The 116308-nt window shown below is 35.2% G+C and overlaps 6 protein-coding genes and 3 long non-coding RNA genes across 18 annotated transcripts; 5 read left to right on the top strand and 4 right to left on the bottom strand.

Annotated features, from left to right (window-relative positions):
• The first annotated feature begins 13054 nt into the window (after window positions 1-13054).
• On the top strand, window positions 13055-18337 carry LOC128209258 (neuronal acetylcholine receptor subunit alpha-10-like). The gene is made up of 5 exons (XM_052913211.1): window positions 13055-13181; window positions 13416-13549; window positions 14886-15034; window positions 16526-16631; window positions 16832-18337. The coding sequence occupies exons 1-5, from the start codon at window positions 13121-13123 to the stop codon at window positions 17084-17086; spliced, it is 705 nt and encodes a 234-aa protein (XP_052769171.1). The 5' UTR covers window positions 13055-13120; the 3' UTR covers window positions 17087-18337.
• Window positions 18338-30155: 11818 nt separating this feature from the next.
• Window positions 30156-32080, top strand: LOC128208108 (uncharacterized). The gene is made up of 3 exons (XR_008256847.1): window positions 30156-30428; window positions 30760-31063; window positions 31331-32080. It is a non-coding gene; the product is annotated as an uncharacterized LOC128208108 (long non-coding RNA).
• A 390-nt stretch (window positions 32081-32470) lies between these two features.
• LOC128208105 (BTB and MATH domain-containing protein 36-like) lies at window positions 32471-60749 on the top strand. 5 transcript variants are annotated; one of them, XM_052911449.1, is made up of 3 exons: window positions 32471-32704; window positions 34817-35172; window positions 50949-52995. In XM_052911449.1, the coding sequence occupies exons 2-3, from the start codon at window positions 34821-34823 to the stop codon at window positions 51287-51289; spliced, it is 693 nt and encodes a 230-aa protein (XP_052767409.1). In that variant the 5' UTR covers window positions 32471-32704; window positions 34817-34820; the 3' UTR covers window positions 51290-52995. The 5 variants fall into 5 exon arrangements, with proteins under 5 accessions (XP_052767409.1, XP_052767412.1, XP_052767411.1 ...); XM_052911452.1 differs by having other exon boundaries at window positions 32660-32704; window positions 34802-35172; XM_052911451.1 differs by lacking the exon at window positions 32471-32704 and adding an exon at window positions 33663-33799.
• Window positions 35191-47724, top strand: LOC128208107 (uncharacterized). The gene is made up of 6 exons (XR_008256846.1): window positions 35191-39537; window positions 40142-40285; window positions 42396-42504; window positions 43521-43597; window positions 44582-44684; window positions 45577-47724. It is a non-coding gene; the product is annotated as an uncharacterized LOC128208107 (long non-coding RNA).
• Window positions 60750-62480: 1731 nt separating the features above from the next.
• Window positions 62481-77437, top strand: LOC128207588 (kelch-like protein 38). Of its 6 annotated transcripts, none has more exons than XM_052910624.1 (4): window positions 62481-62566; window positions 74989-75050; window positions 75200-75600; window positions 75865-77437. In XM_052910624.1, exons 3-4 carry the CDS (start codon window positions 75204-75206, stop codon window positions 76626-76628), a joined length of 1161 nt encoding a protein of 386 aa, XP_052766584.1. In that variant the 5' UTR covers window positions 62481-62566; window positions 74989-75050; window positions 75200-75203; the 3' UTR covers window positions 76629-77437. The 6 variants fall into 6 exon arrangements, 4 of the variants coding, with proteins under 4 accessions (XP_052766584.1, XP_052766580.1, XP_052766581.1 ...); XM_052910620.1 differs by lacking the exon at window positions 62481-62566 and adding an exon at window positions 62996-63044; XM_052910621.1 differs by lacking the exon at window positions 62481-62566 and adding an exon at window positions 63066-63242.
• On the bottom strand, window positions 65451-67321 carry LOC128207589 (uncharacterized). Its single transcript, XR_008256731.1, has 3 exons — window positions 67042-67321; window positions 66297-66700; window positions 65451-66053 (listed from the first exon to the last, which is right to left on the bottom strand). It is a non-coding gene; the product is annotated as an uncharacterized LOC128207589 (long non-coding RNA).
• A 2585-nt stretch (window positions 77438-80022) lies between the features above and the next one.
• Window positions 80023-101289, bottom strand: LOC128208796 (transcription initiation factor IIA subunit 1-like). Its single transcript, XM_052912396.1, has 9 exons — window positions 101070-101289; window positions 95374-95475; window positions 94941-95067; window positions 94167-94231; window positions 92080-92188; window positions 91444-91556; window positions 85371-85766; window positions 84703-84792; window positions 80023-83938 (listed from the first exon to the last, which is right to left on the bottom strand). Exons 1-9 carry the CDS (start codon window positions 101088-101090, stop codon window positions 83831-83833), a joined length of 1131 nt encoding a protein of 376 aa, XP_052768356.1. The 5' UTR covers window positions 101091-101289; the 3' UTR covers window positions 80023-83830.
• A 1141-nt stretch (window positions 101290-102430) lies between these two features.
• LOC128209018 (uncharacterized) lies at window positions 102431-105301 on the bottom strand. Its single transcript, XM_052912813.1, has 2 exons — window positions 104786-105301; window positions 102431-103758 (listed from the first exon to the last, which is right to left on the bottom strand). The coding sequence occupies exons 1-2, from the start codon at window positions 104793-104795 to the stop codon at window positions 102815-102817; spliced, it is 954 nt and encodes a 317-aa protein (XP_052768773.1). The 5' UTR covers window positions 104796-105301; the 3' UTR covers window positions 102431-102814.
• A 143-nt stretch (window positions 105302-105444) lies between these two features.
• Window positions 105445-109362, bottom strand: LOC128209016 (uncharacterized). Its single transcript, XM_052912812.1, has 2 exons — window positions 109207-109362; window positions 105445-108017 (listed from the first exon to the last, which is right to left on the bottom strand). Exons 1-2 carry the CDS (start codon window positions 109214-109216, stop codon window positions 107071-107073), a joined length of 957 nt encoding a protein of 318 aa, XP_052768772.1. The 5' UTR covers window positions 109217-109362; the 3' UTR covers window positions 105445-107070.
• Between the last annotated feature and the right edge of the window lie 6946 nt (window positions 109363-116308).

Here is a 116308-nt window from a genome sequence, read left to right on the forward strand (position 1 = left end):
AAGTATCTTGCGTACAGGCTTTTCACCCAGACCCTGTCTCCATCCAAAATGGTCGCAAGTACCTGAACACTAGAACATGTAAATCTTTTGTATGATTTCAATGTCATTTTTAACAATAGCTTTAATCACACTTGGTGCATTGACACATATTTGGGTCGAAAAAGTATACAGTCCACTGACAGGTATGGAGGCCATACGTTGCCAAAATCCAGACGTGTATGTGTGTATTTTAGGTTTGTAACATTGATGATTTACCAATTTACATTTTACAACCGCCAACTCATCGGTTGCATTTTACACTGCACATTTTCATTTTTCATTGTACATATTGGAGTTTTATTCTCGTTGCATCTATTCAACAGACGATTCAGTTGTGTTTATTAAGTTGTGTATGGTAAACACACGTCATTCTGTGAAAGTCACATGCCGAGTTTTACATTGCGGTGTATAAAAGACAGATTTCAGTTCGTAGTTCTACAAAGTAAATTGTATGGTGGTGATTTTTCATTCGCAGTTGAACATGTTTACGAGATAAATTAAATTTAATTTATAGATAGCTCCGCCTTAACCATGTCTTAACTCCTTCTTACGTCTTTTGGAAATTTCCGCTATCACTCGGCTCTATTTAAACCAATTATGGATACTTTGGACCATGGACATTGCGAACCTTATTATGGACATTACGAATCATCTATATTATGACACTATGGACTATGATTTGGAAACAGGATGGATTATAAATTATTTCATGTTGAATAAAATAATATATGATATTACAACATGTTCTTGTCTATACAATAGTAATTAATACGCACATATGACATGAAATGAGATGTATGCAAAATGATACTTGACTCAAACACAACAAAATATAAGTCATAAGCATTAAATTATACTTCAAGAATAAAAAGTCCCATTGTCTTATTTTTCTTTTAAAGCTGCACTCTCACAGATTGACCGTGTTGACAGCTATTTTTATTTTTTATTTTCGAATTAGCCAATTTTTGCGTAAATGTCTGGATACCAGTGGTATAAGACTGCTGACAAAAGATCAGATACAGTTTTTCAGTTTTACATTCGCAAATTGATGTTTTATGGCTAAAAGTGATACTACAGTAACGTTTTAAAAAAATGAAAAATGTCGGCAGTTTTCCAAACAATTTAGATCTGTTTTATTGTGAGTAATCTTATTATTTGTATAGAAAGCATTGCTGCCAAAATCAGCCGAGTCTGGGACAAAAAAGGGTTGTCAAAACTGTCAATCCGTGAGAGTGCAGCTTTAAATTACTATAAACACTATTTTAAATTCTACCATTAGAGGACACTTTCTTGCCTTTTTGCAATGTTTAAGATTGCAAGTAATATTAGATTATTTAAAATTTTACGAAGAAAAAAATCTAAATTTTCATAAAGTTGCAATTATTCACTAAGATGCCCCAGAGGTTTATTACCTGGTAGCTGGAACTGTATGGATAAAATACACTAAGATTACAACTTCATATAACTCGTACATTAAACTGTAACGAATATTATTTTATAAGTAATAAATAAGGTTTTTTAATGATGAAGTCAATTTATTGCTTATAAACAATTATTACTTGCTGCTACCTTTTATACCCCATCCACACTCAACAGTCAGGGCTTTTTTTCACATTAAGGTGAAGCGGCCCTAGCCCTTTGGAGGGGAAAATCGCGTTTGTTTTTCTAATCTAAGACTCACGATATCTATTTTGCATGTTCTTGAAATCCCCCATTTGATTGTTATGGTTCACAGTGGCAGATCCCGTAATTCATAACTGGGGGATACAAGTTAGTTGGAGGGCTGTTCTTCCATCCACATGGATATTTTATTCAATGATGTATTGAAATTACACGTTTACACCAGACATGCTTATTAAAATAGTAAATGTACAACATCAGACAAAACTAGGTGGATATCATTATGATGTCCATCAAAAGTTTCGTGGGTTTGCTGGAGCAGGTTTTAAACAGGGACTTGCGCTAGAGGTGCGTTACTTAGGGGCACAACTTTTTGGACATGATTCCTCGAGTAGGCATGACATTAATATGTTTAAAATGTGGGAAGTGGGGTTAAGGGGTACTCCCCCTAGAATATTTTTAATATTTTTAGTCTGAATTGGTGCATTATGGCGTAATTAAGTACTTTTTTCTGAGAAATATTGACAAAAAAATTAACTTTAAGTTTACTTGCGGGCCAACTGGGGGGGGACACAGGCCCTACAGCTCCCCCTCCCCCACTGAACGACCCGCCCATGGTCCACTTGTAAATAGAATAAATGAACAATTTTTGCTTGCTTGGGTATATAAGTAAAAAAAAAACTGACAGTGGCAGTATAAATCTGGGTCCGTGAGCCCAGCTCAGAAACACCAACTGCAATTGACTAAATAATATGGTGATTTATAACCCATTTAGGAACATTGATCAAAATAAAATAAAAGATGAAGTACTTGGACTTACAACCGGGAATTTACAGGAAGTAGGCGAAGATGTTATCTCCCTTGCTTGATTCGACGGAAATAAACGAAAGAAAATCCGATTCGTTAGCTCCGCCCATTCACCTTCGTTTCTTTCGGTGACATTTACCATATAAGGTATAGGCGAAATCGTCTATCCTTGTAATTCTGAACTTGTCAATTCACTTTTGTAATCCTGGACTTGTTGGACTGCAAATGTTCATTTTATGAATGCGAGTGTCGACTGTAGGATTGCAGTTTTACATATGCATGGTTCGGCTTCCTAAATTACATCATCATATTGTTAAAGGCAAGTTATACGATCTATTTTTAGTGAGTTTATACAGGGTAGATCTGATAAATAAACATTTTGACTACTATAATGACAAATGACAAATCAATTCGGAAAAACTGACGAATAGAAATAACAAAAAGCACGTCTACATTGACAAATGTATGAGATATTTAGTACGATTAAGAAGCACATTGTGGGAATTACACGTCTGGACTTTTGGCACGAATAGCCTCCATAGACAGGCGCTGTAAATATGCCAGTTGAATAGTTATAACCTGAGCCTTCATTGACCTTTACGTTTGTGTATACGACGTTATGCCTTTCATATTCATGATTTCGATCTGGACTAGATGCATCGAAAACAACCATCGCTAAAACATGCAAAAAGCTGTCATAAAAATGGTTTGTGATTAAAAGCGTTGTAGTTCCATTTAACTTTTCAAACGCTATTAGTATAATAAACAACATACAGCTGCACGGTTTCTCTTTGCAGACAGCAATATCTTCAGTATCTCCAGAACAGTTTCCATTGAAAACAAATGTCTCAGAACGTAAACAGGTTCTATTTCATTGTTTAATGCCCGAGTTGCATATTACACTACACTGACCCCAGTTGGACCACTCCGACCAACCAACTGAAATGAATGTGTGTGTTTTTTTATAAAAAGTATATACTATTTTATGGAATAAAGTATTATGTACAACCATTCTATGTTCACCAATTGAGTCAATATCATCCGTTTCATAAGCTGGAAATTTAAACGCCTTCAGCACACGTTAATACTTTGACAATCTGCTCCGAGGCAAGTTTCATAGCTGATGTTGTCACCGAAACAGTGGTTGCCATCCTTTGAGGACCATAGACTGTCACAAAAGCGGTCTCGTCGACGCAGGCCAAACCCGCACACGGAGCTGCATGAACCCCAGTCGCTCCATTCACTCCACCCACCATGAACTATGACATAATTATGAAAATAGGTTATGCTGCGTTGGCAGTGAAGCAAAACATACTGCTTTACTTTATTGATGAGTGTTTTCTTTGTTTTTCGTCAGAAGTTACCTCGTAATCACTCAGCTTGGCAGAATGATTCAAATGAGCTACCCTACCAACTATCATTGTGATAAAGTAAATAAAGCATTTATTAAGACCTAGTGGTGTAACAAATAAATCGGTTAAAGGCCCATTAGCTGCAATGTTGATGTAATCAATAGAGCATATGTATTCAATTATAACCAAATTATCACAACGGTGTAGACAAAACGCAAATTTCTTTAGCCAAAATAGAATTAAAAAATAATTATACTGGACAAGTACCAAGATCGAAAGCAGTATTTTCAATACTGTTTCCTATGCACTCTTCTTCACCATTCGAAAGAACCGAATTACTATGTCCGAACACTCTACTTTTTCCTAATTTCGCATGTGACTCCACATCCGCTCCAGGCGCCCCATACAGACCATTGTCAGTCGATTTCCAAATGTCACCATTATAGGTACATATTTTACTATTGTTAATCTTACCTATGACAGAACTCAGATAACAAAAGGCAAACATTTAGACATGCTTTTCATTTATGGAACATATTGTTTATGTTGGTCTGAATGTGCTTACAAACTTCACTTAAAAATGTCCTACCAATCTACTAAGAGATATACATATTTTAACAATGTGGAGTATCTTTAAATATTTCCAATGACTTGTGAAATTTCCTACCAATCTACTAAGAGATTTACATATTTTAACAATGTGGAGTATCTTTAAATATTTCCAATGACTTGTGAAATTAGGATCTACATAGCTGATGAGGACAGTGTCTTTACCAAATTCCACTTACGGTTGGTCGAGTCTCTTGAATTTTAACACCGTTATTATTCTAATATTCAACCTCATAGCCTACCTGTTGACCGCCATAACCCATGATAAACTCTGATGATGCTAATTTAGATTTTGTGAAGTGTTTAAGCAAATTGTAAATGACGGACGGACTGATTTTGCTAGCTGAGCTTGACAGCATTGTGCACATACTTAAACATCCGTAAAAGACTCATTAGTCAGACATAAACCACAAAACTGTGCGCACTGTTGCCTTGCCTTGTAGTTGTCCGAGCAGATATTGAACGACTCGTTTGGACGAAACACATTCAAACTGCAATGCGACCTCTTTGCAGCGGATTTCCTTTGCCACAGCCTGGCGACTTCATAGATCAATGCATCCACGTTTGCTCATATTTATAACAGGGGTATGCTCGCTGATCATTCAGTGGCAAGTTGATGAATAAAATGCAAAATATAAAGCATATATACAGTAAATCAACTCATTTCTTCGCAAGCTTATAATGTTAAGAGCAGAACAATTGAATTTGCTGCGAACGCAGACTAAATGAATGTGCTGCCAAGATTGTGTACAGACAACTTTTTTTGTGTAAGCGCTCTGAAACAGTGAAGCGACCTTAGCGAACCTTTCAGAGACCTTTGAAACCTCAGTCCGATTGTCATTTTTCTTCGTCTCACAGAGCGGTGATTTCATGCGTTTTTATCACATTTAAATATTTTCAGTGTTCTTTAATTGCACATGGATGTCTCAATGCATGTTAGCTATTAATTTCTCTACTCAAGAACTCTTCTGCTTTATTACATGTTTTGAAGAAGATGCTGCAAGTACTAACTTACCCAAAGTTGAACCCGTGTCAAAAATGAATCCTGAAAGCTCATTAAACAAGAGGGTATAACTTTAAAACGCAACTTTCCCTCGAATTTAGGACAACATGCTCTTTGGTGTATTGAAATACATGTGTATGAGTGGTTACGACTGATATTATCAATATTAAACATGAACACATACTATAAGAAAATAAATTGTACATCCGTTACTTTGTGCACATAGTTTAACCAAAGAGAAACAGACGGAAAACGCACTTATTTTGAAGGCGGTAAACATTGGATAAAAAAGTGTTGAGCTTGAATGTTCTACCGTAATACCTCCATGCAGATATATTTGATAGACAATAGGTATTAACTGAATCCATTTTTACAGCAAGATTAGTACTGTGAAAAACAAAACACATTTTGAATTCAGTCACATATATAACTATATCCGAAGGTATATATTTCTTATTAGCCCTCTCGGAATTATTTAGTTATATTTTTCTTAATGAAATAATAAATAAAACTTAAGGCAACCGTGCACCAGATGATCAATTTGCGAGAAAAAAAAGAAAATTGTCGAAAACTGTCATAACCTTGGTATTAATGTGTACAATGCATTGAAACTACTAACTGTAGTACCAAATAGTTTACAATTTATTTAAGTGTAGCAGTTATTTCGTATTTTTCCATTAAAAAAAGATTACTTGGTATGTCTACTGCCCTAGTAGAATTAATTCCTTATGCGTGATTGGCTAGTCGGTGGTATAACGTGATATAACCGAGTTAGGTGTAAATCTTAATTATGTCACCCGATTAGATAAAGCCGTAGTATCTCATTGAATACAACGCTGGACTGCAACTTTGGCGACACTGGTTCGAACACAGTCTCCGACACAATTTTTTTTTTACATTTTGATACTTTCTTTACAATTATGATATCAAAGCGTAACACATTCTATTAAATAATTGTCATGAGATTCGTAACAGAAAAAACTTTTTTTAGTGCCAATCTGGTGTACAGTCCCTTTAAATTGCTTAACTCGGAAATAAGTCTGTTTGTATTTTCATTAAATTGTTTTGTATTGTACATACTGAACAGCTGTTTTCAACGCAACAATCAATTGATAAGATCATTTGCTCCAAACGTTAAAAGAAGAAACTATTTTCTTACCTTCGAAAACAATTACGGAAGCCATTTTGAACTAACTTTCACAGGACCTAAAATTAACTTTCGTTCCCTTCTCGTAGAATGTCACCTTAGCCGTAAAAACATAAAATGTTATTATATAATGTCAATTGGATCCAGATATGTTTTCCCTGATTATCTTGGCAGGTATGTACTGCGTTTTTTATCTTTATTTTTTAAATAAACAGTTTGTTAGGGATTCTTAAGTGCATACACAAGGTTCACTGAAGCAGCAAATAGTGAGTGACAATGGTATTTGGAAATAAAACTGTTCGTATACAGAAAATTCCTAATTGAACTGACAGATATTCGGCCAGCTGTTAACATCATGGAATCACACCGATTATGTCATCGATAACGACTATCATTCAAAACGGGTTAAACTACTTTTAACTGACCAGTTATAAACACTTTTAGGGCAATGTTGTATGTCCAAAACATGTTATTTTAAAACCAAAAGTCGGGTTCAGCTATTATTAAGTGATTTCTCTTACCAAATATCCACCTTTTATTGACAATGAAATAAGTACAAAAAAGATAAGATTTTAAGTAAAATGGTAAAATTTGCAAACTGTTTCAATATTATCACAGTTCCGAACAAAGAAAATATAAATTATTCGATTCACTATTAGATACGCTTCAACGCTCCACACAGTTGCATGATAATAAGGACACGGATAATAACACGCAATAACCGTACTTATGCCATTCGATTTTATTGCATGAGCTCTATAGTATGCTTGCATAAATTGACAAGGAGATAAAGGGAACACCCCCACACCAGCTATGCGTGCAGTTAACATTAACAGTCGCTTACTATATGTAACGTGTGCGAGTTTGTTCCCCGCTTGTAAAGTATGTGCTACGATATAACATGAATATTTGACAAAACAGTTTGCTAACGTGAACAACTGTTAGCTTAACGTGACCGCTAGGTTAATAGGTAAGTATTGTTGTGAAGAGTTGTATCAACTGCAATCCAGTTCAACCTTTACCCCCCCCCCCCCATATGCATTCTATTGTGAATGGATTACGTTAAGGAATGCAAGAATCCAATCCACAAATAACCAAGTGTTGTGATAGGCTCATTAACAGTGTCTGGACTTCCTATTTAATCTTGTAAAACAAATGCCCAAAATACATGATTATTTATGGTATTGCAATCATATCCATATTGTGCTTTAATGTATTGCTTTCCTCAAACTTGTTTCAGGTTGACAAAAAAGTTAACCAATGTTGGACAATTACAAGTGTATCAGAGCCCCTGAAAATCTAGAAGGGGTTGTATATGATAACTTGCAAAGCTGAGTGCTTTTCACCCACATGCTCTCCCCAGCAGATGGTGGCACGAATGCCTGGGCACTTTAACAAGTTTCTTGGCCACTTGTGCTTACTTCACTCGCGATGACATTATTGCTCTTCTTCACTATGGCCGATTAGCAATATTCCGAAGATGGTGCGCATGTTTGGACATAACATGCGTACAACCCTTCAATCGGGGCGGTTAACCAGCAGGATGAACTATTAAAGGCATCTCCTTCATTCATTGCAACATTTCCGTATGTGATGGTTTGAGCGTTAGAAATGGTTCTGCCTGATGTTTGCGCACAAAACACAATCGTTGCTAAACATTAAAATTCAAGAACTGCTGAAAATTTAATATTACAAAACATTATTGAGTGGGCGCGACAGCGAAGCTATATATGTACAATTCATATGACACAATTGGAATGTAATTCGTGTCCGTCGGAATACATTATAAGGTGTTACTAGCTTAATTGAATCCTGAGGCTCCTAAACTTGAACATAGAATGATTAACAGTGAGATTAGAAGCATTTATTTCGATTTAACAATACTTACGAATACGATTGCATGCTGTCTCGGTACAAGGACGGTTTCGGTGTACACACCAGAGCAGTTTCCAAGTGGAATAGAAATCTGGGGACTAAAACATGTCCTCGTACGTTGTTTAATGCCCTTGTCGCATGCCACACTACACTTACTCAAATTAGACCATCCCGACCAACCGACTAAATCATTATATATATAAGACTATTGATTTTAATAATTTCATATGGATAAAGTTAGAAACGTGAAAAAAGGCCTCACTAGTAAAAGTAGGTAAGCGAAAATGATATTTCATGTTTCATTTAATTACCTTTGCAATCAGCTCCCAGGCATATTTCGTAGTTGGTATTGTCACCAAAACAGTGATTTCCGTCCATGGAGGGCCATGGGCTGTCACAATGACGATCCCATCTCTGCAGGCCAATCCCTCACGTGGAACTACACGAGCCCCAGTCGCTCCATACGCTCCTTACCTCCGTGAACAGCGACGTGGTGTGTAAATTGGTTAATGCAAAACAACGTTTAACAATACTACATTTTTATAGCCGGAATTAAGCAGTGTATGTTTCCTGGGAGATGATTTGTAAAATACCTTCTTAGTTAATACCTTCAAAGGCAGTTTCAAGAACCTGAGTTGTGTGTACAGACAAGGTCTATTTTGAACATATAAATGAACAACATAGCTAAAGAACAAAACAACGTTAATCCTGGACAAGTGCCTGCACCACAAATGTTATCTTCTTATTTATTGCCAAAACGTTCGTCGACGTTATTCGAAGTAGCCGGATTTTTACACGTCCGAACACGTGAATTTGTTCCACTTCCGCATGAAACATCGCATCCACTCCACGTGCCCAACAAAGACCACCCTCCGTCAACTTTTACAACTGTTAATTATTAATTCTTTGCAATAAATTAAACTATTAAAAAGGACTTTCTGGGCCTGATAGGGGTCAAATTATATGTCATATGGTTGGTCAAATAAACAGAAAACATTGTTAACACTTTAACGTCTTAAAATGTTCCTCAAATTGTATGACCAATCAGTAGTCCCGATTCGTATAAGTTAGCTTTAATATTCCAAATAATGTTTTATGAAAATAATATGGATATAAAACCTAATGTATCGAGCTCGTATGAGCTTTTCCAGACAAACTTTTAAATTATATACGTTGTGTTACCAGTGACCACGACTAGGTTATTTACACAGCTTGCATACCAACTTTTCAAAAATAACAAGTAAGAAGTATATAGCTCAACATAAAATACGACATATCAACCGAACAGAAGCCACAAAACCACTGACAATATTGTCTTGCTTTGTGAACGTCCGCGCAGATGGAGTACGACTTGTTTAGGAACAAACAGTTAGGTTCAAGGTCACCGCATGGTGCTGTTCGTGTAAACAAGTTTTACAATTCAGCATGACAACAAGGCTCATGTTTACACACTTGTGTGTAGATACATGGGTAAAAGTTGCAAATGAGTTGATGTAAGGTTGTTTAAGTGTAAATACAACTTTCACAGTATAACGTGTATTTAAAGATGATGATATTAAATGTTTACCTAAAGTGGAGTTAAATTCCAGCAAAAACACTGAAAGCATATTAGAAATACACATAAAATAAACAATAATAACTTCACAAGTGTATTGTAGCTACCGATCACCTCACTTAAAAAGCCCCACTTTTATTTTGAATCTGATGAGGCTTATGTTGGCTATTGCAATATATGTGTTTGGACAAGTGTGACGTTGAGTTCTCATAAACTAGCTAGTTTGAACCTTTAGTGAATCCATTCTCTAACTATTCCAAGGCAGTACTCCCACCTTTTACTAGTAATGATATTTTGATGATGCTCTTGTTGTTTCGAGACATTGTTGTGACAGTCGTTTAATGTCTATTAGGCCTTAATGGATGGCATTCAATATTCAATCTTACGTCCATACACCTTTGACCTCATTCAATCAATTGGTCAGTTATTATAAACAAGTAATTCGATTAGCGTCATCGTTCTTTGATCCAATGAAGAACAATATCTTATACCAGCCTAGATGATTCAATTGCAAGAAAAAAAGAAAATTGTCAAAAACTTACATAAAATTGAAATCATTGTGTACAACGAATTGAATCTTATTTAGTGATGTATCACATCGCTTACTACTGATGTATCACATCGCTTACTACTGATGTATCACATCGCTTACTACTGATGTATCACATCGCTTACTACTGATGTATCACATCGCTTACTACTGATGTATCACATCGCTTACTACTGATGTAACACATCGCTTACTACTGATGTATCACATCGCTTACTACTGATGTATCACATCGCTTACGACACATGTATCTTTCGAAGTGTTTGCGTATTTTTACCAATTCGAAATTTACTGGGTTTGTCCACCACGTAATTCCCATTAATTTAAAAAAAATAGCGTTGGTATATGTATCTGTACCAATCACGTGACGTTCACATGCTTAATATACAGACAATAAACTGGGAAACCATTAAACGCTGTCTTCAAACAGGATACTTAGCTGAGACAGCGACGAATCATTCTTTTATTTTGTAAAATGATGTAATATCGGCCTCATACTAGTTCGTATTGATAATTCTAGGCCTGTTTTGTCGATTTCGGAACCATTTGGTGTCTAGTCATTTTACCCTTTTGCCCAAGCTAGGCCGTTTACTGTTTTGCTATTGTGCTTATCCCTATAGTTTTCATTGGTTCTGCTGGAATAAAAATAAACAATAAAATCAAGCTGCTCTCTTGAATAATGTTTACAAAGTCATCAATCAATAGTAAAATATCGTTTGAACCTAATGACAAACTCCAAGAGTCTGGACAAACAAACTTAGGCATAGGTATTTCATTTTCGGAGAGAAAACAAACGTGAATGTTTTGCAAAAGAGAAACTTACGTGTTTGCATGTTCGGAAGAAGTGATATACTGAATCCTGAAAATAAATAACAACTAATAAGCAACACAAGCACTTATTATAATGAATTGGTATGTCTATATACATTTGACTGATGTCAATGGTTCGATTCCGTTCCATGTGAAATGTAGCTTTCCAAGTCTAGCGTTAGATTTTAATAAAAAAGCCAATCACATCGCTATCTAATCGAATGTCAATATGAATTAAACCTACCATTTATAATGTATCTGAAAGCCATACTAACGTTGTCTTAGTTGGAACAAATAACAACTAAAAGCTGTGAATCTGCTTCCACGGTTACATAATAATTAGAAGTCATTAGCTTATCAATAATAAATACGAGGCTGCACCTTTATTTGGTTTGCCGGCTGAAATTCCCCTGTTGCATAACGATAAACAGCATCCGTGACATCTGTATATTTAGTTCATGTCAATTAAGTTTGTATTAGACGGGTTGTATTACAGATGCTTATCTTAACTGAGACTGCACACAGGGGCTCCTTTCCTTAGAAGTACAGTAATCACAGACGTCTCGAAAAGCACGTGACGGTTGTCAAAATCACGTAACATTGATTAAAAAAATAACTTGAAATGTTGGTTTTGTTTTGACTTAAAACAACGAAGTATAATGAAATCTGAAAATATATTGAAAAAACTGCATTTACAGATAGTCTCCAGGATAAGTAAAAACTATTAGCTGAAATCCAGCTTTGTTCCATATTTGATGCCAGACATATTTCTTCGTCGAGAGAAATAATGGCGTAGGAGAGTGTCCTTGTATATATCCTTGTCCAATGGGACATACCAGGGGAATATTTATGGGGGAAAACATTTTTCATTATACGACTCTTTTCTTTGAAGCATGTTACTGAGTAAATAATTTACTTTTAAATGAGACTTTTCTATTTTGTTCTGTTTAATAATTGCTGTTCTTAGACCCAAAAGGGGAATGTTTGAGTGAGCCGGCGAAATAAAAATTAAATACCATTATGTTAAATTTCAAAACTGTAGCTGTGAAACCATTTTTTTCGGATATATTTGTTATTTAGAATGACATTCTTGATGAATCGTCACTTCTTTTCTCCATTCTAAGGGTAAATAGTAGGAATAACTTGACTAATATAAGAGTTTCAAATAACTCCCAGACAAGCATTTTCAGTTTGTTGATACAGCATTGTTCCGAAAGGCGACCGTTTGGATTGGCATTTTTTAAAACAATTAGTATAATAAATAAAAGTGCATGTTAAATGGTAACGGTAAATCCGTCTCACGATACATTAGTTTGGTGTGACCTTATTATTTTGACATCTTGTCTTGACCCTGCTGTAGATCTATTAGTTTCATGAATTGAATGTAACTTTAAACATTATTTCATTTGTGAAAACAGATTGATATTGAGTTGTTTCGTGAAATTCCAGTAAATAAGAAAGTAATTGTTTAAAAAAGTAAAGTCAATATTTTAATCGAATACCAGAACATTGTGAGAAACGAACAACAATGAAGCCTCGGTAAATAAGACACATCTCTTAAAGCAATGAAAACGATACATGATTTTTTATAGCAATTCAACGCAAAACGTTTTGTCCACTTTACAAAAGAGCTCATGATTATTTTAAGTAAGCCTAAATTACTTAACTGCTTTGACATTTCTGAACGTTTAAGTCGAGAGCATTCAAATCTTTCAAACGTGTTCATGATAATACAAGCTATTGACGGTGTAACATGACTTTCCCAGCGGAGAAAAGTTTGTGTGTTGTTTTTTTCTGTACTTTTTGGATATTTGGTAAGTGAAAACCTAGTTTTATTCTGTAATACTATATTTATTTGTTTTGGAAGTAAAATTACGACGGTATGTTATGATTTATAGAACCTGTATTGTTATAAAAGCGATACTTATGATGGCTAATAAAATGTCCAAAATGTACCTAAAACTAGGTTTAATGACAAACCCATGTTACCTTGGACAAAGTGTTGAAGCTGGATAAGAAATGCATGTTAAAGGTGTTATTATTCGCAGGCGACTGTCAGAGCGGAAAAGCGCGGTTGCTTGGGAAACTGAAAGATTACAACAAGCTTTTAGCACCGGAAGGACCGGAGGGAGGGGCAGTGAACGTCACACATGGCATGGACCTTAAACGGATCATCAGTCTTGTGAGAGTTTAATCATTGTTTTGTCCGTTATTTTGATATTGTGAAAATATTGTTAACTGATATTTGGAACAGTTCGCTCCAGTTTCGGAGTCAATTTTGGCAAACCTTTGTTCTTATCATGGCTAAGAGATTTGTACCTTATGATTGGTAGCTAAACTGCAAATAAGTATAAATATAATAATTTGATTTGAAAAACATTGTTAAATAAAAGCAAAAAAAAAAAATTAAAACTGTAATTCAAGTTTTGAAAAGCTTATTTCCTAGACTGATAAACACAATCAGTTCAAATGCTCCACATCCAGCAGAGAAAATATCTAGCAAAGTCCATGGGAACTTCCGGACATGGTCATTCGGTTGGTTGTCCATAGAACAATTATTCAGTGATTCATTAAGATGGTGTTTGTCGTTGTTGCTTTAAGCATTATCTTGGTGATTGAGTGATGTCTGGGATGTATGTTTAGACCTGAATAGGAGATGAGAATACAAAGATTATGTCCTATACCTTTAGATATTGTGAATGGTTGGAGTACTCAGAGTGTAATATCGATTTAAAAAAATAAGCAATAATAAAAATCATTCTTTGACATCCTTTAGATTTAAGATACGTACAATAATGAGTGTGTTGTAAATGAATTATTACGAAAATAGAGCTATAAACTGCCGTAATAGTATTGAAGATCGGCCTGATTTTGAATTGTCCTTTTATAAAAACTTAATGTGAAAAACTACAGAAACAAGCTCAGTAGCAAAACGTTTAAACATAAACCAGGTTTGGTGGCACTGGGTTAACGTCAAAGACATAGAACACAAAAACAAAACATCACAAACAACAATATTAGCTTTGTACACAATAAACACCCTTTCAAAATAACTTAGTGCAATTGTGTTCAATGAGGCAAACAATTTTATCTGCAGTCATTGATGGGCTACTGTATGTGTTTCAATCTTTAGGTTTTGTATTTGCCTGCTTTGCTCTTGTTTTATAGCGCAAGAATTTTAGATAAAAAACGTTGTGACATATATGAACGTGACATTTGTCGTTTATAGCAGATAAAACAGTGATGTTCTATGAATTCTTTATCCAAAAACAATTCTCGGAATAATTACAAGCAACGCAATTGCTAAAGATAGCGTTGGGCTATTCTGACCAGTAACTGTCTACATTAATATTAAAAAAAATGGTTAAAAGGTATTTTGTGAAATCACAGATAGCATATCATTTGTAGGAAAACATGGCCACAATACAAAATAGGGACGGGTGAACAAATTGAGGTTTTGCTATTCCATATAATTGGTTCATAACACAAAGCAAATTCTTAACACGTTTCTATCCCAGGACAACCAAGTACTCTTGTTAGACACCTACCTGTCTCTCACGTGGATCGACAACCAGTTAGTATGGGACCCGGATGACTTTGACGGTCTTGAACTCATCCGCATTCCTAGTGAGAAACTCTGGCAACCAGATATTATGCTTGAAAACAAGTAAGTTTTTAAGATTTATGTTTATATTTCTAAAAATTGATATTTTTATAATGATTGTGGACAAGTTATTACAACTATTTACAACTATATATTAATCACCCGTACCCCCTCCCCACCCCCACACACACACTTGTCCGGCTTGGTGACCACACGCCAAACAAATATCATTAAAACCTGGCATATTACCCGGGACACGGGAATGCGCTAGCAACTGTGCTTTCCGGACAACCGGTTTTATTTATCTTACCAACGAAAAACAGAGAAAACCAGGCACTTTATTTATGATTTACTGAACATGAATACCAGTTTCATGCACAATATAAAAAAATAAAAACGAATAGTTTATTAATTGTGTCATTTACAGCTTTCGCTTTACAATTGTCAATCTTGTAGCACGAACAACACGCGCGTTTATTAAAAAAATAACAGTGCTTACGCTAACTTAACATTTTTTGCGTTGACATTAATTACCGTTGTCATTGACAACGAAATATTACAGCAACTAGGAAATGATATCATTTTATGAACGTATGCGGACAGACATAATGGCCTTTACAGCTGATATATGGCAGTTTATGTCCATGCAATGGAGATGACAGTTCACATAAATCGATGGAAATTCTTGCCTTCTCACAAATTATGGATAAACACAGAGAGATCGTCTATTTCAATCAGGACCTGTCATTTCTGACTATCGAGAGGATTGGACAGACAATGACGGTGCCTGCTCTTGAAGAAAAACCCCAGCTTGGATTGATTCCCATAAAACCTAAAGATTATCATGCTTTACGAGTGCTCATCCAGATGATGGATACATATATGACTGCATCTAGTTGTTCTTCTCTGTTTTAGTATAGTGTTGGATCTGTTAGCGTATATTTATTCCATACACCATAAATTATGTTTTTCATAGTGTCATTATCCGTGACTTTTAATGGTAATGCTTATCAACGATGTCATATAATTGGTATCAAAATTAAATCGCAGACACTGGTCATATCCCTGAAGTTCCAATAACATTACTTCTGTCTGTTTATAATTGGATAAATGTGTCTTATTGCTGACGATATTTATCTGTATTATCGTTGACTTGTTGTTGTACTGTAATGTAAGTTTATGTTATCTTGGGGAGTACATTTCGTCAGCTGCTGTTGTGGCCATCGAACTTTATAGCGATGTTTCCATGGAATTTAAAAGGTCAAACGCAGGAAACTAATTAGCTTTAAGAAGTGACAAATTATTAGATTGAGACAGTTGTAAGCTGGTAACGTTATTGATGCCATCTGGATTGCTGGTCTTTCGAAAGAACATAATGTATCCAAAATAGCATAACATCATTCTCGGTTTTGAGACTTTTCATTGGCCGGGAAAGTAAGTGAGCCCTGGTAAACCCCATTCTTCATTGTTATATTGTATTTTTATTACACTGAATAAACAAGTAGTTAAATGAGAAATTAGGTATTCAGTAAATGGTTGAATTCCTGTTTCCAGTGCGGATCAGTTCAATGGCCTTCACAGCGGTGACATCAACATGGTCATCACCTATGACGGCATGGTGTTCTATACTCCCCCAGTAAAGACCGCTTCATTTTGCAAGGTAACCTTATATACATTCTGTTAAGAAATATATGCATTATTTTTAATCTTTCATAGGAATGTTGCTCAATGCCATTGCATGATATTAACGCTTATTTAAAAGTTATTCTCACCTTTTTCCATGTAACCAAATGTGTTTATGCGGCTTCAATATTTTCTTTTTCTTAAGTTAACATACGAAAGTTTTCTATTGTTTTGTAGGTGAACTACAAAAATCTAAAGCAAGGCGACGTCATAACATGCACGTTGACGTTTCTCTCCTGGACATATGACGGTGACGCTCTGAATCTGATGAACCTAGATGACGTCATTTCGACCGGGAATCTTGATAAAGATTTTAATACACATTGGAAGTTCGTAACATCAAATGTGAAACGTGACATTCAATATGACCCTTGCTGTGTGGAGCCTTACGTGAAGATCAAATACATTATCAAGCTACGTTACGTGCCTTAACGTGATTTTAACATGCAGATCGGAAACAATTTACTATTCACGTTACTTTTAATGGTTTTCGAATGTAAATTTGCACGAGTGATTTGATTCATTTGTATTGCTATTCTGTTGGCTGACCATTCTTCGTCGTTACAAGGACGCAGATAATGAAGCTATCCAGGATTTCGTCGGCATGGTAGCTACCTGCAAAACTTTTTTTCACTTTACTGTAGTTGATTTTACAATTTATTACAATAACGCTTCGAAATATTGTATAATTGTACACAAAATAATTGCAAACAATCGCATGTAGCATTCAAGTTTACCCGCAGCCGTTACTTTCTTTGACATGCTAGTTGGCTAATGCCATTGATCATACAAAACACGAAATGTTTCATATGACAAGTGATTCCAAATATTAAAATTAAATCTATTTGTAATTTCGCTTTACAAGTAATGAATAAGGTCAAAAGAGTTTTGCAGTAAATAATTGTTCTTTTTTCTGACACTCTTTAGATTTAAGCGATTAATAGCAATGAGAGTGTTGGTAGTGAATTACTTCGAAGTTAAGACTTTAAAAACACTTACGGATTACCTGACGATCCGCTTGGTCCTTAAACATGTCTAGCTGAGCAGTTTATGTCCTCTCTGATTCGTCTCATCGTTTCACCAGTAGTTTTTATTCGATGTCTTCCATGCCTTTTAAAGAAAAGACGAGCGTGTTGAATTATTTCAGAAACCGCCCTATCGCATTCCATACCAAGTTTTCGCAGGCTCACATTGCTTATAAACTGACATTTCGGCTTCATTTCGAAATTTCTTGGTTTTATATCGGAAAATTTTATTTCCTTTTCGAATTTTATCGCGCTATTGGACATATGGCGTTTGACAGACTTTTTCATTTTTTCTCATTAAAAACATTCCTTTAATGTAAATTAAACACCTTTTCTACCAGATAGTTTGAAGCTTTTTACGAGAGAATATATCATAAAGATCATTGGCAACTAGACAGCATATAAAAAGCTGTTTTAGTCATGATTATAGTGATGCAAACTAGCACCGGCTTACACAGAAGTCTATTTTTAGACCTTTCAATATATACTAAGTAGTATTTGAATTTTTGACTAGAAAACAGTGTTTTGAGGACAACAAAGTGTGGGTTTTCGATACATGTGTTTGACGTGGATGAAAATTAATCTGTTTGTTTCCGATTTCACTGCTATTTAGTGAGGGTCAATGTTCACTAGACACTCAATAAATCAGTACACTTACGAGTGTTGTCGTCAAAAGAAACTACCGGAAAGAAAAAATCATTATGAAAGATTTGTACACAGACGTTAGCAAAAACATGGTGGGTGCAAACATTTGTTTTGTTACGTTGTAGTCATTTGATATACGTAGAACATGTTTCGAAACAAAACTTTTTATTAAAAAATAGCTTGTTCTATTTTACAAAATCGAAGGATTATTTTTCCCGCGAGTTCATACATAATGGCCATTAAAACTGATGGATGCCTGTTTATGTTTAAGCATTAAAGATGACAGTTCAGATATATGGCTGGACATTTCTGCCTTCTTGCAAAGTATTGAAAAACGCAGAGATATCATTCATTTCAATCAGAACCTGTCATTTCTGACTATCGAGAGGATATGCTTAACAATAGGATAGACAATGACGGTATCTACTCTTCAAGAAATAACCTGCCTGAGAAGGAATGGACTGATTAATTGTCACAAGTAATGACGGTTATCATTCTTTGTATGAGTGCACATTCTGCAAGATGGTGACAGAGATGTCTCTATCTAGTTGCTGCCTTATGTAAGTGATTTATTTTGCACTCTTATCAGTATATGGTTGGGTCTGATAAAAATGTCCATGCACCATGAAGCTATGATTTCACAGTCACATTAGCCGTAATTTAAATGATGAGGCCTCATAATCATGTTATGTAATTGATATCAAATTCTAATAGGCAATACAGTTTGGCCATGCAGTTTCACTAACATAACTGATATTTGCTTTTAGATGGCTGCTTGTCGTAGTACTAATGACAGTTTCTCTCTTATCAGGTTTGTCTTTTATCAATAGTTTTGTACGTTGCATTTGTATCGTAAAGTTGAACTTCCGTCAGATGAATTTGTGGCTTCCGGACTTGCTTCATTCAGCGACGTTTGAATGAATTCACATTGGTCAGCAAAGACAAGCTAGGTAGGTTTTAGTTTGGATTGTACGCCAGATTTAATTATTATTATGTCAGGATGGAATATTTCTTAAAGTGGCAGGCTGGTAATGTTGGTAACGTTATTTATGCTATCTGAATAAGAGATTTTTTATAGAAACACAAAAGAAAACATCCAAACAAAGATGATAACAGTCAATTAGATGGGGAGTTTACATTGACAACACAATAGTTGCTGAACCCTGTAATTGTGACTTAATCTTTGTTATTGAATGGTTATTGCATTATTCAGAATATAACTCCACTTAATATTTGACTTGTTGTATCCAGTGATTCAAAAGAATGCTAATTTTGCCAGATTGTGCACATGTTTATTAATGTCTTGCATATCTAAGACATGCATGATGTTAATGTTAATAATTTATTAAAATTAAAACTAAAAGATTTTCCATGTAGCTAAGAGTAGCAGAACAATTAAACTTTTATCACTATTATTATTAATACTATAACTATCATTAGTATTACTATTATCATTATTTTTTATTATTATCGTCATCGTTGTCGTCGTCCTCCTCCTCCTCCATCATCATCATCATCATCATCATCATCATCATCATCATCATCATCATCATCATCATCATCACCACCACCACTACCACCACCACCACCACCACCACCACCACCATCATCATCATCATCATCATCATCATAATATCATTATTTTATTATTATTATTATTATTATTATTATTATTATTATTATTATTATTATAATTATTATTATTATTATTATCATTATTATATTTACAAATTGATAACAAAATCGACGACGATTTCGTCCTTATATATGACTTATTGCCTTGAAATAGTTTGCATTATAAACAAGACGACTGGTAGCTTATTTCTATACATAAAAACACAGACAGTTTCTAAGATCATTTATTGGCGAGAAAGCCGACGAAATACCTTTTCTATCGCTCATAATAGGTTTGTTATTTGTAATGTACTGTAATAATTGCAATATGTACGTGTGTTACATTGATTACTACACAGTATATGTGTATGTTGAATCTTTTTAAAATGCAACTTTACACACTAACTCGATTAAAAGGACCAACACAGACAAGCTAAGTAGGTTTAAATGGGCATGGTTGGTCAGATTTATATTAAAATGTCAGATGGAAGATGACTGAAAGTGGCAGTCTGGACTATCGTTGGTAAAGTTATTAATGCAATCTTCATTGGAGACCCTTTGGAAGACAAAGGAAAATATACTAAAATGATAATAACACTCTCGGTTTGATAAAGACTGTATATTAAAGCTGCACTCTCTCAGACTTACCGTTTTATCTGCTAACCAGTAATGAAAAATATTAAATATTTGCCCGTTCCAAGACAAAAAATAAAAAAGTAGTCGAAACGTTCAATCTGTGAGGGTGCCGCTTTAACAGCTCAGTAGTAACTGAACACTTGTCACTTCCCTTTTTAAAAGTCATTATGAATCTTTGTCTTTGCAATGATATTTATCGGATTCTTAAATAATAAGGTATGCACGAAATAATGATTGACTTGCGGTTTTTAGTGGGGATAAGTTTAATGGTCTAAAAGCGACGACATTAACATGGTCATCACCCATGAGGGCATGGTGTTCTGCACATACTGTGTAAAAATCCTCTCAGCTGGTAAGATTACAACATTCATAATTATCATCTTATTGTTGTTGATGTTGTTTGTCGTCGTTGTATACCTGATCAGCTAATGTCTGAAATCTCCATTTCGACTTAATGGAAGATACAAATGCAAAGCTTATGCTATATACATTTGCATTTTGTAAGGGATTGGAAAGGTCTACGTGTTATTTAGATTAAATACCATCAATTTTATTAAAATCAAGAAAGTTTGGCAGCAAGGAGTTTTTCGTCTAGTGACATTTGTCTTTTATTTATAAGAGATAAATGAGTGCGATTCAATTTACATTTCCTAGCACCAAAAAAGCTAAAGATTAGTTTCTGGTAGTCAAACAAGAATCTGACTACATAAATCTGGAGAATGTTTTTATGTAAATGCCTTTTGGGAAAGACAATGATTAAATACAAAAACAATAAAGCTTCACCAGATAGCAAGCATACAATTTTGCTTGTTTTAAAGCTGCACTCTCACAGATTGAGCGTTTTGACAACTTTTTTATTTTTTATCTTGGAACAAGTGAATTTTTGCGAAAACCCATGGAAACTACTAGTTATATAAGACTGTTGACCAAATATTAGATTGCAGATTTTTATATTTAAGTTTAAAAATGATGTTTTATGCATTTTTCTAAACCGTAAGCCAAAAAACATTAATTTTCGAACGGAAATATGAAAATCTACGATCAACTATCTTATATCTTTGGTTTTCAGATATTTACGCGAAAATTTGCTCTTTTCAAGACAAAAAATAAAAAGTTGTATTAAAAAAGGGGTTAATCTGTGAAAGTGCAGCTTAAGATGTGAAAGGCTCACGCACGAGTTGATCAATTTCATCGCCAACAATTCGTATGCAAGAACTTTTTTCAGCGCTCAACAAATTAGAGTATGACTCGTGGAGAATGGGCGGTTATGTGATGACAATTTAAGATTACGGCGGAAATTAATGGAAAGTCAGCGGTTACTATAAAACGGACTAGTATTAAAAAAAACACATTCGAGCTGATCTATGAAACAATTGGACATTTTAAACGATAAGTATTTTAATATTTTCGTATATGTGCGTCTATATGTTTTGATACATATGTTTTTTTCTAAATAAAATATGATTATAAACGTAAACTTTTGTTGATCTAAACGATATCGGAGTATAATTGTCTGTCAGAACGTTTTGGCTTTGTTCTAAGCTAAATAACAGTTTACATACACTCCCAAGAGTTAAGAACGGTAGAAAGTACCCAAGTAAGCGTTACACCGACATACATGTTTGATGGTACAATTATATACTGCGTCAATACATTAACCGGGTTCATAAGCTATATTTATCTTAGATAAGTGACTCTATTATGCGTTAAGCGAAATCGGAGTATGCAGTTGCCTCCCCTGGCATAGCGCTTGTAACGTATGACAATATCCACCCCCTCCCCCCTCCCCCTCCCTAGGGTTAGCTCGACAACGTCACACGTGTACCATGGTGGTGATTTGCTTAGAAAATACCTGGCTTTTCGCCCCTGGCTTTCTGTCGCTGGTTTTCCGCCCCTACTTTTATCAAGTGAAACCTGTTCTACTTTGGCTACAATATTAAATAGGCAAGGGTACAAGCCGTTTTAAAGCTGAACTGTGAAGCATTGTGATCGCCCATTGTCCGTCCGTCCGTTGTTTGTTCATAATTGTTTGTATATACCTGGAGTGAGTTTGAAAGCGACCACATTTTGCAAACGTAAATGCACAAGTAGTATGGGCGTAATTGGTCAGTTCCCATTACGGGCTCTTCAGTCACGACGCATTGAAGAGCGAATTTTCTATTCTGGTTTTGCAGCCATATATAATCTATTAAATATTATATTGGATTCAAACTTTCAAAATGCATGTGTCGTCATAGGCGTTGTGCGTAACTTGGTAGCATCGAAATATAGGTCATCTGTTCAAATCGAAGGGAAAGCTTGTTTACACATTTGATGTGCATGCTAAAAGGCTATGACACACAGTCGAGTTTCTTTAGTCGAAACAAATAATTCACCAAACTGCACACACTTTTCATTCTTCAATATGCTCATTATTATTAGAGGAAACTAAGTAACAGTTATCTAGGAAGACTTGTAAATGATGTTTCAACTTATTTTATCAAATGGTTTCTGAATCAAAGTTTCTGAAGTCGATTAGTAGGCAATTCTAGTTACTTTATTATTTTGAAACGGCTGATCACTGCGATTGTCGATGAGACGTTTGTATCAATTTCTTCGGTTGGCTATTGAGATATGACCTTGATAATGACTAACGAAACCCCAACCATGGTTCATTATAACTATACATCTTAATACAAAACTCTTTCTAAAACTAAGGGATTTCAAATAAAGGTACATTATTTTGAGGACCCAAGATTTCCTCAATGAATTATTTCATCTGGATATTTATACGATCTGACAACTTTAACGATATGGATATTAAGGAGTTGTTTACAACCAAATTGCGATCCAATATATAGAGTTATTAAGATAAATTTATGACTAAAATTACGAATTGTTACCAGTGATACGACCGTTATACGAGGTACGTTGTATTTACGAGTTGTTGCTATTGAATTACGAAACATTATGGTCAATCTAGCCTTTACGAGTACTGTACGTTATGATGTGTTTACGAGCGGTTACGAGTAGTTGCGATTTAATAATTAGGCTACTACTTTTATATAAATTGGTTTACAAAACCGGCGGGTCTAATTTTCCGAAAAGTACAAAAAAAATAAAAAATGATTTTCACTTTTTTTTTCAAAATTATTTTCCCGACCGTATTGATTTTGGTGACGATAGCAGTCATTATTTGTATGAAATAATTAATTAAAATATGCAGGAGTCGTTTAAATAACAATAGCAAAATACATTGGCAAATTTAACACGTGATTGTTGTTTTCCCCCGCCAATTTAGGTCATGAAAATATTGTTGTTTATAGATGAAAAATAATAGTGTCAGCGGCTGCCATCGAATAAGTAGACACAAATATCTGTAAATTATGTGTGAGAAAAACATTTTATAACATTTTATGGTTAAATATTAAATAACAGTGCACTTAGTGTGAGTGTTGAAATCGAAAGTAAAATTTCTAAGTTGACACCGGTGACCTAGTTTCACAAGTTCGGTCGGTGGTGTTTATGGATTTTAAATCACAAAATTGTTTGGAAATACTTGTCATTGAGTCAATGTAAAGCTTGTGTTTATTCTAAATGACATGTTTATTCATGTTTGGGTTAATAGTAGAGTAAAAACAATGGAAGAGTTGAACACATGTGTCAATGGCATTTATTAATATGCCCTGTGAACGCATGATACACAAAATGGCGGAGTTGGGAGAAGATGAAAATATCCGATACATAATTATGGATTTCTCTGTTACTATCATTGGTACATAAAGTTAAGTCACATGCTAGATTTATTATTTTGCTATGTGATTTTTATGTACTGATGTGGTAATTTGCTGCAAGATTTGAATTTGAAATGGATTTTGTGAACATCCCATGGTAAATATCCCGGTCCGAAAATATCCGGACTTAGCATGGATTTGGTTACACACAACTAGGACCGGCATGGTAAAGGTAATTAAAACTCAAATCTAGGTCTAGTTTGGTTTTTAGTTTTACAGGAATTGTTTTCACAATATTAAAGCTCAAATGTCTTCATAAAATGTTACTTCCTTATTTACAAAATTGGAAATTATTTCACTTTATCGACATTTTCCAATATTGAAATAACTGAAACAATGTTTAGAAAATGTAATGAATTGTCTTAATACAGTGCAATTTTTGTGTACGGTATTTTAATGCGTAAAATTCGCCTTCCCTTTTTTCAATTTAATATTGGTCAGTTTTAAAGTGTTCTGCATTCACTTTTGCTTTAGCATACCCTTAAAGCTAAACAAATGTCTTGCTGAGTAATATTCAATGTATATTTGATAAAAAGTGTAGTGTATACATGTAAACATGTTTATAGTCAATTTCATTGATGTTTTATATGCACAGTATGTAAGATTTAAAATGTGTGTTTAATTAGAACTTTGAAACTTTGAGTGTTTTAAAACATGCATTAATAGCAGTTTAAAAATTAAAAATGCCAAGTAAATTATATAAATTTATAATGTTTTTATGTTGTTCTCTGATTTTCACCCTTTAAGATTATGTTTTGTGTCTTTTTTCCTTCTTTTTTTTCGACCACCCGGTGGACATTTTTTCCAAAAAATCTTGTAAACCAAAAAATTAAAAAGGAGTGGCCTTATATAAATAATAAAAAAAAAAACTTCACTGCAACGTCCGCCCGGTTAGCTCAGTCGGTAGAGCGTTGGATTGTTAATCGGACAACCCGGGTTCGATTCCCGGGCGGACCAGGTCACTTCTGTTGTGATTGGTTATGAAATCCTTTCTACGACCATTCGCACTGTACCACTGCCCCTGGCATGTACAGAAGTTGTCAGTTCCTTGCAGAAGTAAAGGCACCTAGTACTGGTTCACCGCCCAGGAAAGGTGTGCGGTGGTTGAACTGTCACTCTGGGACCCTTCAATGTGCTCACGCCGGGACCCGGAGTATAAACTACTAACACCACCACTTCACTGCAACGTGTGCATGTACGTTTTTTACACGCACATGGTGCAATTGACCTTACGACAGCGGCTACTAAGCCACGCCCCCTGATATCAAGGGAGCGAACTCTGTCTATGTCCGTCAAACAAACAAGGAAGCAATGGCGTCGTTTCCGTCGATGCTATTGTCTATCTCAGATTATTATACGACCTCTTAGTGGGCATCACAATTATTAATATACTGTACAGTAATGTAAAGTAGCTCGACTACCGTAAATTGGTCGTGTTAGGTGATACAACATGGCGGCGACCATGCAAAAAAGTTTATTGGAGGCTCTGGATGCGATTCGAACACATGAAATTGAAACGACAACTCGTTTTTTGTCATGGTCTTCGCCTAAAGGATTTGGAAATCTTGGTAATGGTTTTAATATTGCTCTAACTTCGAGTTTATAGACGAAAGTCAACAAAGGAGAAACACATTTTTGGTGTCTATCTTGAAAACAAATTATGAAAATTTTATAGTTGAAGCATAAAAAAGTGGTCTTATTTGTCATATTATCTATCATTCATGATCAACGCAGTTCCTCTTGTCTATCGTAAAATATTATTCTTGAAATGTTGAACTTTAGCTGTTTATCCAGATTTTTTCTTATTATCTATCGTAAAATATGTTGTTGTTTTTTAAATTTATGATAGGGCCAAAAAAAAAATAGGTTCGTTTCCGGTCTCCTTCCCAAAAAAAAGAGGGTAGGTAGGTAGGCATTTTTTTTTTTTTTTTTTTTTTTTTTTGGGGGGGGGGGGAAGTGATCTAGAATAGAAGGCGGCTGACTTTTATTCAAAAATAACCATATTAACTGCGTATGAGACAATCTTAAAAGGTACTAAAGCATAAAATGTAAATACAAGTCCATTCATTTATTAAGAACTGTATAATGTGTATTAATTATAATGTATAGATATACATTTTCTAGAATATAAATGCATGTATTGTTGAACATGTTTGTCTGTATGACAGATGTCGAAAAAGAGTGCCTCAGATTTGTCAATTTTTCATATTTACCAATTTCACATTTGTGCTATAATGCTATTCTTATATTTGATAGAATATTAAAATTCTAAAACTCTCCTGAAAACTTTGGGAGAAGTGACTTCTCCCTTCAGTCAATTTAGGGAGAAGTGGGGAGACTTTAAGGAGAAGTGATACTTTCGTAACACCTGATACAAAAACTATGCCATAACACACACCTCAGTTTATATTCACATTCAAACTGATTGCTATAACTATATAAAATGTTCATAAAAAATGTATCATTTTTGGCTCAGCAAAAGTGTATGTGTCAATGTCACATAGTTTATCTCCAAATAGCATCTAAAAATGAAACAAAAACCAAGACAGCTAAGGATTTGAAACAATCAAAATGACTAATAAATGACCTGTCAATATAGTAGGGGGACGAATCTTATTTTGGTACGTTCGGGATAGGGTACGAATGTCACATTCAGCTATGCTGTTATTTACTTGTCTCTGGCTAAATAATATGCTGACATTTAAGAACCAAATGACATTTAAATCACTGTCCTTGATGAAAACTTTACCAATACATAATGGGAGGTTGAGAAATTAACTCGGAAAATTGTTCTGACAAAATGGCGATCTCGCCGATATTTTTGACATCGTAAACAGGAGAAAAATACTGTAAGTATTAAAACTCTACATAAAGCAAAAAAAATAATATGTTTTTGTGTTTACAAATCAATTTTTTATCATGAACATTTCACGAAAACCAATTAAATATTTGGTGATACGTCATGTTTTTGATTTTCTTAGCGCCACCTTGCCGATGTCCCGAGATGGCTATGACCGTCTGCTTCAAAAACATCAATGTTTAAAATGTCTGGCATTGTTTGTTCAATACATATAACAATTACTTTTTAACTTCATCAATGCTTGACACGATTTTTCATAATTATGTCGCCTTTTCTATCTCATTTTAATGAACGTATATCATATTATCAGGTTCTTCTCAATGTACATTCTGATTGGTTAACTTTCAATAGCTCCGCCTACCGGCGATGTTTTGGTAATTGGATGACACGGCCCAATTATCGGATTAGGGGATTACCCTATGGCTAATTGCGATGTTTTGACTAATGGGACAGTGGCCAAATACTCGCTGATTGACAGATTTACAATGTGTTAAAATTTCGGCGAGGTCAATGTCGCTTTGATGACACAAATGGGCGATTTATTTGTTTTATTTATCATCAAAGGCAGCTCTGTCAATGAAAAGGGCACAGCGGGGCGTTTGAAAAGGCAGCAGGGCGCCATAAAAGGGCAGCGGGGCGCCCCGCCACGCTAATTATGCATAGCTGGAGCACTGTGACCAAAGATAAGAAAATTAACGGAAAGAAAGTACCGAAAAGTACTAAATATGCGCGCAGTTAACTTTTACACCAATAAAAAGTATAGGGTCGGCGCGGAAATAAGAGGGTCGGTCGGGCGACCGGAAACAGACCTATTTTTTTTTTTGGCCTAGACAATAAGAATTATTTATATTTTTCTTATTTGTCCTATAATTACATGAAAACACAAGTAGTAAGTTTCTTACAGTCAATCATGGTTTTTGCTTTACTGTAATTATGTATAATTTGTTTTCGTATTGTCTATCATAAAATATATTTATTAAATTTATGATAGATGGTTAGAAAAATATTTCATGATAGATAATAATGAAAATAATTCCTGATAGACAGTAAGAAAAAAATTCATGATAGACAATAAGAAATATTTTAATTTAAACATATGTATTAAAATTTATGATAGACAGAAAAATATTTCATGATAGACAATAATAAAAATTATAATTCATGATAGACCGTAAGAAATTTTTTTCATGATAGACAATAAGAAATATTAAAAAAAAAAATCTTATTGTCTATCATAAAATATGATAATATTTATGATAGACAGTTAGAAAATTATTACATGAAAGGCAAAAATAAAAACAATTCTTAATAGACAGTAAGAAATATTTTTCATGATAGACAATAAGAAATATATATTTCATGATAGACAATAAGAATATTTTTTCTTATTTATCATTTACATAAAAAATATTGTCTATCATAAAACATGGTTTTCTTAATTGTCTTTCCTAAACATATATATTTTATTTATTTTCTAACATAAAATGAATCTTTCATACTGGGATTAATATTATCAATAAAAAAAATAGAAATGAACATTACTGTTCATTTAACTTTAACCATTGTTTATCTGCCATCATATGGCTTCAAGATAAGTTTAATGAATTTTATTATAATAATAAGGTAATAAGTGATACTGGTTATGAAAGTTTATCTTAAAAGCAGGGGAGAGTTCAGGAATAGACGTTAGAGAGGGCATACCTAAGGGGCGTACTCCGCTCCCCAAGAAAGGGCATACCTAAGGGGCGTACTCCGCTCCCCAAGAAAGGGCATACCTAAAGGGGCGTACTCCGCTCCCCAAGAGAGGACATACCTAAGGGGCGTACCCCTCCCCCCAAGGGTCCGCTAGACGTAAGCAATTTGTGAAGACATCAGAAAGACATACAAGTGAACATAACACATCGGTGGCCTTCAAGTAGTGGTGATATTGACTTCATGGCATATCTTGCACATGTTCAAGGATTGCGTTCTGCTACAAGACTGGAGAAAATAACTTTTTTCTCAGTTTTATGGCATGTATGCTTTTCTTGTTTTCAACAAATATCACACGGATGATGGATACATTTTCACCAGTATTGGAAATTGTTGGAAGACGTGGAAACTGTTGTTTATATACGGATGAAGAAACATCAAGAGGACATAATTAAAGAAAGTTGCGCTGTTTGAATTTGTTGTTTTTATGAGTTCACATCGCCTGCACATGATGGCATTTAAAAGGTGTAGTTTATTAATTTCCACTCCTTTGAGATAGAATGCAAACTTTGAAGACTTTAGTGATGGGGCATGTGCCGGGTGTGCCATCCCCCCTCCCACGGAAGCGTTTGTGTTAACTGTTGGTCATTGCAATTGCTCATTGATCTGTGATAGACTGCAGACTGTGAGCAGAAATTATTGATTGGCAATTGAAGCCAATTCTATTTCTTTCTCACTTACACTTGTTTGATCAATGTACTTTTCGTTATATTATCAAAGAACATATTTGATGCAAAAATTAAAATATATCAATTGATTTTGTTAATATGTACCTTCAAATGTCCATAAAAGAAATGGTATATGATAGGGTTATTTTTGTATGACATACATAAATATCAATTAAAATATTTCTTTGATAGACACTAACAACTTCGTATTAAAAGGTACATATTATTGAGATGCGGACAACAGTTTCATAAACGTGATACTTTTAAGCCTAAAATCTGTTTGCTCAATAGCCTATTTCGTCAAGCTAAATAATCTGTGATAGACAACAGTTTCAACGTATTTATAAACGTTGCATTAAAATAGTTCATGATAGACTCCTAAAAAAGTATGGAATATACTATAATATAGTAATATTGCCATTCCTTTTATAACATAAAAGTAAAAAAATTATCACGACAAAGATGAACGACATTAATAATTCTGATGGCCTCAAGCAGGTCCGATCATAATTTAGGATAGACAACTGGGCCGACCCGTCGTTTCGCCTACCGATATTCCTGACGGTTTGAGGCCAAATTATCATAAATGTGACATTTCACTGCGAAAACAACAGTAGGCAAAGGAATTTGTTACTGGCTGCTACATCGGAAAGCTCGATATAATTTTAGAAGACGACGATATCTAACATTTACGGGCTGAAATCTATCCAAGTCAGAGAAATCGGATAGCCGCCATGTTGTCAACATTGACATCGATACAAAGGAAAAGCGTGTGTGTGACGCATACTGTAAATGCAAAGGGTAAGTTTAACTTTTAATAACGCCGGTTATTCTTACAGGATTGTTGAAACAAAGACTAAATCATCACACAATATGAGTATATCATGAATGGCCCGAATGGGGAACCCGGAAGTGACATAAAATGACAGTTACATGCCAGCTATATATAACCTTATATTTTATAGTATGAGCAGATATCTGTTGTTTTTTTTATGTTAATGCATAACAAGTTTCAGTTCTCAGCGACTATAAATAATAGTGTAATAGTTGACAAGTGACAATTGTGGGTGATACCTATCTGTAACTTTTGCATTGCTTAAACATTCATATGCTTTGATTCTTGTTCTTACAGAAATTTCACACACTGGTAAACCTGGGAGGAAAAGTGCCCCCGGTGTGGGGCTTAAACTCACAACCACCAGAATACTAGCACGGCGCTCTAACCAACTAAGCTGACCGGGCAGCTGGTTGTAACCAATGCTGCCACCATTAAAGTATTCTGATTGATGGATATAAGGAAGTCCCGTTGTTATTGTCTTCAACAAGCCTACCGCCACAGCCTGGCACAGGGGACCTAGAATAAGACCAGAAACCGCCCCCCCCCCATGATATTTGCCAGTCCGGGCAATGTCAACCGCAAGAGAAAACCAGTGATGGTAAGTTTTACAAATAATCGGTAGGACCTGTTTTAAAGCTTTTTATAACATTTAGTTTTACTTTGCTGTACAAAAGTTATGGACTATTTGTCCAGAAAAAAGACAACAACCACAAAACATACAGTTAGCTATTTTCTTGTCAATATTTCATTATTATATACATGTAGAAAGCAAACATCAAATGCAGTAGCATTTACAGCCAGAATTAAAATATTTAACAAGACGTAACTGATTTATTTTAATAGTGGCATCTTTTATTTATTTCAGGAAAGTGGTCATTTGAAGAGAGTCCTTGAAGTTGTTCAGCATGTTGTGTTGTTGGATTCTTGGAAGGATGTACCTATGGTGTTAGCTTCAGTCCTGTAATATAACACCAGTTGTTTCATATTTAATATCAGATTAATACATTGTTGTGTTGAAAACATTACTTAAACTTTGACATTTCTTTGGTGCTTATACATGATATTGTAGGTGTACATCTCTTTATTGCAATGGCAAATATATTTTAAAATATATGCATAAGCAGAAGTTATTTTTCTCTATTAAAGCTGCACTTTCACAGATCAATCGCTTTGACAACTTACAAAAGATCTGATTGCATTTATCATATTTTGGCTCAAAGAGGTTTGCTTTGTGGTTATATATAAGGACTTGATTGAAAGAATGACAAAATTAGCCCCATTCTCAAACAAAAAAGTGTCAAAACAGAAATCTGTGAGAGTGCAACTTTAAGAATGGGATAAACTTTCATTAAAGATAATAGATTTACGTAATTGGCACCAAATATAAGAATAACATCGAAATCATGTACATGTTTGACTTGTTCATTATTCATAATAAGAGACTACAGTGAGTCTTTACAGCACATGCTTGGCAGAATCAAGTGAACTCAATAATTGATTTAAATGATTTATATGAAAATAAGAAATCTATGAAAATGTGTCGAAATGACTGCTACAATAGCCATTGTTTACATGAAATAAATTGATTTATACAGCAAATAAAACCTTAACGATTCAGACCGTTCTGTTCTTGTTTTTTTGGGGTGGTTCAGATATAAATCTGATTTTTGGATGAGGTCTTGCTGATGTGGGCCGGTCCCGGTGTTAGTCTAAAATAATAGACGTGTTATACGGGATTCTTCCAATCCCTAACGTCTAAACGGGAATGTGCAAAAAACGGGGGTGTTTTAAAAATATTGAAATTGTTTTAAGTGAAGTATTTTATGGTTGAAATTGATCATAAAGAGTTATATTCATATTTTGCCATGTAAGTGAAATGTTATTTTGCACTAAACAAGCATTTAATCCATTAAAACAAGTTGTTTACCTTTCCAATAAAACGAAAGTTGACTGACACAGATAACAATTATGCGAAGGGGAACGACTCGATACAATCGTAATAACTCGGCCTCCTCCGACAAAGCTTCGAGATAGACCTCGTTATACAATCGTAACAACTCGGCCATGGCCGAAATGTTCCGAGCGATTTAAAACTGTGCCCTGAAGCCTTGCAGGTGCCCTTCATGTATATATCGTTATGTTTTGACAGAATGAAATGAAGAAAAGCCGTCAAATTCATAATTATAAGTTGGATAAAAAAATAATTGTGTACGGAACTAATATAAAATAACATTATCTGGTAATATTTCTTGTCTTTATGATATTTTATAGACGCTATATGCTTTAACCCGGAATCCTGATCGGAACAACTACCCACTTTTGATACTAAACAATTTGTACGTGAAGGATTTGCCATATCAAAAATCTAAAAAAAAATCCGTCAACGTACAATTATTTGGACTAGTCCCGGTGTAAGCTTGTCAAATACACCAAACAGTACAGTAGCTGCTTGAGGGTCAGGGTTTACTTGACTGGGTTTCCCGTCGACAAAGTGCTGATATTAAAATAAGAAATCTATGAAATTGTGTCGAAATGACAGCTACAATAGCCATTGTTTACATAATAACCATACGAGTAGATGAGATTCGGAAGCATGCGCTGGTTCGGACAAAAATTTAGTTTTACAATATTTCCTAATTTACTTTGAAGACGAAGCAGTTTATAAGCTTATATTAAGGTATCAACTAAAAAAGCTTGGAATGAAATCAATCGTGTCCATGTTGAACCTTATCTTAAATGGCCATTTCTGCCGATTTGACAACACAAGCGAAAGCATAAATGTACGATGTTTAAAGTTTAAAAATAGTTACACTACCAGTAATTTAGGTCACGGACAACTTCAGTATTAAACAAATTTAAAGCGGATTGATTTGCCCCCCCCCCTTATAAGCAACTAATTAGTTATTTCAGAAACATACTTTTTTACAGACGTATAGATGTTTCGCCTTTGAACGATCTTTCAAAATTTCGAAGTTCAACTGTTGGTGATGTTTTCCACAGAGTCTGATCCAGCGATTGCATTTTTCTCGCTTGTTTCGGAAATTGAACGAATTCCACGCCGGTCTGGCTACCTTGTATCCGAATTACAAGTGTCATTACAACACCTTTTTACCATAATATTTAAAAAGACGAGGAAATGTCAATGCATGTATATGACGGACTCTGGTCAGTTTGACGGACAAAATGGCGGATAACAACACGGCTTATCAGCGCTGTATTCTGATTGGCTGATAGGACCTGTCAATCAAATCCTGTCGTAAGGTCACCTTCAATTCGTGTTTCGCAAGCAAAGTAAAACACTCGCAGTAAACCTTTCTTCTGATTTTTAATTCAGGTAATACTTTTATGAAAAATTATGTAAATTGATAAAGGAAAAAAATACTTATATTTAAGTTATGTTTGTACAAACAGTAACATGCGGACACATATCTGAACAGAAATTCGACTAAAATAATCGCCAAAGTGGTACAGCCTTTTTTTCTGAAAATTCATGTAATAAACAATAACAATTTAAAGAACTTATTAATACTTTTAATGCAGGCTCCACCAAAAATCTGGTTGGCGATTGAATTACAGGAGCGGTCGCACAACTTTTTTTTTTTACATTTTCAAAAAAATAGGAGCGGTAAATCCGAAATATCAATTTTGTGTGGCCTAAGGCATTTTCAGAAAATTAAAAGCAGTTGTACTTTCGATTTCACCTTTCAAAACAATTCAGTCACTGACAGGTTTTGACAAATTTCTATCGTTTTGGAAGAAAAGGTAACTTAAATTCAAAGTTTTCAATGTTGTAAGTAAACAGATTAATCTGCTTTTCAATAACACGATAATTTATACATAAATTCTTCGGCAACATTTGGATTCATTTTGAACTTGTTTCAATATGCACATTCCGCCATTATGGATATGGATACATCTAAATGTACCATAGGGGTTGATCTGAAAGTACATATGTGGAATATTAGGAGTTCTCTACATTTAAAAAAGAAAGTACATACTTATATTGTCAAAAGATTGTTAAAGAGTTAAAAATTGCAAATAATGTTATAGATTAGCATTTAATAAAGATCAGGTTTGCTTGAGTTTTTCATATAAATGAAAAAAGCTGCTGCGTGATTAGTTGATTGACATTATCACGTGATGCTACCAATGTATTCAACAGGGGTTTAAATTAACGGGGGGGGGGGTCTGCAATTTCGGTATCAAAGAGTAAAATATTTATAATAAAACTATTTTTAGATGCATAAGCGGTAAAACTGATTTTTGGTTCCAAAACATAGGCGAGTCCCTTTACCTAGCGGCTAAATTTGAACATGTGTTGTAATATATTCAAAAGGTTTACTCCTTTCAGAAAAATGGCGACATTTGTAAATGAAGATGACATCAAACCTGCCATTAAACCTGATCCTGAATCTGATGATTCATCTGACGAAAAAGAAATCCCGGAAGTCGAAGACGAACTTGAAGTGGATTTATCTGTGTTTGGCGGAGCTGTAGGTCTAGCCGACGTGACTCTTGTGGTCGAGGGTCGACCTATCCCTGTCGTCAAGGCGGTACTCTCACTCGCGTCGCCCGTTTTCCGGATCATTTTCCAGTCTAACTTTAAGGAGAAGAACCAAGTAGAAATACGTCTTTATGGAAAAAAGTTTGATAGCTTTGTAACGTTCCTGCGATGTATCTACCCTGATGTAGAGGAAGAAGTTACAGGTTTGTCATTTGGAAATGTTTATGTTAAAATGTTCATTGTCTCATTGCTCATAATATGAGTCGGTATATATATATATATATATATATATATATATATATATATCTACTACAGATATTAAGGTGACCATATATATATTAATCTAGGCATTATGGGGACCGCTGGATTAAGGCGACAAAAATTGGTCTCCTTAATATTTTCAGTCCAGATTTGATGTATCAAATGTCAATAAAAATGTCCATTGATAGTAAGTTGATAAGCTTGAATGTTTATTTACGAGATCATTTCATTGTTTTAAATCTTATAATCTTTTATTATCAAAAAAAATATCCTTAAACTTTTGTGCGTGTATATTTGTGTATCCATAAAAATAGCTATTAAGGCGACCAGGGAAAAAAATCATAATTTTGGTCAAAAATAGCTATATACTAAGCATTTTTTATTTGTTTTACTTTATTTAAAGCCTATTGTATATTATCCCGAAGTTTCATTCCATAAAAAACAGAAATAAGGAAATTCGATATTTCGTGTACCATCAGCATCCAAATTTTCAAGTATACAGAAATTTAACTTTCCGGAATATAACGGAAATTTTCGGGTATCTCCGTGGTACCATCTCCGTGCAATTATGCAGTATGGCGTTCATCTCTTACGGAAAGAGAATGGTAACTTGGTAAGTGTTTAAAATACATATTCAACGTTTTTTTTTCGTTTATTTTTATGACTTTTGTACAGTAGTATAAATCGTCCACCCTTTGGATGAAAAGCAAATGATTTATCCGGATTTTGTTCATCCGAAACTAAATCACTAGTATCAACATCCGGTGTAATTTTTGCTTGTATTTTGGAGAAACTCGATTGATTTCTAGCAAACTTGGTTTACCACTACATCGTCGCTTATTATTATTTGGTATGTTCCAATCTAAAAAGGGATTTGCTCCCTTAACATCTCAGATTTTAATAAATAAAAGACGAAATGATACAAATGCCTTACATTTTGTTTGTCAATGTCATGTCATTTGTCATTCTCATCACCTTTGCATAGCAGAACAGAACGAACACTATCACCAATTCGTATTGTGGCTTTTTGCATGTGTCTTAAATTTTCATATTTGATAATAAATGCAACAATAAAATATTTCCCTTATTCTGCCACAGTTATGCACCAGTCAATTGTAACCATGGCCCCCAGGCAGGTCTTGTTTATACCAGGGATAGCAGGGGAAATGGGCCATGTTTTTACGTTCCAGGTGGACCGGCAGTGCTGAGTGAATGCAGTGTTATTGTTTTTGCGCTGAAAACAGGGAATGGGCCTAACCTAGGATGCCCCCAGGGGCATTTGACGGGGATCTGGTCATTTCGTAACCTTACCATTTCGTAACTGCTGAATCTTGGTTATTTTGTAACCATTTTGTTAGTCAATTCGTAACCATCAATAAATCAATTGCTCATATGGTAACCACCATTTAACAAGGTGATAAATAGTACACTTAGCACCTCGTTAAGTGTATTGTTCGAACCTGGATGTATATGGCACAGCAACCAAGACACCAATTGGGAGACATTACTCAAATTCTCACTAGTAACAAGCCAATAATTTATGTTACTCAATAGTTATTAGATATATATCATGGTAAATTAGAAATGATTTGTTATACTACCAAAATATGTTAATTATTTTCTTACATTTTGCTTACTTATAAACAATAATTTAAGACTGATCGCGATGTATTTTTGAGTAAAATTACGTTTACATAAATGATCATTCTTGACCTATTTCATTGACTATATTTGTTTGAATTGTTTAAAACGAAAAAAAAATTTGTTCTGTTCTTTTCTCAATTGATCCATATTCTGCATACTTTATATCCGAAACCGACAAAAAACAGCCTAAAATTATTAGTTATGGTACAGTGGAAACTCACTAAACCGGATCTCCACAAAACCGGAATCCTCGGGATACTGGAATTTTATCAGAGTCCCGGTTTTCCCCTTCTATTTTCAATGTAAAAAAATCCCTACAAAACCTGAACCCCGGAATTCCGGATACCGGACAAAAAATCGAGAAAATTTGTTAGTTGTCAACGTAATTTTACCTTACAAAACCAGACGTTTTGTTCAAACATGTCAAAATAATTCTGTGTATTAGGAATTCGCGAATCACGTGTCATTTTGTTTTGACAGCCGGTACGTCGTTAAATATTACACCTGTGATGTTGTGTTAACACGATAATCGATAATGATGATTGCGCTGTGGATTGACTGTCACGCGATAATCAAACGATAATCAAACTTGTGAAAAGAAAATTGATTAAAACATTTATTTGTTTGTTGCAGAAAATAAAGAACTAGAAACGGTTTTTTAGTGATCATTTTGAAGTGTTGTTTTTATCTAAAGACTTCTATGATTGAATCAAATTAGAGCGGTGCTTTAATTAAACTATCAAACATACTAAACAAGCATTAAATTACGAGAGTTGTTTTATTTCAAGACTTGGAAAAAAGATGGTTATAAAAACGCAGAAATGTTTAATTATGCTTATCACTTTTGCAAGTGCTTTAATCATGTCTCAACCACCGTCTAAACGTCGGAGAATTGAACTGGATAACTTAACAAGTGAAGTAAACTGTACTGAGCTTTTGAACAAACCTACATACTTATAAATCAAAATTGATATTTTAGGGTCTACACTGAATAAACCCAAAATGTTAGTTTTGATTTGCTAAATTCGAACAGTATTTAGTCTATCCACACAAAATTTACAGGATCATCAGATAACAAATTTTCTAAAAATTCTCTGTTTGCCAAATAGGGAAGACAGGTTAAAGTGGGGTTAAAAGGTTGCTATCTGTGACCAAAAAAATACTGTTCAAAATTGTGAGTATTCATTTATCTTTCATTCAGTAAAGAGCATGCAATGGCATAGTGGTTGGATTAGATAATCTGACAGCGGTGCTGGACGTCAGGAGTTCAAATATTGTTGTGAGTTCAATGTTCCAAAAGAATACCTTTGGAATACACAATTATCTATAAAAATGGCAGAGCAAATTGCCCATATTGTAGTAATGTCTTAGATCCAGCTTGGATAACTTGGACACAGTAAGCGGTTCACACCAAGGGAAATTCTCAGATTAAACAGCGCTTATGAACTTGAACATTACATTTTTCATTGAGACAAAGAAAAAACATTATTGCTGATCTTCTGAAAACAAATCTTGGATTTATACTAATCACCACCAAAAATTTAATTTTAATCACACAATGTAAACAACTGCGCCACAGATCTATCTTATCTGTATGTTTAGAGTTTTTAAAATTTAGCAGTTAAATATAGATTAGCATACTGGTAGGTCTGGTTGGTCTGTTGCTTTAGATGCTAAGTAAACATAATGTCAGTGATTTCATCACTATTTCTATTAAAATATCAGTTTTCTTCTTCAGAGCTTCTCACATTTGCACCATTTTTTACCATTTGAATCATAAAAAGATAACAAACAAACACGGATGGAACATTTGAAAATACAATTCAGTTGGTTTCTATTTTCATGCTAATTTTTGCTTAAAATTATTCTGCTTGAATGTGATTTATGTTGCTTAATAAATTTGAACTTAACTCTTTGTGAATATTTAAGGAATGTAAGGGGTCAGATTTCAGATTGCTCATTATTTCTGGAACACTAAATACTTTATTTGATTGTGTACACTGCACTTTCTTGTTAAGCATTCATCCAAATCATTTGGGTAAATATTGGCAGAAAAACTGCTTTTAGATTTATACTGGTCATCAAAACCGGCACTGACAAAACATAAGATGTGTTTAATTAATGTGCGGGAAAGAGGTTTAAAGGTGTCCGCCCACAACGAAATGCTTGCGGGTCACAGTACCCCTTCAAGTAGTTCTTGAAAAAAAATGATTCTCTCAGGTAGCGTTTGATTATTTGTACATTGTATCCTTGTATATATTCTCAAGTGTACACATGATTTATATAAGGTTTGTACAATTTTAGTTTTATTTAAATTTTAAAATTTTGACATTTTTTTTAAGATTTGCCTGCCCTTGTCTAAACACTTAAATTCTTGGTCTTTGGACTATTGTCTGCAACTTCAAAACACACTTTTTGGAACAGGACACATTTTTCTGATATTTTATCCAGTTTGACTGCAATATAAGTTGTATTTATCAATCAAGTAAAAAATGACATTTATTTTTCCATAATTACCTGGTAGTTATTTGTTAATTTGTTTTAATTCATGGATAGGTTTATTGCAAGTGTCATGGAAAGCTGGAACTTTTCAGTACACAACATGCAAACAGAGAATGAACTGTGTGTGCCGGCTTTGTGAACAAAAACGCAAGGCGGCTATGGTAAGTTGTGTCAAGATATATCCTGCCATGAATGTTAGAGAGTTTAAAGCTATTTCTTATTTTCCTGTGTAACTATATTGATGTTAGATTAAATTTACGCCGCAGTGTTACTGAGTAACAATTTGAAATTGGGCCAAAATCATCAAGCTAGAGCTTTGCATAATCTTTTTCAAACTTCTGCGAGATTTCTGCCCTTGACAATATTTGCTCGCAGCCCCCCTTAAAGTTGCACTTCGTTCAGTATTTGAAAGCTTACGGATACACTTTTTTGTTAATTTTAGATCTTAATGTGGCTACTTCTAAGTAAATAGATGCTCAAAGTAACTAGATGCTCTGGGTGTTCACTGGGTGACAAAGGCTACACAGTATTGGTTGTTTCTTTTTTCTGAAAAGATGTTTCTAGTGAATTGCCCTGTTGCAGTGGTTTTGACGCCACAGAACCAGCATAGCTCCATGACAGATATATATGTTTTCGTCATTGATGTCAGTACTGCTGTATTGGAGGCCTCACAATTTCTGAGTGGAAATGTCATCTGATACACTCATAACGGCGTATTTCTAGCATAGCTTTCATAAGTGCATGGCCATTCTCTGTCATTTTCAGATACACTGTGTTTTGTGTGGATAAGAAATGCAGAGTGGTACCACCAATCACCTAAGCCACCATTCCCCTAACAGACAATAGGCTCAAGGGGACAGTTCCTGCAATTTACAGAAAAGCTCTCAATTGTAGCCCTACGAACTTAAGGTAAGCGATAAATCTGGACTTCAAGATATCTCTGTACTCACTGTAAGTTTATACTTCATTTGAACAAAACATAGGGCCGAATTCAGAACAATCACTCTCACTCACACTCAATGAGTTAATCACATAACGGTCGAGATATTTTCGAGTGAAAGGTATATCCGTATTCACAGGTGTGAGTGAGACTCAAGTGTTTTGCGTGAGTGGGACATTTGTGAGTGCTCGGCTAGGCCACATGAACTGCCCTCGAGGATTGGTTGTGAATAGGAATTGAATGAGTGTATGTGAAAAAAGTACATGGCAAGTAGAAAAGATGAAATATATCAAATATTTGGAACAAATAAGGGACATGCTCGTTCCCAGACAATATTTAAGAGACCGGGATAATTCATTGAAGTACATGTTCATTCAATAACGTGGCCATCTATAAACAAAACAAATTCAAAAGGATGCGCCTATCATATATTTGTTTTGTCTCACAATGATCTTGAACCCCCAGCAATGTTGATGTTTGCAATTCATCAATGGCTGCAAAGACAGCTAAAGGTACGTGAAGTTAGCATCATAGCGGCATGAAGTTAGCGGCCTAGCGGCGTGAGGTTGACGGACTAGCGGCCTAAATTTGTTATCTATTTCAAGGTTCAATGGTTTAAATGGAAAATAAGATAAATCAATGTTTTTAGTCGTACATTAGGGGCCTTAAATTGTTTTCTACTTCAGCGCATTTTTATATGAGTTTTCTTCTAAAACAATGCTAAAATAATTGTTTTCCTATGCAAAATACATCACGCTTGAGCGGTCTTGCGGCGTGAACTTGGCGGCCTCGTGGCCTAGCGGCCTAAAAATCCCCAAAACTCATCCAGCAGCCCATGAAAAGGGGGCAATGCTGATATTCGCTAAAGGATGTTGATTTATGAAAAGGACATTTAATTTATCATTGTTTTAGAAAAGAACGCATATAAAATGCTTTGGAATAGGAAACAATTTTAGGCCGCTAGTCACATGAGGCGGCTAGGCCGCCAGGCCGCTAACTTGACGCCGCTAGGCCATTTCATAGCGTGGTAAGGGAATTGATATGTATTTTCCAGCCTACATTCAGCTGGATTATTATTACTATTATTACTATTATTATTATTATTATTATTATTACTATTATCATTTTCATCAGCAGCAGCAGCACCACCAACACCAGCAGCAGCACCACCAACACCAACACCACCATATCATCATCAACATCATCATTATTATTATTATTATCGTCATCTTCATCCATTTTCCCCTACATTTCTTGAGTTGTTTTTCACTCCGAGGTGTTATTTCCCCATAAGAAGTAGATTCATTCGCTAATTCTATCCATCTGCTATTTTTTCAACTTCCATTTTTTCAACTTGCATATATTATTTTCAAACGCCCAAGACCGCTTTATGTAGAATACAAAAGCAAGATTATATATGAATACATATTTAAATTACGTGATACAATGGAAAACGGCTACATATTTAAAACAGCAACAACAATGACAACAAAAAACATGCATTTAAACGTATTTTGCAACAGTTATTTACAACCCAAAACGTTTATTTTTATTAACCAATTGTTTTAAAATGAAAATATCAGTTTTAGAATAACGCTTATTATCATTTGTTTGTTGCCATAACTAACAATAAGGTACTCAAATCTCAAATAAACATATGTTTACAATGTATAATGTAAACATCACCATAGTCAAACAGATAATTCGATATGATCATGTAAACATACGTGTATAATTATATACTGTATTGCTCACTTGATGAAGTGGAGTGTTAGCGAGGCGTGTGAATACGAACAGATCACTTGAGTGTCACTCCCCATATTCCACTCAAGTGATCATTTGAGTGTCCCTTACGGGAATGTGGTTGGAGTGTGAGTGAGAGTGGATGTTCTGAATTCGGCCCTTACAATTTCACCATCAAAATCCAGGTTTAGATCCCAGACCGAACTTTGTCTCCTTCATTAAACTTAATTTCAGATGTTCTATAAGCCACATACATGTTCACTACTTATGACGGATAAGAACTTTCGCAAATTGATTATAAATGCGTTTTCCCAGATTTACACCCTCCTCTTGCAGATACTGCTGATGGTGAAGCTTGGATGCACCGGGCCGGTTTTCCAGCCGTGTGGAATCTCCAGCTGAACTGGGGCCGGGAATTATATTTATAAGACTCCTTAGCAGCATGGTGAGCTTTTGCGTATTTATTTTCAGGCTCATATACCCGGCCAGACTTCTGCGTTTAAGCTTTCCTGTCGTCATTTTTTTAAATAACGTATCTCAAGTCTTTCAATGAAATCACCACTGTGACACCTTTGGAGACTAGATTTAAATTAAGGAACCATTATGTGTAGAAAGCCTTTTGGGTGATTTAAAATCACATTAATAAACAGGATTCTCATGGTTCATGGTTTATAATTGGCCTTGTGGACCTTTCATTCTTTACTTTGGTAACAGCCGCTTAAGTATGTAAGAAGGGGGGGGGTACAGATGTGATAGTAAACAGTGTTTAATAAGGTATATTTGTTTTTATTTTATCACCAGTTTGAAGGTAATGATTTTGTTAAATCAGGGTTAAGTAACAAGTTTAACACAAACACTGTAACATGTTCTTTATTTCAAATAAATCTATAAATTATCTCTGGAGAATTTAGTCTGATCTCCATTTCTCAGAAAATGTAGCTGTCTAAGTGCCTATTCCATCAATGAGTATCACTGTCTTTAAATTGCTGTTGCGGTACAGTTTAAATAGCAAAAGTTTTATGGCCCTGCTTGTTTGCAACTCCTCATTCATTTTTGTACAGCGAGAAAAGTAAGGGAATTCTAGAGATTTACTAGAATTATGGATTGTTTTTCATGAGTTACACAGTACATAAGGAGGAATAAGTGTGTACACAACTCCTCATTTTATTCCTGTTTATTATTTATATATGTAACATAGATGTGTACAAGACTTAGAAACATGACATAAAAGAGCTCACTTTGATAAATTTTCTCAAAAAAAGATATCTTTACTGTTAAAGTAAGAACTTTTACTGCATAGTAAGTAATGTCTTCTGCTCATCTTTATGACATCATTACATGGAATGGAAACTTCCCAAGATACATTTCCACATGGCGCAGCTCATTTATATATATTGCTGATGGATTGTTTAGAAAGGGACAGTTTTAATTGGACAAAATGTTTTAATCGCCATTTTACAGAGTGCCAGCCAGTCATTGCTGTTCTTGCATTGCTGAGGAGGACAGTCCTGCCAACATAACAGTTTGTTCAATAACAGGTAAAAAACTGGTCTCACTTTACATTTTCAACCACTGCCAGATAATATAATCTTATATAATGATAACTCCTTCTTCACAACTGGTGTTAAATATACAATGATTAAACAAACAATAAAATGAAAATTATGCTCTTTAAACTCAGAACCATTATTGACTGTCAGATGCTACTGGTAAATGAACTGGTCTTGATGTCCTTTTCTTGAGATAATAACCATTTGCATATTACCCCGGTACTACTATTGTACATTCAATAGAAAATCGTCCTGTTTGTATTGTTAAATGGCTTTATAATGTTCCCCACTTCCTGATTCTTGAAAATTACGTGAACAAATGACAATCCTACTACCATTTAAAGTTTGATTAAATTTCGTACAAATGTGTTTGTTTTAATTTGCCTTCTGCTTAAAGTAAGGGTATATATACTGGGCAAGAAATGCTGAATTTCATCGTGAATGACAGTGATTATCCATAGTTTGAATTTGGTTCGGACATGTTTGACGGGAATTCAAAGACATTTTTTTGTCATCATTTTCGCATACATTGGTTCATTCTAAGATAAAAAATATAACCTTTTTCAAAATGTTTAATCTGTGAAAGTGCAGCTTTAATAGACCTGTGAAACTAAACTCTCAATCAAACTTTGGTAAAAGATCAAATGCGGGGCTCCGTGTGTGGCATAAACTGTGTTAATTTTTATTTAATATGATGAAGAGCTAGTTAAGTTATCTTTGTTAAAAGTCTTTATTTGAAGCAAAATATGTTTCAATACCCTGTATGAATTTTCTTCACTGGATATTGATTTATAAAAAACATTGCTCCAGGGTGCGGAGCTATTTTTTGCTATATGTCTATATGGAAAAATCTTCTCCTCAGAAGTCAACTTTGTTCCCCAATGTGCAAGGCACAATCGGTGAAAATAATTTCAATAAAAGTCACTGATTATTATTATTGTTATTATTATTAATAAACTTTTACTATTTCAGGAGACAAACAGAAACACAGAGGTGCTATACATTCTGATGGAAAAACAAAAGCATCTCCCATCATTTTGGCGTGGCTCAGATCAAGAGGAGAATTTTAAGAAAGGTAATAACTGAGCGACTAAGAACATGCAAGTTGCACTGGTTAGAGTGTAAGACCCATCTCCCTTCATAAGAATTGATAATCATCACTGTATTAAATCAAGAAATTGAAACGGAAGTGTCTTGTCTTTTGCAGTGTTTTTGAAATATAATATAATTTAAAAAAAAACTAAATTATTATTTAATATGATTGTGAATGTGTGATGTTTTCTTCTGATCATTCACTCTCAAAAACCAGATACTAAAAACATATTTGTAGATTTTTTTGTTTTATTTGTAAATATAGTTTTAAGGTTGTATTTTAGGCAAAGCCTTTTATTCTGCTCAATACAAACTTAAATATTGTAAGAGTTATGGCCCTTTGTAATTTTTTAAACAAATACATTTTTTTATGTTTTTGTAAGCCCATTATTAAGGGACTTTTAATATTTTCACCAGCTGCATTATAAAGTCAGACCAAAAGTGTTCAGTATGTGTCCAAACAATAACTAAGTTAGAATCCTTTCTCAAATCAAGTGAGCGATATAGGGCCATCTCTGTGTTTGTCTGACTAAAAAACAATAATCAATCTTTGAGTTAAATTGACAAATATTGTTGTAGAATGTTTTGTGAAAACATACAATTGGATTACTTTTGTGTCAATAGGATTAAGGTTTCTGCACATAAAAATTATTTAGAATTGCATTTGGGTCCGTCGGTTCACGTTCAATATTACTTGCATTATAAGTGGAAGCAGTGACTTAAAATTAATTACCAAACAGTTTCTGCTCAATTGCTTTGAGTTAACATACGAGTTATGAAACTTGGAATAATAGTTCTTGGTGGCATAAATGAAAGACCTTGTTTTGTCACATTGACTTGTTATCAAGCACTAACTTCCTCTAAATTCTCTTCAGGTGATGGTTGGGCACACACAAGAAGACATAGATCACAGGTGTCTAGCCATATGAGTAGATAGGAGTGTCACACTCTGCCAAACTTACTTCAGATAGGAGTGTCACACTCTGCCAAACTTACTTCATCAGACGAGCAGAAAGCTTCTCAAGATCCCGCACTGCACACTAAGACATAGTCTTTGACTACAACAAGGTGATGAAAGTACAGAGGTCCAATTGAAATCAATTCTGTGCTGCTGTCATTTCTTCATTCTGGAAGTCGATGGACATGATTTATTATGGCATCAAGTGTGTAGTTTGCCGACTATCAGCAGTCTTGTTCACCAGCTGTGCAACTTGAGCTGGTAGCTTTATTGCTTGAAGCCACTGCATAAGAGGGGGAAGGTGCAGGCTCATCAAAAAGTCTCAAAAGTTGAAACTAGGAAAAGAAGTTTATCAAGAGTGTGAATCTATTTTGAAAACAATCGTTACAATGATTTGGTTTCCTTTGAAACTTCATACATACTATGAATTGAGATGCTTAAATAAAAAACCGCTATTCAAATATCAGGAAACTGCCTTTTTCATACTAAAGGGTAAATGATGTCGCCATTTCCTGTATGTATTTAAATAAGATATCTCTCCACAATTAATATTTTTAGGGAATTTTTCTCAACTGAATGAGATTAAATTGTACAGCGTTATATGAGCTTAATATGTTTTCTCATTCTTTAAAATTGGTGAAAAATTGTCAGAAGATCATTAGACCAGTATCCATTACTGCAATCATACAATCAAATATACAGGGACAAGCCCACTGGGCATATAATTAAACCCTGTTTAGGGGCACGAGGCAAACAGAGTTACTTTCAAACGTTAAAGCTGCACTCTCACACTTTGGATGTTTTGACAACTTTTTTCATTTTATGTCTTGGATTGGAACCATCCAATTTTTGCGAAAAATTAAATCCCAGATTTTTCTATTTAAGTTAAAACATTGATATTTTTTATGCACTTTTCTTAAACCGTTAGTAACATTAATTTTCGAACGGAAATATGAAATCTGCGATCTGATCTTTTGTCAGCAATCTTTTATCATTGGTTTGCAGATAATTACGCAAAAACTTGCTCATTCGAAGACAAAAAAATTTGTGGAAACGGTATATCTGTGAGAGTGCAGCTCTAAATGTTTAATTTCTTGATTTTACTACTGTATTAGAAATTACAGGGATTGGGGTATATTTTTAGTGTTTTTATTGCTTGTTTTTGATTCATACAGTCATACTTTATTCTTCAGGGCACAACTTACAAATAGACAAAACTGGACAATGGTCATATCAAAAGGTCAAAGATAATGCAAGTTGAACAATCATATTGTTCATGGCTTGTATTTTTGGTATATTTTGTTGCATATGCTATAGAAAAGTTGAATGTTAAAAAATTCATAGTTGAAATGATGGCTTTGAATGATATTGTCAGATGAGAAACGGCACTATTAAGAATTAGGTATAATGGTACTTTATTTATTTTAATCAATTTTAGATATTATGAAAATTATTATCTTATTTAGTACATGAGACCTTTTAAACAGTTATTGACAATATAACAATGTGTATATGAAGCTTTAGATCAAAACTTAAAGCTGCACTCTTACAGATTGTCAGTTTAGACACAAAATTGTCTCAAAATCGGCTGATTTGGTTATCATTCCTTTAATTCAGTCATATTAGATAATTCACAATAGAACCAATCAAAAATGTTTGGTAAAACTGCCGAAAAAGTAATTTACATTAAATTGTTTGTAATGCTTTTAGTCATTGTTCGTAATGCTTTTAGTCATAAAACATCATTTTTTTAACATAAATATGATGAACTGCAATCTGATCTTTTTTCAGCAGTCTTATATCACTTAAAATTGGGTCTAGACATTTCTGCAAAAAATACTCCATTTATTGACAAACAATAAAAGAGTACCGGTAGTCAAAACGATCAATCGGTGAGATTGCAGCTTTAAATACACCTTTTAAGACCGCCGTAAAATTCCAATGGTTTGCCTAAATCTTTAAAGCTAGCATACTGTTTAATTGACAACCATACTTATTGTTTAAAATATGTCATGATATCTTTGTACAATGTGTTTATATAATTCATTAAAGAAGTCAAAACAAATTTGTTTACCTTGTAATTTGTTATCTGTTATTTAAATGACTCGGACAAAAATGGGAACGTCAGTGCTAGTTCTTTTACTATTAACATCCCATGAAGTTTCTATTGGTGTAGCAGCAAGGAGGTGTTACATTAATTATGCATCATTTAAACCAAATTATACATTCATATGCACATCATACAGGCGTGTAGCCGCCTATACGTGAATACGCGGCTGAATCCACATGATTCTGACAAAAAAAATCAACCAAAGTTGCAGTATGCGAACTTGACTACATGAATCTAAAACTGGTTATTTTCCAGTACTAAATAATGCACTAGATTGCACCATGGTTTTCAAAATTTTCTGAGGGGGCACGCCCCTGAACCCCCCAGCACATGAATTCACATGAATAGAGGGGTAGCTACGCCCCTGACATAATTGAAACCACAGTGTGGCTAAACAACACTTGTATGTTTATCATACGCAGTGATCTCCCATGGAAATGCAATCGTCAAAGAATCTGAAGGGGCTGTTTATATGGACTAGATTTGAAATACACCAAGTGTTTAAAAAAGTTGATTTCAGTCACGAAGAGAATCAACCATACCCCACACTTGTTGGAGTAAGATGAAATGTCCACTTTCCGCGAGAAAGAAAGTACATTGAAAATGGTCATTTGATTCAATTGACTTTATCTTTTTATAAATATGTTGCAATACGTTATTTGTTATAATTGTTTACCCATGTTGAATTTTATTTTGCAAATTTATAAGAGATTTAAATATTAAGAAACTCAGCCGCTAAAGAGCATATGATTATGACATACTTTTTTTTAAATCTTTCGAACATGAGTTTTTGAGTGAATATAAGCGAAGCGTTAAGTGTTTTGAAAATGCATCTTTTACTTGGATTTTATAGATTGTTATTACGAAATAAAGTATGGCGAATCAAACGAAGTGTTAAAGCCAAGCTATTGATGGCTGAAACCCTTCAATAAATGTTGATATGTGCTAAAACATAGTCTTTGAAGTCCAAAATTTTGACATGCGTTACTAACCCGATTCAACAAAAGGCTGTTGCACAATCAGTTGATTGACATAATCACGTGATAAACCAATAACTTCCATTAAGGTTAAAATATTCAACACCTTAGTATGAGTCCCTGTGGGCGAGTGGATAAGCGATCCGTTTTTTATTCTATGTGTTATCTGCACCCCCATGTGCTTGCTCCCAACTTGAACAAGATTAATTTTTAATACTTTAATCGGTTTTTTAAAAATGCAATTGAAGTATAAAAGAAAATCAACCTGGTTACTATTATTTCTGCAATTTCAGTACCAAGGAGTAAAATAAATATACATGTAAGTGTTTTTAGATGCATTACGAGGAAAACTATGTTTGGTGCCAAAACATGAGAGAGTCTCTTTAAACGGAAAAGTTTTGGCAGTTACTCAGTCAGTCAGATGATGATAAATATAATGCATAGCATCATCGCTCTGGAGTACGAGAACGTTGTATACAGAGTATGTTTTTACTGAACATGCGTCTGTTTATTTTGATGCCATAAAAGGTTTAAACTGTTTAAAGGAACTATAACATTATGAAACAACAAATCTGATTACAGATATCAGTGGCAGATCCAGGAATTGACTTAAGAAGGGGTACGTGAAACTCATGGGCTTAATCTTTCCACATCCGCCCCTCCCTCAGAACAGAAATTGAATGGCTTAAAATGTTGGACCGGGGTGGGGGTTAGACTCCCCTAATTTATAGTCCGAAATAGTGCATTTTTATCTTAATATTGTATTTTTTCCCGATATTGACTGAGAACGTATTATAAACGGACGATTCAAAGGGGTGGGGGACGGCGCGCGCGCTGGGACCGACCCCCCCCCCCCCCTGAATCTGCAATTGAGTACATGCATTAAAACCGTCTCCGTAGCCTATTGGTTAAGGCGTTCTATACCCTTCATTCAATTGACTTAATACTTCACACAATTGTTCAGGACCATCAGCCAATGAGGTTACATAACTCCATAATACAAGTTATGGCCCCTGATTGACTTAGGTTAAAGTTTTAGGCAAGTAAAATTTAAGGGGAAGTTGGAATTTAATAAAAAAAACTTCCATGGGTCACAATGAACCCAATGAACAATGTTCTTTAATCATGAGCTAACTGTTCAAGCGTTAACAGACACATTCCTGTGCAGACAAAACTTTTATTGTTTTTACAAGCACAGAACTTGTATTTAGAATTTACAGTTTCTATATAATTCAACTGAAAGTTCTATTTAACCATAATATATCAAATATTAAGTCACCATTCACTAGCGGATTGAGAATGGGGCGCAATCGGCGTGCGCTGCCTTTAAAATCGTCCAAGTTTACTTTTTGTGTCAATATATGAGAAGAAAATAAATACGCACATAATGCATCATTTCCGACTACAAATTGTTAAAAATTTCTTGATTGAGTAACCCTCAATCCTCCTGCAAACGCCCCTTAGTAACGCCCCCTTCTAACGACAATTCCTGGATCCGCCCCTGGCCATTACATTTTTTGTTGATCAAACGGTACATATACCAAGTGACTGAAGCTGAATTTCATTTAATGAATGAGATGGTCTGTAAAAGATTTCTGATGAATATCCTATGAAATTTGCAGTCCTCCCGTTTCGACCGGTCAATGTTTGTGGATTTATTACACACAATTATATAAAAATACTATTACAAAGTTGTCTCTTAAGGTTACGGGAGCCTTCACTGTCAAAAGTAAGATATATATAATTTGTCCCCCTAATGCCATAAAATATGGATGGTCCCCTTAATGCCTCAAAAATAATATTATATATACACTGGTCTCCATAAACCCTTCGACATATATACCGGTCCCCTTAAAACCTGCAACATACTTACAAATTATTAAGGAGACCGCAAATTACGTATATTTTTTGTTAATTAATTTAAGAAGCCTAAATCTTGTACACATAATAAATGATCATTTCAATACTAAATTTTCAACAAAAAAGCAAAATAAAGTATAAAACAAAAAATATACAAATTGTCTCCTTAATGCCGTAAAATACATACGGTCTCCTTAATGCCCTAAGTAGATATATATATATATGTGTGTGTGTGTGTGTGTGTGTGTGTGTGTGCGTGCGTGCGTGCGTGCGTGCGTGTGTGCGTGCGTGTGCTTCTCGAACTGCCTCATTGTGGAAACTCCTTATCTATCTTGTTTTCAGTTGAGAACGTGTACGATATCGTTTACCTGGCAAACGAGTACCAAGTGTCCCGTTTACTTCGATCGTCTGAGAAAGTGTTGCTGCTCGAAACGGAAATGTTTGAAGATATCAAAAAAGAAGATTGCTGTTTGGAGATTTATCGCCATCTTGCTATTGCAGACGCGTGCCAATTAGAACGACTCAAATTTTTCTGTGTCAGCATCGCCTCAGATGTTTGTCAGGCTGATAGAGATGCAGCGGTCGAGATACATCCGGTATCGAGTGACGTTCAGAGATGCATTGAAAAGCAAGTGATAAGAAAACAAGAAATTTACCTTGCTGATTATGATGCCTTAGTCTGAAACACGATTCAATATGTAATTTTCTTAAACAAAAATTACAAATAATCGAACAGGCCCCAACATCCTTTGGACCTTCAATACAAAACGTACCGACATTTGGAGGATTTGGATCGATCCAACAAACACCAAATAATCCAGCAGTTTTCCAAGGTTCTGTTAGTGTGTCAAATGCAAATGGCACAACACCGGACGCGGACGTTCAGGAATGGAAAATACATTTAAGGCATTTGAGATGGGTTTACAAACACACCCCAACTGATGGCAAATTGAAGAGAAAGGCCATCTATTGGATAAGGCAAGATAAAAAGGCGCCTGGTTGGAACGATTCATGCGAAGACGAGTTTTCTCTACTCCCAGAAGTTGTCAAACATGATATAAAGGGGAGATATATCATGAAGTACTGACTGAAACGTTTTATTCACTTGTCAAATAAACCGTGTTGTAGGTTGCATTGTACTAATTTTGATATATCGATGCAATAGTTATAACAAACATGAACAATAAATACAGAAAATGTAGATATTTCAATCATGCAAGTACTGAAAATAGGTTATAGTTACTGGACACGGGGTCCGAGTAATTGAAATTTTACACGAGCGCTTTGGCCCTAGTCTTTTATTTCATTGTGTACATTGTTTTCAAGGACAAGATTCAATAACTTAGGTGCGGTGTAAATGAATAGCTTTGTTAAATAGCCGCACGCTATTTAGTTATTGAACGTTTAAGTTATGCCTATTTGTTACCGTTTTAGACAAAAACCAAAGTAAACACTCTCAAACAAGGAACATTATTAATTTACTGAAGTGCATATCACGACATGTACCTTTTAACATGTTCTGTTGATTTCACTGGGTTCATAATTTCCGTCTGGTTGACATTCGGTCTAAATAATATTTTTACTTTCATTATTTGCTGCTGTTTTCCTTTTTCCAGACGAAAAGTTGTCATTTATTTTCGTTTTGTTTTGCTTTAGTTCCTTTCATTGCAATTAGTATACGAATAGGAACATAGAATTTTGGAAATATTTCAAAATTTTGCAAAACTTAAGGTACACGTAACTGGATACTTGAAGTAATCGCTCGTCGTAGACACCTAAGTTAAGCATGCATCTATCGACACAGATTATTTAAATGGCAAGGTATAACATAAGAATTGTAGTTTGCGTAAATATTGGCACGTCGAAAAAATAACTCAGTTGGTAGTGCATCTAGTTAGTACTCCGCAAATCAGTGGTTTGACACAAAACAACGGCACATTTTTTGTACATGTCAAATGTTAATATTAATAAGTATATCAATCTCATATTTATAAAATCACTTTTTTTGTCAGTTTGTTTGTTGCTTCATATTTACAGTTTGTGTTTTGAAAAAAAAACATTCGTTGTTTTGTATGTATTGAATGGTTTACATTTCTGTCTTTTAAATGGGAGATGTATAACGTGTAATAATTTCACTTGACTCAGATTTTCTACGTTGCACTATGTTGGCACTGTATGTATGTGAAGGTATATTCTATGATGTTAACTTTCACCTTTCAAATGTCACGTTGTCTTTAATCATGTCCTTTCTTACCTGTAAAAGCGTCTAAAAACCCTCACATGCTCCTCTTGCTTTGTCATTTGTAAATGTTTATTTGTGTGATTTGTTTTTCTCACGCGCCATGTGGCTTATTGAACCTGTATTCAAAATAAACTATATTCTATTAAATATATTGTCATCGACTTGCAAATGGTATTCACGCTCAGCACGTATATACGCGAATCAAGTACGTAAATTTTTAACTTATTTTTCCGACAGTTTTTGTTTTCTTTGAAATCATATCAAAATGATAAAACTACAAGATTCTAATACATTTATCTAAAACTACCATTGTTCGTGTAAATAATAAGGGTTTGTAAACAAGTTCATGAACATCGAAGTTTCAATACTTCTTTCTCAACAAATCTCTGATTATCCATTTATCTAAAGGGCGTCCACAGTATAAGAGCTGATTTGAAGGACTTAATTTTTAAAACATGTTTCAAAAGTGTTTCATTATTAAGCAAACACAATACATATATACTGTGCAACATTAAGGATTTACATATGCAAATTTAACGAAAGAAGATTTTCTAAAAATGTATCTCAAGAAGCATTTGCATATTTTCGAAAAATTCTTTTTATAAAATAAATATGTTTTTGTGTTTAAACGTTCAAGATTAAAGTTAACCCACTCAATAATGACTTGTCGTTTTGTAGGGATTGCCTTGTGCATTCAAGAAGTAAATTTATTTCACTATCATATTTAATATCCGTTTTAATTTGCATCAGTATCAGCAGCACACATAAATACAGTGTTTGAAAGGGTAGTCTGGAGCATTGTCACACAGAAAAATTATTTATATATTGTCAAAAGACTTTTCCGAAAAGCGCAAATGGTTTCTGACCTAAAGTCGGGTTTTAAGCTTCTTCCGAAAATATCTTTAACTCCTTATTATGCCAAAACAGTTTGCAAAGGTAGTTTTACTTTGACTGTTTTACCTCAAACCTTAATTAAACATGACCTTGTGACCTTCCACAGCCACTTTTGCACTGTGGAAGCCCATTAAATTATACTTGAAGGCTAACTCATTCAAGCATGATTGCATTGTACAAAATTAGAATGATATGTACGATAGCATAGTGAGCGTGATTGATGTGAGAATCAACAAGTTTAAAGTGAGATTTCGCAACTTTAAAACTCAACTGCAACTTCGACATGTACGTTAGTATTACCCGCACATTGTACAATTACACATTCAAGTCGGGGTTTTAAATCAAAGAGAATTACTCATAAAACATTTCTTCTGACTCTAAATTCAGGTAATACTATACCGCATGAGAAGTTATGTAAATTGATAAACGAAATGAAACTTAAATTTCGTTGATGTTCATGTACAATTGTTATTCTTAATCCATCCTCCATGATTTTACAATGTATATCACAAGTTAAACTAAGCGCCCTCTGGATGGTTATTTTAAGAATAGTATAATGGGTTTCAAGAGACTATCTCTCACATATTTCAGGTTTACATTAAAGTTGTGTATGTATAAACAATAACAGTAACAGGCGGACACAATTAAACAGAAATTCGTAAATAAAAGTCTAAAAATATCTAGTCGCCAAAATGGGAGAGTATTGTCTGAAATTAAATATATTATATACATGTATGTTATATACCATAAACAAAGAACTCCTTATTCAAACTTTTAACGACGGCTTACCACTGATTCAGATGGGTTCACTGAATGATCGACATCTGGCACCGAGTCCGTTGAGCTGCTATAGAGAGGGCATGGTCATATCTGATCTTTGAACTCAAGTCTGACCTTGACATTGAAGTTGCTGAAACATTTGCTGAGCACACATCCAGTATGTGTTGAACATTGGTGCGAAATTATTTCAAAATCCTTCCGTGTGTTAAATGATATTCTCATCTCAGAGCATAATGCAGGCTCTCAAGTGACCAATAACAAAAAAGTAGGGATAAAAGTAAGATTTTATTTGAAAAAGTAAAGTACAATAGGGATATTCAGGGCAAAACGTAGGGATAGTAGGGATGAAAAAGGGAGTATTAAACCTACACATCATATGTAGTTATCTTTGCTTAGAAACCAGTGCTTTAAGAGAGATTCAGCCACAGGATGAGGAGATAAGCCTGAAATAGATGTCTCTGAATTGTCAACACGCACCACTCATTATCATCATAGAACCCCTATTGCGGCACTGGAGACCTACTGCATCAAACTAATCTTACAAAAATACTAGAAATTGATTATTATTTAAATCAAAATTAAGATTATTTCAATCAATGCATTTGGTAAACACTTTTCTATTATTTCTCGAACTATTTTTACAAAAAAAGAAGGGAAGTAGGTTGTTGTTGTTTTTTCAAAAAAGTAGGGAAAAGTAAAAGCCTAACAAAAAGGTAGGGAAAAGTAGGAAAGGATGGCCCGCTTGAAAGCCTGACAATGCCAAAAATGTAACCTATAAAATGCATTTGCACATGACTTGTTGTCTGTAACTGTATTAACATCATACACTTGTATTCATGTCAAGCCATTGGTCATTTGGAGCAATTCAAAAATAACAAGACATGTTTGTCAAACATAATGCACCCCTGAGCGCCATGTTGTCAGGAATATTTGAACAATTGAATGAAATATGCATGGACCGAAATGGCAGCTGAATTGTCATTTCCTTTGAGGCAATTTTAAGATTATGACCATTCAAAGTGTGAGGATAGTGGGTACAGATTTAAATCATGTTCAGATGATGACTGATATTTGCATATACACACTTCTCGCATTAATGGTCACTGTGACCTTGACATCTGACCCCTAAAATCAAAAGGAGTCATCTGTTGGTCAGGCTCAACCTCCGTGTTAAGTTTAATGCCCATAGTTCCAGGAATTGTCAAGTTATCACTCGGACAAGCTTTTTCTACCGTCCAACCGACATGTGCAAAGCAATATACCTCCTCAAGTTCGAAAGGCATAATAATGTAAGAGGGAAAACTGTTGAAGTAATGTTAACTGCTTCTTAGGTGAGTGAAAAAATAGTATACAAGTAATGTGCATCGATTGCTTGAAGCATAGTTAATAAACAATAACTGTATTGTTTAACCTTTAAAGGTAATGATCATTTTGCCGCGTCAGGTTCATAATATACTCACCCAAATAAGAAAGGATACCATATAATTATTTCAATTATTTCTATAAAAATAAGTAAATATTCTTAAAAGTTAAAACAAATTAAGTGGTTATAGTTCGTATATGTAAATCATAGGGATTAGCTAATTTCATTGAAGCATTTAAGTAAACGAACTAGCTTTAGATTTTTACGTGCTGCACGGGGTACGAGGTACATGGTACATGTTGATTTTACGTGAATATTGATTTGTTTAAGGGTTGAAGTACAGTTGAAGTAAAACACATTAATTGTCCGGTTTCTTTCGTAACAAGTATGCCACGTTTGTCTATTGATGGACGTTATCGGGCTATTGGTATGCTACAGTCAGGTGCACGTCATGGTGGCGACGCTGCACGTTTTGGTGTGTCGCGTGTGACAATATCTCGTCTGGCAGGTTGTTATCGAACACTTTGCACAGTTAATGATCGCCATAGATCTGGCAGGCCGCGAGTAACGACCCCTGCGCAAGACCGCTATATGAGGACGTCACATCTACGTAACATATTTTTGCCGGCAACGACCATCGCAGCTATAACACCTGGACGTATCAATGCCAGGTTATGTGCTCAAACGGTGAGATATAGGCTTGCCGAACATGGACTTAGGGCTTGACGCCCACATACAGCCGAACGTAGACGTAAACGTCGGGATTGTGTACACCAACAGCACCGTTGGACTAAACAACAGTGGAACACCGTGTTATTTAGCGACGAATCTCGAACCCATTTAGTGGAAGTGCAAGGTAGGCTAACAGGACAGCGATATTGAAATAAGATATTGGAGCCAGTTGTTGCACCATTCATCAACGTCAATCCGAACGTCACTTTGTTCCAACAGGACAACGCAAGGTGCCACACCGCTCGAGTTTCAACCACCTACTTTCAGGAGGAGAGAAATATCCAAGTTCTTCCATGGCTTGCATTCTCACCTGACCTGTCTCCAATCGAGCATTTATGGGACGTCTTGAAACGCCGTGTTCGACGGCGTAATCCTCAAAACGCTAATGAGCTTACACGTTTTTTGCACGGAGTGTGGGGAGCGATACCACAGGAGACGATTAAAACCACTATTCGCTCAATGCGACGTCGCTGTATTGCAGTTAGAGACACACATGGCGGACATACCAGATACTGAGGCCTAAAAAAGTACATTTGGTTCGGGTTACCCGACCCTATATTGATACATTTATAAAAGAGCATTCTTTGTATAGAACGAAGATTAAACCATTCCTATTCTGATCCAGTCTGATAGCCTTATTGTAAGTTAGATGTGAATTTAATACAGGTACGAGTTATCGTATGAAAGTTGGAACATCTATCAAAAATATGGCTAGTTTAGTCCAAATTTAGTGCATTAAAATGTAATAGTGATCGATGACTTGGAAATAAGAAGGTTGGTAGTTGCCCGCTGAGTTTTGCTCTCAATAAATCCACTAGTCTTACAGTATTTTCGATATGTGCAGAACAGTGTGAAGTTTTTAGTATAATTCCATTTTGTTTTCAGATTTGTATTGCATTGAAGCATAGTTTATGTTTGCTCTTAAGACTGCATTTTCACAGATTGAACGTTTTGACAAAAAGAAAATTTGTCTTGAAATGAACCAATCTTTGCGTAATTATACGGAAACCAGTGTTTTTAAACTGGTGAGAAATATCAGTTCGCAGTTTTTAATATTTACGTTCGAAAATGTATACGTATGGCTAAAATCGTTACTAACGCTTCAAGCTATGTGAGCATTTGAGATGGGTTTACAAACACACCCCGACTGATGACAAATTGAAGAGAAAGGCCATCTATTGGATAAGGGAAGATCAAAAGGCGCTTGGTTGGAACGATGCATGCGAAGACGAGTTTTTTTCGGGCAGAATTATCATGAAGTACTGACTAAACGTTTTATTCACTTGTCAAATAAATCATGTTGTAGGTTTCATTGTACTCATTTGGATATATCGACTCAATAGTTATCACAAACATGAACAATTAATACAGAAAAATGTAAATAGTTCTGATATGCAAGTACTGAAAATAGTAATAGTTACTGCATCCACAGTCTGAATAATTTAGATTGTACACGAGCGCTTTGGCCATAGTGTTATATTTCATTTTGTATATGATTTTTAAGGACAACGTTCAATAACTAACGTATGGTGTAAATGAATAGCTTTGTTAAATAGCCGCACGCTATATTAGTTATTGAACGTTTAAGCTCTGCCTATTTGTTACCGTTCCGATGTAGTCGAAAACAAAGGAATAACTCTCAAACAAGGTTCAATATCAATTACGTACTGGCCTGGGTCGCGGAGCGACACACCGCTTCATCAAGGTGAATCTTCATGGCAAGTTTGTTTTGAAAATCCTGTATAGCATGGTTAAGATACAACCCGGACAATGATCATTTCAACCTTAGACCTCTTACCTTGACCTCTGAGGTAAAGACTTGTACACGACACGTCACCTCATAGTAAGCATTCATGGCAAGTTTAAAAAAAAATCATGTAATGCAAGGTCAAGATACAGACCGGACAAAGATCATTTTAACCATGAGATACATACCTGGGTCTTGTGCGCGACACGACATCTCATCATGGTGATCCTTCAAGGCAAGTTGAAAATCCTATAATGCATCGTTAAGATACAGTCCGGGCAATGATCATTTCAACCTTTGGCATCTAACCTTGACCGTTTCGGTCAAATCCTGGGTCTTATGCGCGACACCTTACCTAAACATGGTGAACTTTCATGGCAAGTTCTTTGAAAATCCTATAATGCATAGTCAATATATACCCCAGATTAGTTCAACATTTTACCTCTGACCTCGAAATTGACCTTTGACGAACAGACCTACGTCTTAAGTGTGACATGCTGCCAAACTCTGGTGAACCTTCATGGCGAGTTGTTTGTAATTCCAATAATGCATGGTCAAGATGTAGCATGAACAAGCATAATTTTAACCTTTGACCTCTAACCTTGATTTTGAACTTTGAGATACAGACCTCGGTCTTGTGCGCGACACGCACCTCATCATGGTAAACCTTCATGGCAAGTCTACTGACACCTTTGAAAATCCTACAATGCATGGTCAAATTACAGTCCGGGCAAGGCTCATTTCATCCTTTGGCCTCTTACCTTGATATTCGAGGTACAGACCTGGGTGTTACTAGACAGACACATATGTTACCTTGGCATATAGGTCAAAATTTGATATCATAAAGGCAAATTGATTACCTGAAAAAACACAGAACGTTTGAACACAATCAAACTCGTTTTGCAGTTATCCTTACTGTCGCGTGTAGTATTGTTATTAAAAATTACGGCATGACTATAAATAGTAACCAGGCATTATACAATGCTATTACAAGTACCATTATCGCGACTAGGTGTACATTGACTTTCCAGCTAAATGGTAGTCCGTTAAGAAGATATTTTAAGAATCATTTGTCAATGAATCCTTGAATAAAAACAAGTGCGGGTGCTGGACACACGTATCTCACGTGGATTGACAATCAGCTACTTTATAACGATTAAAATATCCAAACGAATGAAAATAATGGCTGCACCTGTACGTACAGCTTAGCCTACTCCAAACAGGAAATATATTTGTTTCCGATTTTACTGCGAAGAAATGGATAAGGTCGATCGGCTTATTTTCATTTTAATGTCATTTTCAAATTTTTTACTGTCGCCTTTTTGTTCGAGTCCATGTCAACCACAAGCTCCATAAAATCATAACAGGAAATCGTTTTTTACTCACAAGAAACTATCGAAAATAAATATTCAAAAAAATAATAAACGTGCGCTGGCAACGGTCGGGAAAATGAAACGAACATGGTTTTTACGCCTAAGCAGGAATTGTTTATTCTTTTATCATAACAACAAGGCGTAATACATTTCCCCCAGAATAACTAAGTACTGGTGTTGGACACCTACATGACTTTCACGTGGTTGGACACCCTGTAAGAATGGAATCCGGATGACTTTGATGGTCTCGAACATATCCCCAATCCTAGTGAGAAACTCTGGCAACCAGATATCATGCTCAAAAACAAGTTGATTACGGCTTGGTGTTCTTCTCTTAATTTTAGTCAGAAACTATTTTCTTTGCAACATCATATTTATCACATATCATGTGATTGTTTTTATGTACTGTAGGGTTAACCAGGATCCCTGGAGAATACCCAATTGCCCGGCTTGTTGACCACAAACCAAACACATTCGCACCCAAACCAGGAATTCGACGCGGGTCAGTTGAGGAGTTGAGTGCGGTAACCACTGCGCCAATTGGACAACTAGACAACTTGTCATGTTTCTTTTAACAATAGAGAGCAGAGAAGAAAACATTTTTAACTTGCCACTTTGTTTCGATTTACTTTACATATTCACAAGTTAATGCTTGACATAAAACATCAATCTTTTAAAATAAAATAAAATGTTTTCATAGCTTTCGCATTACAATTGCTGACCGGTGAAGCATGAAGTACACGCGATTGTACATATTTATAAAATAGTGCTTCTGGCGTGAACTGAATATTCTTCCGTTGACATTGACCATCGTTGGCTATGACAACGAAATCTATTAGAAACTAGGAAATAGTATCATTGTATGTGCATATGCGGACAGATATAACGGCCATTACAGCTGTTCAAGCAATTAATAATACTGTTTAGAAAATATGGAAGGAAATGTAATAGTTCTCATGAACTATTAATATACATAGAAAGAACATCTATTTTAACCAGCGCTTCTCATTTCTGACTGTCAAGAGGGTTTGGCCAGGCTCTTCAAGAAACAGCAGCATGGGAGGAATAGATTGAATGATTTTTATAAAACCTTAAGGATATCATGATTGATATAAGTGCACATCCTGCAAGATTTTCATGTCTGTTTCTGGTCGTTTCTCTGTTGAAGTTAATTATAATTAGCAAAAACTACTCTACATTCAATATATTGGATAAGTTTGTGTTGTATCGATATATTGACAAATATTTTAAAATAGCATTAACATTATTGCTTTTGTATGTACATTGTATACTTGCGAGTATATATCTACACAACAAACATATCTGTTTGGCCGATAGCGTGCACAAATAAATTATTTCAGCAAGCATGTTTGTTAAGTCTCAAAATAAATATATATATAATTGCAAGTATACATTATTCATACATGGCAGTTATGCAAATGCTGTATTAAAAATGTGTTAATCTATTGATACAACGCAATACCATTCAATAAATTCAATATTGGAAATTAAATAAAGTTTGCTTAGCCTGATTACTGTGCTCGCTGTAACTGAATTGATTCTCTCTATCGCATACTCAACCTAAGCATTATTTTATCGTCAATCAATTGGATTGCTCCAGTCAATGTTAACCCCTGGTCATACTGACTGTAACAGAACGACAACGCAGAAGTTTCTGTAGTTTAAATAACAGTTTTAAAATTTGTTTATAAACCGACACTTGTCTTAGAGTTGTTGATAATGTCCTGTTTTGTCTCCAGTTGGTTTGTGGCTACCGAACATGATTTATTTAGCAACAACAACAACAACAACAACAACAACAACAACAACAACTACATCAACAACAACAACCTTTAATGCAATGGCGATATTAATCGCAACAGCAAAAAGCACGCAATTGAGTATACATGTGAGGGTATCAGATATAATTGTCAGTATATATATGCATCAGATATAATTATCAGTATATATATTATAATATTGAAAATCTAGGTGGGGACAATGTTATTACATTTATATGACATTATAAAGATTCAAATTAATAAAATCAATAATGGTCTAAAAATGCGATGTTTCGATCTTATTCAAATGGACCGACACAACAAATACAGGCTAAGTAACGTTTAGAAGGTGCAATTGCCAGATTTATGTTGTTGTGATGGGGGGGATTTAAGTATCAGGCTGATAACGTTATTGATGCAATATGGATGATAGATCCTTCGGAAGCAAAAAAACCCATCCAAACCATGATTAAATCAGTCTCGGTTTGATTAAGACTTTTCGTTGCCAGCAATAGTAAGTGAACCCTGGTAAGGCCCACTTTCTCTTGTCATATTAAATCTTTGCGATTGCATTTGATGAATCATTCGAAATCATAGCAATAATTAGGCATTGATTAAATGATACATTGGCTGTTTTCATAGCATTGCTGATCACTTCTGTAATCAGTGGTCTGCACAGTTCATACCGCCTCAATTTGCAAAACAACTTAACTATTCCGCCTAATTAAAATTATGTACATGACTGTTGGCCTTTATTTTATTTAGGCTTTCTTCTTCTCTTATAGAACGGTAATGTGGTAATACCCACAGCCTTACAATGTGATGACAACCAGCTTTCTTATCGTAAAGACTGTATCAAAACAAACAGAGACAACTGTAAGCTGGGTTTTCAGCTAAAAACATATCTCCATGTATAGTAAAATCACGCGGTTTAGGCCCAACGACCAAACAATGCAAATGTTGCGTAAGATAATGTTCACTTTCAAAGGATAACCAGGCGATAGGCAAATATTTCGGTCATGTTGTTGGACAACCAGCTTCACGCTGGGTAGGTGCAATTAATATAATAAAATTGCTGTATGATTTGTTTTCAGGTAAAAAAGGTGAAATAATCATTTGAAATTACGTTAATAGTTTTTATAAGTTAATTATTGATTTCATTAACAATATGAGTAATCATTTGAATTAGCAGAGGATATATTATATAAATAGATGATCGGAATATGTAAATGTTTATAAAAGACGGAAAACATTTAAAACAAATAAATAGTTCGAAAGGTAAAGACCGTTTAGAAGATTGTTTCATATTATAGTATGTTGAAACTTATCAGTTGAGTTATCATCAAATTATAGATTGTAGAAATGAAATGGTTACACTATCTACTTTTTGACCTCCAACGGTAACCTTTCAGTTAAGTCAATATTTAATACAATGTGTGTATCGTTTGTATAGAGTGCAGTTATAGTATAATACCACCTTTGTTCCAATATTCGTACAGTATTGTCCGTTGGAGTTGTATTTTCAGGTAATATAGATATTTCTACTTGTGTCTCTGAATGTGGTATGGAGGTTGGTGACATCCACCCTAGAAAAATGGCTAGTTTAGCGTAAATGGATCCATTTAAATCAGGGGAGTACACGTATTCCGAATTTTGGAGCTTGATATGCAAAACGGCGGCGAAACCATGAGGAAATAGGATTTTTGGAATCTTGTTTTCGCCTGGTAAGTGGTATAAAGTACATATTTTAAAAATATCATGACGCTCATTCGGCTCTACAATTACAATGACTCACTCGGCTTTTTATTTCATGCGTTTAGGTTACGGAATAATAAAAGTTATCGAAGGAAAACCTTCGGCCAGTCTGTTGTTTACAAATGTGGGAAGCTAGATTTTGACCTTGGTTTAACCACCTAAATGTGTGCTGAAAATAGTTCAACCACCTTTTGGCATCTGCACTGAAAGACACCTTTATATATGAAAACAAACTGTGTGACAAATTAAAGTTGTGACAAACGTTCCATAATATTATGACAAACTTTCAATTATATTATACTATCACGTATTGTATACAAAACAACAATTTATACATGCATGCTCTCCTTTGTCAGTTTGGCTCTAGGAACAAAACAAATTGGTCTGATCAAAAGTGTATAGCTATTCAGGGTTAGACACTAACATTTTTCACAAGGTAGTCCCTCGGACTACTGGATCCCAAATCTGGGTAGTCCAGCAAAAACTCTGGTAGTCCATAAAAATGCTAGCCTGCAACGGATTCCTTCAGTGTTTCGTAAGACTTAGCCTTCTTAGAACATTGTCAGTATAACCCTTTGATTGGTCATGATTTTGTCTCAATCTTAAAATTTCCACATACTTCAAAACAATTTTTGGCCTTTAAATTTAATTTTAAAACCAAAAAAATGCTAAAAACTATGCTAAAATACCTCAGATTAAAAATCTAAAAACCATGCTAAAATACCCCATAATCTGTCACTTTTAGGAAAATGTTGCAATAAATCACTTGACACTAACACACCTCGACTGAGATCGTTGCTAAGTTATGGCACAAATGACAGACATCCTACTGATAAGCAATATTTGATTATTGGCATCCTACTATTCAGTATTCTTTGTTAATCTAAACAACATATCATATCACTTAAAAAAAACATGATGAAATAAATTCCGAAAGTATTATTAATTATTTTTTGTATGGGAGTAAGATAACAATTAACATGACGCTGCCTGTCACTCAAACTAGCGTCCTGATTAGGCAGGGCTTATCAGTTGCCGTTGCTATCCGCCATGACCTCCGATAATCCTCACATATCAACAGTAGTGTAATTACGCTGTTATATATATTTAACACAAATTATGTCTCATAATTGACCTTACGACAGGATTTGATTGACAGGTCCTATCAGCCAATCAGAATGTAGAGCTGATAAGCCGTGTTGCTATCCGCCATTTTGTCCGTCAAACTGACCAGAGTCCGTCATATACATGCGCTGGCAATTCCTCGCCTTTTTAAGTATTATGGTAAAAAGGTATTGTCATGGCACTTGTAATTCGGATACAAGGTAGCCAGGCCGACTAAAGATGGCTTACAATTCGTTCCGTATTCGAAACCAGCGAGTTATTTAGAAAAATGCAAGTGCTGTATCAAACTCTGTGGAAGACCTCATCAACAGCTGAACTTGGAAATTTTGAAAGATCGTTCAAAGGCGAAACATCTATACGTCTGTACAAAAGTATTTTTTTGAACAAAACTACTTATTTCAATCCGCTCAAAATTTATTTAATACTGAAATTGTCCGTGCATGACCTAAATAAGTGTTTCTATTTTTAAACTATAAACATCGTACATTTATGCTTTGGCTTGTGATGTCAAATCGGCATTAATGGCCATTTAATATCAGGTTCAACATGGACACGATTGATTTCATTCAAGATAGAGGTATTTTTGTTGATACCGTTATGTAGTTTTTATAAACTGCTTTGCTTTCAAAGTAAATCAGGAAATATCGTACAACTAAATTTTTGTCCGAACCATCGCATGCTTCCGAATCTCATATACTCGTATAGTTCCTATGTAAACAATGGCTTTTGTAGCTGTCATTCCGACACATTTCATAGATTTCTTATTTTCATATCAGCACTTTGTCGACGGGAAATCCAATCAAGAAAACACTGACCCTCAAGATGCTACTGTATTTGACCAGCTCACACCAGCTAGGCCTCCTCCAAAACTCAGATAAATATTTGAGCCACCAAAACAAAACGAGAACAGATCGGTCTGAATCGTTAAGGTATTATTTTCTGTATAAAACAAATTATTTCACTGTACATTTAAATCAATTATTATGTTCATTAGAACTAGATTCTGCCAAACATGTGCTGTAAAGACTTAGACTTATTATGAATAAAGAACAAGTCAAACATGTACGTATTTTCATTGTTATTCTTATATTTTGGACCATTTACGTAAATCTACAATATTTAATGATAGGTCATCCAATGTTCAGAATCCGGATCACATGCACACTCGATTAACAGTATTCTTAAGGTTGCACTCTCACAGAATTCTAGTTTGACACTTTTTGTCTCAGAATCGGCTTATTTTGGCATTCTTTAAATTAAGACCTAATATATAAATCACAAAGCAAACTTCTCCGAGCCAAAACATGATAAATGCAATCGAATCCTGTGTAAGTTGTCAAAGTGATCAATCTGTGAAAGTGCAGCTTTAACAGTGAAAAATAACTTCTGCTAATGCTATATATTTTAAAATATATTTGCCATTGCAATAAAGAGATATTCACCTACAATATCTTACATAAACACCAAAGAAATATCAAAGTTTAAGTAATGTTTGCAAAACAACAATGTATTTAATAAATCTGATATTAAATATGCAACAACTGGTGTTATACTCCAGAACTGAAGCTAACATCATAGAGGTACATCCTTCCAAGAATCCATCAAAACAACATGCTGAACAACTTCAAGAACTCTCTTCAAAAGACCACACTTTCCTGAAATAAATAAAAGATGCCAATATTAAAATAAATCAGTTACATGTATTGTTAAATATTTTAATACTAGCTGTAAATGCTACTGCCTTTGATGTTTGCTTTCTACATGTATATCATAATGAAATATTGACAAGATACTAGCTAATGTTTTGTGGTTGTTGTTTTTCTCTGGACAAATAGTCCATTACTTTTGTACAGCAAAGTAAAACTAAATGTTATAAAAAGCTTTAAAATAGGTCATACCGAATATTTGTAAAACTTGTCATCACTGGTTTTCTCTTGCGGTTGACATTGCCTGGACTGGCAAATATCATGTGTGTGTGTGGGGGGGGCGGTTTCCGGTCTTATGCTAGGTCCCCTGTGGCGGTAGGCTTGTTGAAGACAATAATAAGGGGTCTTCCTTATCTCCATCAATCAGAATACTTTAATGGTGTCAACGGTAAATAGCAGGAGACCCTCCACCAGCCTTAACCGGTAAATGGGGGGAGGGTAGTGTGTGTGGGTTAGAACCAGCTGACCGGTCAGCTTAGTTGGTTAGCGCGCCGGGCTAGTGTTCTGGTGGTTGTGAGTTCGAGCCCCACACCGGGGGCACTTTTCCTCCCAGGTCTACTTTTACAGCCAGAGTGTGTGAACATGTTCCACAATTTCTGTAAGAACAAAAATCAAAGCATGTGAATGTTTGAGCAATGCAAAAGTTACGATTGGTATCACCCACGATTGTCACTTGTCAACTATTACATTATTATTCATAAGGGGGAGTGTTCAATCGCTTAGAACTGAAACTTTTTATGCAGAACCCCAATAAACCATTTCTACTCATACTATAGAATACAAGGTTTTACTGTATAGCTGGCATGTAACTGTAATTTAATGTCACTTCCGGGTTCCCCATTCGGGCCATTTATGATTTACTCATATTGTGCGATGATTTAATCTTTGTTTCAACAATACTGTAAGAATGGCCGGTGTTATTAAAAGTTAAACTTACCCTTGTTTGCATTTACAGTATGCGTCACACACACGCTTTTCCTTTGTATCGATGTCAATGTTGACAACATGGCGGCTATCCGATTTTCTCTGACTTGGATAGATTTCACCCCGTAAATGTTAGATATCGTCATTTTCTAAAGATATATCGAGCCTTCCGATGTAGCAGCCAGTTACAAATTCCTTTGACTTCTATTTTTTCGCATTGTAATGTCGCATTTATGATAATTTGTCAGGAATATCGGAAAGCGAAACGACGCGTGACGCCATTTCTTCCTCGTTTGTTTGACGGACATAGACAGAGTTCGCTCCCTTGATATCAGGGGGCGTGGCTTAGAAGCCGCTGTCGTAAGGTCAATTGAGAGATAGTAAAGACAGTTTAAGAAATCCGAAATAATGACATTTTCCCTTTATGCTGCTAAAATTATAATTGATAATAAGGGACTGTTTAGTAGACTAATTCAATTCTCAAAATGTCTTAATGTAAACGTACATAATATACGTATATTTCCGTTTTAATAGCATAAGAAATATCATTATGAGAATTAGTGTACAATATTGATGATATCTTGCGATTTAGTTTGATTTTGAAATTTGTCTCCTTATTGTGCGAAAAGTTTTAAAACCGAGGCATATACATTTGCATTTAAGTTTGTTTGACATATTAGTGAAAAAGACACCTCAATTTATGTGAGTTACATTTTTTATTAAATTTAATTAAATATCTGATATATAGCTTAAGGTCACAAAAAGTATATACGTATAGATAAAACAAAATCAAAATTTTAAAATGACGCAAATCAAAGTAAAAACCTTTGCATGTATAATGACTATGGTCGTTTCAAAATTTCTATGCTGATTGTTAGAAGAGTTTTGCATTTCATTTAAAACGGAAATTTATTCATTGAGAGAAACAATAAGGTAGTTATATAAATAATGATAATAATGCATTACACTTGTGTAAAACAGGTGATTCTGAATCGAAAAAGGAAGAAAAACAGCGAAATCCATTGAGTTTTGACAATGGATCTATACAAACATCTTTTTTGTTGATTTTCGGATAGGAAATTAATACATGTTTTGTTTCCCTTTATTTGAGTTTTAAAATAGAGACTGTCATTGTACTGTAACAAAATTCCGATGTTATTTAGAAATAAATTATTTTAAAGTCTAGATATTTTCTACCTGAATTATACATTGCATACAATTAATAATAATTGTCTTATTTAATGTTATACTTGGTTTTATTGCTATGTTTTACCATGTTCCATGCATTTTTTATCTGATTGTCATTTATAACTTTTGTATTATTATCGTCTGCTTCTGGGTATTTGTCGGAGGTCCTTTATTTAGAGGTCATGTGACACTGTAGGTGTAGCCTTATCGCTATCGGCGTGGTGTTATTGGCACTAGCTTCAATGTATAAAATGTTACATTTTGGCGCGAAAATTAAAGCACACAACTCTGTCATCGTCTGCACTTACACTGCATTATACCTGTTTTGGCAGTATGATTAATTTATCAGCTGTTTTTCTAAAACCCAGTTTTAAAGATTTCATAAGCCAGACATAATGTTCCTTCTGTTTGGTTTAAATAAACACCGACATTTGGCAATACCCTAAACCATAATAATCATGACGTATTTTCAGAAAACTAAAAATAGTAACAACCGTCAAGTGTTTATCTGCATCGTTTCTTTCATTGTTTTTGACTGAAAATGCAAGGGATTTAGAAAATCTGCCACTTGGACCCAAATCTACCTTGCTGACATTTAAGCAGAGGTGCACATGTCTGACGATTAAAACACACCATAGAGTGTGAAAATCGTTTTTCCCTTTCTTAATAAAGACATTCTACTGACTGGTTTAAACATTAATCGAAAGGCTATACGAAATGCGCGCGAAATTCGGTTAACAGTCCATGTTGTCCGGAACTGCTCGGCCATCTCCGGCAAGCTTTACAATGAGTGTTTACCGGTGATAATCGGCTTCTTGACATTACGTTTTACGCAAGTTTAAGCGTAATAAAGATTTTATGCTCAATTAACTGATGTGATATTTACTTTCTTCTAGTAGTCCGAAGGACTATTGACTTAAAATGTCTTGTAGTCCGACCATAAATCTGGTAGTTTCGGACTACCGGACTACTGTTAGTGTCGAACCCTGCTATTGATATTAACTTTGCCCTCTATAACTCTTCTGTTGGTATGTGCTGATATCAATGATCGGTAGAAAGAATATATGGTCTTAATCGTTAGAAAGAATGAAAAAATGCCCGATAGGTTATGATTACAATTTGGAACTATGCAGATCATCAACTGATGAAAATGTGTGCCCCTCTGAATATCGCATTTAAGACGTTTCGCGCTTTTGTTTGGTGTGAAACTGAAACGGCAACTCTAAATTTCTTGGTTTGCCTGGTACAAGGCTTGTCCGTTTTCCGTTTTCTAGAGCGGTTTAAACTCAGAGATGATATCTTTTTGTATCTCGGCATAACGTTGGCCCTATCAATAGAAGCATGACGTTAATTCGAGTGTTAACAGTAAACAATATTTGCAATTTATTACTGGGTCTTCTGATGTGACCATTATAAATTAGCAAATATAAAAATAACTATCCACTGTAATGGTAAGAGGTTGTAATATTTTTATCAGTTGGTTGTAAGTACTAATAATGTGAGAAAAAGAAAATTAGACAGTAAATAAAAGACAAATAAATCGCTTTAAAAATATTTTTATAGAAAGTATTCAACACGTGATAGTTTAATATAATCGAACGTTTGTCATAATATTATGGAACGTTTGTCACAACTTTAATGCAATTATTCGAAGACCAAAAAGAACAACAATTGTATTCATTCCGTACTAATCTAACTTACAATCACAAAAAAACATTTTATGTATCATTTGAGCATTTCTAAATATTGGGTCAGGTCTAAATTTGAACCTCTTGAATCACACGATATAAATTATAATTGTAGTGACATTGACATGGCAGAATATTGAAAATGTAAATAACACAGAACATTTCTGAAAAAAAATATACACTGTGAATAGAATTGTGGGAAAATATAATTGAAGCAGTAGCAAACAAATCTGCAAATGTGACACTGGTCATTATATTAAGTGCAGGTGTAACCGTGTTGGATTAAAGATGTTTCCGTTTCAAGACCTCGCCTTGACCACGAACCTATGGTTTATACATGTAGGTCCGTGCCTTGAAAAAGAATAACATGACAGCCTCGATAGCTTCAATGCATGTAAGAAACAGACCACTTTATCACTAATTGATCAAAGAAAATAATTGTGATAATGCACCAGTCAAGTGTAACCACGCCCCCCCCCCCCCCAGGCCTTGGGAATAGCGGGGACTTTGACTTTCGGTCCAGCTAAGCCTGGGCAAAATCCTCGCCCTGCGGGGACGTACTGCTCCTGAAACCCCTGCCAAATGCCCACGCACTCAAGGGACTTGAGGTAAGGCCCATTCCACGCTGTATTTGGCTGGAAGACAAAACCACCGCATTCACCCGGCACTGCGGGGCCACCTGGAAGGTAAAAACACAGCCCATTTTCCCGGTATTCCCCTGGACCTGAGAGGGGGAGGCGTGGCTACAATTGAATGGTGCATAAGAACAAAGAATTTAGAAACTTAAAACAGTCATTATACTTATAAAAGGTTGTATTTTCTGGTTTTACTGATGTTATTATAATATCCCGGAACAACCTATTTTCGACCACAACCTATTTTCGACCGCCTCCTGAAAATGGGTAAAACACTTCTATTTTGAGTCACTTCCGGTAAAAATAAGCTCCAATTGTTAACCACAACAGTAAAACTGTCAGAAAACTTCATTTGAAAAAGAATGGGAATGGTTGTGTTAAAAAAACTTAAGTTATACTTGAAACAACACCAATTTGTCATTTTAAATTAATGCCAAATTAGACCCTTCGTTTAAAATTATTTTACTTGTAAAATACTTCTTTAAAATCGTGTTGTTTTTGTTTGCCATATCTTACATATCTACCAAAGCCTAAAACATATGCCCTATTGTTTTCTTAGTATAGTGCACAACATTAAAAGCGCATCAAAATATGGCATGTTGCTTATTCTAAAATTAATGAAATTTATCTACAGGTAACTATATTGAATTGCATTTGGGCGCTCAGTTACCATAAAAATTAAATATTGCAGCCTAGGCAGGTCATATGAGGCTAATTGGACCAGTGATAATAGGGTTCATGATGGGTTAGACTGTTTCTAAAACATTTACAAGTCCTACTTTTTTATCTGTTGATAACACTTGAGTATATGAATACTAAGAAATGCATTTTAGAATTAAAAACAAAATAACTCACGAGAACATGTTCAATGGTTGTAAGTCGTGTGTTCGGCGTGTATTTGAATAGAAGTTTTGCACTCAAAATCAGATTTAGTTATTATTTACCACTAAATTTTGAGTACAAAACAATGAATTATTAAAAACACAAATGGATAATTATTGCCTTCGACGCTGTGAAACTGCTGTTGTTTACTGAATACTATATCCATTGACTATGACACTGATTTTAAACGTGTATTTTACATTACGAAAACTGATTTAGTAAACTGAAAATTAATACCGGAAATGAATAACAACGGTGCGTCCTGCAAAATATGCCCGACAAAAAAGACTGTCAACAAATATCAGCTGTTTTGCGGTTACCCGGACCTGATTTTGTCCTGACACGAGGAAAGTTTGCTCGCGAAGAATGTAAAGCATAGAAATACCTTCAAAAAAAGACGAAGTCGACGTTGCAGGTTTAAATTTTAAGTAAAAGAAATTCAGAAAATAGGGAAAATTGAGAAGTATACAAAAACAAAATCCGCGCTGCAAAATAATATGTGCGGGCGCAAAAAAAGTTTTTTTTAGTTTTTTTCCTTTTTCGATTTTTAGGTGCGGCAAATCCGACGAACTAATGATCAATTTGTTGTGGCCTTACCAGGCGGAAACAGGTTCCAAAAATCCTATTTCGTCATGGTTACGCCGCCATCTTGCATATCAAGCTCCAAAACCTCACTTAAACCCTTGCAGATTCGGAATACGTGTACCCCCCTGTAAATGTAGTTTTGCATGTTGACTTGGAAGTATGGTCATGACTCGGGTCTGGTCGACATTCGGTCTCCTTAATAATTATTTTGACAAGTCATTGTCTGCTTCTTTTTATTACAGTTCATTCCTCCGAACGAAGTGATGTTCAATAGCAAATATCAACCATTTCAGAAATTGAACCATCATTTTGACGAGATATACATGTATTTTCTTCGTTTCATTTGAAAGATTTTGTAATTTGAAATATTCAGGGATTTCTTTTAAATACATTTCGTTCATGTTTCGATGCTTGACTATAAGTATATGTCAATTACGGCAATTTAAATATGTTCAAGTATATTTATATTGATTGAATATTTTCTTATAATTAAACGACTGGTGTTATAGTATATTTTATTTCTTTCTTTTGCATTGAATAGTATTAAATAGAACACGGGTTACAATAATTCATAAGAATGACCAATATTCGTCGAACAATATATACTTTACTTAAGGTAGGAAACTTGTTAAAAAGAACTTTGCACTAGATTTGTATCACTTTTTTCGCGAGTGTAAAGAAAAAATAAGCAATCCTTGTTTTTGTTTATTTATTTCCTTAAATGTACCTGTTTTCTTTTTAAATTGCTTGTTCTGTTCATTTGAGGGCTAACATAAAAATATTGCGAGACATCGAACCTGCAAAATAAGTCTTTTTGCTCAAATATATATATTTAACAAAGTTTAAATGAAAAAGGCAATACTAATAGTACGGAGTTTTCGGTTTTGAAAGACAGAGTAGTTCAAACGATCACCAAGATCCGTTCAGTTACATACATTGAAATATTTTCTTTAAGTATGCTTACTTGTAAAGGAAAACACCATTTTATGTAAAAAGCGAGTGCAGTTTTTCGAAAAAAATAAATTGATAATTGATATTTTTCATAAATGCATGATTTAGCAAGTTGTTAAAGCATTATGTTTCAAAATTCATGTTATATTGATTATAAATACGAGTTCCACTTATAGTCGGGTATATGCTCACAAGAAACATAAACTCGATGAGCTTTTTTCCGACATGAATAACAAAAATACATAACATATCAAAACATAACAAAGAGCTAGTGACCTGGAAATAAAAGCATACATTTTTCAATAGGTACAATATTGGAACAAGTATTTACAAAAGCCGTTCCTAAATAAATTAATCCATAAAATTACAAGAAGTTTGATGGATTAAAGCACTAGATACAATGATGACATGAACTGGTTTTCCCGGCTGTACGGTCAATCCACACGCACACGGTGCCTCTAGTTAACATACCACCGTGAAATGGTTAGTTCCTTCAAGAGTAAAAATTTAGGATAATCGTATTCTTTTAAAACAGCAACATTGTAAGTAGCATTATGTTCATGGAAATTACAGCATGAAACAGTGATGTATAGATGGTAAAAATGTTATATTCAATTTAGTTTGCTAGAAAAAAATCTTTGAAAGTATAACTAAGAGGAGGAATTTAATTTAAATACTACTATAATTTGCTGATATTATCAGAAACAATACCGTACAAAGGCATGTTTGCTTCCATGATTGGGCCAATCTCTACCATATAAGTCTCTGCCCGGCCACTGTCTTGACAACATCAGCACCTACCACTGTGTAAGAATGTTCACACAACAATTAACAGAATAACCGTTTTTTTACACAACTAAAGCCTAAAAATGTGTCAACAACATAGTGTGGTCTTCACTCTTTACTTGAACAACGACCTGTCTTCAAGCGAATCAGACTGGTCTCTGACAGTGAGGGATGACTGAATACCCATGTATAATGAAACAAACTCTTAAACTAAGAAAAAAACGTTTTTATCCAATGATCATCACCAATTGTTTTGCTAACATGTTCGATCTTTCAAATTGTTTCATTCAATAAATGGCGGCGTATTAATTTGGTCATGTATTCATGCCCTATTGAATCTAAAATGCATTACCTGTTATTATTTGGAACATTGATGCATAAATAAAAGTTTTTGATAAATTTTAATAAAATGTTTGCAATAAAAAACGAGTGGATAACAAATTATAAAACAAATATCTCAGAACTTTTTCTACCTAACCGGAAATAAAAAAGAAATTGACAGCTACGTAATCAGCTTTAATTTTGCGTGTAGGGCGCTCACGGGGATCGACCTAGAAATCACTCTTTTAAAAAAATATGGGTATTTAGAAATAAAAAAAACTAATAAAAACTAATAAAACTCCATATTGGCATAAAAGAAATAGAAATCATGTGATTCGCCACTCGTTGAAAAAATGTTTTCTATGACACTCGTGAAATAAAATACAAGCTCACACTGAAATCAACAAATATCCTGTATAAGTTGTAAGAGCTGTTTGGATTTTAATAGTTTGATCTGTGAATAAAGTATGGATTGGAAACAAAATATAGCTATCGACCATTTGATATCTCAGAATATCCTTGAAGTAACGTGAATATTGTGTTCCTATCTTATCAATCAATTTCTTATTGTCCGTAAGGGGTGTATTTCATTCCATAGGCTTACTTATAGCTCTGAATGTGGTATGGAGGTTAAGGACATACACTCTAGAAAGAAATTGCTAGTCTTGTCAAAATTGGGTTTGTGCATGTTGACTTGTAAAAAAGGTAGGTAGGGATTGCTCACATGTGTTACGGTATTTTCAGAAAATACACTGCAGTGTGATTCATTAAAGATATATTTCTATTTTTTAACTTGTTATAGTGTTGTTAAAATAAAAATAAGTTTTAAAACCACATTTATTTATACATAGTAAACGTATTAGAATTATTTTGAACTCGTTTCAATATAGATTGTACGCCATTTCTTTCCCTTTCTCGATTCAGGTACTGGTACATGTCAATCGATAGTTCATTTGTGGAATATATCAGGATTTTTTTTTAAATAAGTAAGTACATATCATGTCAACAGAAGGTTTAAGCTTATTAAATGAAAAACATATTTGTATTGTATTGTATTACAATTCATGTTTGCTCTTAACTAGCTGCTATATTTTAACACGAATTGTAAAATATATAAATGGTTTACTCCTTTCAGAAAAATGGCGACATTTGTTAATGAAGTTGACATCAATTATGCTATCGAATCTGATCCTGAAGTTGACATTAAACTTCCTGATTCCATTGATACATCTGACAATGATTCCATTGATACATCTGACAAAGAAGACTTTCCGGAAGTCGAAGACGAACTGGAAGTAGATGTATCTATATTTGGCGAGATTGAAGGTCTAGCCGACGTGACTCTAGTGGTTGAGGACCGACGTATCCCCGTTGTCAAGGCGGTACTTTCACTCGCATCGCCTGTTTTCCGGGCCATGTTCCAGTCTGACTTTAAGGAGAAGAACCAAGAAGAGATACGTCTTGATGGCAAAAAGCTCGATATTTTTGTGACGTTCCTGCGATGTATCTACCCTGATCTAGAGGAAGAAGTTACAGGTTTGTCATTTGGAAATGTATATGTTATAATGTTCATTGTCTGTAAATATGAGTCGGTAGTATGTGCAAATCATGCACATTCTAATTTTATATTGATACCATTATTGGACAAAAATGTTGTTATATAGTTCATATTTATATATATATAAAATGTGTGTGTGTGTGTGTGTGTGTGTGTGTGTGTGTGCGTGTGCATGTGTGTGTTGTGATTGTCTGGTTGGAACTGCTTCATTATCGAAATTTCCTGTCTTATCTTGTTTTCAGTAGAGAACGTGTACGATATCATTTACCTTGCAAACGAGTACCAAGTGTCCCGTTTACTTCGATCGTCTGAGAAAGTATTATTGGTCGAAATGGAAAAATTTGAAGATATCGAAAAAGAAAATTGCTGTTTAGAGGTTTACCACCATCTTGCTATTGCAGACACGTGCCAATTAGAACGACTCAAAGCTTTCTGTGTTAGCATCGCCTCAGATGCTTGTCAGGCTGATAGAGATGCAGCAGTAGAAGTCCATCCGGTATCGAGTGATATTCAGAGATGCATTGAAAAGCGAGTGATAAGAAAACAAGAAATTTACCTTGCTGATTATGATGCCTTACTTGGTAGTCTGAATCATGATTCCATATGTGATATTCTTAAACAAAAATTACAAATAGTCGAAAAGGCCCCAGCATCCTTTGGAACTCCAATACAAAACGTACAGACACATGGAGGATTTACATTTACCCAAGTGCAACAAAAACAAAATAAATCATCAGTTTTACGAGGTTCTCCTGTAAGTGTGTCAAATGCAAAAGGCACAACACGAGAAGCAGACGTTCAGGATTTATGGAAAATGCATTTAAGGAATTTGAGATGGGTTTACAAACATACCCCAACTGATGACAAATTAAAGAGACAGGCCATCTATTGGATAAGGCAAGCTCAACAATGGTTCCGTTGGAACATTGCATGCGCAGAGGAGTTTTCTCTACTCCCAGAAATTGCCAAGCATGACATAAAGGGGAGATATATCATGAAGTACTGACTGATGGCTTTATTCACTAGTCAAATAAACCATGTTGTAGGTTTCGCTGTACTAATTTGTGCGGTGTAAATGAATAGCTTTTTTAAATAGCCGCACGCTATATAGTTATTGAATGTTTAAGCTGGGCCTATTTGTTACCGTTCCGATTTAGACGAAAACAAAGTAAACACTCTCAAACATGGAGCAATATCAATTTACTGAAGTGCATGTCATTATATATGCAAAAAGCTACAGAAACATGCTCAGTAGCAAAAAGTTTAAACATAAACCCGGTTTAGTGGCAATGGACAACGCCAATATAACATGTACCATTAAACGTGTTCTGTTGATTTCATTGGATAATCATAACTTCCATCTGATTGACATTCGGTCTCAATAAATATCTTAACTTTCATTATTTGCTGCTGTTTTCCTTTTCCTGACGAAGAGTTGTTAATTATTTTCGTTTTGTTTTGTTGTAGTCCCTTTTATTCCAATTCATTTTAGAATGTTGGAAAATAGAACACTAGAAGTAATCGCTCGTCGTTAAAATCGCAAACAGTTCAGTTAAGCATGCTTCTTTCGATGCCGATTATTTAAACAATTATTATTTAACAATTCTTTCTCAACAAATCTCTGAGTTAACAATTATCTTAGGCGCCTTCCACAGTACCAAAGTCGACTCGAAGGAACAAAACATGTTTCAAAAGTGTTTGGAGAAGAACTTTTTAAGATATATTTATCTTTCGTTCTAATCCTTTTTTAGATTGTACATGTGTTTTCTGTTTGTCTTTATGTTATGTGTGTATACGCTGATGAATAAAATATGTTTAAACTAAAAGTGTTTGTTTTTTATATAGAATTTAATTATTAAGCACACATAATACATATATCCTGTGCAACATGTGAAGGTGTATTAAGGAGTTACGCAAATTTTACAAAAGAAGATTTTATCGCATTTTTCGAAAAAAAAAATCAATATCTTTTTGTGTCAAAACATTCAAGATTCAAGTTTACCCTCTCAACAATGACTAGCAGCTTTGTAATGATTGCTTCTTTTTAATTTGCGGAGTCGGACAGTACTTTCATTTCACTATCCTTATTAAAATATCCGTTTTATTTGCATCAGAGGAATTTTGCACTGTGGAAGGTCATTAAATTACATTTGAGAGCTAACTCATTCAAGTATGATTTCATTGTACAAATCTAGAATGATATGTACGATATCATAGTGAGCGTGATTGATATGAGAATCAACAAGTTAAAAATGAGATTTCGCAACTTTAAAACAACTTTAAAGCAGCACTCTCACATTGAACGTTTTGACAATTTTTTTATTATTTGTCTTGGAACGAGCCGATTTTTGCGAAAATCCATGGAAACCAGTTATAAAAGACTGTTGACAAACAATTAGATCGCAGATTTTTATATTTATGTTAAAAAATGATGTTTTATGCATTTTTCTTAAACCGTTAGTAACGGTTTAAGCCATAAAACATTAATTTTCGAACGGAAATATGAAAATCTACGATCTGATTTTTTGTCAGCTATCTTATAATATTTTGTTTGCAGATATTTTATGCAAAAACTTGCTCTTTCCAAGACAAAAAATAAATAAGTTGTAAAAATGGTATATCTGTGAGAGTGCAGCTTTAAAACTCAACTTCAACTTCTACTGTACGTTATTATTACACGCACATGGTACAAATACACATTCAAGTCGTGTTTCTCAACCAAAGAGAATTACTCATAAAACATTTATTCTGACACTAAATTCAGGTAATACTTTACGGTATGAAAAGTATGTAAATTGAAAAAAGAAATGCTACTTAAATTTTGTTGATGTACATGCACATTTGTTATTCTATATGCATCCTCCATGATCTTACACTGTATGTCACAAGTTAAACTAAACGTCCTCTACATGGTTATTTTAAAAATAGCGAAATGGGTTTTAAGAGACTATCTCTCACATATTTCAGGTCTACACTGAAGTTATGTTTGTACAAACAGTAACAGCAGGACAATTATTTGAGCATATTAATTCGTAAATAAAAGACTTAAAATATCCAGTAGCCAAAATGGGAGAGTATTGTTTGAAATCATTTATACATGTAATATACAATAACCAAAGAACTCCTTATTCAAAATTTTAATGACGGCTTACCACTGATACAGGTTGGTTCACTGAATGATCGACATCTGGCACCGAGTCCGTTTAGCTGCTATAGAGCGGGCATGGTCATATCTGATCTTTGAACTCAAGTCTGACCTTTACATTAAATTTGCGTGGTTGAAACATTTGCTGAGCACACATCCAGTATGTGTTAAACATTGGTACCAAATTATTACAAAATCCTTCGGTGGGTTTAATGATATTCTCATAATGCAGGCTGTTGATCAATCTCAATGCCTTGTTGTATTTTTGTAGAGGGTCATGCAATGACGCTTCCTGTAAAGTTTCAGTGAATTTGGCCTGGTAGTTTCAGAGGAGATGTTTTATAAAGCAAAACAGGAAGTTGGCCAGATTGTTGTTGATCAATCGCGACCGCTTGTTGTATTTTTGTAGAAGGTTACCCAAGGAAGCTTCCTGTAAAGTTTCATTGAATTTGGACTGGTAGTTTTAGAGATGTTTTTCTAAAGCAAAACAGGAAGTTGGCCATTTTGTTGTTGTTGTAGTTGATCAATTATGACCCCTTGTTGTATTTTTGTAGAGGGTCACCCAAGGAAGCTTCTTGTAAATTTTCAGTGAATTTGGAGTTGTAGTTTCAGAAGAGATGTTTTAAAGCAGTTGTTGATGGACAGACGGACGGACGGACAGACGACGGACAAAGACCGATCACAAAAAATAGTAATTATGGCTTCTCATTAAAACAAGAGATGTATGTCAAACAGCATGCCCTTCGTTTATACGGTCACTGTGACCTTGACCTTTGATCCTATGACCCTAAAATCAATAGGGGTATTCTACTAGTCAGGCTCAACCTCCAAGTCAAGTTTGAGGGCCATGGGTGCAATCATTGTTGAGTTATTACTCGAACCTCGCATTAATGGTCACTGTGACCTTGACATTTGACCCCTAAAAAGGGGTCATCTTATTGTCAGGCTCAACCTCCATGTTAAGTTTGATGCTCATAGTTCCAGGAATTGTCAAGTTACCACTCGGACAAGCTTTGGTCTACCGTCCAACCGACATGTGCAAAGCAATATACCCCCTCTTCTTCGAAAGGCATAATAATGTAAGAGGTAAAACTGTTGAAGTAATGTTAACTGCTTCTTGAATGAAAAAAATATTCTACAATTAATGTGCCTCAGTTGCTTGGAGCATATTTAGTAAACAAAAACTGCATTGTTTAACCTTTAAAGGTAATGATCATTTGGTCGTGTCAGGTACAAAATATATACAAACACAGAATGAAAAATATTTTTAATACCAGGAGATAATTCAATGAGATTTACATCACCATAGGCACAAACAAGTATTAAAGACATATCATGATTAACAACAACGCATACAAGAAGCACAATTTTGAGAAATATAGACCAAAGATGAAAGGCCTATGGAATGCCACGGAAACATCGGGGCAATCTCGTCAACAGGGATTTTGTAAAATAGATTTTAGAATTGAGAGTTGAAAAATGTATTTCAATACACATCTTCAATTGTTAGTTTGGGCAATGTTTTTTTGATTTTGCATAATTTTCTGATCCAACCATATTTGTCTTTCATAGGCTTGTAGAAAAGATAACCCCAACATGTTTAGCACTTCACTCATGACACTACCAGCAATGATGATAACATATGTTTATGCATTTCAACTTTCTTTGCCAAGCACATTGGGTAATGAAAATGATCATTCAAAACATGGGAGTGTTACAAATGACACAGATTCCAAATATTCCTTGTAGCCAACAGTTTTTCTTTTTCTTATTTAAGGGCCAATAATTTGGCCCCCTTTCCCGATGCCAAAATATGTTATACTAATTGACCACCAAAACAGTGTTTCTTACAAGAACAAACCTATCTTACTTTTGTCATCTATTTGTAGTAGAATTCACATCATTTTTTGGAGAAAAAAAATGAAATAACAAGGGCAAATCCTTTTCAAAAATTAGATCGGATAAGATATTTTTTAAGTATTGTTGGGAAATAAAGGGCCCTAACTCCTAAATGATTAAAGCGATTTCCATGGCTATCGAACTTGATCAAGGTATTATGGTCACAAACATGTGTTAAAAGTTTGGTGAGGATTGGACAAACAGTTTTCAAGAATTAGATCGGAAACAATCTTCGGGACGTATTTTTCAAGTCTTTTTTTGCAAATAAAGGGCCGTAACTCCTAAATGACAAAAGCGATTTCCATGGCTATCGAACTTGATCAAGATATTATGGTAACAATCATGTATGTAAAGTTTGGTGAGGATTGGACACATACTTTTCAAGAATTAGATTGGAAACATATATTTTTGAAGTATTTTTGGCAAAAAAGGGCCGTAACTCCTAAATGACTAAAGCGATTTCCATGATTATCGAACTTGATCAAGATATTATGGTCACAAACATGTGTTTAAAGTTTGGTGAGGATTGGACAAACGGTTTTCAAGAATTAGATCGGAAACAATCTTCGGGACATACGTACGTACAGACAGACAGACGTACGTACGGACAAGGGCAACCCTATATGCCGCCACTTTGTGGGGGCATAATAAAGGCCAAGACCCCTTGCCCAAATTGTGACTAAAAACTGGCCAACTTAACAATCGTACATACAACGATAAATGGCACTATGCATGTTGTTTCTATTCTTACGCTAAAACTTTATTATTTCAGTTCATTGTAACAAATTCTGCACTATATTTTACCCAGTATTAGCCAGTGAAAGCATGCATACAAGTTTACTGCAGTTATATATATATCTGCATTGCATAATAAAAAAGTAACATCAATCATATTACAATAATCGTTGAAGACAAAAGCTATGGGAAATGACATTTTCCCTTTTCTATAATACCGCACCATTTTATAGATATTTTTTAATAATTACATAAATTTACCGGATGAAATAATAAAACAAACACAAACTTATGACACCAAATAATGAAAAATAAAAACTACAGTATTTTAACAATTCCTAACAAAACAGAACAATGAACACATGAAAGAAAATAATGAGTGAGTTTCACTAAGTGTTTTACAAACATCTAGTTGTTCAGAAACAGGACACGATTTTGATAAAAGCGTATTTGATATTATACAAACACCTGCTATAATAAAGGGAATGCATTAAAGCTATTAATCATGTACAACTGGCCCCAACTTCTCCAAAAAAATGAGCTTAATAATGAATGCTTACAGAAGGAAACGTCATTCATTCATTTAACTAAAATATTTGCTTTAACTTGATTTAACAGAACAAGAATAGTTTAACATTGATCGTCTTTCAAATAAGTTCCTTTAAGGGAGTCAAAACTCTTAAAAGGGAGAACCTTAAAACAATTTATACCAACATAAAATTTGAGTGCTGAGCTTGACCCTGTATTTAGGGATTATCTGAGAAATTGAAGCTTGTTTTAAATTCAACAAGAGCCCCAGAAGCGAATAAGAATGCTCATCTGATGATTATTACAGTAAAACAAGGGACATAACTCAACAAGGGTGAATACTTTAGAGTCAGAGTTATTAGCCATGATTTGTTGGGTAAAAATTGAGAATTATATATAGTTGAAACCAGTTGGCTCGAACTCCCAGGGACCAGCAGATACACCAAGCCTCTGAAATTCGAGCCAAGCTGGAATGCATCTTTAGTATAAGGTAATGGGTCTTAAACGTCAGACCGAGTAAAGGAAATCAAGCAAAGGGAGTTCAAGCCAACAGGGTCCGACTGTATATATATATAAATATATATATATGTACCAAACTTCCCAATTATAGTTTACAAATAACATACAAAATTCTGCTAGCAACTTAGATCAACTCAAACCCCAGAAACATTTTTCAATAACTGAACAAAACTGAGTTAAATTTAATGCATAATATAAATCATTTATGATACAAATTAAAGTATTCTATACTAATGAATCACTTTTCAAAGTTTGTCATCAAAATTTACACAATGATACACATGCTTTAGCACTTTGGTCTCATGATTTTGGAGCAAGCAACAATACAACAAAATAAACCTATTCAATAGGTGTAACTCATGATCATACACAAATATACATTGCTAGTTATGGCAAAAATTGATTCATTAAAAATTATGTAACAAATTGAAATAAATGCTAGTAGATCAAAGAAATTGAAGACAAAAAATAAAACCACAACCCAATGAAGTATGTTTTGTCCATACAATTTTTTTTTGAATAATACTCATTTTTATTCCAAATTTTAACAAGAGCGATGTGGAGCAAACCAAAACGCTCGTTATTTGTTTTTCTGTCTAGAAAGAGGCATTTTACTACATATCTTAAACATTTAAAGCCTGATTTACATATGTGCCTATTGTCTCTTGTACATGTACAAAGCTTCATTTAATTATCATGAAAAATTTTGTTAGCGTTATTGGCCAGATGAAGGTTATGCCAACCAACAAGCAAAGGCTATGACAATATTCGACTCTGTTCTTAGAATAACAGACAAGCTTAAAAGACCAATTCATGATCCATAGTCTTTTTCTATATAAAGAAATTAATTATTCTAAACAGAAACAATTGATATGATTTATGACTTAAAATTAAACTTAAACAGCACAAATCTAAGCAGACAATTTGATACCCAAGGCCTGGTGCCATATTACATCAACATCTTAGATTACTGTGAGCTTTAAGATTAAAGTGAAATATGGCTGTTTTGATTCAACTATAAGATTAATTGGTCAATGAAAACTCCCAGATTTTGCTCCTTAGACTAAAATTGATATAAGGTGACTTTTGAATACCAGCCCAGCACTTAAAAGTGTGTTTTATATACAGGCACAATAAATGCATCACTCATCTAATGCAAACTGACAATGTTGCAAAAAATAAACATCTTAAATGAAAAAGATGTCAAAATATAAGATAAAATATACGCTACTGAAGATTTCCAGACTAGCGTAACGTCCCGCAGCGGAATTTTTTTCCCGCTATTTTTTTCCCGATCAGCAAAATGGGTAACACCCATACACTAGAATTGTCCCATGACCACCTCAAAACATTACGGCCCAACACAAGATGTAGTGTCAAAGTTACCAATCTGCCTCGCCTGTCCCACGTTGAAAAATGTGATCCTTACCGTCCAGGTTCATAATGCCATCTTTCAAGAGAAACTTCCACTTTCCCTTATTTCTGCTTATCTGCAATTGCAAGAAACCACATTAAGCTATGTTATTAACTTTCACTTGCAACAATACATTACAAGGGCAAAGTAAGCAAAATTAAAGTAATTTGATTGGTTAATACATATGAAGTTTTTATTGGATCAAATTGAATATTAGACCATCAATCAAAGATTTGCTCATCTGTATACAAACAGACATGAGGACGATTCTGTTGAATAAGCCAGAATTTTATATGAAAAAAGTAATCCTAAATGATCATATCATGACCTTCATACCACAATATTTCCACAAATAAAAACAGCTAGAAATGTGTCCAATGAACACAGATGCCCAATATGCCCTATTTTTCAAAAGAGCAAGGGCCATTTTGTCCATTCTCCATAAATGTTCACCAAAATTATGAGTTCCACAACTTTAACAAACATATTACCTCCCAGAAATAAAAAAAGTTCAAAAATGCCAATTTTTGCTTATTCAAGGGCCATAACTCTAAGATATACTTGGTGCAGCACAAAACAAAACCCGTGGCCCCAATTTCTCATAACTTGTGAAGCCCTTATAAATAGGATTAAGCTAAGCTCACTATTTTTGTTTTTCTATAATTCACATCATATTTACTTTTAATAGGAATAATCGAAATGATATTACTTCCTAAGGTTCCACGATGCTAGATAATATCTTATTGAGAGACCCCCCACCTTTTGTGGGGCCATAGAAATAATAACAAGCATGAGCTTAATCAGCTTCTGGGCTTTGATTACTGTTGAATAATTTCCCACCTTTTCAAACTGACAGACAACCACATTGTCTGTGTCAAACAGTTCACTGGGATCCTCCTCGCTTACATCATCATCTGAGTTAAGTGGCTCCTGAAGATTTTAAAAATGAGAACATTTTCATGGAGCTTTATGAAAAAAAAAAAATTGAATTTTATTTTTGAACAATAAGCTGCTTTGATTTCATTGTCATTAGATTTGAAGAAATCATAATTAGTTTTGGAGTCTTTGAAATTACTTGGAGAATCGTTTTGAAGTATATACTCCCTAGAAATGAGTTAAAGCTTCCAAAGTTGCTACGTTTGAAGAACAAAAATTTCCATAACCACTCAGAAAACTTGGTGACATTTTTAGGCAGTCCAGCAGTAACATGAATTATTACAATATAAACTTGTTAAGCTGGCAAGGTATAGTTGCCAATTGTTTAATTTGTAATGTAATAGTAGAAAAATAATGGAACTAATTGCTGTAATTGAGAGGCGTAAACTTCCAAATCTTCCAAAAGTGATGATATGAAAGTTTACACTTCCAGTTTCATATTCTAAGTAAAAGCCCTGACCTAGCAATTAAAGAAAATAGATACTACCTATTGGCTTGTTTTAAGCATTAAATTGTAAGCAATGCTCATATAAATGATATATACATAATTGTTCTAGGCAATGCTGACAAACCTCTTCTTCCCCATCCTCCTCCCCATCTTCTTTTTCATCATCATCGTCGTTGTTGTCATCATCATCGTCGTCAAAATCATTGTCCTCTGATGAGCTTGTATCATGGTTCCCATCCAATTGTGGAACCTTTGGTACACGTGATCGCTTTGTTCTTTTTCTTGAGTTTAACAATCTACCAGCTGATGCTGGAGAGCATTCAAGCTCCAATTCTATTTCTTCACCTTTATGAAGTACATTGTCACTTAAACTATCAATAATTTCATCACCTTTCAGCTGAGCACACAAGTCAATGTCAATATCATCACATTGTTCCATAGTATGTGGAGAAGATTGTACATTTGATAATTCTGTGCTTGGCTCATCATGAGCACCATCAAACTGTGGAAGAGCTTGACCCTGCAATGAGAGAACATGTTATGATCATTTTTAGGGAAGCAATGGGATAATTCTTCAGAACAACGTTCAAGATAACAACATTTTAAGTCAAGAGTTATGGGACTTGCTACAAATGTTCAAATTTTCACAAGTAATATATATGTATGTATATGAGTTTTATATAATTGTCTGGAACAGATATACAGTCATCAAAATTAGACTTTTGGATCAACAAGCCCGAATTATTATACTATTGCTTGGCATCAAATTTTTGAACAAGCCCTGCTATATAAAATTCAAAATTTGAGCAAGCCCGAAAGACATTTTACCAGTGCAGGGTCTTGCGGGCTTGTGCTAATTTCGACCACTGGATATAAGTTATTGCCAATTAAGGTTTTTGCATGATTAGTTGAACTTGTTCATATTGTCACTTGTAATATGTGTACAGAGTTTCATGTAATTATCTTGAATTATTACTTAGTGATGGCCAAGTTCAATAGGATAATTTAAAACTTCCAAGGGGCAAAACTTGCCAGCAAATAAAGCCAGAGACACTTGTCTTGCTACACATGTAAACATTGTCACTAGCATCATTTACTTACAGCTTCATGTGAAATTTATTTATAACTTCATTATAACATCATGTTGATATCAAGAACATTTATTAAGTTAAGGACAACATTTCCTTTTCCAACTATCAAGGGGAATAACTTACAAATGATTAAAGCTGAGTGTTATTGGACTTGCTGTACATGTGCATATTGTCACCGCTAACATGTGTACAAAGTCACATGGGAAGATCTTGAAAAAGTTATGGCCCAGGTTTAAGTTTTTGCACTTCACTTCAGCATATGTATGCCAACACCAAGGCTATCATAATAGACCAAGGCCTAAATAAAAAAGGTTTGGTTAGGGTTAAATCCTTTTTAACAAGAGATGTTTGTCAAACATTATGCCCCCCCTGAGCGCCATGTTGTCAGGATTATATGGACAATTGAATGAAATATGCATGGACCAAAATGACAGCTGATTTGTTGCTGTTTTAAGATTATGACCATTAAAGTGTGAGGATAAAGTGTGTTATGACCGTCATGACCTTTGACTCTATGAACTCAAAATCCAGAGTCATTAGCTGGTCACCAGAAACCTAAATGTCAAGTTTGAGGGCCATGGGTGCAGGCATTGTCAAGTTATCAAAAGACAAGTTTTTTTTTGTTCAAGGTCACTGTGACCTTGACCTTTGACCCGATGACCCCTTAAATCATAAGGGGTCATCTACAAGTCAGATGCAACTCCAAGTCAAGTTTGAAGGCCATGGGTTCAGGCATTGTTGAGTTATCACTCGGACAACCTTTTACCATTCAAGATCACTGTGACCTTGACCTTTGGCTCTATGAATCCTAAAATCAATAAGGGTGATCTACTGGTCAGGCTTAACATCCATGTCAAGTTTAATGATCATAGGTTCAGGCATTGTCGAGATATCATTGGGGGAAGATTTGTTAACTTTTTTGCATTAAAGGTTACTGTGACATTGACCTTGCCCTGATGACCCCCAAAGTCGATAGGGGTCATCTACTTGGCAGGTCCAACCTTCATGTCAAGTTTGATGTCCATAGGTCCAAGAACTGTTGAGTTTGCTTTCAAGGTCACTGTGACCTTGACCTTTGACCCTTAAAATCAATAGGGGTCATCTACTGGTCAGGCCCAACCTCCAAGTCAAGTTTGAGGGCCATGGGTGCAGGCATTGTTGAGTCATCACTTGGACAACCTTTTATCATTCAAGGTCACTGTGACCTTGACCTTTGGCCCAATGACCCCTAAAATTAATAGGGACAATCTTCTGGCCAGGCTCAACCTCCAAATCAAGTTTGAGGGCCATGGGTGCAGCCAGTGTCAAGTTATCACTCGGACAACCTTTTACCATTCCAGGTCACTGTGACAATGACCTTTGGCCCAATGACCCCTTAAATCAATAGGGACCATCTTCTGGCCAGGCCCAACCTCCAAGTCAAGTTTGAGGGCCATGGGTGCAGGCATTGTCGAGTTATCACTCGGACAACCTTTTACCATTCAAGGTCACTGTGACCTTGACCTTTGGCCAGATGACCCCCCAAAACAATAGGGGTCATCTCCTGGTCAGGCCAATTCTCCAAGTCAAGTTTGAGGGCCATGGGTGCAGGCATTGTTGAGTTATCACTAAAACAACCTTTTACCATTCAAGGTCACTGTGACCTTGACCTTTGACCCATTGAGTCCAAAAAACAATAGGGGTCAGCTACTGGTCAGGCCCAACCTCCAAATCAAGTTTGAGGGCCATGGGTGCAGCCATTGTCAAGTTATCACTCGGATAACCTTTTACCATTCCAGGTCACTGTGACCTTGACCTTTGGCCTAATGACCCCTTAAATCAATAGGGACCATCTTCTGGCCAGGCCCAACCTCCAAGTCAAGTTTGAGGGCCATGGGTGCAGGCATTGTCGAGTTATCACTCGGACAACCTTTTACCATTCCAGGTCACTGTAACCTTGACCTTTGGCCAGATGACCCCCAAAAACCATAGGGGTCATCTCCTGGTCAGGCCAATTCTCCAAGTCAAGTTTGAGGGCCATGGGTGCAGGCATTGTTGAGTTATCAATCGGAGAACCTTTTACCATTCAAGGTCACTGTGACCTTGACCTTTGGGCTGATGACCCCCAAAAACAATAGGGGTCATCTACTGGTCAGGCCCAACCTCCATGTCAAGTTTGAGGGCCATGGGTGCTGGCATTGTTGAGTTATCACTCGGACAAGCTTTAAAATTATTTTACCATTAAAGGTCACTGTGACCTTGACCTTTGACCCGATGACCCCCCAAAATCAATAGGGGTCATCTACTGGTCAGGCCCAACCTTCATGTGAAGTTTGATGACCATACGTCCAGGAATTGTTGAGTTATCACTCGGACAAGCTTTGGTCTACCGACGGACCGACCGACCGACATACCGACATGCCTGTGCAAAGCAATATACCCCTCTTCTTCAAAGGGGGGCATAAAAATAGGTAGGTTAGGTAGGCTTTTTTTTATTGGGCTTGATATAAGAATGTTGTTTTCATCATTGGAGAATGGTGTTAAAGTTATCTTCTGTATAAAGCATTCAATGTTTTAAACTACATATGGGAAAGGAAAAAAAACATTATTTTTTTATTATATTTTGTTTTGTTTCTAAAATATATTTTTTTCAAACCGACTATAAAAATGGTAGGGTAGTAGCCTATTTTGTAGGTAGAGTTTGGTACCCAAACCAAATGTTCCTTTCTTTTAGGCCCAACAGACAAGATAAATCGACTCATATATCTTGTGGTTAATCACTTGATTATAACAAGATTATTTCTGTTTCAAAGGTATACACCATACATTTTTACCAATAACCTACCTGTAATTTGACCCAGGTATAGGACATTTTTACCAATAACCTACCTGTAATTTGACCCAGGTATAGGACATTTTTATCAATAACCTACCTGTAATTTGACCCAGGTATAGGACATTTTTACCAATAACCTACCTGTATTGGGGACAGGTTCTAGACACTTAAAAAATAATAACCTAAATGTATTTATGACAAGATTAGGACAATCAAACTAATAACCTTCATGTACATGGGGAAGGTTCAGGACAGTTACCTGTATTTATGACAGGTTCAGGACAGTTACCTGTATTTATGACAGGTTCAGGATAGTCACTGTGTTTATGACAGGTTCAGGATAGTTACCTGCTTTTATGACAGGTTCAGGATAGTCACTGTGTTTATGACAGGTTCAGGATAGTTACCTGTATTTATGACAGGTTCAGGATAGTCACTGTGTTTATGACAGGTTCAGGATAGTTACCTGCTTTTATGACAGGTTCAGGATAGTCACTGTGTTTATGACAGGTTCAGGATAGTTACCTGCTTTTATGACAGGTTCAGGATAGTCACTGTATTTATGACAAGTTCAGGACAGTTACCTGCTTTTATGACAGGTTCAGGATAGTCATTGTATTTATGACAGGTTCAGGATAGTCACTGTATTTATGACAGGTTCGGGATAGTCACTGTATTTATGACAGGTTCAGGATAGTCACTGTATTTATGACAGGTTCAGGATAGTTACCTGTATTTATGACAGGTTCAGGATAGTCACTGTATTTATGACAGGTTCAGGATAGTCACTGTGTTTATGACAGGTTCAGGATAGTTACCTGCTTTTATGACAGGTTCAGGATAGTCACTGTATTTATGACAGGTTCAGGATAGTCACTGTGTTTATGACAGGTTCAGGATAGTTACCTGTATTTATGACAGGTTCAGGATAGTCACTGTATTTATGACAGGTTCAGGATAGTCACTGTATTTATGACAGGTTCAGGATAGTTACCTGTATTTATGACAGGTTCAGGATAGTTACCTGTATTTATGACAGGTTCAGGATAGTTACCTGTATTTATGACAGGTTCAGGATAGTCACTGTGTTTATGACAGGTTCAGGATAGTCACTGTATTTATGACAGGTTCAGGATAGTTACCTGTATTTATGACAGGTTCAGGATAGTCACTGTATTTATGACAGGTTCAGGATAGTCACTGTATTTATGACAGGTTCAGGATAGTCACTGTATTTATGACAGGTTCAGGATAGTCACTGTATTTATGACAGGTTCAGGATAGTTACCTGTATTTATGACAGGTTCAGGATAGTCACTGTATTTATGACAGGTTCAGGATAGTCACTGTATTTATGACAAGTTCAGGACAGTTACCTGCTTTTATGACAGGTTCAGGATAGTCACTGTATTTATGACAGGTTCAGGATAGTCACTGTATTTATGACAGGTTCAGGATAGTCACTGTATTTATGACACGTTCAGGATAGTCACTGTGTTTATGACAGGTTCAGGATAGTTACCTGCTTTTATGACAGGTTCAGGACAATTAAACTAATAACCTTTATGTACTTGGTGCAGGTTCAGGACAGTTACCTGTATTTGCGAAAAGCTCGAGACAGTTAAACCAATAACATGCATGTATTTGGGGCAGGTTCAGGACAGTTACCTGTATTTGCGAGAGGCTTGAGACAGTTAAACCAATAACATGCCTGTATTTGGGGCAGGTTCAGGACAGTTACCTGTATTTGCGAAAAGCTCGAGACAGTTAAACCAATAACATGCATGTATTTGGGGCAGGTTCAGGACAGTTACCTGTATTTGCGAGAGGCTTGAGACAGTTAAACCAACAACATGCCTGTATTTGGGGCAGGTTCAGGACAGTTACCTGTATTTGCGAAAAGCTCGAGACAGTTAAACCAATAACATGCATGTATTTGGGGCAGGTTCAGGACAGTTACCTGTATTTGCGAGAGGCTTGAGACAGTTAAACCAATAACATGCATGTATTTGGGGCAGGTTCAGGACAGTTACCTGTATTTGCGAGAGGCTCGAGACAGTCAAACCAATAACATGCATGTATTTGGGGCAGGTTCAGGACAGTTACCTGTATTTGCAAGAGGCTCGAGACAGTTAAACCAATAATATGCATGTATTTGGGCAGGTTGAGTACAATAAAACTGATAACCAGTTACCGACTTATGATTTAGTCAGGTTTAGGACATTTTTACAAATAATCTACCGGTATCTGGGGCAAATTTAACTATTCAGGATATCTTTAAAATAACCTACCTGTATTTGAGTAACCTGACCGGGCTGTCCCTGTATGATGGTCTGTTGAGGCAAATTTACCATCTGGCCTTGAGAGACCCCAGTGGGAAGGGTCAAGATGTACTGGCCATTTGCTGAAATAATGAAAATACTTCGCTAATTTTATACAAATGAATAAAAAAATAAACACATCCCTGATATTTTTTTCATAAAATGATGCCCTCTAAATTTTAAATTACACTCATCCATTAGTACATGTGTCAAGATTTGAGTAGTAGATGTTCAATGTAAAAATAAAAAGTAACTACATGTACATGTTTTGATCCTTATGAATCTAAAAAAATTGTCAGCATGTAAATTTCTATAAAAACCGTCACCTGTATCTCTAATGCTTAATCTGTATAGAAGTTAAATAACATTGATGCCTTTTTGCTGTATGCTATAACTAGTACATGTATCCAGTGGTCGAAATTAGCACAAGCCCGTAAGTCCTGTACTGGTAAAATGCTTTCTGGGCTTGTCCAATTTCTGAATTTTATATAGCAGGGCTTGTTCAAGAATGTAATGCCAAGCAGTAGTACATGTTTTCGGGCTTGTTCATCCAAACTAATAATTTCGATGTCTCTGTCACAATTCCTGTTTGTACCGGAGACATACCAGTTTGCTGCATCTGGTAGTGTGTTCCTTGGATGTTGACTAGAGTTTGCACCTGGTGACTAGGAAACATGCCTCCCTGGGCATTGAATGCCACACTGGCTGCATTGCTCTGAAATAAAGTCACATTTTAAACTGATTGTTACATGTTTAATTCAATGTCACATACCACAGGTACCCAATTTCACTCCACACTTAATCATGAACTGTTGGACAAATTGACTGGCAAAATATTCTCCCAACAAGCTAATTACTTTGATTTGGCTTCATTGATTATATCAGCATATCAATATCAAGTAAGCTTAGTTGGTAGTGATCCTCAATGTGGAGAGCAAAGAATAAAGTTGTGTTGTACGTTCTACTCTCACCAAACCACAAACTTTTGTCAATTTCATTTACTTCATGAACAAAAATCATGAAAACGTAACTTTTTCAATTAATTATCCCACTGAATATGTGTTGTGTCAACAGAATGTGTAACTTGGGTGCTGACAATGGTCTTTATAGGCAATCATAGGCCTGATTGATTGTGAGTTATGAATTATAAATATTTTTTTTTTAATTTGATACTTTTTAAAATTCACTGAACTTGATTTGGTAAACATATGTAACCTCAGTCAAAAATACAATCATCGTTTCTGTGATTGGCCAATCATATTCCAGAAAACTAGAAATGTGTCCATAGGACACGGATGCCCCCACTTCGATTTTTTGTCACAGAAAATAAGCCATAATGATTATTCAGGATAATCTGAGGGCCCTAACTCCTAAATGATTAAAGCGATTTCCATGGCTATCGAACTTGATCAAGATATTATGGTCACAAACATGTGTTAAAAGTTTGGTGAGGATTGGACAAACGGTTTTCAAGAATTAGATCGGAAACAATCTTCGGGACGTATTTTTCAAGTCTTTTTTTGCAAATAAAGGGCCGTAACTCCTAAATGACAAAAGCGATTTCCATGGCTATCGAACTTGATCAAGATATTATGGTCACAATCATGTATGTAAAGTTTGGTGAGGATTGGACACATACTTTTCAAGAATTAGATTGGAAACATATATTTTTGAAGTATTTTTGGCAAAAAAGGGCCGTAACTCCTAAATGACTAAAGCGATTTCCATGACTATCGAACTTGATCAAGATATTATGGTCACAAACATGTGTTTAAAGTTTGGTGAGGATTGGACAAACGGTTTTCAAGAATTAGATCGGAAACAATCTTCGGGAATTTTTGGCAAAAAAGGGCCGTAACTCCTAAATGACTAAAGCGATTTCCATGACTATCGAACTTGATCAAGATATTATGGTCACAAACATGTGTTTAAAGTTTGGTGAGGATTGGACAAACGGTTTTCAAGAATTAGATCGGAAACAATCTTCGGGACGTACGTACGTACGTACGTACGTACGGACAAGGGCAACCCTATATGCCGCCACTTTGTGGGGGCATAAAAAAACAGAAATAAATGGAGACCTTGGTGAATGACTATTAAGGCTTTCCATTGACTGCCAAGTAAATAGAATTCTATACAATGTAACACAGATGCAGGAGGAAAAACATGTTTCTATGCAAGCTTTCCTGCAAAAATGACATGTATCGAAAAAAACAAAACGAAAAAGGATGTAAATATTCTCAATTGCTGACAAATTATTTAAATCTGCCATGATCTGAGAAAATAGTTGAGGGCATCCTATCGCAGTAGTAAAAGATAATTGTTCATTGTTAATACTCCGACAATTAAAATCTAAACAATGGCCAGATTTACCCAGAAACAGTAAAGCTTTAAAATTATCGTATTTCAAGCTAACTACGTGTGGAAGTAGACAGTCGGTTCAATTTGAATAAGTATGTTTTGTAGGTATAGACATCATGTTAACAAAATTAATTTTTGAACAAATTATTTGTTAAGAATCATGCATTTTGGCAAGTAAAAATTTAATATACTCATTGATAATGTGAGATACAATAGCCATCTTATCTGTTACTCTGAAACACTATGAAACAGTCACACAACATCACAGGAAAAAAACATGACACAAACAAAAACAAATAAACTATTTATAAGTGAAATGGAAAGTAGCTTACAATTTGCTGTCCATCAGTGAGCTGTACAGGAACTGGTATTTGCTGCTGAATGGTGGTCGGATTAACTATAAACATAAAAGCATAATTGTTAAGTAATATATAGGAGAAATTAACCCCATAACAAGGAATTTTAAAAAACAAATGTTTGGTAAGAGCATTCACTATCCGGTTTGTTTGCCTGATATTTAAAAAATACCACAAGAGTCAAAACAAACAAATTCAGGGTAATCATTTACCATTATTCTGAGTTTCCTGCAAAGCATCCTTGGCATAATCATATAGGTTTTGATACCCTGGGCAAATTAAGGAAACTTCGTAAATCTTGAATAGTCATAAGCATTTTCCAACCAATGAAACAGCCGATAACAAAAAGGAAATAAATCTCCTTTCTGAAGTTATCGGCATATTTAAAATTATCCTGCCTAAAACAATATGTAAGCCGTGATCTCATTGAATTATTTCGAATCGGCATTACTTCTGTAACTTCTCTGCAAATTTCCGCACCACATGAGGAGTGTCTCATGCGACATCAAGCCGCTGGATTTCACCTTATAAATTATTCAGGAGTACGAGATTTTTACAGCTGATTTGCCCAGGGTATCATATAGGTTATGATACGCTGGGGTGCCGAGGATGTCTGCAAAGTTACAATGTACCATGGGTTATCACCCAGTCATTTAGAGCCTTATCTAAAGACTGCTATTAGCTACAAATGCACTATCATGAGCAGGTTAGTCTACTGCAGTTAAACAGTTGGCCTACACCTACATTTACCTCTGATCTGTGCCTGCTGTGGGGCCATAAGCTGATATGGAATGTTTCCGCCTGGCTGTGTGGCCACTTGGGGCTCCGGGTCGGCCGGTTCCAACGCCCGAGAGGCAGCTAGCTTGCTTTCCCATAACTGCCACACACATTTCATGAAAGATTACATTAATATTTAAAATGATTTTTTTCATGAAAAGAGAACAAATATGTAATTGTCTATAAATACATTCTATTGTTTTCTTTGTTATAATTATCATGCTCGTACAATGGGCATGTAAGGCTTTGAATTTTGTTTGTGGTTTTTTTCCAAAGAGATTTTCAAAACAGGCTTTTTAAGTATTATAAGCCACTACTTCAGTGATAAATGCACATACTTGTTTTTTAAATGAATATCAGAGTGATTTATCTGATTTTATTGTGCTTAAATAGTAATAAGGCTTACATGTTTGAGCTCGTGTAAAACTTGTTCATCAACTCCTTCATCAAGAAATGCCTCCCGGACATTTGATATCACATCTTCAACCACAGACATATAAACCTTCCTCTGAAACAGACGGGGACATTGATATCACATCTTCAACCACAGACATATAAACCTTCCTCTGAAACAGAGAGAGACATTGATATCACATCTTCAACCACAGACATATAAACCTTCCTCTGAAACAGAGAGAGACATTGATATCACATCTTCAACCACAGACATATAAACCTTCCTCTGAAACAGACGGGGACATTGATATCACATCTTCAGCCACAGACATATAAACCTTCCTCTGAAACAGAGAGAGACATTGATATCACATCTTCAACCACAGACATATAAACCTTCCTCTGAAACAGAGAGAGACATTGATATCACATCTTCAACCACAGACATATAAACCTTCCTCTGAAACAGAGAGAGACATTGATATCACATCTTCAACCACAGACATATAAACATAAAAACCTTCCCCTAAAACAGAGGGGGACATTGATATCACATCTTAAGCCACAGACATATAAACCTTCCTCTCAATCAGAGAGGGACATTAATATCACATCTTCAACCACTCACATAATATAAACCTTCCTCTGAAACAGAAAGGGACATTTGATATCACATCTTCAACCACAGACATATATATAAACCTTCCTCTGAAATAAACATTTAAACAGAAAATCATCATTTTTTGTATAGCCTAGAACAAGCTTATCCAATGGGTAATCAATTTAACAAAATGTGATCATATTTCTTCAAGATCTTATTGAAAACATTTAACCAAATAAACATCACCATAACTGATTAGGAGTATTTCAAACTCTGATGTTGCTCATTCAAGTGTACTGGCTATTAAAAGGAGAACCAGTACATTGAATTACATTTACAAGCCTGTATTTGTTTTTTCATTCAATGATGAACATGTAAATAATTTGTAATTACAATTAAATCAATGGTTCTTTTCACTTTTTAAGCAACTTTGATAGAGGATAAATAGCGTTGTTTTGGAAAGAGGGGAATACTTATAATACTAACATGATTCATATGATGTTGAACTTGTGTTAAAACATTTTATTCAACAAACCTATGGACATTTTCATGAATGGCACTATATCGCTACAATTGCTAAATGTTTTGAGATCAATGCTCCTTCCAAAAAAATAAAAATAACCTAGGCAATGGGGCTGAATTTTGGCACAAAAAAGGGCCACCCCCCCCCCCCCCACTGTAAATGTACTTAATTTTAGATCTATTTCAACAATATATCATTTCAATGCTTCTTGTCATTAGCTTCATACATGTGTATCATGATGATGACCCCATAAGTCTTTAAACTTAAGAAATGAGCATTGAATGCATCTAAATAAACATTCCAATTTTCTCTTGTTCATCATTGAAACAAATATGTTGCAATTAATTTATTTCTATATTGCTGATTACTAGAGAAAATGTTAGTTTTTCTGTTTTGAATCTTAATTTAAGGAATGAATTGCGGGGTTGATGTCATTATCGGGGTATGAACGCAATTGGGTTGGTCAATGTGTGTGGTGTCCGAAGGACTCCACGCGTACTTTGACCAACCCAATTGCGTTCATATCCCCGATAATGACATCAACCCCGCAATTCATTCCTTATATTTACACCAATAGTTCATTATTTCATTCAAGAATTGTTAAAAAAATACTTCATTTCATTTAAGAAAACCTTTCAGTAATCCGTTCTTACCCATTCTGTAAATAGAACGACCCGACTATAACCGGAAACATTTTTTTTCAAATGACATCACAATAACGCGGGAAAAGATCAACCACTTGAAATCACTTTAAAACGTAAAATTGAAACACTTCTGGTACCAATATATTTAAAATATAATAAACTAACACTTTTAAAAATGTTGATCTATATTTTATGGGACCTGCAGACACAATACAGCCAATAACAAGATCAATAGCTTTCATGTATATTGTTATGCAATGAATTACGATCCGAACATATCCGAAGATGTTGCGTTCATCGATTGATGAACGCAATTGCTGAAAGGCAGTTCATTTAAGGAATGGAAGTTGGTGTGTAAATATTTGAACACAATGTAGCATTTCTTGAGGGTGCACCCCCAAACCCCCTACCAACAGTTTAAACCAATAAAGTTTTGATTCCAGGGTTCCCCCTGGATTCTAAAAAGTTGTCGCCACTTTTTCGCGGGGGGGTTAAGGGGGCCGCGATAGGCCCCCTTACGGGTCCAGGGCAGCGCCCTTGTGGGGGCCAAGGGGGCAAAGCCCCCTGAAGCTCATGGGGTTTAAGCATTTTAAGAGCCTTAAATTGCATTTAATTAGCACATTGTCGTGCAAATCATAACATTTTGTTGTACATGAAGCACAAGATATTAATAGCAAATTGTTATTCTGTTGACAAAATTCATTGTATATGGACTAGTATATAAATAAAAAAATATTGCAAAAAATGTGACATAAAAATCAATATGTTGATTTCAGTCTAATGCCTGCATACAATAAAAGAATACAATTGTGAAATTATGAGATAAATTTAGAATAAATGGAAACTCAAAGAAATATACATTGTCAAACTAGGGCCATAACTTTCCTAATAGAAATTTGTCTACCTACTCTTTACTCCAGCCAACATATTAGAAGCCTTATCAAATGGGGTTTAATCCTATTTATTTGATTTCTGTTAATCTTTTTGACACTTTTTGAACTCTTAGAATGCTGCATTTATAGCAATTACATAGCAATTACAAATTGCGACAAAACCGAAAGCAAGTCTATTTTAGCGCGTAAACGTCATTACGAAATTTGCATATCAAGTGACTTTCCGACAACAAAATTCTACGATTTGCATATTTAAAACTAACACGATAATTACGCAACAACAAGGCTGTTGAGCTAAATATTAAAATTGTTTGCTAATAAGAGACATAACAGTTAAAGGATGTCATTGTTTATCCGTGAAAGCAATAAAATTCTGCAATAATTAGCGAGGTGTTGACTGGGCCGTGACTGCTTGCTTTAATTATCGGATTAATTTTTGTTGTCGCACCAGCAGATGCGCTTGATTTATGACAGTGACAGAATCGATTATCATGCAGGCCGCATGGTCACCACTTACGTCATTTTAAGAAAATATTTTAGAAAAAAATCGTTGTCGCCTTAAATTCGCCAAATTTGAAAAGTTGTCGCCACTTTTGCGATTTTGTCGCAAATGGCGACAATGGCGATCGCCAGCGGGAACCCTGGATTCTAAGGGAGGTGTGCAAGTCCATAGGGTACACCCCTCTAACATCAAATCCTCGAACCGCCCTTCTTCCCCTCTCCAAAAAGACGTGTTTTTTCCCCTTTTTCTGAGGAAAAAAATCACAATTTTCCAAAAAAAAAGCAGAAGCCTCGCAAATGGCGATGTAAACAAATGTTTAAATTTAACAACATATTTATTTATTGCAACACTCAGGTCGCACTTGATTAGACAGTTTTCATGCTTCCCCAATGTTACGGATAGGTTAAGATATTACCATATGTGTAATCTTGTAATGAAAACTTCTTAATTGAATACATCAGCACTTGATTATTAGTTCAGACAAGCAAACATATTTTTCTTTCTCAGCCCCAAAAGTAGCTCCCCTGACAAGTAGTTCCAAACATATATATAAGTCTCTCCGAAGATTAACTAGAGTCTGCAGATGTTACTAAAAGGGCTAGACCAGCTGATGATTGGGATGCTCTGGTTAAATAATTGAGATGTTTAAAGCAGACATGGAACTTTGACAATTCCCTATTTTATGTTGAATATATGGATTATTAAGTGTGTGGAGATGTTGAATGTAGTACCGTACTTTTTGTTATACTGATGTACTTGTACCATAATAAAGTGTATTATGTGTATTTCCCCTTTTCAGGAAATATCACGCATTTTTACCATCCACATCTGAAATAATCACACGTTTTTCCCTCCAAAAGAGCTTAGCACAGCTTTTCCTTAATACAAAAAACATGAATTGATATTTAAAGGCAATTTTTGACCGTAAATTGTTGATTGGCCTAGTCACAGTCTACTCTAGGCTAAATCTGAAAACTTTTGGAGATTTTTTTACAATTATCTCAGAAAGTTTTAGTTGTAATTAGCTAAAATTTCATATGAAGGTTAATGTGTCAACATCTGTCAAAGTACAAGTTTAAAATCTTATTAATTTTATGTCCAAATCATTCATTTTATTAACAGTAATTCAAACTTCAATTCATCCTTAAAGGCAACAAATACTAAACACTTTTTACAAGTACTGTTTTTATCAAAGGTAATACCATTCTATGAAAATTTTGGTAAATTTTGACAAGGATTAAATACAAATTGAAAACAATTACCTTCAAAAAATTAATTAGTAATATCCTGCCAAAAGTCAGCCTCACAAAAATACATACATGGAATTATAAACACTCAAGTATGCTATCTTAATGCTGCACACTCACAGATTGAACGTTTTACACTCAAGTATGCTATCTTAACGCTGCACTCTCACAGATTGAACGTTTTACACTCTAGTATGCTATCTTAACGCTGCACTCTCACAGATTGAATGTTTTACACTCAAGTATGCTATCTTAACGCTGCACTCTCACGTTTGAACGTTTTTTGGGGGGTTGGGAGGGGGGGGTTATGTCTTGGAATCAGGATGGGGCACCTTCTTTTTTTCAATATCTCGTTAGATCTTGTTAATGCACCAGTCAATTGTCCGGGGAATAGCGGGGACTTTGACTTTCGGTCCAGCCAACCCCGGGTAAAATCTTCGCCCTGCGGAAACGAACTGATGGTCAAATCCCCACCAAATGCACCCGCACCCCAGGAATCTAGGTAAGGCAAATTCCCCACTATATTTTGCGCGAAGACAAAACCACCGCATTCACCAGACACTGCAGGGACACTTGAAAGGTAAAAACACAGGGGTATGGTTACAATTGACTGGTTCATAACCATCGGGAAGGGCTTTGCTAAAGCGGTGACAACTCCTGTTAAAAGAATGGATATATCTCGGCACAATGGCGTTTTCAGCGGGAAAACAAATTCACATGGTACTGCGGGCCACCTGGAAGGTTAAATCACAGGCCACTTTCCACGCTATCCCTGGTATACCCCTGGACCTGAGGGGGGCTGTACTGACTTGTGTATTAGTGTAATGTGCAAAATGCTGATCTTTCACATTTCTTAGGATAAAGAGGTCTCTTTATGCAAAAATTAAATATGGTGCAAGGAACGATGACAGGCAAAAATGATAAATAAGCATGTCAGACTGAAAGATCTACAATAATATCGAATTATAAAGTCCTCCATTATTTTGTTAATTAAAAATCTTTAATTAACTTATCCAGTCACAACATCAATTAAGTTGTAAATTGTTTTGCAGTTTTGTTTCAGTACTACTGCAGAGTAGAACACTACCACTTCACATTTTCATAAGTCTTCATAGCTTGAATCGGACAACAAATACATGACAATCAGGCATCACAAAAAAATGATTTCATTTTTAAAAAGATAATGGCAATACGCCATTGTCATGATGTTTACATGTTAAAATCGATTATCCAGATGTGTCAACTGTTAACTTGTTTTATTTAGTCGTTTGAAAAAGAAAAAGGACAAAAACTTACTGTAGAATTAGTGTTTGACATGGTTTTCCTAATTCAAGAAAACCACTGACGTGTGCCTGCCAAATCGCACGTTGTGGACTTCGAAGAAGCCAACTCGAACTGAAGTCACAATGGTTTATATAGCCGATATAAACAGGATTAGTTACGAGAGGGATGCTTGTAATGTCCAATTTCCTCAATTAAGTCGAGGCATTGCTAAACAGGTGCTTGAATTGTGTGCGAGTCTTCTCGCACGTGATCGATCATGTGACTCATTGTGAGGGTTTTGGGAACAGTCAACAGTGATACTGAATGAAAACTTCAACGCAGTTATCTCCCCTGTCGTTATTCTCGAAGGAAGTCGCTCTAGTGAGATCCCTGTTAATTTTAGGAACGACCGAAGACACTAAGAGGTATACTACCATAATTACTACGTGTGTAAATTCACTTTTCTGTAATAACGAAAATCTACATTAACTTAAATGTTAATATCATTAAAGTGTCATATAACTAAAACTGTTAATTCATGTTTAACGTACGTTTACTATTGATGCTGTACGTCAAATAGGCTAAACCACCTCAACACTGGTTTTATAACAATTACCTAGCTATAACGTTTATGGGAATAAAAAGAAATATGCATAAGCATCAGCAGATTAAAAGTACCGTTACCCTCCCCCCCCCCAACACACACACACACACACACACACACACACGCACACGCACACGCACACGCATTCGCACACGAACACACACACACACACACACACACACACACACACACACACACACACACACACACCACTCGATCCTGCCCCTCGCATCAGAAAAACATTTCGCCAAAATAAGTGGTTTTTTTTAAATAATACAAGTTGGTTCAAAATATTTTGTTGATGCAGGGATGGGGTGTTGAATTTAATAAAAAATAGTTCATAAATAACATTGAAGACTGTAATTCAGACGTAAAAATGTAGTCATTTCAAAGTTTTAGGATTTACAACATTTCATTTCCATGCAGAAATCTTTAGCTCAGGTACCTAAATTATATGATAATTTAGATTCCCTTTTCGTGACAATGATAGTTTAATTAAATCTAATTGTTAATTGAGGTAGCCTTTTCAGATTTTAACTAAGTTTGTATATATTTAAAATAATGTAATAATATTTAAAATAAAACTAAAGGGACATTTGATTTCTTAAGCATTCAATTATATAAAAGCTGAAGATAGCTAGGGTACATGCTGCATGGTCTCTAAAAATGGCAGGATGAAGCACCCTAATAAACCTCTCTAGCGAAAACCCAATATTTATGATTACCTAGGCTTTACATCATGTAAATATCAGTACTTTCAATGTATGTATAAGAGTATTGACCCACTGTAGTAATCGTTCAGTCAGTAAAACACGTTTCATTCCATTTAACTAAATAAAACATTCAGAAATAAATCAGCTATTTATGTAGAAACGTATAAACACGAAGAAACATACATGAACGTCCAATCAAGAATGCATTTTGCGTGTGTTTGATTTTTGCTCTCACACAAAGAATGACACAGCCTTCGATAACCAATTGTTGTATTATACACGCAGTTACATATATATGTGTTACACACAATGGACATTAAGTTAAATTGTTAGATGCGCGATATTTTCTTCAAAAGAATCACGAATAAACGGCAGCTGAATGAAAACAATAGTTATTATAAATGAAAAACGAATAAAACTGCAGCAAAATTGATAATATTTGGTTCCGTTTGTCACCGGCATTACTCTCTTCTTTGCAAGATAAGTGGCCACTCATTCTCCTGCCAAAATGTGACCAGGAACCTCCGTCCGTCTGGATGAGCGTCAACATCTCCGAACGATTTTCCCCTGTCCAGGAAAATCTTTTGTCCAGCTGATCCGTCGGGCGATACGCTAAAGATATTGTGAGATGAATCGCAGCAAACGACAATCTGACCGGAAGAATTCAAGGTGGATCCACGAGGAAATTTCATCGAAGGGTCAGAAAATCTCAAAACTGCTGCAAGTTTGACGCCGTCCCATTTGCATGCCACGAACTCGTCCCCATCTCCGAAGTATAGCTTCCCTATTCCGTCTGTCATCAAAAGACCGCCTCGGTCTATCTTCTGTCGTCTGAACATAGCCAGGTTATCGCCGTCCTTGGACAAAACAACGATATTCTCTGGTGTTGAAGCTGCGAAAACTTCAGGAGTCAGTGCAACTACTGTTCTTGTCCTGTCCCTCACCACAATGGAGAAGGACCTCTGGAGACGGAGAGGCTGCAGCATCAACGTGCATACAACAGCGATCGAGTGGTCGGTCATCGTAAATGTTATGACGAACTCATTTTCTCTCGAACTTTTGTTGATATCGGATGGCTGAGGATTATTGCTCTTGCGTATGTGTTTGCCCTGCTTTCCAGATTCCTTTTCATCTTTTTCTCGATAAAAACCATATGCCGCATTCTGAGTTTTAAAGTCCCGGTCGTTCGATTGAGACCCTTTTCTTTCCGCAGATTGTTGGTATTCAAAAGACAAAATGCCACGAAGATCTACCTCATTATACGACTCTTTGTCAATGTTGGTTATGAGAAGTTTAGAATTCTTTCTGTCAACGAAAGCTGCCCGACCGTCTTGGAGGAAAATACCAGAAACAATAAGGCGTGGAGAATCTCGCCTCTCTAGGTATCTAAGGGTCTTGCAGAGTTCTGAAATAAACTCTTGACAATGAATCGATAATCAAGCTGCAACTGAAATTATATTCGTTTACAGAATGGTCAAGAGAAATAGGAAAACACTGGGGAGGGTTAAGCTAGTTTATGGGAACCCAACCTAAAATTTGTCTCATCATCCAACAGAAGTGTTGGGGTTACACATTGAAACGGTCGGCGAAGTGGGAATTCCCTAGGGTTTACACATTTAAAGTTTAAACCAGCCCAACTTCAAGCTTATCCAAACATTTATCAATTAACAGAAAATTTATTTGAGCCTAACCGGAACAAACATGTCACAATTTTCTTTCGCATTGCGATATCAAATGACAATTTGAATTACACATATATTCAAAAATAAAATGCCAAAACAAAAACAGTTCTGGAATGTGATACTTGCTACATATGGAATGTTTAAGTTTTCAAAAAGCCAATATATGGATGTCGTTAATTGCCGTTTTGGACTCGGTGTTCTAACAAAAACAACAACACCAACAATCAACAACGCCAACAATTGACAAAATCCTAAGGCGATATATTTTAGATATTTCGTTTCTCGAACCCTTAAATCCTTTTGTTATCTTTTTTTTATAAAAAAAACCCACAAAAACCAAAAGGATTTTAACTTGATAAAAGAACAGTTATCCCTTGGACGGTGTTGTGAGCTAAAACGCTGTAAACCAGTCGGATAAGATATTTTTTAGATGGGCCTCAAATACGGCAACACGAGTTTAAGATTTGTTTAACTATACTGTACGTACAATACATTAAATCGATTGACAAAATGATATTACATACTGATTATTATCACATTGAAAATTCACAAGCTCAGATTGAAAATCGTTGATTTATTTTTTATTTATTTTCTTACTCCTCTCCTTCCATATTTCAATAAAACAAAGCATAAAAATTACAAGAACTGTTGCCTTACTTAAGAGTTTTTGTTGCCCTCAGTTACCAAATGTAGTAAAAATAAAATGTCATTGAAGTGTTTATTTCACAAAACGTTGAAAAAAAGAAATACCTAAAGACATGGTAATCCCTATACTGTCAATAGCATTTTAACTCTTGGAAGAACAAATGCAGTTTCCGTTTGAGATCATTTCAGAAAGGAAAAGGAAGTTACGTCATCATTGGTACAATATGTGTAAGTCACATACAACTAATATTTATATAAAAAAAAAACTACACAATTTAGCCCAGTAGCTGAAAGTTTAAACATAAATCCCGGTTAAAATTGATATATGATTAGTAAAGATGCAGCAATAAAACAGGTAACTGAGAGCCGTACTATATTTAACTTCCAGTCACGCACTTTCATATTTTCAGGAAATAGGTCGTATTTGCGTATGCGCACATTACATTGTGTTTCTAGAATGAAAATCATAAATAATTTTTAGTAACATTAAAATTCCTGTCACATGATCACATGTTTTCAGAAAATAGATATTTGCGTATTCATGCGCATATAACATTTTCTTTTTATAGATCGTAAATCTTTTTACAGATCGTAAACTGATTACTAAAATAAAATTCCGGTCACATGATTACAGATTTTCAGAAAATAGGTGTCTGTGAATGTGCATATTACATTGTTATCTGTATTGTCCAAGGTTAAGCTAGATCTCAAAGTCATTGTAATTGCTGAGCTGATATGGATAAAGGGAAAACAAAACGCATTGCTTTGAATGAAAATGGGGCATTTATTTCATTGGCAAAACATTGAGTGAAATAGAAAAATGTGTTTTACAAATTCCCAAAATAGCATACCTGAGTTGACAAAGTATGCATGAAAATGCTACGTCTGTTTTTTTGTTTATTTTTTGTTTTGTTTTTCTGCAACCATGATCGAACAAACTTTAATTTTAATTAAATTGATACACACTGTTGCTCATTTCATGAATACATCTGTATGTTTCTGTATATATATATATATATATATATTTATATATATATATATATATATATATATATATATATATATATATATATATATATATATATATATATATATATATATATATATATTTATTTATTTTCAAGAAACAGCCTCATTATTCAATAAACTTTTCATAAATATACATAGGCTGATGAAATATAACACAAATCTACATTAACTGTATCGTTAATATCATTAAAGTGCCCTTCCATTAAAACTATTGTACTATTGATGATGTACGTCAATAGGCTAAACCACATCAATACTGGTTTTATAAAACTTACCTAGCTGGTAGGTTTATGCAAGTAAGAAGTTATATGCATAAGCACAAGCAGATTAAGAGTACCGTTACCCTACCCCCCCTCACACACACACACACCTCACACACACACATACACACACTACTCCTGCCCCTTGCATCAGCAAAGCATTTCGCCAAAATACGTTTTTGAAATAATACCACTATTTTCTTGATTGACAGAAAGGGGTGTTGAATTTAAAATTGATTTAAAATTGTAGTCATTTCAAAGTTTTAGGATTTTACAGCATTTGATTTCAATACAAAAATCTTTAGATCATGTACCTTATTTATATGATTATTTGAATTGCCGTTTAGTGACAATGATAGAAAAATTGAATTTAATTGTTAATTGAGGTAGCCTTTTCAGATTTTAACTAAGTTTGTATATATTTAAAATAATGTAATAATATTTTCAATAAAACTAAAGGAACAATTGATTTTCTTAAGCATTCAGTTATATGAAAGCTGAAGATAGCTAGGGTACATGCTGGTCTCTAGAAATGACAGGATGCAGTACCCTTTAAAACATCTTTGGCACAACCCCTATTTTTTATGATTACTAGTAGGCTTTACATCACGTAAATATTAGCACTTATAATGTATTTATAAGAGTATTGACCCACTTAGATACTCGTTCAGTCAGTAAAACACGTTTCATTCCATTTAACTAAAACACACATTCAGAAATAAATCCGCTACGTATGTAGAAACGTATTAAATTATTAACATCTAGGAAACACTTAATACGTCCAATCAAGAATGCATTTTGCGTGTGTTTGATTTTGCTCTCACACAAAAACGACACAGCCTTCGACAACCAATTGTTACATTATACTTGAAGTTACATACATGTTAAACATACATGGACATCATAGTAAGTTAAATTGGTAAATGCGGGATATTTTCTCCAAAGGAATCACGAATAAACAGCAGTTGAATGAAAATAATAGTTATTATAATTGATAAATGTATGCATGAGTTTACTAGTTTTGAGTGTTTTCTTTTAAAAACAAATCACAAATAAAACTGCAGCAGAATTGATAATATTTGGTTCCGTTTGTCACCGGCTTTACTCTCTTCTTTGCAAGATAAGTGGCCACTCATTCTCCTGCCAAAATGTGACCAGGTACCTTCGTCCGTCTGGATGAGCGTCAACATCTCCGAACGATTTTCCCCTGTCCAGGAAAATCTTTTGTCCAGCTGATCCGTCGGGCGATACGCTGAAAATATTGTGAGATGAATCGCAACAAACAACAATCTGACCGGAAGAATTCAATGTGGATCCACGCGGAAATTTCATCGAAGGGTCAGAAAATCTCAAAACTGCTGCAAGTTTGACGCCGTCCCATTTGCATGCCACGAACTCGTCGCCATCTCCGAAGTATAGTTTTCCTTTTCCGTCTGTCATCAAAAGACCGCCTCGGTCTTTCTTCTGTCGTCTGAACATAGCCAGGTTATCGCCGTCCTTGGACAAAACAACGATATTCTCTGGTGTTGATGCTGCGAAAACTTCAGGAGTCAGTGCAACTACTGTTCTTGTCCTGTCCCTCACCACAACGGAGAAGGACCTCTGGAGACGGAGAGGCTGAAGCATCAACGTGCATACAACAGCAATCGAGTGGTCGGTCGTCGTAAATGTTATGACGAACTCATTTTCTCTCGAACCTTTGTTGATATCGGATGGCTGAGGATTATTGCTCTTGCGTGTTTGTTTGCCCTTCTTTCCATATACTTTTTCATCTTTTTCCTGATAAAACCCATATGCTGCAGTCTGTGTTTTGAATTCCGCCCTGTCGTTTGATTGCGACTCTTTTCCTTCCGCAGATTGTTGGTATTCAAAAGGCAAAATGCCACAGAGATCGACTTCATCATACGACTCTTTGTCAATGTTGGTTATGAGAAGTTTAGAATTCTTTCTGTCAACGAAAGCTGCCCGACCGTCTTGGAGGAAAATGCCAGAAACAATAAGGCGTGGAGCATCTTGCCTCTCTAGGTATTTAAGGGTCTTGCAGAGTTCTGAAATATATAATTGACAATCAATATTTATACAACTACAGAAACAAACACAGTAGTCGAAAGTTTAAACATAAACCCTGTTCAATGGCACAGGGTAAACGTCTAAGACATAGAACGCAATTTTTTTTATCAAACCAGAAACATGGAACAATAGCACGAAACTACACAAACACCACAGTACATATATACTATATACAAATAGGGGTGTTTATCAAGCATTGTTAGGTTCCAGTCGATAATCAACTTCAACTCAAATTATATTCTTTTACAGAACGGTCAATAGAATTTAAAAAAAAAAGAACGTAAAACTAGGTAATGGGTACCCAACCTCAAACTTGTTTTGTACTTGAGGTTACCGCATTGGAACTGTCAGCGAAAAAGGAGTTTACGAGGGTTTAAACTAATTTAGGGGAACCCAACCTAAAATTTGTCTCATCATCCAACAGTAGTGTTGGGGTTACCGCCTTGGAACGGTCGGCGAAGTGGGAATTCCCCAGGGTTTACACTAGTTTAACTAGCCCAACTTCAAGCGTATCCAAACATTTATCAATGCATATATAACAGTAGATAAAATTATAAGCTTAACCACACCAAAAATGTCGCAATTTTCTTCCGCATTGCGATATCAATTATAATACATATTCAAAATTGTATTTGCATCTTCGACAAAAGACAATTACGTCCTTGTTCATGTATCAAGTATATGCTAGCATAATAAAATGACAATAATAAACAAAACAAATAGCGGTTGAAAGGTACAAACGTTTATAGCCAATATTATAGTAAACCGACGACGAATTAATAGAACGTTCTAGAAGAGTTCCAGAGACTTTGCCAGACGGTTAAGAGTATCATTATTCTATCGGAACTGATGACATGCTAAAAAATAAATAAATAAATTTAATGTGATATTTGCTAGAATTGGAATGTTTTCAAAAAGCTGCCATATGAATGCCGTTATAATTGCCGTTTCTGTGTTTTAACGAAAACAACCACACCAACAATTAACAACGCTAGGATTGAAAATTGTTGATTTATTTTACTTCTTTTCTTACTCCTTCCATTTTCGATAAATTATAAAATAAAACAACTCATGTGTTACTTCAGAGTTTTTGTTGCAGTAACCAATTGCAGTAAAGATAAAATGTAATTAATTAGTTTATTGCACAAAACGTAAAAAAAGAAATACCCAAAGACATGATAATCCATATACTATCAAAAGCATTTAAACTCTGGGAAGGACAAACACATAATGAATGTTTACAAACTACATTAACTTCTAGTCACGTATTGACATATTTTCAGAAAATATGTATTTGTGAATGCGCAGATTATATTGTATCTATATATCGTAAATACTTTTAACTCACGTATAAATTCTTGACATGCGATTATATGTTTTCAGAAAATAGGTATTTGCTTATGCGCAGATAACATTGTATTTATAGAACGTAAATCGAAAATACTGTTTACATACATAAAAAAATCCTGTCACGTGATAACATGTTTTCAGAAAATCGTTATTTGCGTATGCGCATATAACATTTTATATTTGCGCTCTCACAAACAGAGTTCATTTATGGGACAAGAACCACTAACAGCTATTGGATTGAAAAGGGCTGGTGCATTTACACCAGCCAATATTTATTGTATGATTATTATATAATTGAGATTATGAGTGAAATAATAAGTACAAGTCCCATAAAGTTGGGCGTACAAAAAAGTCCTTTCTGAATGTACCATATTAACTCACAAATACAAAGTTGAACAGGCAGAAAGGAGGTGGGGTGGGTTGGAGGAAAAATATTCGACAGCAAAGCTGCTTGTTGATCATCTGCGTGGGCTTGGAAATTGCAATGACGTACTGCGCAACTTCCGCCACGCTTCAAGTGTAAACAGGTTATGTTACACTAATTGAAATAAGAACATCCAGACACCACGCTGACCAACTCCTGACTGCCTGCCGTTGAGCATTTAAATGTATAAGTGCTTAATATAAATCAATTTATAACTCCTTTGTCTTATAAATTATATTTTTATATTTGCGCTCTCACAAACAGAGTTCATTTATGGGACAAGAACCACTAACAGCAATTGGATTGAAAAGGGCTGGTGCATTTACACCAGCCAATATTTATTGTATGATTATTATATAATTGAGATTATGAGTGAAATAATAAGTACAAGTCCCATTAAGTTTGGCGTACAAAAAAGTCCCAAACCAAGTCCAACCAAAGGAGGGGAGAGCGCAAGTGTATTCGTATTCAATAATGACTGGAGAATAATACTTCAGTGTAGCAAAAACTACCACAAATAATAATGAAACAATAATAATAATAATAATAATAATAATAATAATAATAATAATAATAATAATAATAATAATAATAAAAAAATCATGTAAAAATAAAAAATAAACTGGCAAGTTTAGAAGAAATAAAGAAAGTTGACAATGTATAATACATGTGAACCTATACAAACATATGGTACAGTATAGGTAAATTGAAGTGTAAAGGTACTGCCCATTGAAAATGCAGTCATTGACACATATCTAAAATAACAACAAAAAGGTAAACATGATTAGAAACATTTGTCAAAAGATTTGACACATAAGGAGTCATGTCAAAGTAAAATGCAAGTTTGGCACATTTAGACAGATATACATACACACAAATTAACAGCCTATGGAAAATATATACATATAACACAAGTATCTACAATGATTATCAAAGCACATGTTTAAAGATGATTGTCAGAGACACACTACCAATGTCCCTAATTGTTAAAAAGGAAGAAAAATTAGCATGAAAAAGTGCCATGTGAAAAGGATGCACAACCAACATCCACCATAATTGTTATGTGACAACACGTTGTATTGCACACCTGGTTTGCCTTTTTGAGTTTTAAGGAGATAGATGTGAGCAGATTTTGCGTAGTATATTATGCAAGAGATGCAATCAACCGCTGTTGTTTAACTGCATCAATTTGTGTGGGCTCATGTTGAGTGGTATTGGTGAAGGCGTTTTGTTGAGGTGAGGAGCCAATGTCAATGCTTTGCTAACCTGCAAACGGGAAAGCAAGTCGCATATTGTGTTGTTCTTAGTGCTAATATGTTTGGAATGAAAGCAGAAATTGTTTTCCAAAGCAGTCAGAACAATAGCTCTTATTAGTTTCATCATAATTTTGTCTTTTGATGTCTGTTTGTTCAGGCAATAAACAACGGCCATGTTGTCGCAAATAAATAATATGTTTTTGTTTCTCCAGAGGTGGCCAAACATTGTCACAGCAAATGCAATTGGGTACAGTTCAAAGATACTGATATGGTGATGTTTGACCTTTTCAGGGAAGATACCAAATGTCCAGGAAGAACCATGGGTGCACGCAAACCCTTTTGACCCCGCGGCGTCAGAAAACAATTTCAGGGTTGTAGAAGGAATAAATCCTTCCCCTGTTAAAAGTGTGCAACCATTGTAGTTATCTAGGAAGGCATGCCATAGTGCAAGATTGGCTCTAGTTTCGCTGGTCATGCGAATATGATGGTGAGGTTTGATAACACCAATGGTCAGGTCATAAAGGCGCCTTAAAAAGCAGCGTCCTGGTTTTATAAACTTGCATGCAAAATTGAGGTGACCTAACAGGGATTGTAATTCTTTTAGTGTAACCTTTTTACGCTGTTTGAAGCTTTTTAAGAGATCACGGAGCAAACTGACTTTGTCTGCAGGCAGCTTGGCAGTTAATGAAGTGGTATCCACTAGAATTCCATGCACTTCTGCTGAAGTGTTAGGATGGACTGTTTTTGAGTCCTTAATTGGCAGAACGATATCTTTAGCAAAATTCAGGAAAGTCTTTAGGGAATTTGAACAAGTTTGAGTTCCAGCCGACCCACAAATATGAAGTCGTCAATAATGTGAGATACGAAGTTGACCTTGAGTTTATGTTGTAAGACCAATTGAATACTCGAAGAGAAAGCTTCAAATATGGCAACTGATGATGAAGCAACCATTGGTAAAACCGTGTCAAAATAATATTTGTTATCAAAAGTGAAACCTAGTTTGTGGTAGTCTAATGGTGACATTGGGATAATTCGAAACGCTTCTTCAATATCAGCTTTTGCGATGGTTGAGTTACGTCCACATTGCAGAATGAGAGAGGCAACATGATCAAATGTTTCTAATGTTACCGCAGAATTTTGTTTTGGTATAAGTGAGTTCACAGCAGGCAAGGTTGCTGCAGGTGAGAATGATAAATCGTGGATAAGACGAAAACAGTTTGGGGTACGTTTTGGTACGGCTCCCAGAGGGCTACAGACAAAGTTTTTTAGTGGAGGGGTGTTATATGGACCCTTTATGGGACCCCGGGTCACTTCCTTTGAGAGTTTATTTTGAACAAATGTGAAGTGAGTATGCACAGAAGAATGGTTTTGTGCAGTATGTGGTGAAAGGATTCCCTCTGTACCAAGAGGAAATCCCTCACTGAAACCTTTGGCAAGAAACTGTGTTTTATCGGTGTCATAACCATGAAGGTAATCTATGAACTTATGGATGAGCACCGGGGTGGGCAGAGGGAAATCAGTCTCTTTTATGAGACTGATGTGTTGGCAGGTTGACTTGTTTGGAGTCTTTGACCATGAACTGTTGGGTATGGGGATCTCTTTGGGGCATGGAATGGCTTTGGGCATCCACAGGCACCGTGGGGCCCCTCACAGTTGCTACGTTGGTGAGAAACTGTGCATTTGAGTTTGTTGCAGGCTCCTGATTCTTGAAACTCCCAACAGTAACCTTTCTTGTATAGGATGTGTGCAGGGATTTTGTTTGAGTGTGGCCTAGAATTGAACTTTGAGGGGCCACGAAAGGAACTGTTCATCATACAGCAGAAAAGGTATGTTTCTGTATGTATAGTTCCCCAAGGAATAGATGGTGATGCTGCACGCAGACGCCTAAATTTTCATCATAGGCAATCCATTGTTGCGAGTTATGGGAGAGATTTTGGATGATGGACATGTACCGGAAAAGTTGTGGTGCTTGAGAATGATATTTTGCTGAGTATATGTCTGCGTATATTTGAAAAGCTTTATTCCATTGGTCAATTTCAGTAATTTGTTTAGCAGATGCTTTCTGTATTGAAGTCACAGTTGAATTGTTGTTGTTTTTTTATGGTCATTGTTTCACCAAGATGGTCCCTATGGATAATGGATGCAAAGTCAACATACCCTCCATTTAGAATTTTGTCAGCAAGTTTCTGATCCAACGGGGGGTGAATTGCTGAAAAAGCTCCCAAAGAAACATGTTCTGGTTCATCATTTTCAGATGAAAAGTCAGTATTAACCTCGCTATAAAGCGAATCAACTGAAGCAAGGTCTTGCTCTGATGAAACAGAGGACGCAATCGAAACAGCTGTACCGTCTGGTTTGACAGCACCGGCACTGTTGATCAAATCCCCGATTTCCTGGAGAATGTCATCGTCTTTCGATATAACATTGGCCAACAAGACAGCAAGGCGGCTTTGTTTCCCTCCAGTGGTGCTGGGCTCAGGGTCTGCCTTACGTTTCCCCGTCTTGGCAGATTTAGGGTTCTTCTTGACCATGGTGCTGAAACTATTAAAAGAGAAATACCAGAAATCAGGTAGAAACATATACCCAAAAAATAATGGATTGGAAATAGGAACACAACCAATGCCCTAAAATTCATCCATAAATATACAAGGATTGGAAATAGGCACACAACCAATGCCCGAAAATCCATCCTTAAAAGTACAAGGCTTGGAAATAGGCACACAACCAATGCCCGAAAATCCATCCTTAAAAGTACAAGGCTTGGAAGTAGGCACACAACCAATGCCCGAAAATCCATCCTTAAAAGTACAAGGCTTGGAAATAGGCACACAACCAATGCCCGAAAATCCATCCTTAAAAGTACAAGGCTTGGAAATAGGCACACAACCAATGCCCGAAAATCCATCCTTAAAAGTACAAGGCTTGGAAATAGGCACACAACCAATGCCCGAAAATCCATCCTTAAAAGTACAAGGCTTTGAAATAGGCACACAACCAATGCCCGAAAATCCATCCTTAAAAAATACAAGGCTTGGAAATAGGCACACAACCAATGCCCGAAAATCCATCCTTAATAATCCAAGGCTTGGAAATAGGCACACAACCAATGCCCGAAAATCCATCCTTATCATAATAAGTATTTGACACAGAATGTCAAAAATGAAGCAAATAAAAATATTTGTATTCAAGCAAAATGTGCATCTGCACAAAGTTTGGTTCATATGACATCAATATGAAATGTCTACACATATTTGTTCGGGTAAGCATTATTTCCCCAAAACTTGAATACAGAAGTCAAATAGAGTATCATGCCATATTAACCGTGTACTCTATTATAGTTTTATAAGCGATACATTTGACATATAAACAACTGCCCTGCAGAGAAACAGAAAAGATAGTAATACTTGAAACCAGTTTTTTTTAAATGGTGCCAGATGGGAAGAGCAACTGTTCTCTCATGGGCTGCTCACTGTCAACTGCAACTGCTCTGTTACAACACTGGTTTCATCAGTGTCTGAAATATATATAGCTATGCAACAAAATGGTCATGATAGCAAATATATAAAAAGAAGACGGATTAACATGTTTATACATGTGATAGGCAATAATGCCTTATTTGAAATGTGACACCCTTCTTTCTGCAAAAAGAAGCGCACTTCGTACAGAAAAATAGTATCTTGGCATTCCACACAAAGGGTGCACATGTACGCCATCATCAGCACAGAAATCCTGAGTAAAACGCAGGTTAAAGTTATTTCTGCAGTGCGACCAAAACACAATGTCTGGGTTGTGATGGCATTGTGAACGAAGCAATGTATTGGTTTGTCTCGCCCGTGTATTGAAAGGGTGATTGCCACAGCGCTCTAAAATTTCGGAAACAACAACCTTTTTGCAACCTAACTTAAGAAGGGTTGTTGCCAATTCAATCAGGGCATGAACTATTTGGTCAACAGATAAATTCATATTACACAAGTCATTACTGCCTATGTCCAAAAATACAACATCAATGTGAAGCTCAGATACAAGGTATGAAGCCTGCCAAAGTGATTTTGTGTTCGTGATTGGAAGCAGAGTTCCACCGCCCACGCCATGCCAGAATATTTGCATTTTTTCTTCGGCCAGGCCCATGTTAATTTTATGGTTCGAAACACACCATGACTGCAAACGTTTTGTAAACGAATGTCCTAAAATTAAAACGGACAATGGCATGTTATAATCTTGGAACTTTCTAGAAAATAATAGAAAAACAAACTTTTCTTCAAACCAAGGAAAAGACGCGGTGCAAGTAGGTCAAAGGATCCAGATGATGCTTTGCGAAATATGGCGAAAAACGTTCCGTTATGTTATCAATCTTGATTGCGTATGTAAGAAAAAGATTAAAGGTATAAGATACAATTTACTCTAAACCCGAGAATCCACATCAGAGTGCACAACTGAAAAAATATTCGACAGCGAAGCTGCTTGTTGATCATCTGCGTGGGCTTGGAAATTGCAATGACGTACTGCGCAACTTCCGCCACGCTTCAAGTGTAAACAGGTTATGTTACACTTATTGAAATAAGAACATCCAGACACCATGCTGGCCAACTCCTGACTGCCTGCCGTTGAGCATTTAAATGTATAAGTGCTTAATATAAATCAATTTATAACTCCTTTGTCTTATAAATTATATTGTTCTTTTACAGATCGCAAATCGAAAATACTGATAACTAACATAACAGGACCTGTCGTAAGACAGCGCGCTCGACTAGGCCGCTTTGACTTAGAAGTACAATAATGGTGTAATATGTGCCCGTCAAAAGCAATAAAAAACAAGTTAAAAAGTAAACAGGAATCGCGATGTGACAAATTGCTGTCTTACAGTTTTTTTTTGTTACAATGGCCTTGATGCTAGAGGCCCGAAACTCAATCCCATGGAAGTCCCCCATAAACTCTTCGTACATATCAAGTTTGGTCACAGTATGTTAACCATAACTAAAGTTATTAAGTACCGTATAATAATATATTTTAGTAACAGTAACATCGACCCAAATTGCAATCCAATGAAAGCTCTCCATAAACTTGTCCTATATACCAAGTTCTGTAACACTATATCAACCCTTACTTAAGTTATTCTGTAATCACCATATTTCTATTTTTAGCAACCTTGACCTTAACCTGGACCATTTTACTATCGGGACCCAAAACATAATCTCATGAAAGGTCTCTATAAACTCTTCATATATTCCAAGTTTGGTTG

The sequence above is a fragment of the Mya arenaria genome, chromosome 11 (assembly GCF_026914265.1).
Source record: "Mya arenaria isolate MELC-2E11 chromosome 11, ASM2691426v1".
Classification (NCBI taxonomy): domain Eukaryota; kingdom Metazoa; phylum Mollusca; class Bivalvia; order Myida; family Myidae; genus Mya; species Mya arenaria.

Bases quoted from the DNA above. Each gene is read 5' to 3' on its own strand.
- LOC128209258 (XM_052913211.1), top strand. From the start codon at position 13,121: ATGACTTTCCCAGCGGAGAAAAGTTTGTGTGTTGTTTTTTTCTGTACT. The intron at 13,550-14,885 runs GTGAGAGTTTAA...TTTCTATCCCAG, and splicing joins TTAAACGGATCATCAGTCTT to GACAACCAAGTACTCTTGTT. The intron at 16,632-16,831 runs GTAACCTTATAT...ATTGTTTTGTAG, and splicing joins AGACCGCTTCATTTTGCAAG to GTGAACTACAAAAATCTAAA.
- LOC128208105 (XM_052911449.1), top strand. From the start codon at position 34,821: ATGGCGACATTTGTAAATGAAGATGACATCAAACCTGCCATTAAACCT. The intron at 35,173-50,948 runs GTTTGTCATTTG...TCTTGTTTTCAG, and splicing joins TGTAGAGGAAGAAGTTACAG to TTGAGAACGTGTACGATATC.
- LOC128207588 (XM_052910624.1), top strand. From the start codon at position 75,204: ATGGCGACATTTGTTAATGAAGTTGACATCAATTATGCTATCGAATCT. The intron at 75,601-75,864 runs GTTTGTCATTTG...TCTTGTTTTCAG, and splicing joins TCTAGAGGAAGAAGTTACAG to TAGAGAACGTGTACGATATC.
- LOC128208796 (XM_052912396.1), bottom strand. From the start codon at position 101,090: ATGTCAAACACTAATTCTACA. The intron at 94,232-94,940 runs GTAAATGTAGGT...TTATGTTTATAG, and splicing joins ACAGCAGGCACAGATCAGAG to TTAATCCGACCACCATTCAG. The intron at 85,767-91,443 runs GTAGGTTATTTT...CTCTCATTGCAG, and splicing joins GTCAGGTTACTCAAATACAG to GGTCAAGCTCTTCCACAGTT.